This window comes from Tiliqua scincoides, chromosome 9 (assembly GCF_035046505.1).
Source record: "Tiliqua scincoides isolate rTilSci1 chromosome 9, rTilSci1.hap2, whole genome shotgun sequence".
NCBI classification, from domain to species: Eukaryota; Metazoa; Chordata; class Lepidosauria; order Squamata; family Scincidae; genus Tiliqua; species Tiliqua scincoides.
The window spans coordinates 11986749-12110095 of NC_089829.1; the positions used below are offsets into that span (position 1 = coordinate 11986749).

At 47.4% G+C, this 123347-nt stretch overlaps 4 protein-coding genes across 12 annotated transcripts; 3 read left to right on the forward strand and 1 right to left on the reverse strand.

Annotated features, from left to right (window-relative positions):
• Positions 1 to 755: 755 nt before the first annotated feature.
• SLC2A1 (solute carrier family 2 member 1) lies at positions 756 to 46490 on the forward strand. 2 transcript variants are annotated; one of them, XM_066637161.1, is made up of 10 exons: positions 756 to 1048; positions 30140 to 30235; positions 35219 to 35379; positions 36299 to 36539; positions 36967 to 37129; positions 37997 to 38184; positions 39260 to 39364; positions 41337 to 41438; positions 42600 to 42803; positions 44068 to 46490. In XM_066637161.1, exons 1-10 carry the CDS (start codon positions 1025 to 1027, stop codon positions 44275 to 44277), a joined length of 1494 nt encoding a protein of 497 aa, XP_066493258.1. In that variant the 5' UTR covers positions 756 to 1024; the 3' UTR covers positions 44278 to 46490. The 2 variants fall into 2 exon arrangements, with proteins under 2 accessions (XP_066493258.1, XP_066493259.1); XM_066637162.1 differs by having other exon boundaries at positions 30143 to 30235.
• Positions 46491 to 47423: 933 nt separating this feature from the next.
• ZMYND12 (zinc finger MYND-type containing 12) lies at positions 47424 to 61951 on the reverse strand. 5 transcript variants are annotated; one of them, XM_066637165.1, is made up of 8 exons: positions 61822 to 61951; positions 59882 to 60023; positions 57157 to 57328; positions 54354 to 54523; positions 51411 to 51533; positions 50927 to 51047; positions 49296 to 49381; positions 47424 to 47688 (listed from the first exon to the last, which is right to left on the reverse strand). In XM_066637165.1, the coding sequence occupies exons 1-8, from the start codon at positions 61935 to 61937 to the stop codon at positions 47557 to 47559; spliced, it is 1062 nt and encodes a 353-aa protein (XP_066493262.1). In that variant the 5' UTR covers positions 61938 to 61951; the 3' UTR covers positions 47424 to 47556. The 5 variants fall into 5 exon arrangements, with proteins under 5 accessions (XP_066493262.1, XP_066493260.1, XP_066493261.1 ...); XM_066637163.1 differs by having other exon boundaries at positions 49236 to 49381; XM_066637164.1 differs by lacking the exon at positions 61822 to 61951 and adding an exon at positions 61714 to 61803 and having other exon boundaries at positions 49236 to 49381.
• A 743-nt stretch (positions 61952 to 62694) lies between these two features.
• PPCS (phosphopantothenoylcysteine synthetase) lies at positions 62695 to 67171 on the forward strand. The gene is made up of 3 exons (XM_066637304.1): positions 62695 to 63216; positions 64002 to 64105; positions 66283 to 67171. Exons 1-3 carry the CDS (start codon positions 62730 to 62732, stop codon positions 66652 to 66654), a joined length of 963 nt encoding a protein of 320 aa, XP_066493401.1. The 5' UTR covers positions 62695 to 62729; the 3' UTR covers positions 66655 to 67171.
• A 3694-nt stretch (positions 67172 to 70865) lies between these two features.
• CCDC30 (coiled-coil domain containing 30) lies at positions 70866 to 116183 on the forward strand. 4 transcript variants are annotated; one of them, XM_066637157.1, is made up of 25 exons: positions 70866 to 71028; positions 73213 to 73395; positions 80428 to 80548; positions 83007 to 83197; positions 83855 to 84008; positions 86837 to 86890; positions 87822 to 87937; positions 88955 to 89065; positions 90030 to 90118; positions 91775 to 91967; positions 94217 to 94297; positions 94409 to 94534; positions 95089 to 95226; positions 97379 to 97548; positions 99321 to 99606; positions 100132 to 100311; positions 101068 to 101277; positions 102645 to 102802; positions 103041 to 103194; positions 105004 to 105125; positions 105855 to 105996; positions 107436 to 107572; positions 108537 to 108651; positions 109146 to 109213; positions 110455 to 116183. In XM_066637157.1, exons 1-25 carry the CDS (start codon positions 70933 to 70935, stop codon positions 110648 to 110650), a joined length of 3591 nt encoding a protein of 1196 aa, XP_066493254.1. In that variant the 5' UTR covers positions 70866 to 70932; the 3' UTR covers positions 110651 to 116183. The 4 variants fall into 4 exon arrangements, with proteins under 4 accessions (XP_066493254.1, XP_066493256.1, XP_066493255.1 ...); XM_066637158.1 differs by lacking the exons at positions 70866 to 71028; positions 73213 to 73395 and adding an exon at positions 77018 to 77100; XM_066637159.1 differs by lacking the exons at positions 105855 to 105996; positions 107436 to 107572; positions 108537 to 108651; positions 109146 to 109213; positions 110455 to 116183 and adding an exon at positions 105744 to 105809.
• The last annotated feature ends 7164 nt before the right edge of the window (positions 116184 to 123347 follow it).

The window sequence follows — 123347 nt, forward strand, 5'->3', positions numbered from 1 at the left end:
GCATCAGTTTACTCAGAAGTAAGCCCCACTGAAGACAATGGGGCTTACTTCTGAGTAAACAAAGCCTGCGTGTCCCCTTGCAGGTTGATTCCCCCCACTCCAGTGGGATTTAGGCTATAATCCTAGGCATACTTTCCTGGGAGTAAGTCTCAATCGCCACAATGGGGCTTACCTGTGAGTAAACACAGAGTGCATGCCCCCTTGCGGGCTGATTCAGAAGGAGAAGGGCCCCCCCACTTCAGTGCGACTTAGGCTACAATCCCATACACACTTACCTGAGAGTAAGTCTCACTGAATTCAGTGGGGTTTACTTCTGAGTATACATGCCTAGGATTGCACTGTGTGAGGCTACAGCCCTATACCTACTTTCCTGGGAGCAAGTCTCATTGAACACAGTGGGGCTTGCGTCTGCCCAGGATTGCGCTGTACATCCCAGGCAAGTGTGCACAGGGTTGGAGCCAACATAATGTAAGCTACCATAGATGATCAGCACCCCCCCCCCCAGCAGCTGGCATGGAGGTCTCCCCACCGTGGCTCTGCTTGTATTGCTGGGCTTCTGGAGACAGCCCCCCGGCCCGGCCCCCCCGCGTCTAGCCGGGCTCTTTGAGGCTCGCCATCTCCTGCCTGCTCTTCCACACGCAGCCGGCTGGGGGAGGAGGAAGAGGAGGAGGCGGGCTGGGCACACCCCCGGCACACCCCCGGGGCAGCCAGCCAATGGCTGCAGCCGGGCCCACACACGCCTTTCACATAAGCCTCTTCCACGCGCTGGGAGCCGGCAAGAAGTGAGCGCAGCGCCGGCCGGGTTTGGAGAGTGGAGCGGGCGCGCCTCGGGAGGTTGGACGCCAGCCAGCCAGCCAGCCAGCCAGCCGGGGGGAGCACAGCGCGGTGGCAACCCCGCGGGAAGGGCCGATCTGCCCCGCAGCCCGGTGATCTCGCAGCCCGAAGAGCGGATCCGGCGAGAGCGCAGCCACCAACCAGCTCGCGCCCTTTGGAGAGGCGGAGTGCACGGCCAGGGCTCGCAGCCATGGAGTCCGGCGGCGGAGGCAAGGTGAGCGGGCTCTCCGCGAGGGCGATCGCGCTGCTGCTGCGACTTCCCTCCTCGCGTCCCTGCGGGCAGAGCACCTCCCATCCTCGCAGCGGGGGCGCATCCACCGCGCGTCTGGTCCTTGGATCGCCGCAGTACCACTGGTCCCGCCAGGGGCAGCGCACTTGGGCTGCAATCCGCTCCACACTTTCCTGGGAGTAAGCCCCATTGACTATAATGGGGCTGACTTCTGAGTAGGCATGCATAGGATTGGGCTTTCAGGTTGCCATCCTAGCCACACTTCCCTGGGAGTAAGCCCCATTGACTATAATGGGGCTGATTTCTGAGTAGACACGCATAGGATTGGGCTCTGCCATCCTGTTCGCGCTTCCTTGAGAATAAGCCGCATTGACTATAATGGGACTTGCTTCTGAATAGACATGCATAAGAGTGGGCTCTCAGGCTGCTATCCTATCCACACTTTCCTGGGAGCAAGTCCCATTAACTAGAATGGGACTGACTTCTGAGTAGACCGGCAGAGGATTGGGGTCTTGAGCCTCTCCGGCGGATGATACTTCCCCCTGCGGCCAGACGCGGAAGTGGTGATCGCATTGGGACGGGGGGGGGGGGAATCTGTGTTACAGAAGCCGCTTTCAAGCCATTCATTGCTTCCTTGCTCCATCTCGCTCAGGCTACAGTTGCATCGAGGTGGAAGCATCCCATAATAGTACCGGATAAGGCAAATAACTCAATAATAATGTAGCTGATTTTCTGCTGCGCGATTTTCCCTCCCTTAAATCATCACAGTCCTTGTCTGCAGTAAGAGGGCTCCCGTGCTAGATAACAGTCTTGTGATGGAGCTCTGTCGGCTTAGGCTGCAATCCTATTCACGTTTACCTGGGGCTGGTGGCGTAGTTAGAGGGGGGCAAAGCGCTAGGGTTTCCAGGGAACCTCCAAGCGGCCCCTCCCTTTTGGAGCCATTATGGCTTTGCCCCCCTTTAGCTACGCCACTGCCTGGGAGTAAGCTCTATTGCCCATAAGTCTGACTGAAGTCTGACTGACTTCGGAGTAGCTCCGAAGGGATGGGGCTGCTTGGAGGTTCCCTCCAAAACCTAGCGCTTTGCCCCCCTCAAGCTACGCCACTACCTGGGAGTCAACCCCTTTGCCTATAATGGGACTGACTTCAGAGTAGACCTGATGCATAGGATTGGGTTGCATGCACACTATCTGAAAGCTCCCTTCCCGCCCCCCATCGTCCACTGACTCCTCACTGGTTTCAGTGGGACTCTATTTTTTTTTTTTAGTGGGGCGGGGAGAGCTTAAAGCTCTTTTGTGGCAAGCGAAGTCGGTGCCAGGAAACGAAGTGGGTTCACTCTGCTTTCAACAGACCTCTTTTCCCCTCCCCCCTTATTCCTTTCTGTACTTTTATTCCGCCTTGGGGTACGGCACAACCGCCTTCGGGATCGCGGCCTGAGCATGGCGAACGCGATCCGATCCGGATCCCATGCGAACCTCTTTCTTTTTCAATTCGGAGTCGAACCGGAGTGGGAGTAGGATGGAGCGAGGAACAAAGGCGCTGCCCAACCAGGCTCTCGCCTGCCTCGAGGCTACGATCCGAGCCACGCGCTTTCCCGGGAGTAAGCCCCATGGGCGGCAATGGGATTTATTCCTGAGTAGACCCGGCTAGGCTTGGGCTCTCATTAGTGTCTGCGTTGCTGTTGGCCCTACATCCTCCTCTCTATTCTCCCTTCCCCCCCTTCCTCGTTTGAGCTAGGAAGCTGAAACCAAAGATTCAGATCCGGGGTTGCAGAAGAGCACAGTGGAAATTTTTGAGCCTGTGTTTGTCCCCGCCTGCATGCAGGCGTCTGAGCTGAAGGGGCACCTCCTCCCCCCAGGAAATGACTTACTCCACCTGGTTTGAGTTGACATTGTCCCTGACTTACAGCGAAATTTGAAGTATGCACAATCTGGGGAGGCCAGTTAGCCTTTTTAAAAAATCCAGATTAAAAAAATATACTCAAACTTCTAAAACAAGTCCGTTCAGCATCTCTGCTGTTAAGCTGTGGATCTTTTTTGGGGGGGGAGGGGTATTTAAATATGGGTTTGAGGGAAGATCAGATTTGGGGCCCATGGAAGCTTCTGAACCTCTGGGGTTCAAGAAAGATGCACAATGTCTGGGTCACAAAAGGGGTCCACGAAGCATCTTACTTGGGAGCAAGTGGTATTATTATTATCATCAATATTGACATACTGCTTTTCAGTGACAAGTTCACAAAGTGGCTTACGGAGAAGATCATCTAACATAGTGGCTCCCTGTGAACCCCAAAGGGCTCCCAATCTCAAAAGATGCTAAAGCAGGCAGCCACTAGAAAAGACACTGGGCTGGGGGTGAGGAGGGCCAGCTACTCTCCCCCTGCTAAATAGAAGAGGAGCACCCAAAAGGGCCTCTTACCCTGTTAGTAGGGGTTACCACCCTAAGTGGTGCACTCACCAGATACAAAGGGGGACAGGCAGGGAGCGTTTACCTTTAACTGCATAGAAGAGGAAATTTGGGCAGATGCAGCTCAAAATGGAAGGGAAGCTACACCTGCCCAGATTTCCTCTTCTGCATCATGGTTAAAGGTAGAGGCACTCTCTGTATCACCCTAGTAAGTGGGGCTGCTCCCTGGAATACGCTCATGGCTGATTTGCAGCCTCTAGAATGGGGAAGAGATTCAAACCCAGCTCCCTGTTCCTTTGTGACCAATCATCTGTTCATCACAGACTGCTACAGCTCAGAGGGTGTGCAGAACAGTGATTCTGTAGAACTGGAGACAGATCAGTACCCACAACAGGCTTGCAATGTTATCTCGCTGGCTGAGTAGGTGCTTAGATTTCAGCTGTTAATCCTGTGTAGGATAGTGGTGTGCTCCAGTTGGTCTGTTCTGAATCCTTGGAGGATGTTTTCTTCCCTGTACTCAAGTGGCTACACTTGAGTCGACCTCTGTTGCCCTGATCCAGGGGTGCCCAAACCTTGAGGCCTCTCAATGTGGCCCTCAGGGAGCCCCTAGTCTCCAATGAGCCTCTGGCCCTCCAGAGATTTGTTGCAGCCTGCACTGGCCCGACACAACTGCTCTCAGCGTAAAGGCAACTGTTTGACCTTTTTGCGTGAGCTGTGGGATGAGGGCTTCCTCCACCGCTTGCTGTTTCAAGTCTGTGATGCAGTAGTGGCAGCAAAGGAAAGGCCAGCCTTGCTATGTGCAAGGCCTTTTATAGGCCTTGAGCTATTGCAAGACCTTCTTTCGTTCATACGTATAAGTGTATCTTTAATATATTCATTTATGTAAATTTATTCAAATTTTAAATATAAATTAATTCTTTCTTTCCCTGCCCCTCCCCCACCCAGTGTCAGAGAGATGATGTGGCCCTCCTGCCAAAAAACTTTAGACACCCCTGCCCTGATCCTATGCATGATTGCTTGGAAGTTTAATTCCATTGGGTTTCATGCAATTTCCTCCCAAGCAAGTGTGTTTGGGTTTGTAGCCCAAGGCTGAGATTAGAGATGGATGGCTGCTGATCTGTGGAAATCTGAATCTGTTCCAATCCTCCAATAAACTGGTGACAGTTAATTTTTAGAGCAAATAGGGTGTCACCTTATACTTCCTGGCTGTACTTGCTATGAGAAATAAACTTAGTTAAGAGGATGTGTAGCAAGCTGTGATTTGGCTCCCCTCACCCATGTACTCCTTTTGCCTTTAGGTGCCAACTCTTATATGCAGCTTGGACATATAAGCTGGTATGGCTCAACGGCTGTAAATGCCCTCTTTCAAATCTTTTCTCTGCCATGCACTCAGGAAGTAACCTTGGGCAAGTCACTCGTTCTTGGCCTTGGCCTTCCCCATCTGCAGGATGGAGATAATCCAACAGTCCCATAAGGCAGTGGTTCCCAAACTGTGCGCTGTGGTGTGCTCAAAGGGGTGCCATGTGGCCTCTTCTGGTTTGCTAGGCCAAGAATGGCAGTGCTGCCGTCGCATGAGATTTGTGCAGCAGGGTGTTGTGGATGGAGGGCGCCATGGTAAATTTGGAAACCACCGCCCTAAGGCGTTGCAAGGATTGCATCAAGCCAGATTATGAACGCTTTGGGGACAGAGAGCACTTCTATTTCTTTAGCTTTGTAAGCAGCTTTGAACTTTTTGGTTGGGGAAATCTCCAAGATGTGTCTGTGTTGCCTGCACTTTGGGCTGGAGTGGCTCAGGGTTTTGTGAGAGGAAAGTATGTTGCATTCATTTGTCTTGGCTTAACTGGTTTGTGGATCAAACTGTTTGTAGCCTAGTAATGTGACTCATTTCTGGAGCATTGGCTTAGCGTGCAGAAGTTCACAGGTTCCCTTTCTGGGTGAGCAAGACCTTCCCCACTTGTAGATCTAGAGAGCTGCTGCCGACCTGTGCAGACAGTGGCTTAGATGGACCAAAGTTGAACTCAGTAGGAAGCAGCTTCAAATGTCCCAACTTAATAACATGAAAGAAGGTGTTGTGTTGTGGCTTTGTTTGGTAGAACTTTTGATTGTTGTGCTTACATTCACTTCTGTTTTTGATACAAGTTTTGTTAGGTGGTATTTACAAAAGACAACGGCAATGGGTTCTGAACCTTGAGGCATTTTTCAATCCAAGTTTTGCTAGGGGATGGGACCACAACAGAGGGATGAAAGAGGAAGTGTTAGGCGATGTGCTGAAATGGGATGCAGTGATGTTTTGGAAATTTTGAGTTGGAGGGAAAACTCTGATGCCCTTAATTGATCATGGAGTGTCTGGTAGTGAGAGCATGCGAGAATCGCATCTAGTATCTGATTGCTGCCATCTTTTTTTTTTTTCTTCCTGAACTTTCTGGGACAGGGAGCTATCTCTGCATTTATTTTGCTCTCTGAACTTTTTAGTCATTGAAAAGTTGTGTATAAGCCTTCACAGTAATTGCAAACATGCGCCCCAGGAAAACAGTTTTCAGTCACTGCAAAAGGTTGAACTGCAACTCTCCTGTGGCTCTGGCTGATGTGCACTAAACCCATTCATTAGATTCCTTTTTTTAATTTTACCGACAGTTTGTTTCTAGAAATGGGAAAAAAATTTTCCTTGGCAGCTCTGCTTTTTAGGAATTTTACTTGGTGATACGGGGTGGGGGGCACAAAGAGGTTCAGAAAAAACTTTCACAGAAAAGATGGTTTTATGGGGAGTGAAGAGATGTCACCATGCTGGGATGTGGTGTTGATTTGCCTTCACAACAGCCCTGTAAGGTGGGTTACACTTATTCCCATTCCGTACGAAGGAGAGTTGAGGCTGAGAGAGACTGCCTTGTACAAGTCAACAAGTCTGTTGCAGGGCTAGGACCCTGTCCATATCCTGATACCATACTGCAGTTGGATCTCTGCACATTTACTTCTGATGGTCTTATAGTGGGCTCTTCTTCCAAAGACTCTCATCTCTGTGCCCCATATTCTGTCCTTGACCCTGTAAAGTAGGCTACGCTTGAGGAGACAGAAACTCAGCTTGCATTTCTTGTGCGTGAGGGTTTGAATCCAAGTCTCCCTGGGCCTAGTCTTGTATCTTATCAGCTATGCTATCTTGAAATCGAAGCCTCTTTTGCACTGTGCTAAAATGATGAACCAAATGCCAGAATAGTAGGGCTCAGCACCAGCTGAAGTTAGTTGTGACCAAGTCCCATTGAGAGCAGAGAAGCTTATCTTGCAGCGGGAGCTTATGCACGTTTACTCAAGGAATTCCTGCTTGGTTCAGTGAGATTTACTCTCTGCGTAGGATAGTGACCTTTGTTAAGACTCTTAGTTGGACAAATGACTCTCTTAAGCAAGGGATAAGCTTCGTTTAAGCCTCAACCTCTCAGTGCTCATGTCCCACTACACCCTGGCCCACAATCTTTGCTCTCCCACCCTCAACTCTCTGAAGGTTCCCTGTTACCCAAATGACCCTGATCTGTCTCCTATACTGCCCCTTATATACCTGTAGTTGCCTCTTGGACTCCTGTGCTATATAACCCTTCAATCTCATCTGAAAAGTTACCTTTTCAGGAAGCCTTGGATACTCAACCTCAGTCTATGAATAGAATACAGTATGCTTCCTCTGTTCATCTTCATCCTCTTCCTTTTGTTACTCATGAGTTTTCTGATTGTAATCTCTTTCAGGCAGAGACCTGCTTTTTTCCTCTTTGTAAAACAGATGCACATGGATGATACTATATGAGTTGATTGGAAAAAGATGGCTATCTAATATTGCTCATTAATTGAAACCTGCAGGCACCAGTAATTTGGATTTTCTGTACAGATTTGACAAATTTGTTTTAAAAAAGGCTTTTTCTGGCTAGAGGTTCCCTGCCCTTTTAAAACACATAGCAAGCCAGTTTTCCAGAACATCTCTTTACTGTTTTCTAACTGTAAAAAAATTGCTTCAAATTAGGGGAGTAGTTGTAGGACACTTGAGGAAGGGGCTATAGCTTGATAGATGAGCTGCAAAATGCAGACGGATCCAGTTTCAGCACCAGCATTTGTGGAAAGATTGAGGTAGGCCGATATCCCAGGTGTCAGTTGCCAGTTAGCAATGACTAGTTTGCTAGATGGGGCTGAAAATCTCGCTTGTTAGCACCTTGTATTTCTGATAGACCTTTCAGGGGTGCAAGATGCATGCCAGCCTGTCACAGTGTCTTATGGCACCTAGAAAGCAAGGCCACTTGCTCTTAGTGTCTGATTTTGGGAACCACAGTCCACTTTTCAGTTGCATGAGGTGACATCCTCAGTGGGTATACTTAGATGTGCACAGATCAGGAAAAGAAATGGGAAGACACTGTAGAAAGTGCAGCAAGATCTTGGGCGGAAGCGACCAAGGAGCGACACATAAATAACATCAAGAGCAATGTAGGTTCAAAAGGACAAGCCAGCTGTTACTGGGCTAGGCTGAGCTCACTGGAGAACTGTGGCATGTCATATGAGAAATGTAGCAGGTGACTTTTTACGTCTTTCGTAAGAATGCCATGACTCATGATATTTGTCATTTACCTGTGTACCCATAACCTGTCTGGTTTAATTACACACTTCTCTTGCTTTGCATATGATTTAACTCTTCTGCAGAGACATCTAGAATATTGCAAACTCATGAGCTTGCTTCCCATACCTTAGTTCAGTGTTTCTCAAACTGTGGGTCAGGACCCAATTTCTAGTGGGTGGGGCTCCAATTTCTGGTGGGTCCTGCCCACCAGATAATTGATAATTAAGATAGATAATCAGATCAGATAATTAATAGCCTCAAGCCCTGAAGCTATTCAAAACTCGGAGAGCTGCTAACTGCCCTACAAAGAGCTGAGCTCCTGCATTTTGCAAGATAACTGCTAATTGCCCTGCAGAGCTCCTGAAGTTTGCCAGCTTGTGTAAACAGAGAGATCAATGTCTAAGTGTCTTTTTTTTCTGCTGTGCTATTTTTTCCCAAGTCCGTCAGTGATGGGTAGTGGAGGCAGATGAAGCTGGGTCACATAACTAAGCCCCTCAAGCCATGAGGCTATTCATTGGGGCTGCCTCATGAGAAATGGATCAAGTTTTTTGTGTTTGTTTTTTTTTGCAAATAAAAAAAGGTGATCTAGAAAGAAATAATATTTCTATTTACTTACAAGCAATATTTAATTTACAGTATTTGTTTAAGGGCACAATCCTAACCAGGTCTACTTGGAAGTAAATCCTATTTTGTTCAGTGGGGCATACTCTCAGGAAAGTGTGGTTAGGATTGCAGCCAAAGTCTTGTAAAGCTAAGCAAGTCCCAATAGTGTCATTTTAAAGAATGGATCCTGGTGCTAAAAAGTGTGAGAACCCTTGCCTTCTTAGATCTCATGTTCATCAACTGTACATGCCCACTCATCCATTGGAGGAAACCACTCGCGTATCTCAATTGGCCTGTGGTCTCTGAAAGCTGACACTGAAACAACTTGATGTTGCCTTTAAGGTGCTGCAAGATTCTTTCCCTCCTTCCTATACTAGACATTTGTGTTTTGAAACACCAGAACTGACAAGGTGTCACTTAAACCCTTTGCTTTACTCATAATGGTAAATACTGTGTGCATCTTTTTGCATCTCTCTAGATCAGGGGTGCCCAAACCCCAGCCCTGGGGCCACTTGCGGCCCTTGAGGACTCCCAATGCAGTCCTCAGGGAGCCACCAGTCTCCAATGAGCCTCTGGCCCTCCGGAGACTTGCTAGAGCCCATACTAGCCCAACGCAACTGCTTTCAGTGTGAGGGTGACTGTTTGACCTCTCACGTGAGCTGTAGGATGAGGGCTCCCTCCACTGCTTGCTGTTTCACGTCTGTGATGCAGTAGTGGCAGCAAAGGAAAGGCCAACCTTGCTTTGTGCAGGGCCTTTTATAGGCCTTGAGCTATTGCAAGACATTCATTCATATAAGTTCATCTTTAATATATTCATTTATGTAAACTTATGTAAATTTATTCAAATTTTAAATGTAAATTGATTCTCCCCCCCCCCCGGCCCCCGACACAGTGTCTGAGAGAAGATGTGGCCCTCCTGCCAAAAGCTTTGAACACCCCGGCTCTAGATTTATGAATTGCAATGTGTCTGGTAGGGGAGTAGAAAACTCTTAGAGTTTCTGTTTTATTTCTCTGTCTCTAGCCCATTATAACATTGTTTTTTCATTGCTAGACTTAAGTACAGTTGATATAAATCTTATCGGGGAAGGATACGGGAGACTATTTTCATATTCTCTGGCAGAGAGTCTCCTGTTGAAATTCAAATTTGAAACATCTGACTCTCGTGTTTGAGGACTGAGTTTGGAGTGAATGTATCGGAGTTACGTTTGAGGTTTTTGGGGGGTAGTACTTTGATTTGGGCTAAACAACTATATGCCAGTGAGCGTTCAGATTTTAATAATGGCTGTAGTGGTAAAACACTTCTTGTGCATTTATCTTGGATGTAGTGCTTAGTTTACAGGGTTATTGTAAGTCAGCATAATTATCCCCATATTGCAGATGGAGAAGACTGAGGCTGGGTGAGAACAGTTTGCATAAGACTGTTCAAAGAGCTCAGCGGCAGAGATGAGATTTGAACTGGGGAAGCCTTCAAGAGGCAGAAGCTGTGAATTACTGTTCTTGGCCCTGTAAAGGAGGCTGTCAAATGTCAAAATTATTTGCTCCCCAACATCTTGTATTTACAAAAATTTATATTTATATTTACATGCAATATCTTTTCTTTCCCACTTGAGAAACAGTTTTGGGGGGAAAGAATTGCTAGAGATTTAAAAATTTGTCCCTGATTTTGGCTTGGTGGGAGCCACTTCTGAGCTAAAAGAATCCGTAGGCTTGCGTTTAGAAAACATGTTCTATCATTTAAATAATTTGAATCTGTTTCTCCAGCTGGCTTTTCATTTCTCTTGGCTTCTGTATTTTTGCTTCGTCATGATTACAGAAGCTTTCAGTCTCTGAACTTTCCCCCATCTGTTTGTTTCCTTTTGAAAGGAAACATCCAAATTTCATTCCAGTGTGTGTGTGTCACACAATGGGATCAAGAGACTATCAGAGGGCAGTTCTTCCATTCAGAACCGTGGTGGTACCAATTTTTTTTCCAGGCCCGAACCAGGGGCCTTGCATCTTAATGTGAACCTCTCAGTAGTTTGCTCCCTGCCTCACTTCTCCATCTATGAAATGGGTGCCCTCTTTTGTCTCTTGTGCATTTTATCATCCTCCAAGGAGCTGAGGGCTACTCAATATGGTTGTCAGAAAGCCACCCGTCTGACCTGCAGGCTAAACCAGTCTGGCTTGAGCAAGAGATCTGTGTGGTAGGCCACCCTCTGAACAAGTAGTCCTATGAATGATTGCAGATAGCATGCTGAAATGCACGGCTCCTGCCAGATCTCTGAGTTGCTGCTTGTTTATGGCAAGTCAAAGATCTCCTCCATGAGGTCCAGACTGGGTGTTTATAGATGGGGTGTTTTTCTGCTATTCCCTTGGGGCATCTTAGTGTGCCAAAAAACAGATGGGGGGGGCTGTGAGGGTTGTGGGGGCAGTAGAAATGTTTATGGGCTAATTGTCAGTTTGTGTGGCCCCACTTGCCTGGTCTACCCACTTGAGCTTCTACAATAACATTAAGAAAATAAGAAGCTGGATCAGGCCAAAGGATCAAGCCAAAGGTCTGGCTTCTTGTCTCACAGTGGCCCATCAGATACCTCGAGGAGCACACAAGACAACAAGATACCTGCTTCCCTTGCATCTGGCATTCTGAGGTAGCCTACTTCTAAAATCAGTAGGTTGCACATACCCATCATGGCTTGTAAACTGTGGTGACCTTTTCCTCCAGAAATTTGTCCAATCCCCTTTTAAAGGCATCCAGGCCACATCCTGTGGCAAGGAGTTTCAAAGACTAATTTCACATTCAGCATGGACACAGAGGCAGTGTTTCATAGTGGTAAGTGTGTCTAACTGTGGAGTCTGTAATCTTCCTTCCCAGTCAGGGAACTTGTAGGGAAATTCTATCCCAGTCTACCTCTCTCTGAAAGTCTAGCCTACCTTGCAAGGTGGTGATTGTCTAGCCTGCCTTGCAAGGAGGGAAGGGATACATTTATACACCACTTTGGGCTCCTTGGAAGAAGATGGGTGAGACAAGCGTTGCATTTTAGAATTTGTGTTTAAAAAAGGATCCATGAAAGAGGGGAGGATTTTTTAACCCCATCCCTGAAGATGGGTTGAATGGCAGGAAAGCTAAATGTTGATGAAAAGGGTAGAATTAACTCTTGCACAGGGGAGGGCTGTATCTTTACCTGCAGAGTCCTAGCTTCAAAACCAACATCTCCAGGCAAGGCTGGGGAAAAAAACACCTGTCCAAAACCCTTGAGAGCCACTGCCAGTCAGTGTGGACAGTACTGAGCTGGGTAGACTAAGGGCACAATCCTAACCAGGTCTACTCAGAAGTAAGTCCTATGTTCTGTGGTTAGGATTGCAGCCTATGGGTCTGACTTGGTAGTCAACATCCTATACAGCTGGACTAAGAATTGCTGATTGGGGATTTAAACCCAGGAGTATGTTCACCTGTATCACGCCTGCCGTGATTTACGTATACCAAATTGTGCCTTGGGGTTGGGGCAAGCTAGGGTGGTCCAAAGAGCCAGATCAATGTTGGAGCAGCAAGACAAGTTGCTTCACAGTTGCACCTTTCCCTATCGCTGGAGGGATAAGCAACAAAAAATACTTCCTTTTCTAATACAGGAACTGAGCCATTACTCAGTGATGCTCACTGGAGGCAGATCCTGGACAGATAAGAGCTCCCCCACCCCACAACTTGTCATTAATTTGCTGCAACCAGAACTGGTGATGGCCACTGACATAGATTTTTGAAAACAGATGCATTGGGAGGAGACATCTGTTTGTAGTGGTTAGCTAGGAGGACATAAGACCTTCTCCTTCCAAGGCAGTCTACTTTGGAATATTAGTTTTTGGTGTCAAAATGTAGGAGGGCTGTTGGCTTGATGTGCCCACCTTTGGCCTGATCCGAAAGGGCTTGTACAGTGCTGGACTTTGGTCAGCCCATCTTTTGAGTCTCCTCTTCCTTCTGAGCTGGCCCATTGGTTTCTTTAGGTCCAACATGGTCTCTTGTGGCTGGCATCCACCCTCCAAACAGAGGTCCTTCAACAGAACCTGGGCAGATCTGCACATATGTGTGCCACTGGGATCTAGCCTTTCTCTATGTGGCATGTTCTACAATGCTGAGAGGGCTTTTTCTCTTTCTAACTTCTTGCTGCCTGGCTCGGGTGTCCAGGTAGCTTTTCATACCCTGGCCCTCTAATGCTGGCTTTATCCTTCATGTCTTGTTGAAAAATCTGAGCAAAGATATTGAATATCTGTGAGCGCACCCTGCCATGAATGGATTCCTCAAGCCCCCACCCTTGTCCCCAGCAGAGATGACAGACCAAGTCATTATTCTTTCTTTTAAGTGTCCTTTGGCTCTGACTCCTGGGTGCTCTGCCGCAATGCACATGTCTCCGAACCTGCTTTGTTGTGCCTCTTGCCAAGCTTGGAGAGCATCTGAGCTGGAGAGGAGGCCCTACCCACATCGGAGGCCATTCAAGGTTACTTGCAAGTGTCTCCTTTTGGGGGGGAGGTCAAAATCCTTTTTAGCACTGTTTGGCTTGTGCAATGAAGGCCTGACATTTCCTCCTTTCCCTCCCCCCTGCGTCGGAGAGGTGGTCACACGGCCCGAGCGCTCGGTGCTGGCACCCTGAATGCCAAGTGCCAGAGGGGCTCGCTCAAGGACTGCCGCAGAGGGGAGGCAGTGGGAGGAGAGGAAGAGGCCAGCAGGCAGCCTGGCAGAGCTGACGGTTGTTGCTCATAAGGTGTGGAATTGGAGCAGGAGCCGGGGACGTGCCGGCTAGGAGCACACCGCTGTGCGCTCTCCATAGGGGAAGGAAGGCTGCTCCTTCCCAGCAGACTTCCACCTTTCTTTCAGGATGCCAAAATTGAGGAAACTGATAGGATTAAAATAATAAATTTGCAGGGCACTAGGCCCCCTGTGCTTCTCCATCAAAGCTCTCCGGGGCACAATGGAGCCGTCTTTGATCTCCTGGACAAAAGAACACTTGGACCAGCTTGGGTCGGTGGGAGTTGGCCTGGATCATTGTTGGGAGCGAAGACAACAATAAATATTGATGAAATGATTCGTTATCAACCTCTGCCTTGCCGTTCTCCTGGGCCCTGCTGATCCTGTGTCTGTTTTTAGTTTCCGGTTGGAGAGTGGGGGAGGGCGTCTTCTGGGGTTTTTCCACCCAAAAATGTGCCTTTGATTTTATGAAAGCATCACTGGGCAATTTAACCTCGCCCAAGAGGCAATGTAGTATTTTTCCAGTATTTGTACTCCTCTTTTCTGAGCCCTGAAGGCTGTCCCCCAAGGCACCTAACAATATCAAACTGATTATGAATGAAATTAATGAATTTTAAATTAGTTCATGAAATTAAATCCCAAACAGCAAACTGCTGAACAGCCCCAAAAACACACACAGGAGGGGGATAATGCAACTTGGTTGAATGAAATGCTTGAGCATTTTGTTCAATGGTTTTTTTTTGGGGGGGGGGGGGAGATGCTGAGCTTCTTGGGGCAGAGAGTTCCAAGGACAAGGTGCCACAATAAAAAAAGGCCATGTTGTAAATCCCTGTCAGTTGCCAGTGGTAAGGAAACATAGAGCGATGCCTTGGGTGTTACACACATGCAGCTTCGCTATAAGATTCTAGCCCCTTTAACAATGTCTGACTGCAAACTGGTAGCCAATGTAACAGGGTTTTCTAGGCTTCAGTGCATTAGTGTCTTAACAGAACAAATGCAGATGCATTCTGCACAAGCAGAATCCTCCAGACAGTCTTCAAGGACAGCCCTACATAGTTCATGTTACAGTAGTCCAATCTAGATGTGGGTAGGATGCATGTAACAATGGACATGAAAATTCACACATGAAGGTTCTATGACACATGCTCATTCACGCACGGAACTTGGAAGCTTATAGAGCTTTACAGAAAGTTCTCGCCCTGCCTTTGAGTGAGGAAACCCCTTACATGCCATGGGGTTGGTCCTTCTCCCACAACTGCTTTTTGACCAGCCTTCGTTTTTCATTTGTGGTTTGTTTCTACCTCTCGCATCCGCCAAAAGGTACTGATGCTCTTGGTCCTCTGTTTTATAACTCTCAGAACATTCTTGGCCAGTTGTAGAAATGATGTGTGTACTGTAGTAGGTATATATCCATTGGTTGTGGTGGCATGTTTTCCTAAGGCTTCATCCCTTCCATGGAGTGTTGCCCCAACCCCTTACTTTCCATTCTCTCACCACAGCCGAGCCTTGTGTTGCAGAAACAAATGTGCAATTCTTCCCCTCTTCAGCCTTATCTCAACTTGCCTTCCCTTTACTCCACTTTAGACTATAAGATCCTTGAGGCAGGGATCCGTCCTCTTCTATTTGTCAAGCTTCATGCACGGTGATGAACCCCTTTGGCCTCTTCCAGACAAACAGCACAGAGCTAGTGAACTGACTCTGTGGCCTTTGGCAAGCCATTCCCTCTCGGCCTCCGTCTTCCCCACCTGCAATATGGGTATAATTAGCTGACAGGTATGGATATGTGAAAACGCGCTACACAGCAATAAGAAGCAATCTTCTCAAGCACATTCCTTCACTTTCTCTCCTTTTCTCTGCCCAGATGAATCTTCTGATATTTTTCAGGCAACTAATTTATATGCAAAAAAAGCATTCTTACAGAAGATGCATTTAAAAATAAATCAAAGGAACAAAGCAGGAACTTCCCAACTGTCAATTCTCAAATAGCAGCGCATTTACTCAGGAGTTGGTTCCATTGTGTTCAATGCGATGTACTCTCTGGTAAGTGCAATTAAGATTACAGCCATAACGCATGAGCTCCTCCATAATGAGGAGCTGCCTTAAGGTGGGCCGCTGCAATGTCTGATATTTGAGCTCAAAATTATTTAAATACCACCATAGGTGTGTGATGGCACTTGCCATAGAATGAGAACCTGGGTCTATGTCCTGAGGGGCTTACGATCAAGATTCTGAAAAAAGGAGGGTGGGGAAGAGAAAGATGGAGACTGGGGAATTTGTGTGTGTGTGTGTGTGTGTGTGTGTGATTGTTTCATTTGTATGTACTGAAGCTAAGCTTCTGTATGGGGACCAGAAGTGAGCATCTTGCACTAGTTTGCCTTCTGTGGGAGTGTGCCAGAGGCTCGGAGACTCTGTGCAACTTAAACTTGCTTAAAACATGCCTTGCATTTTAAGTGCTGATCTCTGATAACAGTTGGTTTGTTTCTAAATTTGTCACTGTGTGGGATCTCGCCTAACTGTCTGGGGCATGCGTTTTGGGGGAAAACAAATGGGTTTTAAAAAGCTGTTTCTTTTTCTCTGTTCATGTGGGGGGTTTTTTTTTGGGGGGGGGGCTGCAAAGAAAAGTCCTGGCAAGAATCCTCCCTGGAAACAGGACTGCAATGCTGGAGTTCTTGGCACTTCTAATAGGGATCAGCCCCCGCTTGCTGTTAGCACATTAAATGTAAGCATTGCATGCCATAGTGTGGCATTGGGGGGTGGTGGTACCCCCCCTTTCCTTGCCTGTCTCTTCAATACGGGAGGAGCTGCTCGGATGTCCACACAAGGCACCGGGCAGCAGCTCCTCCCCATGGCTGTCCGCAGGCAGAAGAAACCCACTAGATGTGGGCAAAAGGTGAACATGATGCTATAGCTTACGAGGAGAAGGCATAGCCATGCATGAGATTTAGCTCCTGATTGGCTACTGGAGGACAAGCCCCCAGCAGCCTGAAATCTGAGGTCAGGGGGGGGGAGGAGCTGTATTCAGCTCATGTTCCATTTTAGTCTGTAGTTTGCACAAATGTGTGAGTGATGTGTATTCAAAGGGAGGAGTGAGCTAATTTTCAGGAGCAAAACTGCTCCCTTTCTTAAGTCTCCTTCCCCACTAAAGCAGAGAGAGATCTTTACCTTGAGCAACTTAAAACTTGCTTGAAAAATGGGGGGGGGGGTCTGAATTTAAGTTCCATGGAATTTCTCCTGGGAGGGGGGGGTGATCATTTTAGACCAATGTTTCTCAAACTGTGGGTTGGGAACCACTAGGTGGGTCACAAGCCAACTTCAGGTGGGCCCCCCACTCATTTTAATGGTCTAATTTTAATATATTAGCCTTCATGCTACCATATATATATGACAGCATTTGGAAAAAAGTTGCAGATCTGTACTTTAACAGGCCACTATATATATGCTTTAAACAATGATAGGAAATGGGACTTACTCCTGGGTAAGTGTGGGTAGGATTGCAGCCTAGGATTGTTAAAAATTTTCCTGCTTGGTGATGTCACTTCCAGTCATAACATCACTTCCAGTGGGTCCCGAAAGATTCTCATTCTAAAAAGTGGGTCCCAGTGCTAAACACTTGAGAACCACAGTTTTAGACTGTAGCAAAGACCCAGTGTGTTGAAGATCAATGCAATAAAGGCATCATAAACTTATATGGATTACCGATCACCTCATCAGAGAGGCAGAGTAAAATCTTTGATGTGTGCATGACTGACTATGTGTACGGGAAATACGATGAGGGCCAAAGTCAAACTGATAAGTGTGGCGGTGATAAGTGAAGTTCCGATCTCCTGGCAATGCTAGGGCAGTTAAGTCTGTATCGATTAAGACTTTATGTGATGGTCTCAAGTCTCCTTGATCCATCCTGATGTTTGGTTATTGGTTTTAGTCTTGTTCTGAAACGATGCATGGTGGCTTTCCCTACAGGTCACCAAATAGGTTCCTGGCAGAGGCGAGATTGGAGTCGACTTCCCAGATTGCCGCTTATCCTCTATGCTACGTTCTCTTTCACGCGCTATCCCCTCTCAGTTGTCTAATCCGGCATCACAAGCTTGGTCAGGAGGGACAGCCGTGTCTTATTATGTCTTTGCAAAGCCCGGCCATGTGACTCTGGTAAACAGCTTTTGCACAACAATGAGAGCGGTCACCCGTCCACCTTGACTGGGTTTCTAGCTGCTGGCAAGTCTTGTCCTCCTGTGAAATAATCTATTCCCATTCTTAAAGTGTTATGTAGCCGCAGTGCTGGCACCCATGCTCTTGCCTCCAGAGAAATGGCTGTGTGGTATTCTAGCTGTTGGCGGATCAGGCCCTCTAGCCATAGGGCTCAAGAAGGCTCTTGTGCACCTAGCACAACTCCTCTGCAGCTCTGCTGTCCTGATCCTTAAGGCTATCCTAGTTCCAAACTCCTCAGACTTTTATCTTTCAACCATTTCAGTACTGTTTCTTTCTTGTTAAAGGGGAGAATTGAGGCCGTTCTAGGATTTTTTTTATTGTAAGACCTTTGGGGATGGGGAACTATTTGTTTAGCTATGGAAATAGCTTTGTGAGCTGCTTTTTCTTGGTTGAAAAGCAATATATAAATATTCTCAATAATAGTTGGACAGAGACCCTGATCTCTTGTAAAACCAGCAGGGAGGGGCCCAATTGAGGCTTACAGAGGAGGTATTTGTGCTACAAACTGAAAAGGCCCTGCCACACATTCTGCTGCCCCCCCGCCACAAATTGCACTTCTGTCATCAGTCAATCAATCAATCAATCAATCAACAGTATTTATATACCGCTTTTCAACTAAAAGTTCACAAAGCGGTTCACAAAGCAGTCTGGGTTGAGGCAGGGCCTCTGACAACAAATGCATTGTGTGGGGCAGTGTATATATTTCAGGTTTCTGGATGCCAAACCACAGAGGGGCTGTAGAGCGCAGAAGCACTCTGACTTCCATTCTCCTCCCCACTCCCTTTGTTTTCAAGGTATTTGAGTGCAGATGAAGTAGGAACATGTTTTGACACACGCACATAGTTCTCATCTAAAGGGCGATGGAATACCCATGACCAATTCTGGTTGCCACATTTCAGAAAGGATATTGTACCGTTTGCAGCTCTGCAGAAGCAAGTAAAATGATCAGGGGCTGGAGCATCTTATGAGGAAAGGCAACAATATGGAATTATTTTTTTAACTTTGGAGAAAGGCAATTAAGGGGGGGCACTGAGGTTTGTATCAAAGTTTATAGGATGGTGAGAAAGTCCGTGCATGGTGGTGTTTCAGGTGATGGAGTGGGAGGGTTTGCCTGCCTCTGCCTCCTCCACTGCTTTGTTGCTTTCTCTGTCTTTCAAGGCAGAAGGAAGTGTGGAGGAGAGTGGTGGGCTGGAGCATTGCAGCATCTTCTCCACACTTCCTCTTCCACCCCATTCCTCTAGGCCAGTGGTTCCCAACCTTTTGGAAACCACGGACCACTGAGGCAAAAGTTGGAATTGTCGGGGACCACATGCAACCTCCCACCCCCACACACTAAAAATGCATTTAAATTTGTAATGCAGCCGGCCCTCATTATCCACGGGGGTCCTGTTCTCGGATCCCCTGTGGATAACGAAAACCACAGGTATTCAAAACAGGTTCTGCCAACCTTCTGCCTGAAGGGAAACTGTCCCATCTTTCTGTTGTACTTTGAGTACAGCAAGTGAAAAGGGGCAGCAGCAAAGCAGACAGCAGGCTGGGAGAGGTGCTGGGTGGGCATGATGAGAGCCCCCACTACTCATTTGCTGCTTTCCCTAGCCCCCTACCTGAAGGGAGGGCTTTAGTCTCCTGGCTTTTTCCCACTTCCCCTTTTCAAGGGAGCAGGAGGAGAACACTGGGAGGCGACAGCGGCAGAGGCACTCTAGCTTGCCACTCTCCTCCCTACTCTCTTCCTTTTCAAATCCAGGGAGGCGGAACCATGGAGGCAGCGGCTGGTGCAGGGCTGGGTACAGGAGGGAGGCATCTGACATTCTGCCGCGCTGCCTCAGGCACCCGGATGACCCAGGTTGACCCTTCTTCCAAGCACATGGAATCCCGTGCCAGACTTTTCCAGCAGCTAGAAAGTTCTTCCAAACTGTTAACCTGAATTGATCTTGCTAAAGGGGTTTGTAAATTGCATTGCCACATATCTGGCATGCACCAGTCGGCTGTGTTGGGCAATGGGGTCAGAGTCCCAAAAAGCAAGGTCTCTGCTAATAATTGAACCTTTTGGACGGGGCTAATAATTGTCCTCAGCACTGCTGACTCTTAAACTTGATCCTATTGGGGGCTGATGATCTGGTCATGAAGCAGCAGGGGATGCCATTTTGAGTTCCACATCGTGGCTCCTGAATTAAAGCTCCTTCTACATGCTGATGCAGCTGCCCAGAAAAGTGGAAGGAAAGTCTTGCGACTTAACTAGCAATGCCAGTGTTGCTCATGCTTCAGCTGAATCTGAGTTGAAGAGCAACACATGAGCTGGCAAACATCTGCAGTGTTTTCTCTGCCATTGGCATAGCTGTATTAGTGCAGTTTTTTAATTGGGCACTGAAATTGTCACTGCTCCATGAGTGGCCCAGTCAGTTGTGGACTAGCAGAACCCCAGTGGCAGCTGCATTGCAATTTGGTTCTGGGTTTGAATCACACCTGTACTTGTGGCATAGCTGGGGCAAGGTGTCACTGTTTTTGTCCCTCTGTACCATGGGAATAACTGCAGCTTCCACCCCAAGGCTGCTGTGTGCATATGACGGGCACTGTGGAGTTCCTAAGCACCCTGCATATTTAACCAGTTTCTGCCTGGATCACAGTTGTACACAGTTGGTCCCTCTTGCGTATATGCAACATTGGGGAGAAATGGTTTAAAGTGTCCTGCAGCCATAGGGGTGCTCACAACTTCTGGGAATGTCACAGAACATGTCTTGCAGGACCAGAGGGAAGGAGATCTCTTCTGGCCCTTTGTGAATAAAAAAGGCAATGGATGGAGTTTGCTTGTAGTCCCTCTTTGGACTTGAAAACCGAAGATGTCAAGAAAACTGAGTGACGGGAGGTGGTGCCTGCAAGATGCATGATGAAACATGACTAGGACTGCCAACAGAAGGGATGGGGAGAGAGGGATGGTCAAATGCATTGGTCTCTGAAGTTTTTTAAACAGAGCTGACAGCTCAAAAGTCATTGTGGCTTGTTCACAAAGTCTGCATGCGTAAACTGGCTATCCCATGCGTGAACACACTGGTTGCCAGTTGGCATGTGTCCATGTTCTCCGCAGCTGTCCTCTTCCATCCTGAATGAACAGAGGTTGATGGTAGCACACAGCCAGTGGCAGTTGTGGGCAAAGTTCTACCCTCTGTGGCCCCACTCTGGACTCTTTCTCTCTCCCCCCCCCCCTTAACAGTAAAAAGACCATACTGTTTAAACTGGCAGTTGGGTGGCAAACTGCCTTGACAAGATTTCAGCAGTTCTGTTGAGTGGCATGATGCCCTGTACAGATAGGGAGGTTTGGAGATGAGGGAGCTGATTGCAACCTCATCACACAGGGGTCTCATGTGGAGTGTGTGGTTCTAGTAGAAAGATGGGGCATTGATGTGTACACAGGGCTGGCCAAGACTTCCTGTTACCTTGCCTGGTGTATGCTGTCTCCCTCTCTTTCTCTCTCTGTGGCAGCTGCCACCACTGCTCCTGCTCCCTGGATTCATTAAAGATGCAGGGAATAGGGTAGTACAGAAGAGGAAGTAGAGAGGAGGGTGGAGAGCTAGAGCAGAAGAAGAAGTGGGGCTCACTCTAGCCCACTTCTCTTCTGCTCTAGCTCGCCATTCTTCTTCCCTCCTCCTTGGCAGCAAAGGAAGAGGCAGACAGGCACAGGCAACTGCTTCTGTTGGAGGGCTAATGGCCTTGCAGATGTATGCACTGAAGAAGGCAAGAGACTATGTCGCCCCTTGCTAGCGCCGCTGCCATGGGAGCTATTTTATACATTTCATCAGCACAGATATAGTTCTTGTTGCAGTAAAGGAGAACTTCTTTTGGAGTGTGCTGCTGGGAACTTGCGTTGTAAAATTGATGGACTGCTTCTCCAGCAGCTCAAAACGGTGTGCAGTTAAAACAGGGCTTAAGAACATAACAGCATTTAAAACTAAAATACAATATGAACTATTATCAACACGGGAGTGGAAAAAACCTCTAATAGCAAAAAGAACCATAAAAATGGCACAGAGTAACAAAGGCTATGCAGTAGATGGGGATTAAAAAAGGGGTCCCCCAGGAGCACCGCCCCTCCTTGAAAACTAAGCAAAATGGGAATTTACACACCATTAGGGTAAAAAAGACTTGCAGGAGCTGACAAAGCTCCATGTGTCAATTTTTATTCCTTTTTTTGGAGGGTGTTGTCTCGGTTCAGGAGTTTTGGTTAGGACTTCTTTGTGTGCTGGCTGTCCTAAGAGGATCTTATTTTTTTCTGCTTATCAAATACAGTACACTAAAAAGAGATGGAGTTATGAGTTTGCTAGTGGTGGCTAAAACATCCCCCCCCCCGCCTGAAACGCGCTAAAGTTCCTTTGAGGAATGAGTTGCAGTGTGTGATGAATGATACAGATGAGTTGTCTACAGTGCCCAAAAGTTTGCATGAATCATTCATGTTTGGCTTTTTCCCCTCCCAGGATTGAGAAAAAAATCTTCATATTTTTTTGAAATGGAGAATATACACAACAGGGCCAGGCTGGCTGCTGAAAGTGCCTCCTACCCCCCCCCCCACTTCTACTCCATTTCCCTCTCCCTCTTTAAATCCAAAGGCAGAAGGAGGAGGAAATGTGGAGGGAAAGGGAGCAGAGTGGTGGGCTAGAGTGGATCTTCATTGCTCTGGCCCACTGCTCTCTCCTTCCTCTTCAAATCCAGGCGGCAGGAGTGGCAAAGGCCAGCATATCTTGGCATAAGGAGGCATTAGGGGTGTTGCCTTCTATGCTTGAAGGCCTTGGGCTAACTGAATTGGATGATCCAGTGGTCTCTTGGACTTCTGCTAGGGATGCTCATGTATGAAAGGTTTATCTCATGTGAAGTAAGAGCTGACCACCCTCAGAAGCCTTAGTTTTTCAGGAACCCTTCTTCTGGGCAGACCTCCTGATGTGGCATGAAGTAAGCATAGAGCAGTAACTTGGGCGGAGATGCAACAGTGACCTTCCTTTGTCAGTACTTTGGAGGTATCTTTACATCAGGAGTGGTTGACTGCTAAGCCAGGAGATTTGGAGCAGGTCATTCCCTTGCACCCAAATGTGAAATGCTGCTGCCTGCTTCTTTCTCCCCTGTCCCACAGGCTGGAAAGGAGGCAAGACTCAAGCAGTCACTCACGCGAAGAAACAATGGGCCACCTTCCGTTTCCAAGGAATCTGTTTTTGTTGAGGTGTCCCAAAGCAGTTTCCTCCTGGCACACAGTGCAATAATGACTAGTCTTCCTCCAGAAATATGGTTGGTGTGCTTTGCCAGGTCATGACTGTCTAGAACATCTTTCTAAACAGGACTCCAAAACATTGTCATGTGTCTATGATGCCTTCGTAGAAGTTGGCTCAGCAGAAATAAGACTTCTCTCCTGACTTCCCAGTCTGACCCGCACGTGGTGATGAGGAAGTGGCAAAGTATGGCAGGGGCACCATGTACCAGTCAACCATGAGTGCCTTGATTAGATGCCTGGGATCTGCCCCACACAGGACGTCAATTCTTGCTCTTTGCTCAAAACTGTCGCAAGGCCAGGGATGGGGGGGGCAACTTCAACCGTAGCTCCCTGCCTGCATTTTCCCCTTACCTTGCACAATGGTGCCATAAATTACTTTTCCTCAGTAGCATAGCTAAGGCATCTGCTATCCAAGATCAAAGAAGAGTTTGTAGCCCCCTCCGTGACAAAATCAAATTGAGTAAATAAAAAGTGTGCCTCATATTGATTAGAGACACTGTGCTGGGGTAAAGAGGGACGGTGCTTCTCCCCCTGCTAAATATAGGAGGAGCGCCACTTGAAAAAATGCCTCTTTACCCAGTTAGTCGTGCTAACTGTATTGGGCTACATGGAAACGAGGGCTGATTCATATTAACACCTTATTGGTTCCATGCTGTACTATAACACCTAACTGGCTCTTGGAACAATCACTCTTATTGGTCGGTTTTGAGTTAAAATCCATTTTGTGACATAATGCAGTTTTGTTTTTATTTTCTGCGTATTTGGCTGCAACTTTTGATATTTTGATGTGGTTTGTTTCATTGTTTTCTGCATTTAAATTCCACATCAAATGGTATATGACGTGATGGTATTATTTGCAACCCTGGGGGCTGGGGATAAGAATAGGCCCTCAGTTTGGCTGTACTTGTCGTAAGAGGCGACTAAACAGCCACCGGGTAGATGGGACTCGTCAGCCTGGGAAGGCAGCTCATCTGAGAGAAGGAAAACTCTGATCCCAAACCTCCACTGCCTTGTGGCTACATCCAGTTACGGAAAAGGCTTCAGGAGTCAACCTTGAGGCAAAATCCGGAGCCGGAGTCCCTGAGGCAGTTCATGGCTGAACACAGTCACGTTCTGGCAACTCCTGCGACGCCGCTGGAACCAACCGTATTGGCCTCTGCCTTTCCATTGGACCATTTCAGCGACGTGGAGAGGGGGGATTTGCTGCATGGGTAACAGCCTATCCTCCATACCTACTTTACCCAGGCTTCGCGCACTGGAGAGGACACTCTGTTCCAGAACCACCATTCAGAGCGTGACACCATAGTCTTCCGAAACTGAAGGATGCCAACAACAAATTATTTGCAAATACCAAAGTTATCACAATTTTGACCGCTACTGTCAAGTTCTGGTTGTTGCTCCCCTAAAGATTGTTGCCCAGTGCAGTTCCTACCACCTGCCCTTAGCTATACCACTGCTTTGCCTCATGGAAAGGTAAGAGCCACATGGCAGATGTGCTCAATGGTGGCCTTCTCATTTTTTTTTCTTTCTCCAGAAGTTTTCCAACAATGGGAAGTCTGGAGTGGATGGGGGGCATGGCAATTTAATGCCCCTCCCTCAGCAGGGATGTAGATTGGAAAAAGGAACCTTCCGTCCTAGAAGTCTGCTTCTTGATGGAAAGGAAGAATTGATGCTTTTCAGGGAACTGTGAAAACTGATCTGGCCCACCCATGAGGCCAACTGAGGCTATTGCCTCGGGCAACAGACTGGTGAGGGGTAGCCATCTCTGTCTGCTTCTACTCCTTCTCTTCCTGCTCCCTGGCTTGGAAAACGAAGAGGGGAGAAAGGGTGCTGGGCTAGAGCATTGGAGAGGGGGAGGAGCAGAGGGTAGCATTTCTGAGGGTTAGGGGCAGCATTTGGAGGTCATGGGCTGGCCCTGTTATGCAGGTGAGTTAAAGGAGTGCCATCTACATCATGAATCTGCCTGCACATCTCATTTTTTTATCAGAGGCCCTGGTCAATGGAGACCCCATCTGAAGTTTGACTGGAAATAGGGTCTTCTCGGCACCACTGCTGTGAAATACCCTCTCCAGAGAAGCTCTCCTGGTGTCTGAGATTTGGGATCTGTTCCTCAATGGCCTTGAAGGTCTGGGTGATTCTGCACCAGAAACACTCCCTTTCCCTTAATGATCTCACTAGGATTATTGAAGATAATAATTGAAGATCGGAAGAGAACTGTGAGCCTTGAGCTCCCCAGCAGAGGGAGGGGCTAGAAATGTAACTGGTAAACCAAGACCTCTTGGTGGGCTTGCTGTGAACTGATCTTAATAATGCTGTAATGGCTCTGCTGGCATTTAGTGGCTACTGTGTCTCTTGGATTGCAATTCTGTCATTTGTGTTTGTTTAACCTGGGTGTCTGGCCTTAGAAATCTGTCTGTAACAGTCATTCATTCATACATTCCTAACTGGTTCCTCTTCCGGGATCTGACGTGGCTTCTACTCACACTGCTGGGGCACTGTTCATTCCTGATTCAGAGTCAGGTGTTCGTTACTAAAGGAGATCCAGTCTGTTGGAGGCCAGCAGGGGTGCGCAAAGGGGCTTGCTTCTCCCACTCCTCCTTCCCCAGTCCTTGACTGTGAAAGGGAAATGAGGAAGAGAGCCAGGATGGTGTAGTGGTGCAGGAGTTGGACTTGGACCTGGAAGATTCAAGTTCAAGTCCCTGCCCGGCCACAAAGCTTCCAGGGTGACCTTAGGCCAGTCACTCTCTCTCAGCCTTGCCTACCTCACAGGGTTGTTGTGAAGACAAAAGGAGGGGAGGAACCATGTACACCTGAATTCCATGGAGGAAGGGCGGCATAAAAATGTGAAAAAATAAAGCTGAAGAAGAAGAGTAGAAGAAAAGAGTGGCTCGTTTGTCAGAGCTGCAGCTTCCTCCTTCGCCTGTAGATTGCCCTAGGTGCGATTCCTGACAGCATCTCTAGGTGAGGCACAGAGGAATGCCTCCGCCCTCCTTGCCATCCTGTGTTGTCATTGCTGCATTGCGTAGACCAAGGCTCTGCTGCAGCAGATAGCAGATTGTTAAGAGAAGTAAATATTGACTTATTGCCCTTCCCCTTTCCAGCTGAGGTTGGGAGGGAGCAGCTTACCTGGGGCTAACAAATCTCTTCTTGGTAGAGGCCGGTTTTGAACCAAGGAAATAATGAGTCATAGTAGGGTCTCCTGGTCACTGTGCTACAGCAGCGGAGCCCATCTTTTTGGGCAGCTGCCGCCACCGTTCTCTCTCTTTCCCCCCTCCTCACCGAAGCAGTGGTGGCAGCTTAACACTTCCACAAAAGAAATACACCAAGACGGTACCAAGTTCTGGTGTTGCGTTAGAAATTTGGAGCAGGTGTGTGTGGCAGTCTTCCTCAGCCCCACACTTTCTTGCCCCCTTTGTCCTGACTGTGTGAATGGCTCAAACAGAACCCACTGACCTGCAGCCAAAAACCCTTCCTGAAGAGTTGATGTAAACTTAATGAAAGTTGAGTACAGTATTTTACAGTGGACAATTTGCATGGTGGGCGGGCCACTGACAGAACCTGTCCTACAACTTTCTAGACCAGAAGAGTGATCTAGTTTTCACAGCTTAAAAACATAAGAAAAGCCCCACTGGATCAGACCAAAGGCCCATCTAGTCCTGCTTCCTGTATCTCACAGTGGCCCACCAAATGCGTCGGGAGCACACAAGGCACCACCTGTGTCCTGGTGCCCTCCCCTGCATGTGGCGCTCTGAGGTAACCTACCTTTAAAACCAGGAGCTTACACATACCTATCATGACTTGTAACCCGTGATGGACTTGTGTGTGTGTTCCTCTTTGTCAATTTTGAATCGAAAAGTCTTGGATAATGGCTGTAGTTCCATCTCATGAGGCTTTCTCTTAACCTTGGCCAGACACCCCACAGCTGCACAAGTCTCTCTTTTGCAGTTGGGAAGAGGAAGCTCTCGCTGCCTTCCAGCAAATTTGATAGCATCTAGAACAGGAAGCTGTAGCGGAAGCCAAGAATTCCAGCAGTCTCCATTGCAGGGAGAGTCACATACCTTGGATGGGGGGGGGCGGGGCAGTGTTGGGATAGTGGTAGGTTAACAAGTACCTTTTGGGTTGTGCCCCATGGTCCTCTTTCCGTGTATCCCTGCTCAAGTGAAAAAAATTGAGATCAGCTATTATTAAAACCAGCACTATTAAAATTCTTTTCGGGGCAACCCGGAACTCCATCAAGCTTGTCTCTATTTCTTGAGAAGATCACTAATGGCAAATAAGCATCTCTGAGCATTTGGCTGCATCACTGCCTATTATATTCCCTTTTTGTGTGCAGCAGTTGAGGTAGGAAGGGTGTGTCTTTGGGACACAGTTCATGCAAGGTCATAGTGAGTGCAACTGGGGAAAAGAAACTTGAGATGATCGTGTCTGCTTCCTCTTAAGTGTACAGGTTTTTCTGTATGGGGCTGGAAGACAAAATTTCAGGCCCTCAAATCTTTCTGTACATTTTCCCTTATGCTGCCCTTGTATACAGTGTTGCCAGGCTGAGTCCAAACTTGGTCCATCTAGCACAGTATTGTAGGCACAGACTGACAGCCACTCTAGGATTTCAGAAGGGCATCTTTCTTAGTTCCGTCTGGAGGTCCAGCAAGTTGTTAAATCTGAAAACTTTTGGGTGCCCTGATTATCGGTAGGGAGGCTAGGGTACAAGTCTATTTTTAAAATACATTGCATCTGCCCCCCCACCCCCTACCCAAGGATATAAATCATAGTAGTAAATCATCTGTAGGGATTAAAAAGTAGGGGAAATGCCTGAAAATAGGAAGACACTATGCTCTTATAGGTCATTAAAGTGGGAAAAACATACAGTATACTGCTTTTAACAAAAATTGGTACACATAGCAGTTGATATAGCAAAAAATCAATAAATGATTCCCTGTCTCTCATAGTCTTAAAAACATTCAGAAGAGACACCAGCAACAACTATGGGAAAAAATACCATGTTGGGACAGGCGGTTGCTCTTCTCCCCCACCCACCCCCCTCCAAAAAAAAAAATGAGGTCTCTACTTAAACGATGCCTCTGTCCTCTTAGCAGGGGTTATTGGAAGAGTGGACTTGGGGCAATGAGGACTTGAAACTTTTGTGGACTCATTTACCAAGATGGAATATAGTGGTACAATTGATTTTGCTTGCATTAAACTTGCACTGCATAAGTGTGAGGGTTGCTGCTCAGCCCTATGAACACCAGGAAAAGAGTTCAAGCTCTCTGACTCGCTTGTGAGATTTTCCAACCTAAACACAGCTTAGTTCTTCCCCATAGCTGTACCTAGGAAAAGCAAACCCAGTTTGCTGGGGACAGAAGTTCCAAGCAGGATGAAAACAGAAAATAGGGCATGGGTTTGCTGAGAAAGCTGAAGCCCCCCACTCTTTTTGGCAGTGCCTCTCCCTGAACCTCTGTTCTGCCAAGCTGCCTCAACAAACAGAGGCTTGTTTAGGCTGGAGGTCAATGCAGGCTTTGAGTTGGGACGCCTGCCCGCTGATCCACCTCAAGGAGGGCTCCCAGCAGCTCTTGTTCAACCACTGTGGGAAAGTGAGCTGGGGATCCGATTTTCTTGGGGCCACCTAAGCTGCTTTGCGTCAGTCACATGGCATCCAAAGCCCCTTTCTCCTGAGCACGTTGTCCTCCTTGTTTTGGGGGCAGCTCTCGGTTGCCAGGCCTTGACTAATCCCAGAAGATGTCTCTTGTTGAGAATATGAATTTTTTATATATATAAAAATTATATATATAAAATACACTGAGCTGTGTGAATCAGATTTAGGAAGCTGAGCAATTGGGGCTGGCCCTTTCATGAGGACGACTGAGATGGTTGCCTCGGGCAGCCGATTGAAGGGCACTCACTTCTGCCCACCCCACTTACTGCAGCTGCTGCTACCTCTCCCACTTCCTGAATTGATAAAGTGTAGAGGCTTGACATTCTAGCCTTCCACTCCCCTCCCCTCCATGCTTTCTCTTCTACTTGTTCTCCCTCTTACCCTTTCCAATTCAGGGGGTAAGAGGAGCAGAGGCTAACACATCATTGAGTGGGGGGGGGCAGTATTTAGCACCCTCTCTCTCAGGCATCGGGAGGTTTTAGGCCATCCTTGCATGCACCTTCTGGCTTTTGGATGCTTTTGCTTCCTTATTACTGCAGCCAAGGGATGATTTTCAAGCCTGATTTATGTTCTCCATAACACTATCCTTGATGAAGTAGGCCATTATTCCCATGAATTTGCACTCAGAGTGAAAAGAAAGTGACTTGCCCAAGACCACTCAAGAAGTCTGGGGCAGAGACAGCATGCTACTTTGCATTAACCATTTGAAAATGGGGAGATGCTTCTTGTAGCTTCATTCTCATGCCCGAAATAGTTTCCCAACCCTCCAGCTGCACATTCCCTGACTCTGCATTAGCCTGTCCTCCACTGATTTTGAATCTACAATGGGAGTAGGCATATTGAACCAACAAACATAGGAAATTCATAAGTGTGTGACAATCTGTTAGTGCCAGGCAGAGATATGCCTTGGCAGCTGCAGCATGTTAATGGGTGCTGGGTGTTGCCTGAATGCTCATGGGCTGGTGCTGGTGTGGGTGAAAGTTGGTGCTGAAATGCAACCCCTTCTGTGCTCTGAGATTTCACTTTGAGGAAGGGATCAGAACTCTGAGAAGGACAGATCTAGCAATTGGCGTGACCAATATTTTAACACAGGCTGGGTTCAATCTTCACGCAAAGCCTTCTAACTGTGGGAACAGATTCTCTCCCGGGTATCATGTTTGTCCCTGCAGACAAATACTGGATGTGGGCAGGTGGACTTCAGAAGTGCGTAGACTAAACACCCCCAGTTCTGTTGGCCTTTCTTTGTCACACTTATTTTCCCCATCATCTTCGTTGCCCTCCTCTTAAACCCTTTAAGTTTCTTTATGTCCTGTGGTGCCCTATTTCTGGGGAGGTCTGATTTGTGCCGAAGAACAAAGTGCAACTATGTCTTGTGGCTAAGAAGCAATGGTTCAATTTCAGTAACCCTGGAATTGCACTGGCCTTTTTTGCGGCTGCATCACGCTGCTGACTCATGCACAGCTGGCGATTGCGTATCCTTTCCACAAATACCAAGGCCAAGTCTGCTATCCGATTCCTTTTTGCCTAAATGCAAAGTGTTGCTGTCTTGGAATTTTATTGTGTGTGGGTTTTTTCAGCCCAGTTCTCCATTTGCTTTTTCCTACCCTACCGTCAATTTTTTTTCTACACCTGATTGAACTCTGTTCTGTCTCTTCTTCTTTTTCAGCAGATGACTGCTCGCCTGATGCTGGCAGTGGGAGGTGCAGTTCTGGGGTCCTTGCAGTTTGGTTACAACACTGGAGTCATCAATGCCCCACAAGAGGTAAGGACCCACTTGCCAGGTGCACCACTGTGCATGAGGACTACCAAAAACAATCAAGCAGTACAGGCTTCTGATACCCAACCTGTATATACTCAGGGCTGGTTGTACCATCAGAACATCCCAAACAGCAGTGCCTCTTATGGTGCCTTCACTTACCTCCTCTTTTCCCATTCTTCTGCCAAGTCAGTTGACAATGTATGTTAGTGCACATTGAACAGAACAGGAATCCCCTTGCTGAGGAGGTACCCAGTACTTCTCATGGGCTTTGGAAGACCATATTCGCCCCCCTGTGTCAGATTCCTATAGTTCTCCCACATCAGCACAGTTGCTCACAGTTCACTTGCCCTGACTATGCTGCATGAACACATGTGGGGGGGGGGCATGGGATCTCGGGAGCCCCAATCTGTGCGTGTTCAGTTGCTTTTTCATTGTTTTTTGTGACACATTTGCTTGTGCAACTGCATACTTGTCAGGGCTCTATCTGGGCAGGCGAGGGCTCTGTTTTTTCCAAGGCTTTCAGTCCAGTCTCAGAGAGAGTGAGCCTTAAACCACACACAGAGCTGGAAGATTACCTGAAGAACCCTGCAGGATCAGGCCCAAGCAGTCTAGGAATTTGTCCCCCACAGTGACCCATGTCTCCAGGAAGCCCACAAGCACAAAATGAAGTCCACAACACTTTTACTGTTTGTCTCTCAACAACCAATCTTCTGAGGGACAACCCCTGTATAGGGAGGTTCTATGTCAGTATCATGATTAACAGGTCTGATGTTCAACTGAGTACCCTCTTAAATGGGGTTAGGGCCTGCTGCTGCAATTCCCCATGCATGTTCATTCTCCCCAGATGTGTCATTACCCAGATGTGTAATTAGAATCCCCCGCTGAGTGTCTCCATCTGCTGGACACTGAATATTCCAGGTTTGCACATGCAGCTACCCTGCCTGCTCGCCTAGGGTGAGTAAGGATCACTTCCAAGCAAACAGATGTACAGAAGCTTTTACTACTCAAAGTTGTTGATACTTTAGTATATTGCTTTTGAAGACTTGCAAGGGCTACTCTCTCAAAAAAACTAAAATAAAATACATCTGTCCTTACTGACAGAGGGTGCTCTCTCTCTCTCTCTCTCTCTCTCTCTCTCTCTCTCTCTCTCTCTCTCTCTCTCACCCCCTTCCCCCCCAATATGCTACCTCATAGCAAGCTGGCTAACCGTCTCTGGAATTTGTTATCCCAGGTCCCAGGAGAATTAACGGTTCCTTTGTTCTCCTGGAGATCTTGTAACTGGTTATACCCGTGACAGCCCTATTTGATTAATGTCCAAATCCCCAGGCATGGATTCCGGAGGGCAACATGAACACCCCAGTCCCCAAGTGCTGTTCAGCCCTCCTGACTTGACCTGCTCCCCATCTCAGCAGGGATAGTGCGGAGCCAGAAGGAGGTGCTGAAGAGGGCAGCCAAAACTATCAAGGAGTTGGACTAGCTTCTCTGCAAGGAAAAGCTAATGTGTTCCTAGGTTGTTTAGTTTAGAAAAACACGACAAAGCGGGGGGCACAATGAGGCATAGAATATTTCAGCGTTGTACGGAGGGTAACTGCTGTGCCAAAGTAAATGTTAAATTTGGAATGGGGAGATAAATTTGGAATGAGGAGATCTGATGTTGTTGCTGGAATCAAATTCTGTTGCTATCAGGGATGTCCAAGGTTTAGGCTTACCCAGAGACATCACATTGGGCAAAAACTGTCTCACGATGACTATTTTGGAAGAGCAGATGGCTTGCAAGCAGCCAGTCCCAAGTTCAGGGCCTGACATCTCAAAGTAAAATGTTCTGGGCTAGCAGAGCTGGGACAGAACCTTCCCTCCTGCCTGAGCTGTTGCCAGTTGCTGTAGTGGTTTGATTCGGTGCAAGACCAGGTCTTGTACTAAGCAAAATATGAGAAAAAGGATTATACAGTTTATGGATGATGGGGAGATGCACATCTCTCCTGAGAGTTTTGAGTCCCCTACCAGACATAACCAGGCATTAGCCGCAGCATGGACCAAAGAAATTCCCCCTGCATGCAATGTATGAATGTGGGACTCCTTGCCACTAGATGTGGATCTGTTTTATATGGTTAGAAACAGGGAGTAAGGTTTGTAGCAAGAGAGTTCTGCCAGTGAAGCCTTCTGGCTCAGAGGTGGAATATCACTGAGTGCTGGGGGTAACATTGGGGGTGGATGATGGTGGTTGCCTTCATACCCTGGGCTTCTTAGTGGCTCCTCACTAGCTTCTATGGACAATGGAGGTGGCTTGCAATAAGGATACAAGACCTGTGGGGTGAGGCCAAAGGCCTAGCTCATTCTCTTTACCAGGGCCAACCTGATGCCCTAATGGGAAGCCCACAAATAGGACATGAAGACATAGTGCTCTGGTGTTGCTCTTCAGGGATAGACTGCTGCTGAATCTGGGGGTTCTAATGAATCCAACATTTGAACAGGCAACATAGTTTGATCCAGGACTCTACTTAATTCACCCAGCCACCACCACCACCCCACAGCTCAGTCTAGTCAGAAAAGAACTTTGCACATGGCCAGGGTCTGCAAAGGTTAGGAAGGCCGATGCTGACCTCTTGAAATAACCATTCAAATTGTTATACTGGAGGCCTTTAGGGGAGGACTTGGCAATGCTCCTAAAGGAACTAAAGACACACACAGCTCCTGTTTCAACACTCTAATCTGTGTTGGTGCTTAAGATATTAATTTGAGCTGAAAAGAGCTTGTTTTCCCCCCGTCTCCCTACTAATTAAGAGAATGCCGTAATCTTTAGTGTAGCATCTTAAATGGCTTTCTGAGCTGGGAAATGTGCTATGGATTTGGCACAAGGAGGGCCCTTGCTCGTTTCTCACGGATTCGGCAGCCTCAAAAATCAATCAGCCCAAGTCTTTGGCACAGTTTCCATACCCCACTGCCATGGGGCTAAAATGTATCTAACTGAAATTAGTGCATATTCTTCCCCCTGTTTAACCCAAACTTTCTCCCATCCTTTTGGCAAGTTTTTTAATATAAGTTCTTTGGAGCAGGGAACTGTCCCCCATACAATCTGTGAAGTTGCAGGCACATGAATTGTGTTGCATGAATTAAGCATCAGAAAGAAGCACAGTGGCTGGGCTGCAATCCTGTGCATGCTTTCCTGGCAGAAAGTTTGATTGAACACAGTGGGGCTTAATTCCGAGTAGATATGCAGCGGATTGCACTGCAAGGGACTGAGATGTGATTTGAATTCGGATCGCCCCAGCCCAGCGTTCATCCTTCATCGCCTTGCCACAGAGGTGCTCACAGGACTGGAATCTTTTTCTTTTGGTGTTTGATGTCCTCTCCCTTTAAAAGAAAAACACCAATTAAATCTGACGGACTGGTACAAAACTGTTGGTACTCCTCGGCTAAGGGTAAAACAACAATATCAGTTACTGCTTTTGAATATGCAATCTGAGTTGTGGGTCAGTTCCTGAATTGTTCTTGGACTATCTCTTAAATCAAAAGCACTTAAAAATAAGGACACTGACAATGCCAAAAATCACAGAGCCCATCCCCAGAACAAAGAGGCTAGCTAGCCTATTAAAAATGGTTCTTTGCAGAGTGCAGCTGGGCAAGCCCCTGCCCCAAGGAACCTACAATCAAAACATTGCTGAAAGGAAGGGTTTGGAGACAATGAGAGAGTATATGCATTGATTTCAGCTAGACTAGATCTTAGTTTGGTTGCAGTGGGGTATGGGGGCTTGGTTGCAGTAATCTCCAGTACAAGAGATTGTCAGAGAAGGTGAGAGTGGATGGCTCTGCTAGTATTAAGAGGTGGTTTCACACACGCAAGTGTGGCACACCTGAAGAGCTGCAGGTCAAGCATTGGGAGCTGGAGCTACACAGGAAAGAAGTGTTGACTGTCTTCCTCCATGGTACTGTATGCTTTCCCTCTTGCTTATCCATTGTGACTCAGCAAGACGCTGGCCCTCCAGGAGGTCAGTCTCTGAAGAGCAGTTAGCAGGGAGAAACCTGCTTGCCCACATTTCTGCACAGGTAATGCCATAAGATGCTTGGCTGGGTGCCCTCCTGCCTCTGCCAGTTTGGCGCTGCCAGTCTTTCGCCACCGTCACACCCCAAATGGTCTTTTACCCAATGACAGGGAACCTTGTGAGTAAAGCAGCTGGTTGGGCTGGTTTTGTTGGCTGAGTCCACTGTAGCCCCACAGAGGTTGTAATTAGCAAATGGGAGGACTAGCATAACAGCATCTGAGGCATGTCTACTCAGAAGTAAGTTCCATTGTGTTAAATGGGGCTTACTCCCAGGAAAGTGTTCGTAGGATTGTGGCCTCAGTGTCCAGTGTGCTTAAGACTTGGAGGATGGAAGGCTTAGGATTTGGTATGGCATCTTAACATGTAATGATTGGGACAGTGTGATGTAGTGGTTAGAGTGTTGGACTTCCTTTTAGAAAACTGAGTTGGGATTTTTTCTTTGCTGTGGAGCTTACTGGCTGAACTTGGACCAGTCACTGTTTTTGGCTTGACCTACCCTGCAGGGCTGTTGGGTGAATAAAAGAAGTGGGGGAGCTATGAATACTTCCATGAACTCCTTGGAGGAAAATGTTTAAAAAAATACTTTGAGTGGATGGCAGGCTAGCAATATTTGTTCGAAGTAAATCCCATTGCATTCAATGGCACTTACTCTAGGGTAAGTGTGTATAGGATTGCAGCCTTGGCTACTGGGGGAGCATTGGACAGAGATGAAGCTCTTTGCCTTAAACCTTAAAACTTACTACTCCCCACCAGCCCCAAAAATGCCTTAATACATTTTTCTAACAAGAAAGGGGAAATTAATGACTCGCGTTATGCATGTTTGACATTTTCTATATATATATAAAAAAAAACTTTTTAAAATCACTTACATTACTAAAGATTTTTAAATTTAAAAAATTATAAATCCATTTTAAAAGGTTCCTCCCTCCCTCTTTCCCTCCTACAGGTCATTGAGGAGTTTTACAATCAGACGTGGCACTACCGTTACAATGAGTACATCAGCCGTAGCACCCTCACCACGCTCTGGTCCCTCTCGGTGTCCATTTTCTCTGTTGGTGGGATGATTGGTTCCTTCTCAGTTGGGCTGTTTGTCAATCGTCTTGGAAGGTGAGTGTATCAGCCTTGTGGATCTCTCGGTTTTTGCAAGCAAGGACCCCAGCACTGTGACCGCCAGCCATGTCCACACCTGTGACGGGCTCCCTATCCTACTCTCCCCCCCCCCCCCATAATCTGAGTACAAAAAATTCAGACAGATCGGGAAGGGAGTGTTGCTCCATGAGAAGGCTCCTGTCTTGCCTTTCATTCCAAAAGTCCTGAGTTTGATCTCTGCTATCTCCATCAAAAGGATCCCAAGTGGCGGGCTCATATAGACCTTGAGCTCAAGCCAGCCACAGCACACACTGGCGACCCAGATAAATCAGTGATTTGATCCAATAAAAAGCAGACCCATCAATTATCAGAGAGATTTTAGATGTATTTATTAAAGAGAAATTTGAAAAAGATCCTTGAAAACACTTATGGGGCAAAATATGGGGTGAGTTAATGGTTAGGTTCTCTTAAGAGCCATCTGCTGCTCAGGTAGACTGCTGCTACCTGAGATGTTTTGCTGGTAGCTGGAGCTGGAAGGGTTGTGTGTAGTCCCTTTTTCCTGCTCCTCCACAGCCAGCAATATTGAGCTGCTGTGTGTATGTCATGGAAGTTGCTAGCTCAGTGAGAGGCTGTGGCATGGCTGGTGTGCTGCCCACACTAAGCCTCTGAGCAAGCCAACAGCTGGGTTTTTCTCCAGCATCTCCTATTGCCATAATGATTCTGTATCGAAGGTGAAAATGTGGTCACAATCATTGATGTTGTTTGTATTGTGCTTTGCCTTCCAGGCTAGGAGAGTCTGCCAAAGCAGCTCATGATTTAAAGGAACAAAAGCATACAGTGTGATGAGGTGGGGTGTTGAGAGTCTGGGGGGGGGGGAAGGAGCTACAGGTGGAATTGGGACCAGACTAATGTAAAGACGGGATCTTTCCTCTTCCAGGCGAAACTCCATGCTGCTCTCCAACAGCCTCGCCTTCCTGGCCGCCATTCTTATGGGCTTCTCCAAGATGGCCGGCTCCTTTGAGATGCTGATCCTTGGCCGTTTGGTTATCGGCATGTACTCTGGCCTGACTACGGGCTTTGTACCCATGTACGTGGGTGAGGTGTCACCCACCGCCCTCAGAGGAGCCCTGGGCACCCTTCATCAACTGGGCATTGTTGTGGGCATCCTGATAGCCCAGGTGAGTGAGTCGTTGGCTCCCCCTACTGGGGTGCGGAAGAACCGCACCTCCACCTGGTGCCATGTCTTCCACCGTCCCTCCCCACATGCCTTCTGTCAGATTGCGGGAGGTGCGCCTCTGTCCTCCTTTTGCTAAAGGAGTGGGCTTTGACTGCTTGATATTTCGGAACACGCCCTTAGCTAGCATAGCTGGGGCTGGGCGTAGTCCTGTTGGCTTTGGCCCAGTTACATTATGATTACAACAAGCCGAGGGCTTCAGCTCCGGCTGCAGCTTTAAATGTCAAAGGGAAGAAGTGGGGGGTTGGAGAACAAATACGCCCATTTATTTATTTGCATGTGCATCCCAGCGTTTGTCCTGTCTTATAGAGCTTTGGAGGGTGTTGTGGAAGCCGTAGCCCCATAGGTGAATAAATGTCATTTCTTGGCAGGTGTTTGGCATGGATTTGATCATGGGGAGCGATGAACTGTGGCCGCTCCTGCTGGGCTTCATCTTTGTCCCGGCCCTGCTGCAATGTGTCTTGTTGCCCTTTGCCCCAGAGAGCCCCCGCTTCCTTCTCATCAATCGGAACGAGGAGAACAAAGCCAAGAGCGGTAAGCCGACCCACGGGGCACGGTCCTCTGCCGAGACATGCCGTGCGTGCCAAAGCTGGACTGTGCACGGTTGGCATCCCTGGCTGTAATTACATCATGCAACTGGAACTGTGGCTCGGTGGCAGAGTGCATTGTTGTCATGCAGAAGGGCCCTGATCCAGTCCCCGGTTCAGAGCATCTTGGGCAGCTGGGCTTGGAAAGATCTTGGAGGGTTGTGCAAGATAGTCAGTGTCAAATATCCAAACCCATGAGAAATTGGACTATTGACAGCTGGTAGCTGTGACAGAGAACCTCCATATATAGAAGTAATGTACCTTATATAGCAGGTACAAATAGGGGCTGTTTTCTTTATGTGCTGCTTGTGAACATTCCAGAATCATCTTGCCGGCTGCCAGTCTGCTGGGAAGAGGATTCTGGACTGAATGTTGCAGGCACCTGTCTTGCACACACATAGGCCAGTAGGTTGAAAACTGAAAGCTTCCAACTTTAGGAAGGCTTTTTCTGTTTCTATGTTCATTCTCCTTATTAAGAACAAAAGTGAACATGTTCTAAACTGCCTGGGGACTTGTGGGAGGATGGGAAGATGTGTTAAGACATCACAAGTGCTAGCCAATTGGTGTTATCCACCGCTGGCTTTTACTCAGGCAAACTGAAACACTTTGCAAACTTGCAGGGTGGATTTTATATCGGGAGAGAAGATGCAATATTGAGACTGAACACAGCCAAGGCAGCTGCCAAACTGCCTCCGTCGTCCTACAGATGCGATTCCTGATGGCTGGAAAGTCAGTTATTCAGTTCAGCTTCAAGGCAGACCTGTCTCTGAAGCTTGAGACCCCTTTCCTGATGCCTCTCCCTTCTCTTCTCCAGTTCTGAAGAAGCTCCGAGGGACGACTGACGTCAGCAGAGACCTTCAGGAGATGAAAGAGGAGAGCCGGCAGATGATGCAAGAGAAGAAAGTGACCATCCCTGAACTCTTCCGCTCACCCATGTACCGTCAGGCCATCCTTATTGCCATTGTCCTGCAGCTCTCACAGCAGCTTTCGGGGATCAACGCAGTATGTATCAGGCTGTGAAAACTTTTTCCATGTTAAACTGTTCCTATTTAAGCAATCGGGAAGGGCTGGCATATTGGGCTGGCCCATCATGAGGCAAACTGAGTCACTCACCTCAGGCAACTGTCCTCATATTGTCTCTGCTTCTGCTGTTCCTCCTCCCACTCTCTGGATTGCAAAAAGAGGTTGTGTGGAGGAGAAGAGTGATGGGCTACAGTGTCTGTGACTTCCCACTCCTCCACACTTCCTAGTCTGCTCTGTTCCCCCCCTCTTCCTTTTCCAGTCCAGGAAATAGGAGCAGGTGCCTCACTAGGTAAGGGGGTGCAGCATTTGGAACACTGCCCACGGAGAGCAGGAGATAGGAAGAACTGAGGGTAACAAGACCCTGGGAGTGACCTGCTGCTCCTATAAGACACACACTACCCTGGGGGCCCTGTTCTTATTTATCCTGATTCTGGGTCCCTTTTTGGGAGAAGGGCAGGATAAAAATAAAATTTTATTATTATTATTATTATTATTATTATTATTATTATTATTACTACTACTACTACTACTACTACTACTACTACTACTACTATATATTGGGGTTTATCAACCAGATTGCAGTTTGGCAGTTGGTATATGGTTGTGCCCCATCTGATCAAACTCTGCTGGAAGCAGAGATAGCCAGGGAGGTAGAGTATTATTCCCATTTAGCAGGTGGAGAAGACTGAAGTTGATGTGTGGCCTCCTGAGGAACAGTTTGGGGGAGGGGAGGGGAGATAACAGCCACTGAAGAATCCTGTCCCTTGCTGCAGAGATGACTTGGGGTGACCAGTCTGCTTCTGTGCAAAGCTGCTGTAGTTGTGGTCTGTTGTCACAGAAGCGATAGCAGAAGGTGATAACTTACCCCAAAAATGTATTTGACAGCTGCTCGATTCAAAGACCTCTTGGGCTTGGGGTAGAAATGCTGGAGCGTTTGGAACTGTCCTGCTTCAGATGCAGGTGGAGCTTCTGTTAATGTACTTTTGCTTCATAATACTCTATTATCCTAATGTCGAACCAGCTCACCTGTTCATGCTTTCCTTGCCTTTTCTAGGTATTCTACTATTCGACGAGCATTTTTGCAAAATCCGGTGTGCAGCAGCCTGTTTATGCTACTATTGGGTCGGGAGTGGTCAACACAGCCTTCACGGTGGTTTCGGTGAGTGGTCTGCCTTTTTTGCTGGGAAACTGGGAGGGTTGTACTATGGCTGAGAAATGGGGCCATTCTGTCTGTGAGGCTGGCTGAGGAGGTGATTGATGGGGAAGGGGAACTTCCTTTGGCCACCTACCTCCACTGCTTTGTCTTCTACCCCACTCTCCTAGTCATTTTCTAATAAAGGGAGTATCAGAGAATAGGGCTTGAGCATTGGAGACATTCTAGCCCAACAATGTCTTCTCCCTATTTTCTCATCTGTTCCATTCCTCTCTTTGAATCCAAGGAATGGAGAAAGAGAGCTAGTATGCTTCTAGATAAAGGGGGGGGCAGCTTTGGCATGTTACCTCAGGCATCCAGAAGCCTTCCTCTGAAGAGGAAGGGAGCATCTCATGCCAGGGACTATTTTAATCCTGGAGCTCCGACTTTAATAGAAGTTGCTGTTGCTTAAACTGGGTGATGGATGTTCACGGCACATGGCCAAATTCAGAGAGCTCCTGCTCGCAGCCTGACATTTTGTCATGTTTATTTTGTCCCCCACTTTTGCAAACACCATTGAGCTTTGGTTTAGTTTTGGTGGGAGATCCAAGGACTAAGAGGTGCAACTAAAGGTTATCTGAAAAGGAACACTCTGTGGGGAGAGAGCTCCAGGTAGAGGAGGGGTGACAGAGGATCTGCTTACAGTGGCTGACATTCAATCCCAGCATCTTGGTTGCATGCCTGGGAAAGCACCTCTGCTTTTCAGAACGCTGCTCCAAGTAAACAATACAGAGTGATATGAGCCTATTTGTTACAGGGTAGCTTCCTGCACTGGAGGCTTAAGAGGCAGCAAGGGAAAGCATTTAGAGCCAAGAGGTTTGTGTTTCAGAAAAAAAAAATATGCTGGGAGCCCCCCAGAGTCTCTCTCAGAGATGACAGAGTTTTCACACCATCATGGTCACAGCTTTAATTTCTGGAACATGTTGCCACATAAGTGACAGGACTGGAAAATCTAGTGACAGAAGAATGAAAATGGGGTCAACAGGAGGCTAAGGGAGGTTGTGGATTGGTAGAGAGGCACCCATCTCCTCTGTTCCTCCTTCTGCTCCCTGTTTGACAAGAGAGGGGGGTGGAGTGGAAGAAAAAGTGTGGAGAAGAGTGGTGGGCTAGAGTGCCAGGGCGCTCTAGCCCACCACTCTTCTCCTCCACATTTCCTCTTCCACTCTGTTTCCTTCTTGTTTCAAATTTAGGAAAGGGGAGAACACAAAACAGTGCAGGTAGGTGGATGGATACAGGTACCCCCCACACCGGTTGTCATCTCAGCTGGCCTCTGCCTCCATTCCCTTCTTCCTTTTCAAATTCAGGAAGCGTGAGGAACAGCAGAGATGGGAGCTGCTATGCTATCAGATTAAAGCCTCTGATGTGCTACCTTAGGTACCAGCGAGTCTGGGTCTGGCTGTAAATGAAACAGAAGGGTATATTAAACCCCAACCTGCCTCTCAACTTACCTTTTCATTTGTTCATTCTGAACAAATTAGCCCAAATAGATGGCCCTCCGCCATTTCCAAAAGTTGCCAAGGCTTGTGCTGGGTGACCAGGTGGCTGTCCAGATCGTCTCTCAGCAGCCACCTTCGCTGGCCAAAGGAAGTACATTGCTGGGCATACCTTAAAATGAAGCAGCTGAGCCATGGATTGAACTGGGAGTGAAATTTCATTCTGATCCTTGAAGGAATAGCTGGCTTTAAGAGGTGTCCATACTGTGTTCCTGCCCGAGTCATTCTAGATGTGCCACTTGGGAATCCCATTGCACTTTGCAGCTGATGGGAAGGAAGTCAGGATAGTAATGCATACAGAGACACAACACGACCAGCCCCTTCTTCCTCTGCATTGGGGTCCCGGGGCTCATGACAGATTGCATCCAGAATGTATTTCTTACAGATTTGGCCCTTCGATGACTTTCCCTCTGCTGAACATTTCTTTCTCTCTCTGTCTCTCACAGCTATTTGTGGTTGAGAAGGCTGGACGGAGAACTCTCCACCTCGTTGGCCTGGCGGGGATGGCGTGCTGTGCTGTCCTCATGACCATTGCATTGGCACTACTGGTGAGTGACACATTGGGGTAATGACTGCTCGGGCCACAGATGAATAACCTGATATTACGAGAAATAATATTTCTCGTATTTAAGAAATAATTAAATGGATTAACAATTTTTAAAAATCTAAATGGGTAGAGAGAACATGACTTGTTCACATGCTTAATTATATTTGGGTACATGCTTCCATTTGCAGAACCTAGTGTGGGCCACTGTGAGATACAGGAAGCTGGACTAGATGAGCCTTTGACCTGATCCACGGGGCTCTTCTTATGTTAACCATAGCTGGGTTGATCTCTAGAGCAGTGTTTCTCAAACTGTGGGTTGGGAACCACTAGGTGGGTCACGAGCCAATTTCAGGTGGGTCCCCATTCATTTCGATATTTTATTTTTAATATATTAGACTTGATGCTACCATGGTACGTGACTGCATTTGGGGAAATGATACAGACCTGTACTTTTAACAAGCTACTATGTATATTCTTTTAACAGTGATAGTCAATGGGACTTACTCCTGGGTAAGTGTGGGTAGGATTGCACCCTAAGATTGTTAAAAATTTTCCTGCTTGATGATGTCACATCCACTCATGACATCACTTCCGGTGGGTCCTGACAGATTCTCATTCTAAAAAGTGGGTCCCGGTGCTAAATGTGTGAGAACCACTGCGCTAGAGATCAACGATGTGGGTGTGCAGATACTGCTTGCGTGAAATGGAACGAGTGAATAACATTCAACCCAGTCATGGCTGAACAGTGATTGTACCCTGGACTGCTCACACTTTAAATACTTCCATGTAGGAGCTTAGATGTGGTGTTGGTTGGCAGGATAAGATCCACCATGAAGCACCTCTGAGTGGCTTCAGTGCAGTCCTAAGAGAGCAGCCATAATGATTTGCGGGCTGGGGCACCTCCCTTGCGAGGAAATGCGACAGTGTTTGGGGCTTTTCAGTCTAGAAAGCGCATGAGGAGTGACATGATTGGGACATATAAAATTATGAATGGGATGGAGAGAGTGGATACAGGGCTCTTTGGAAGATGATGTGAAAAGAACACCAGAACAAGATACCTCCAACTCACCAGTGACTCTGAAGGCATTGAGCATTCTATGCCTGAGCGATGCTTGCAGATGTGCCCATATGGAGCTCTTGTGTTTCCTTCTTCCAACACTAGGACCAAATGGCCTGGATGTCCTACATCAGCATCATTGCCATCTTTGGCTTTGTGGCATTCTTCGAGATTGGCCCAGGCCCCATTCCATGGTTCATCGTGGCGGAGTTGTTCAGCCAAGGCCCGCGCCCTGCCGCCTTCTCGGTTGCAGGATTGTCAAACTGGACCTCCAACTTCATTGTGGGAATGGGCTTTCAATATGTCGAGGTAACTTTTCAGGGCCATTGGGCGCTGTTCACACTAACCTCCTTTTCTCAGTTTATGGGCTCAGCACTGGAATTGGCGATGATCGGGGCCAGCCTGTCCATGAGGCAGGTGGTCTTTTCAGGCAGCAGATTGGGGGTGACGGGACATGTCCCTGCCCATCCTCCTGCCAGTACCTGGATTTGAAAAGCAGAAGAGGAAGTATGGAGGAGAGGAGAGTGGAATGGTGGGCTAGAGTGGCTTGTATCCTGCTGGAACATGGCTAAGAAAGAAGTATTCAGCAAATGGTTATTGTTTCTCTTTGATCACGTATCGATACTTGATACTGGCTGGGAGTTTCTCTCCCACCTTTGCTCTAAGTCCTTCACCTCATAACCCCAGCTTGCATTGCTATGCTGCTTGCTGCCAGTGTCCATCCTCCTGTCCCAGGAGGAACAGAGCAGTAGAGATACATTCCTAGAGCTGATCAGCTCTTTCTTCTTTGCTCTGAAAGCAGCTGTTCTGGCCACTCAGCCCCACACTCGTTGCAGGGGGACATGTTGGCTGTTTTAATAGGCAGGGGAGGGACCAAATTGGGAAGGAAATGCAGTGGGAGAGAGGGAGAACTTGGGGGGGGGTGACAAGGAGGGGAACAGGGAGTGAGGAAGGGTTGTGTGTGGAATTTGGGCGTGGGAATTGGGGGTTAGAATGGACCTCCCAAGTCATACCCCCCACCATGAAACTTTATGGGTCTTTCTGTAGTTGGAACACAAAAACTTGGGCCTCCCAAATTAAGTGTTTTGCACACTGCCTACAAAGGCTGCATAAAGGGTGCACACCCTACCCACAGCATCCTAGTTAGGAGAAAAGTATGGCAGCTTGGGATTTCTAACAGTGGCAGGGGAAGCCTGTACACTTCTCCCTCACCAGGCTCAGATATGGCTATGGTACATCTGTACATGGGATTTCGTAAAGACGTGGCCCCTGAATGCACAGATTTCAGGAGGGGAAAATGCCCCAAAGGGGACAGGGGGTATTTGTACACTCTACAGTCAAAACTCAAAGGATGTTTTGCTCTGGCAAAGGTCACCTGCCAGTGCAGAGGAAGAAAGACTGCGCGTGGGGAGCATGGGCCATTGAGGCGTGAACCTGTTCGAGTCCATAGGTGGTTGTGGAGTTTCCTGTAACCCCGGGTGTCTGTACTAGGAGAACAGAAGTTGCATTGACACAGCTATTTCCCCCCCACCAATCTGACTCCCCCTCCTCACTTTCCCTTCTTTCCTCTTAGGAGCTCTGCGGCGCCTACGTCTTCATCATCTTCACGGTGTTGCTGGTCATCTTTTTCGTCTTCACCTACTTCAAGGTGCCCGAGACAAAGGGCCGAACCTTTGACGAAATTGCCTCTGGCTTCCGGCAGGGCGGCGGTGGAGGTGGCGGTCAGAGGGACAACAAGACGCCGGACGAATTCCACAGCTTGGGTGCGGACTCCCAAGTCTAAGCGGCCAGTCTCTCCTTCGCTTTGCTCCTTTGCCTGCCTGTTTTCGACGCTTGTTACAGAAGCCGGGTCCAAGGGGACGGAGGCACACAGGACTCCGCTTCTGGGACTTCCACCCGGTTTCCAGGGTGCTGAACTGAACACCCATCCACTAGGAATGGTTAGCTGGTTTCAAGTCCAGGATTTCAATGCTGACAAGGTCTGGAGGTCTCCTCCCTTCTGTGGCTCCCCCCCCCCAAAAAAAACCCACCAAGTTTGTGGTGCTGAAAAGCAAAACTTGTTCTGATCATGGAATCAACAAGAAAATGGTTCTGAGATGAAATCTCACCTCTGAATTAAATTTTAAGAGACTTTTTAAAAGAAGAAAATTCAAATGAGGGGTGGGTGGGATAGGGCAGTGGAAGGCAAAGGCATTCCACTTTTATCTCCTTCCAAAGGAATTTGATGGTATTTTAGCGGCTCCCCCAGCCTTTTAGTCCTTGACTGAAGATGTCCACTAGCGCCCCCCCCCAGACTGCCTCCTTTTGAGCAAAAGTGCTCTTTTTGTTCTCTCCCTTGCTTCCTCCTTTGAGTTTTTTAGGGGTCAGTGGTAACACTCATGCTTGGCAGGAAATAAGGTTTTGAAAATCTATTAGCCAGCTGTTCCCCCTTCTCCTCCCCAGCTGCCAACTCCATTGGCAGCAAAACCAGGCCTTGATATCCCTTGCCTCCGTTACTCTCCTTTAGCATAAGGCGAGGTGGGTTTCTCCAAAGTGCTGTCAGGAAGAATTAGTCCAGGGAAGAGGGAGAAGCGAACCAAGCTAGGAAGAAACTGTGTTTTCAAGATGCCATGCTGCGGGTTGGTCTCCTGCAGAGGACTGGGGTGCTAAAGCAAGCCTTTCCTGAAAATGGCTGTTTCTGAGGTTATATTGGTGCATGTGGCATAGCCAGGGCGGGTTCACCCATTCTGGGCGTCCTCCACATTGCTTATGAAGTATCCCGTTCCAACAGTGCAAACCTATGCATGCCTACTCAGAAGTAAGCCCCATTGTGTTCAGTGATGCTTACTTGTAGGAAAGCATGTATAGTATTGTAGTTCACACGCTCCTTCAGCCCCAGTACATTCCCTCTGTCTCCTTCTCTCAAGCTTGCTCACCCCATAAAGGAGGGCCAACTTCGACCCAGTGCCCTGTTTCCAACAGAGGACAGACAGAAGCATTCATGCCATTTTATGGGCTTTGGAGGGACCATAGCTCAGTGGCAGGACCCTAGTCAAAAGTCCCAAGTTCAATCTGGTAGACCCACCTAGAGAGATGCTGCAAGTTGCCATGGGCGATACTGAATTAGATGAACCAGTGTTTTAGCAGTATATAGCAGCTTCTCAGCAATTGGAATTCAGAGAGACTGCCTCTGATCCTGGAAGCTCAACATCAGCCATTGCAGCTAGTGGGTAGCTCTCTCCTCTCCGAAGCCCCTTTCAAAGCCTGTGTTACTGGAGAATAACAGGCTTGGCATATATTTCCCAGAAGTCCTTCCCCCTCTTCAATAGTCCCATAAAGACAGTTTTCATTGTGCCTGTTGCTGGGAGAGATGGGGTGGTGGTGGTGATCCTGAGGGTGGGGGGGGCAGTGGTCATGATCTGGCAGTCTTCTCTGCTTTGCCTATCGTGGACTCACAGAACCAAAAAAAAAAATTTTTTTAAGCAAACAGAAAAAAAAAGAATCCAGCAAAAACGGCTGCACACATTTCCTGCTTACTATGTATAGACTGGAAAATATTTATATTATATATATATTTTTTGTTCAACCATGTTAATAGCGCACTAAATTATAGTGTGGTTTCCAACGGACAAGTAGCTTTTTGTAAATAGCCTCAAAAGTGTTTCCACTGTAAGATAAGAAGCGAAAGCAACCCCAGAGTTAGTTTCTATAGCAACTGCAGCAATGGCAAGATTTGTACATGAACTTCTCTTTGTGTAGATAACTCACCTGCACTGTAGATACCTGTTGCACTGATGTTTTTAGACTTTTTTCATATTGTATTCAACCAACCAGCCCCAGGTCCTGCAAGGTTGCCGTCTGCCTGAAGCCCATGCGGTTCTCAGGAGCTCGGCCAGGACACAGATATTTAAATAGTCTATTTTTTATTTATTTTTTGGTTTTTAAAAGTGAACACGCAATTTCACTTGGAAAAAAGGCAGTATGTTTTTAGGAATAATAAACATTTAAAAAACTCAAGTGTTGTGTACAGTGTGATATCGACTGGTTACCTTTGTCTTTGCTCCTGTTGGCGCCTTATAAAGCGCAAAGGAGGTGGTTGTATGAATGAATGAAATGAGTAGTTTTGAGAGCCCCATACTGTGTTGTGTAGTTTCATTTCGGTCTTTGCAGGAAATGTGTAAGGCCTGGGCCTTATAGGCTCAGGCCCACCTAATTTGGCATCCTCTTTCCACTGTACCTCTGGGATCACACAAAACACTTGTCTCCTGTTGCTATTCCCTTGCACCTGGCATTCAGAGATAAACTACCCCTAAAACCTAGAGGTCACATCCAGTTGTCATGGATTGTAACCAGTGATGGACTTTTCCTCCAGAAATCTGTCCAATTCCCTTTTCAAGGCATCTAGATCTGATACCATCATAACAGCCTGGACCATGGAGTTCCACAGACTAGTTATGTGCTGGGTAACGACATATTTCCTTCTGTACCAGTCATGGGGGAGCAATTATTGCCAAATGGGGAGGTGGTGCATAGCCAGTGCTAGACCTGTCCTTCATGCCACCTCTTGTGTCAGCGAATTCTATAGATCAGCAGTTCTTAAACTGTTTGGTCTCCAGAGCCCTTAATACTCCTAAAACAAGTCTTGGGGAGCTCTGCTCCTGCTGCCTGTCCTAAATCTGTCACCAAAATCAACCAATGGTGTTTGGGCCACAGCCTCCAAGATCATTAGATGTGTGCTGGCTTGGACTTTGCTGACTTGTGGTTAAGTGGCTTTCTTAAGCCATTTCTGCCCAATGTTGCATACATGCAACAGGGATCACCTGTGGTCGTCTCACATGACCCACCTTGGTCTGTGTTGTGTGAATGCAGAGAGAGGGACCAGCCCTGCCAACCAAAAAAAGATGGCCTGGACAGGCACACAGATTTTTTCAACTCTACAATTCTACAGACTTATTTTTTAAAAAATTCAAAATTTTATTACAATAGTAGGTAACAGAGTGGGGAGAAAGAGACAGATGGAACAGCTGTTCACAGCCACAGGGTCAGCTTAATGCAATTGGGAGGCAACACTGGTGGGGATCTCCTACTTTGAATAGAAAGGTCTCTCTTTGGATTTGATCAGCTTAATTAAACGCTGAAATGACTCTTCTGCGAAGGGCGTCTGTTTGGGAAGCTGCTTGTTCATTTCCAGAATGGTCTGGGTAAGCTCATGAGCCTAAAACGACAGAGAGAAGCAGAGATCAAAAACATGATGACCTTCCTTGGGGGGGTTCCCGAAAGAGAAACACCAGCCTCTGCTCCCCTAAACTGGATTGTACTCTGAATGCTTGGCTCACTATAGCCCGAGTCTAGGACCAGAGATGTTACTTTCTCATTTCTCACAAGATGAGTGGAATGCCATGTAGCCTTGGGCTGCCTGCCAGTGTGTCTTAAAAATCAAGGAGAGGGGTATTTTTGTGCCGAAGAAAGGAGCAGCCTTGAAAGAATCCATTTGTTTTAAGGGGGAAGGCATCCCATGCCAGGGAGGGTGGTCACCCAGCCACTGCTTGCTGTTTTCATTTTGCTCTGAGTTGCTCTGCTTGGCAATTTTGAAGGGAAGTAGCCCAGCTTCCAGGCCTACCACTCCCCTCCGCCTCAAGATCTAACAAGAATCCTGATTGAAGTCACTGCTGTACTCCTCTTGCTGATGGATTGACAATTTGGGGGCAAAATGATATGGGAGGGAGATTTGGTTCATGGGTTGCTAGGTGCAGATCCCTGTTTCTAACTGATACAGTAGAATATCAGAATAGCAATAGTAAAAATATAGTATTTACAAAATGTCTCCCCTCAACACCACATTGTGATTTCTTTTGCATATGCTAACCTGTTTAGTTATGCAATTATTCAGAGGAAAGTTTAGCATGTAGGAAGCTGCTGTCTGCTGAGTCAGTCCCACAGTCCACTTAATTCAGAACTGGCCAGCAGCATCTCTCCAAGGTTTGGTCAAGGGTCTTTTTACCTCCTCCATGTCAAAGATCTGCCCTCCCAGCAACCTATAGTCCCTCCCCCATTTGTGGGAATTTTCAGGTGTGAGCTATTAACTAGCTTTTTTTTAAAGATTAACTGTGAAAGTCAAAGGTTATCTAAGTTAGTGAAACTTTAGCACTGCTGCAGAGTTGGCAGTCGCTCAAAACTGTTTCAGGCTCAATGTAGCATGGGAGGGAACAAAAATTATGAAATTAACCAATTGTGTGAAAGACAAAGGATCTGTCCATCTCAGGAATTATTCCAAATCTTGATGGTCTCTTTAAGCTCCTATTCTGTTATTCCTATACACTAGAATCTGGACAGCCTTTCCTCGCAGTTATTTAAGGAAATGCTTCAATGGAAAAACTTTCAGTAATTCAAATAATTTGACTTGTCAATTTGGGATGAATTTTTCCTGGTGCATGAATGTGCAGTTAGAAATCTGAGAGCACAATTCTATGCTCATCTACTTAGCGGTAAGTCCCACTGTCTTCAGCAGGGCTTACTCACAAGTAAGAGTACATTGGAGTGCACAGATCATAGGCATGATCCCATTTTCCAACTGACTTCGAACTTGCACATTGGTTCCTTCCACAAAGGAATATGGTAAAATAAAATGGCGACATTCCCCCCCTTCCCCCAGCACACAAAGCAAGACTGCTGGGGATTTGACTGCATAGACTCAGTGCTGATTAAGCAACAGCATCTGTCCTGTTAAATGACATTCGAAATGAGCATCCTATGTCTGCTTGCCTTTGACACATTCTGACTCAAGTAATGGAGCAGGGCCAGCGTGTGGAGAACCTTAACGACCTTAGCAGGCTGCGGCCTGGGCCCTTGTTCTCTCATCTCCAAGATGGCGTTCAGCATCTGACTAGCTTCAGCCCGCTGGCCTTCATCTGTGGTGGGGAAACAGAGCTCTGTGAGAGAGGTCAAGCTCTGAGGGTGAAGCCCATCCTCTTGCTTAGAAATTGCTGGGTGGTCATTGGCAGGAGTGAGTGTTGGATAATGGGTGGGCATTGACTGAAGAAGCCAGAACCCGGGTTCAACCCAGAACCTGGGTCAGCCAATCAGCTCACTGAGCAAGTCACTGCCTTTCCTAACCACCTTGCAAGATTATTGGAATGAGTCAACAAAATAATATTCTACTATATACAGTAGTTCTCAAACGTTAAGCAGCAGGACCTACTTTTAAGAAAGAATATGTCGGGACCTACCGGAAGTGATGTCATGACCAAAAGTAACATCATCAACCAGGAAAAGTTTTAACAATCCTAGGTTGCAATCCTACCACACTTACCCAGGAGTAAGTTCCATTTACTATCATGGTTCAAAGCATATACAGAGTAGCCTGTTAAAAGTACAGGTCTGTAACATGTCCCCAAATGCAGTCACATACCATGGTAGCATTATTAAAAATAAAATACTGAAATGAATGGAGACCCACCTGAAATTGGCTCACGATCCACCTAGTAGGTCCTGACCCACAGTTTGAGAAACACTGTACTATAATATTCTAATATTCTTCTGTAAGTAGAAGTGCTGCCCATGCAGAAACCAGTCAATTCATTGTATTAATTTCAATCAATTATTTGACTAATAGTGCAATCCTAAACATGATTCCTCAGAGGTAAGTCCCACTCTATTCAAAAGTGCTTACTCCCAGGTAAGAGACTGCAACCCCACACTGCATACATCTGCATTTAAACAATAGCTCTGAAGAAAAAAAAAAAGTTATTAGATCAGAGGTGAAGTGTGCACACACTGCAGAAAGGACCAACTTAAAAGAGGCACTCCCCCCCCCCTTAGAAAAGGCATTCCTCCTTCCTGTTCCACACAGGATGGAATGCCTCTTTTAAGATGTGTGCCACTTGCAGTGCTTGTAATTATTGAGATGCAAAATAAGGAAGATTTTCAGCTGATCAAAAGGCATCTAAACCATTGGTTGGTTATATACTAAGGTTGCAATCTTACACACCCTTTCCTGGGAATAAGTCCAATTCAACACAATGGGATTTCTGAGTAGACATACACAGAACTGCGCTGCAAATACAACTGTGTGCCACTTAACAGTTTGCTTAACTATGGACCGCATATATGATGGTGGTCAAAGCACAATAAAGATGCTCTTAATGAGGCAGTCAGGTGTCCCATAGACTGCAGCAGTGTCTGTTCACACAACAGACAAGGTCTTAATGCAAAGAAGAGGCAATCTGTCTCCAGTAGTCTGTGCAGCCAGCTAGTGTCTGGCAGGGAATGTCTGTTTACACAACAAAGGCACTAGAATTAGGTTGAATGTTCACTTAATGACCTAATCACATAAAGGGGACTGGAGAACATATCCCCATCATTAAGTGGCGCACACCTGTATTGCAACCCTAATTACAACCTGCTTTGAGTCTTTGGAGCAGGAGAGAAAGTCATCTCGACAAAGACCACGTTACCCAGGACCTCTTCAGTGGGCTCCATTTCTTCAGCCAGCATATCAATTTCAGCCGGAGCCATGAGCGCCTGGAACTGGATGTCAATCATGTGGCTAAAGTGCGTGTACCAAATATTGGCAACCTTCCAAGAACAGAACAAGATGCTTGTTAACCAAGACATCAAATGGCATTTCAATACTTCAGGTTTGCAATACTATCCCACGTTTTTTTAGAAACCAAGTTTCTAGTTCTCAGAACTGTGATACTACACTAGAGGAGCCAGATGAGCAATGCCTGGGGAAATGTGGGATCAGAACTTCTGGTTATTAGGTGTGTGTGGGGGGGGTCTCCTTATAGTCAACAGAATGATAAATTAGACCACTAAGCCAAACTAAGCAAACATGCTAAGGCAGCGAATTCAGGCTTTTTGGCTATAGAATTTGGACAGAGGGTGACTTTATTTTTATGTTCATTGCTGCATTTCCTTCCAGTCTAGTCCACTGACCTCAGCATACAGGGAATCAGCAATATCCATGCGGTTCTGACGGAAGAACACATTGGCCATGTGGAAATATCCCCCCGAGGCCGCAATGTGGTTTGTCCCAAAGGCAGAACAGGCAAAGAAAATCTGAAATGACAGCAATACATCAAATCCTGAGGAATGGTACAATCCAAATGCCAGGTCACCACCTGAAATAAGGAGTAGGAGAAGATGACCAAATTTAATTAGTCCCAATTCTGAAGGTATCGGAGTGTGCAAGACTTTGAGCTACCCAGAACTCTTAAGTTGTGAAAGACAATTCTTGTTGCAGCTCTAGCAAGAAAGAGGCCTGTGGCACCTTTGAGGCTAACCAATTATCTCAACATTATCTTTTATGGTCTACAGTCCCCTTCATCAGAAGCGTGAAGCAAAACCCTCAGTGACGGATGTAAAAACCCTGTGGGAAGGATGTTCCTCTTTCAGCCATGGTTACAAGGTCAGCCTTGCTTCATCTCCTCTTGCAAATTCATGCTGCTGCTTCCAAGTGTCTTCTCCTCATCTTCATACACAGATACACTCCCTTGCCTGCTGAGGATTTCACTTCAAGCACCCAATGTGGAGGGCTGCAGTGCATGAGAGCTGATGCTGAAATAAATGGAGTTGTCACAAAGGTGCCACAGGCCTCTTTGCCAAGACGCTGTGACTGCTTCTGTCGTAACTCCTTGGCATGCCACATGATTTGCGAGCCAAAGTGCCCACACTCAGTTCCTGGCATCTCCAATTTGCAGGGCTGGGAGAGAGTGCTCCCTGCCTGAGCCGCCCTGGGGGAGGGGCACTGCCAAACAGTCCCACTCACAGAGCAGGCTGAACTGGGCTAGGGGGACCAAAGGCCTGAATCAGTACAGAAGAGTCTCATATATTCGGAGATAACTACAGTTGGGGTGGGCATGATGGAGGTTTACAAAATCATGTGTGGTGTGAAGGAAGTGGGTTTTTTTTTTTCTTCCTCTCCCTCAAGGCTAGAAGTTGGGTTCAACCAATTAAACTGAGAAGTGGTTAACACTGGACAAAGAAAAGGACTTTTTCATGCAAAGAATTCACTGTTAAAAAATCTGGGATGATGAGACTGGTTTAAGCCCTTTTTGGATGTTCCACACAAGGCTCCACACAAGGGGGGGGAGGAATATGCCTCCACACAAGGGGGGGCTCCACACACAATATGTTCCACACAAGGCTCCACACAAGGGGGGAAGGAATATGCTTACAAGCCACATTCACATGCTGATGTACTCTGCCCCTCAGGCTTCCACATGTGCAAAGCTTGTCTGCATAGAGCATCTCCCTGTGACAGGACCACTGCATCCTGGATAACTGTGTGCCAATCAAGTGCTTCTTGGACTGGACATTTGCATTCATTGTTTTCGTATCCTGGATGTCTGTGTCCCAACAATATATGCATATTTATATTAGATGTACCCAGGGCTTTTTTTCTAATGGAACGCGGGGGGACGGAGTTCCGGCACCTTTTTGCAGGGGCCCCTCCCCTTCGGAGGCATTCCGGGGGGGAGCAAAACAGAGGCATTCGCTGGGTGGGTGCTGGGGGGTGCAGGGTGGGCAGGCGCCTGGCCCCTGCCTGACCGCACAAAGACCCCCTCCTGCCCCCATCCCCAAGCTCTCGCCTGAGCCCAGCCCGCCTCCCCTCCCCCCACGCTCTGCTTCCCCGCGCAGCTTCCAAGCCGGTGGAGGGTGCGGGGGACAAGCACCAACACCGAGGAGGAGGACGGACAGCCAGCCAGCCAGCCAGCCAGGGAGACGGGCTGTGGCACCCACAGAACGCCCAGGTACTGGCTTGGCAGAGGAGGAGGGGAAGGAAGCTGGCTGGTGCAGCCCCTGTGCCAATATGCAGCACAAGCCTAGGTGTGTCTACTCAGAAGTAAGTTTCATTGTGCTCAATGGGGCTTGCTCCTGGGAAAGGGTGCATAGCCTTGCAGCCTGAGAGCCCAAGTCTATGCAAGTCTACTCAGAAGTAAGTCTCACTGTGCTCAACGGGGCTTGCTCCTGGGAAAGGGTGCATAACCTTGCAGCCTGAGAGCCCAAGCCTATGCATGTCTACTCAGAAGTAAGTTCATTTTTAGGGGGGGAGCACATAAAAAATATTTTATTTCTCCTATAAAAAATGGTTTATAAATAAATAAATAAATAAAAGATTAACAAGTTGTGAGTTCCTGCACTTTTTTTTTTTTTTTTTTTTTTTTACAAAAAAAGCACTGGATGTACCTTTTTGTTTTTAAACAACAAAGGTAGAGTTATGGTTAGGGTAGGGATAAGAAGCTTAGGATATATAAAATGGAATTTGTTGCCCAGTTACAGTGGAATGTAAATAACTGGGACACGAAAAAAACCCAGATGCAAATGTCCAGGGACGCCAATGATGGGATGCCAATTTGACGGGGGCATAACTGTCCAAGATACAAATACCCTACCTTCCCTGTGATCTGAATGCTGGGTTGGGTCAGCTGCGTTGAAGTTTTTTTTTTACAGAAAGGATCTAATTCTTAAATAAGGCTGCATTCCTATATATGCTTTCCTGGAAGTAGGTCTCCCTTAATGTGACAGAGCTTATTGCTGAGTAAGTAAGGATAGGATAGGATTGGGTTGTTAATCTCCCAAAGGAGCTCTGTTACTCAAAATTTATGAATCAGATGGTGAACTTTGATGAGTACTGACAATGGTGGAATTTGAATGCTCCTGTGGAATTCGGCTCTAATGGAGCAATGCAGTCATGAACCGTGGCCATGCTAACCATCCTCCATGTCTTCTTTTCCCTGCACCCTCACCATTTGCTGGCAGAGGTGGCCTCTGCACCCAACAGGGACACTCATCCATTAGCACAAGAAACCAGGGCAGCCCCATCAAGCAGCAGTAGGGGGTAGCATGGCCTGCATGTTCATTCCCACTGAGCCTTACGTCATTGGCCAGGTGGTACAAAGAGTCTTCATAGTTTCCTTTGGCTGCGTAGAGGAGCCCCAGGTTACGATGCAGTTTAGACTGGATGGCGTTGTTGCCATGGGATTTCTTCAGCACAATCCACTGAGCCTGGGAGAGATACTCCTCCGCTTGGGCAAGGTGACCAAGTCCTGTCAGGAACGAAACCCAACAAAAGTTTAGCAGGCAGGGTGCACATGTGGAGGGGTAGGCTCATGGGACATCACTGTTCCTAGCATCAGACCAGCAAGCAGTGACCAAAATCCAAATCCACAAACACCTTTTTACCCATGTTGTTTGGTTCTCCCCAGTTCTGGGATGAATTTGAGGGTTTATGGAAGTCCAGAAGAGTCTGTTTCTGTTTTTTTTTTACTTTTTAATACAACCTGTTCTCTGCCTTGAAATGGTACACTGACATCTAAATAGGACAAGCTCATTATTTTAAGTCAGTGTCCTGCTTTGGTATCCTCTGCTAATTTTAAAAGCCACAGTACAGCTGAACATGCTTCTGTTTCCTTTGCTGAAGTATTTGCGTGCCTCAAATATAAGCCCTTCTGTCAGCATGTTAATGAGAATCCAAAGCAGTTTATGTGCCGACTTGCTCTGCACTCACCTTGTGGCTGACACACAGAACTGCAGTCAGCTGCTTTGGCTGGGATGAAAAGAGAACCAGGGTGGAAACCATGACTCAGGAAAAAGCGCAAGTTTCTATGAATCATTCTCAGCCAGAAGCATAACTTGCCCGTATGCATAGCCCCAAATATATGTCCTGTAAACCCTCAACCGAACAGACCTTACGGAATGGACTCAAGGAATGGAGGCACTGCTTCATTTATCAGGTGTTATATCAGGGTGTCTACAGAACTGAGACATTTCTCTACTTTCTCAGCAAGCAGAGAAGCACATCCTCTTTCCAAAGGGCTACTTGAGAAATAGCACGTAGCTCATGTTACATCAAGGCTACAACTGTATGCAAATTTACCTACTGAACACACGGGAACTTATTCCGAGCAAACATGCATAAGCTACCACTCTTAATACTGTAATCTTGTACATGTATACTCACAATGGGCAGCCCAATCTTATTCTTGGCGGGGCTACTGGCTGCAGCGGCACCAAAATGGCGACTGCTGTATTCAGCAGCCCCACAGGGTTGCCAGAGGTCTCCTCAGGGGAAGTGGACTTTCCCCAAGGTCCCACAATGGGGCTTCTCAAGTCTGTGCCAGCTAGAGAGAACCTCCATGGAGGTTTTTCAGCCTGATATGGAAGATAGGATATGGTGGAGCAGGGCTCCACCGGTCTCACCCCCCTCCCGGGTCATTCCTCTCCCCATCCCACCTGCCCCCTCCCCTAGAAAACCTCCCCCCTGCCCTGAAAACCCACACCACTACCTGGAGGTGCAACGTACCTCTGGGAACTCCTGATGGGCCAGTGTCTACTGGTATGGGTCTGGCACCCTCCTCAAAGGGTGCCGTAAACATGTTTACAACACCTAGTACTGGTGCTGGAGTTCAGCACTGGCACTAGGGCTGGACTGGATTGGGCCCTTAGTCCTACTGAGTTTAGCAGAACTTACTCCCAAGTAAGTGAGTACAGTACAGGACTGCAACCTGACCTTTCTACTTATCTGAGATTTTTTTTCATTCAGTTTTCCCAATTGTTATACTTTGCAACCCACTCCAAGAAGTTAGGGTGAAATGAACTAGGTATTTAACCCATTTTTGCCTGGCCCACAGGTGTATAGTACAGGACTGCATTTGCTCCCTGTTGCGTATATGTAACATTGGGCAGAAATTGCCTAAGGGTGCAATCCTAACTTGCGCTGGAACAGGCAAGTCAAGAGGCTTGCACTGTATCCAGCACAGGATAGGAGCCCAAAGTGGCTCAGCCAGAGGTAAGGGGAAACATTTCCCCTTACCTCCAGGTAAGCCACCCTGGCCCCAATGGGTCTTGAAGCCGCTCCGTTCTGCTTGAGAAATGGGGTTGGGATCCGGCATAACTGATCTCCTCCCCACCCACCCCAGCTGGGCTGACACAAGGCTCGCCCCACAAGCCACTACGGAGGCTGGATTCAGGCACGGCTTGCTCGTGAAGCAGCGCAAACATGCTTTATGACACGTTTGTGACCCTCTGAGGCAGTTAGGATTGCACTGTAAATGAAGTAAATGAAATTTACATTTACAGTGAATTTCAAAGTGGGATTAAGGGACGGGAGAAGAAAACACTCTAATGAAAAAATGTAGTTGATTTTTTTGGTTAAAATTTTACAGGGCATGGCTATGGGGGGTGTTTCATGCTAAGTTTCTCTCTTCAAAATACCCTCTGAACCACTAGAGCAGTCCTAGCCCCAGTTCCTTCAAAGCTCACTGGAGGCCACTGAGCAACAATCAGTGGGTTGGTTCAGATATAATAACGAATCACCATTTGATGCAACAGTTTTGTGTTCCCAAGTTCCCCTATTTCAACCTGATCTTTTTGCTTTAGTGCAAGCTGTGGACCAGAGATTTCAGAATCCCTAAAATTGGGGTGTGTGTGCGTGTGTGTCAAAGGCTGTTGTCAGATGCACACTTATCAGGAGTACACCTACTTCTGAGTAGGCATGTAGAGGCTTGCATTGTACATCTTCAGATGCTATAATAGTTGATTATTGATTCCCTAGTAAACTATTTGGCAACAGTCTTCAGGTTGGTTCATCAGCACTACCCTACATTTCTTGGGTCTTTGGGAACTGCTGTACCCATACAGGAAAGGATACTGAACTCCTGAGAGATCCAGGCAAACTCACCTAGGCTCGCCTCGGCTAAAATTATGAATGCTGGTACCAGTTCCACAGAACAGGAGCCGTAAACACTAATGTTGAACTTCAGTGAATGCAGTGCTGACGGAATGGCATCTTCATGTTTGCCTTCAGACAGAAATTTCTGGGCTATGGACTGAGTCAGCCCTGCTAGGAACTTCTGGAAGAAAAAAGGAATGGATTATCAGCTCCTGTTCACAGCTCTCTCGCTCTCCCCTCCAGATTTGGTACTTGATTTTACCTGCCTCCCATGACTGCATGAACAAAAAATTCCACTTATACAGTAGTTTGGTTTACGGAACAGAATTTGGGTTTGGCATTTCTGATCTTCAGCTCCTTTTTCAAACCATTTTTCTTGCTCTTAGTATTATTATCATCACATTTTTACTAATATTTATAAAATGTTTTTCAATAAGTGTAGTTTGCATAAACCTCTGGGGACTAAGAATAGGCCCTCAGTTTGGCTGCACTTGTCGTAAGAGGCAACTAAACATCCGGAGGCAGAGTCCCTGAGGCAGTTCATGGCTGAACACAGTCATGTTCTGGCAATTCCTGTGACGTCGGTGGAACCAACCGTATTGGCTTCTGCCTTTCCACTGGACCATTTCAGCGATGTGGAGAGAGGGGATTTGCTGCATGGGTAACAGTCCATATCTACTTTACCTAGGCTTTGCGCACTGGGGAAGACACTGTTCCAGAACCACTATTCAGAGCGCGATACCATAGTCTTCCAAGACTGAAGGATGCCAACAACAACAGTTTGCATAGCAGCTTACACAGTAAAATAAACCAATAAATGGTTTTATTGTACAGAGGATGCCCACAAGCATTCAAAGGATGAAGATACTGTGCCCTTTACAGCTACCTGTTCCTCCTCCCTGGACCCTAGTTGCATTCTCTGTTCAGATTCCCTTCTCACATTCTCCTCCAACTGACCAGTCCTGGGTACCAGGCCATTTCAACTTATGCCACAAACTTAAACACAGGCACATGAATAAAAGAGATTTAGTGGATAATACGCAAAATCACACTGATGCAAAGTAGTTTATTTGCATACATTGAATGTCTGTTTCAATTATTTTATCTAGGCACAGAATATCAAAAGCTTTGCATTGTTGCATCAAATCCAATGTAAGCTTTTGAGATACCCAGAACTCTTTGCCTGGCAGAATAATAGAAAGCATGTAGCTTTGTGTCCGATGTCCTGCCGTCAGTGAGCTACTTTTCCTACTGTGCACAATTAGCATGTCATCTTAAGAATATATGCCTGGAAAGAATTCAAAAGCACACATGAGAGTGTTGGAAACCTCATGCTGGATAAGACCAAAAGCCCATTTAGACCCCAATCCTATGTATGTCTACTCAGAAGTAAGCCCTGTTATAGTCAATGGGGCTCACTCCCAGGAAAGTGTGGATAGGATTGTAAGCCTCAGTATTAAGCTTCCAGCCAAGGGCCAGGCAGACCTTTTCAGTAGATCACAAATAGATTATCCAAGTGATGCTCTGCCTGATTGTTTGTTACTCCAAGTGCACTGGCTGCTGTTTGGGGGTGAGATTCAAGGGACCAGTTAATACTCTGAAGCCCTAGATGGTTTACAACCAAAGTACCTGAAGGACCACCTCCCTATGCAACCACCTGGCCCCTGAGAGGCCCCTTTTGTGTGTCCTGCCATTGTTGAGTTTTGTTTCATAGGTACTAAAGAAAAGGCCTTCCCTTCACCATACAGTGGAACTCCCTGTCCTGAGGAATGAGTTTCAGGGTCCCCATCCTGCACCCAGGACCCTGCCTTACCTCAGAAGGGGGCTCTAGGGCTGGGGAGCCAGGCAACATGAGAGGAGAGAAGCCAGAAGGAAGGGCAAGGTGAAGGCAGCACAGGGGAAGAAGGGAGGCCTTTAAGCCAAGGGAAGGGTAGCTCCCAGGGAACTGCCCTTTTTACCTCTCCTGAGAGGAAGGGGAGGAGCTATGGGGAGGGTAGCTGGCCCTACAAAAGCTGAGAGGCCAATGATGCAGGGGCTGCTTAGAAGCTGGGAGGCTGTACAGCCAACAGCCCCTGCCCAGGACCCAGACAACAAAAGCCCAGCCAGGGAAGAGGACCAGGGTGCTGGCACCCCCTCTCCCTGAACCAGTCTGAGGCCTTCTCAGGACTCCCTTAAAAAACCAGTCAACCAGAGCAGAGGCTCTGCCCCAAGAGCCTCACAATGAGTTTGATCCCTTCTCTGCTTTCCTTTTGCCATTTCTTTTCTTTTTCATCAAATCATGGAACCTTGTTTTCTGAACGCTTCTGACTGGGCATTACATTTTCTTTTGGAGGTTTGGAGGCAAGTAAACAGACAGAGAAGGTTACCTCCTAGCAATCTGTTGCCTGAGGCACCCATTTCAGTTGGCCTCATGGATGGTCCGGCCATGTAAGCCACCTTATCTCCTCCATAAATGTGTATAATCCTCTTTATAATATAATCCTCTGTATAATACTGAGCAACAGAAGTTGACCCAACAAAGTGTTCTTGATGTGCTTCCTTCCTTCCTCTGCCAGTTTCTGTGGATCACAAGTGTAGGATACTCTGCCCCCAATTTTTCTCTGAACAGCTTGTTGTGCACATGTGATCTACAGAAACTGGCAGAGGAAGGAAAACCTCAACCTTCAATCTCTGTGCCTTGAACTCGACAACCCATCAGGGTTAAGACACAACCATTCTTCCCCCAGAGACTGACCTCCCTGCTTATTGTCTGCTCCTGTCCATGCCTTCTTTCTTCCTCCGAGGTGTAGAATGGCAAGGCTGTGCGCAGCGGAATGAGCAGCTGACAGATCTTCTCATGGACGCTGACCCAGTCAGCACTTTGATGGTTTACGTCACTAGGAGAACACAAAAAAAGTGGCTTGGAGCGTAAATCGTAGGGAGCAGTGATTCTTACCCATTTTCCCCCAGCCATAAGCAAGTTGGATTATACTTGCTGCTGAAAGAGAAGCAAGGGAGCAAAAAGAAAAAACTGATCAATGACATTTGTTGTAACCCCTGCAAGCCAGGTAGTCAGCCCAACCCTATGACTCATTATGTGTGGTACAGAACATGGCACAAATCCCTTCAATGCCAGTGTCTGCATGCCGTGCCAGAGGCTGTGTGTGGTGGCGGCTGCTATCTATATTCTGCTTCACTCTGCATTTCTGTCTGCTCTCCCCAGACAGCTCTCCAACAGGGGAAGAGAACATAGCACCCTCCACATGGCCAGTTGTGCATACCACAAAACAAACCCACTGCGTACTTGGTAGCAGTGACCAGTGTGATGCCAACTCGTTCTCCATGAGGTTGCTGACCTATGTGTTCCAGTCAAGTCCCTGTGGCTTACAAACTCCATGATAGACAGTGAACAGTCACAGCCAGTCCTCACTGGCACCCACTGACTACTGCCTGTTGGAGCACTTGCAAAGGTACAAGAGCTCTGCTGGGATGAGATGGATGGCAATACTGCTTGTGAGTTTCTCTTTCAAATGCTGCTCTGTCTTTGAGACCAAACAATGAAAACTTTGACTTGATCACAGATGCTGCTGAGGGAAACATTCTCCCCACACTGGTTGTTACTTGCCTCTGCTGACCTCAGAGAGGGACTCTGCAAGGGAGGAGAAAGAGGCCTCTCTGCCTCCAGTGTCCTCACTCTCTGACTTTTGGGGCTCCAACTGGGAGCTCCTCACTGGTATCAAGCCACCTGCTCTCTGCTGCCAGGATGGGATACTCTGACACGCGTGGGAGTGGTAGACAGAGAAGGTGGGCAGCATGACAGCTCCTGGGCAGGAAGGTGCCAGCAAAGAGGTGTGGAAGTGGCTAGATCAGTGTTTCTCAAACTGTGGGTCGGGACATTTGGGGAAATGTCACAGATCTGTACATTTAACAGACTACTGTAAAGATGCTTTTAACAATGATAGTCAATGGGACTTACTCCTGGGTCAGTGTGGGTAGGACTGCAACCCAGAATTATTAAAAATTATCCTGCTTGATGATGTCACCTCTGGTCATGACAACACTTCCAGTGGGTCCTGACAGAGTCATTCTAAAAAGTGGGTCCCGGTGCTAAAGGTGTGAGAACCACTGGCCTAAATGGTTGGAACACTACAGGAGAGGCCCTGTGTCATGTGGAAGTCAAATTACTGGTCTATGCAGTGCTCCCTCCAATTGGTGCGTGTGCTACAACCTTGCAGCTGGGTTGTAAGGATGCTGCCCAAGGATGCTAAGCAGGGACGTGCGGTGGGTGGGCAGGCAGGGAAGGCAGAGCCTCCCCACCGGAGTCCTTTGAAAAACATTGCCACTGTGGGAGGCATGTGGGTTGTGAGTGCTTGCGTGCCTCTGGTGGGGAGGCTCTGCCTCACCTGACTTCCCACCCACTGCACGTCCCTGCCCATGAGGGGCATCTCCTCCCCTTGCCAAGTGTGGGGATCAGGAGCCTGGCCTCCTCTCCTTCCTCTGCACCTCTTCTGTAGCAGATGCACAGAAGTGAGATGCTCAGCACCCGCCACCCAGTCCTGTTCCTCTGCAGATGTGTGCGGAGCTTACTTCTGAGTAGACAGGCATGGGCTTGGGCTACCAGTACTGAGACTGGGAGCTCTTCCGGACAGGGAACCGTGTACGTGCGTCGCCATGGAAACCAACCGCCCTCCTCACCAGTAGTAGGTGACTCCGCACCCGCCGCAGCGCAGTGTGGCCGGCCCCAGGCAGAGCTCGCAGAGAACCTTCCGCCCGCGGGGCAGCGCCAGGCCCATCACCTTCTCCGACCGCATCTTGCTGGGTTGCCGGTTGCTAGGGCCGCCGTTGCTAGGGCACCGGCCTGCGGGAGGGACTTCCTGTGTGGGCGGAGCGTGGAGGAAACCGCAGGAAGCGTCTAAACCACCGAGGGGGAGATGCTAGAGTGCCGCGCAAACTCTGTGTGTTTAGACAGAGGTACCACAGTGTTCTAAGGGGCTTACTCATGTGCCGAGGATTGCCGCAGCCCCCCCCCCCCCGCGAAAGGGCATAAAGAAAAATAGGCTTTGGTATCAGCGTATTTACTCAGCGTGTGGTTGGTCTCTGGAACTCCTTGCCACAGGATGTGATGGCGTCTGGCCTGGATGCTTTTAAAAGGGGATTGGACAAGTTTCTGGAGGAAAAATCCAATACGGGTTACAAGCCATGATGTGCATGTACAACCTCCTGATTTTAGAAATGGGCTATGTCAGAATGCCAGATGCAAGGGAGGGCACCAGGATGAGGTCTCTTGTTATCTGGTGTGCTCCCTGGGGCATTTGGTGGGCCGCTGTGAGATACAGGAAGCTGGACTAGATGGGCCTATGGCCTGATCCAGTGGGGCTGTTTTTATGTTCTTATCAAACTCTATGGGAGGCACATGGCGGCGCTCTGGCCCTTCGCTCTCTATGGTGTCTCCATGGAAACCCAGAAAACGACTTCCGGTTCGGACCGGAAGCGCCTCCAATACCAGTGTGTGGGGGAAATGACTGCAGGCTGCGGCAATCGCGTGAGCAGCTGCAGTGCAGCGACTTCCGGTGGAAGGGGCGGGGCCTCCTGGGAGCGGCGGCATGGCCGAGGCAGCAGCAGCGGAGGAGGCGGCGGAGCGGCGCGTGCGGGCCTGGGCGGAGGCGCAGCGGGCGCGTGGGCGGCGCGTGGCGCTTGTGACGTCGGGCGGGACGCAGGTGCCGCTGGAGGCGCGGCCCGTGCGCTTCCTGGAGAACTTCAGCAGCGGGCGGCGCGGGGCGGCCTCGGCCGAGCGGCTGGTGCAGGCGGGCTACGGTGTCTGCTTCCTGCACCGCGCGCGCTCCGCCTTCCCCTGGGCGCGCGCCCTGCCGCCGCCCGGCCCCGCGCTGCTGGATGCGCTGCGCGTGCACGAGGACCCGGGCCAGGCCCCGCGCGTCTTCGCCGACGCCCGCGCGCTGCCCGCGCTCGTGCCCGCGCTGCTGGCCTACCGCCGCGCCCGCGACCAGGCCGCCCTCCTCGCCCTCGAGTTCACCGGCCTCGCCGAGTACCTGGCGCTGCTGCGCGCCGCTGCCCGCGCCCTTGCGCCCCTGGGTGAGGCTGGCCCCCAGGCCCCGCCATCCACTGACCGGCTGGCAGCGCCAAGGCCCGTCTGCCTGCTGCCTGCCTTGGGCGGGCCTCAGCCTGGTCCAGCAGGGCCCTTCTTTCAGGGAGGCCCCCACGCGGAGCAGCACCTCCAGTCCGCCAGGGAAGGGCGACAGCGTCCCACCCGGCCTGTGCCTGAAGCTTTAGTGGCTTGAGACAGTTATGAAACGCCTTCACAGGCTGTCCCCATCTTCCAGTGGCGTAGCTGGAGGGGGCGGAGTCTGCAGGTTGGCAGGGAGGGGCCACTTGCCTGCCTCGCTGCCAGCCTGAGCGCTCCACCCCCCTCCAGCTATTCCACCGTTGCCCACCACTCACATCAGCTGCTTATTGTTGGTGTTTCTGAAACCTTGAAGACCCTGAAGCCTGGAGAGCACTGCTTTGTGTGAGTGCTGCCCAAGGCATGTGCACAGCGGCTCAGGGCCCAGTCCTGTCTGACTTCCCAGCACTGACGCGGCTGAAACACAGCCCTGATGCGAGGGAACAAATATTCCCTTGCTCTGAGGGGGCCTCTGTGACTGCCCCTCCAGCGCCCCATTGGCACAGCTGGAAAGTTGGCTGGGGTCTGGCGCTTAGAGCAGAACACCAGTGAAAGCACCTTTCAGACTGCTGGAGTGAAGGCAGTGAGGACACGTACAAATGCATGGAACCTTGGAAAGCTGGGGTACAAGTGTGGTGGCTGATGGTCCTCATCCAGTTTCATCCAGGCAAACTACTTTCTTTCTCAACCTGCACAGGTTCCAGTGCCATGTTCTACTTGGCGGCTGCTGTATCCGATTTCTATATCCCTGCTTCAGAGATGCCTGAACACAAAATCCAGTCAGTGGATGGACCCCTCCAGGTAAGACCAAAAGTTACTGGGACTGTCTCCTACAGGTCTAAAATAACTTTGAAACCTGGAGTCTTGTTCTGGCACTGCTGCTACTGCCTTATGAATTGGCATACAGGTTGAGCCTCATTATTCCAGGGGGTTCCTTTCCCAGAACTCACAAGTGGATAGCCAAAAATGGCACCAAAGCAAATCCATTTAAAAAACAAAGTTCCCTTGCTCAGGTGATTTAAAAATGGCCTTGTTGACCTTTGTGATGTAAGAAGAGTCATTAAGAAGATAATCCATCAATCAGTCCTCCTGCAAGGCTTACAAGGGTGCTTCACTCAGCCCCTCCCTTCACCAATGCAAAGTGATTACTTTTCTTTCACATGCTCAGGGGGAAGGGAGGGGTTGCCTGGAGAGAGAAGGATTGATGGATTGTCAGCCAGCTGCCCCCTCTCTCTCATTAGCTAGGCTATTGTTAAAGAACTGTTCAGTTTTTAAAACTGATTTTAGTGCATTTTCTCCAGGGATCAGCACATTCCCTCTCATTTGCAGTGGCCATTTGTGTTGAGTCAAATCCCTGTATAAAAAATCCCGGTATAACAAGACTGGACCTGTATTTGCCTGAATTCTCAGCCCATAGGGCCACCTGGGACATGGTCCTGGCCATGGAACTGCCAGTGAATGAAATGCTATAGGCTGTGTGTCTGGGAGTCACTCCTACATTGAGAAAGAAAGGCAATCTCAGTGGTAGTGACTGGCTTGTGAGAATTGGAGAGAAGAGATGAAGAAACCTGAGAAAGTGGGAAAGAGAAATGGGGAAAGTAGCTACCCCTCATGCATTGTATCCACCATTCCCCTCTGCTCCAAAGCAGACAATTTGTCAGGCTAAACCCAAGTGTAAAGGTGTGTAGCATATGCACAAGCGCTAGGCTTTGAAATGCTTTGGCATATTTGGCAACAACAGGCAGACACATCCGCTTCTGTGCAGAGCACACTCTGCTGGCCTTGGTAATATGCTGAGTCTCTAAGCCCAGTGCTGTAAACAAGAAGATGTTATAGAAAAGCGGTCATATCTAGGAATGTGTTGCAGTTAGCTAGAAGCCAGCTAGTTCTAGCTAGAAGTTTATCAGTATTGCTTCATGTGTTTGAAAGTCAATAAAGGCTTGGAGGAAGCTAGGTAAAGGGAACTCTCAATCTCAAGCTCACCTCCGTTCCGCTTCAGGCTTCCTCCCTGCATCTACATTTGAAACCGGTCTGCCGTCTCATTCATTGCTCTGACTCCTTGCTGCTCCATGTTCTAACTCTTAACCCCCTTCGGTGCTTCTGCTTTCTGCACTCCCTCAAGCAACAAGGTTCTAAGCCCTGTGTGCTTCCCAAAGTAGCATAGCGCTGCTACAGTGGTGGAAGTGTGGGCTGGGTCTTGAAAGAAAAGAGATAGTGGTGAATGATCCACAACATGTGTAAAACTAGGAGCCCTTAAAGATTTGCTTACAGCTAATATCTTGGCTTTGTTAGAACCTTAAGCCAGTTGCTCTGTAAGGTTGACCTGTGTAATTCCCATTTTTCAGATGAGAAGCAAAAGGCAGTGGTAGCTTGTTCAGAGTTATCTAGAGTCTGTGCCGGGATTTCAGTGGAGATCCAATTCTAGAAAATTGACATTGAAAGATTTTCTGTGCTGCATGTTTGTTATGCTTGGGCTACAAAAAGTTGCTAGTCAAAGATATTGACTTATTGGCAGCATTCCCTCTTGAGCTATATGGTTGCATGACTTGAAACCAAACTCCATGGCTTGGAGCTTTGCTTGCTTGGAAGTTCTATGATGATTTGACATCATGGAAGGGATCCTCACAGTGATGCGAATAACTTGAGGGAACACTGCCTATGAGCTTATCAATTTCTTCCAGAGTTCAGAAAAGTCTTCAGGTGATATTTTCTATGGAAAAAGTTCTTTTTTTAAACCATTTCTGAGCAACGTTGCATATACGCAACAGGAACTAAACATGTACACCTGTGGGCTGAGTAGAAATGGATTAAGGTCACAAATGACCACAGAGACGAATGGACAGATGACTTGTGGGCTTACTTGAAAGGTTCCTTCATGATGTTTCTTTTCCCTTCTCAAGTGTTTTCTTCAGTCTGAAAAAGCTTGCTCCTTCTGCTGAATTTCAGGGTGTGTTTTGTCCCCCTTTCCCTCAATGCAGATTACAATGAGGATGGTGCCCAAGATGCTCTCCCCTCTGGTTAAGGAATGGGCTCCACAGGCATTTGTGATCTCGTTCAAGCTGGAAACCGACCCGTCCATCCTGATCAGCAAAGCCCGGCAGGCCTTGGACAAGTACCACCACCAAGTGGTGATTGCCAACATGCTTGAATCCCGAAGGACCTCCGTGATTGTGGTCACCAGGGAGGCGGAAACCCAGCTCTCCCTTTCTGAGGACGAAGTGGCCCAAGGGGTGGAAATAGAGGAGAAAATTGTGAACTACCTCGAGACTGAGCATACAGCTTTTATAGAGAAATTATCTTCCCCCCAATCAAGGGGAAAAAGTGACTCTTTGGCTGTGAAATCAGAATGAACTGTATTAGGGGTTTAGGAGGTGGTGGGGGAATTGGAAGGCGCCTCTGTTTACTGGTTAACGTGAGGCAACTTCATCTCAACTTGGTGCAGGATCAAAAGGGTGAAATTAATGTAATCAGACTTTGCACACTGCTTGCAAGTTTGCTGCTCACTGGAGGATATATATATATATATATGTGTATATGTACATAAATAACAGAAGCTTCCTAAAAACACAGCTTGTTTTTGTGAAAGTAGGCAGTCAACATCTCAGTGGTTGCCATTCCCAGTGATCTGCCTCCACTTTAGCAATGGGTGTTGCTCAACGGAGAGCATGCAGTTTGTGTGCAGAAGGGCCCAGGTTCTGCCCATGGCAGGGCGGGTTGAGAAGGAGCCGCCTCCAAAGCCCTGCAGAGCCACTGTCAGTCTGTGTTAACTATCCTGAGCTAAATGGAGTAGTTGCATCTAACTCAGTAGGATGTAATGTTGGTGTCCTGCCAAATCACCAGTGTGGAACTAAAATGAATTGACTTTGACCAAGTGCTTAAACTCTGGTTTGAGATTCAGACCTAGTGAAATTAAGCCTGCCTTCCTTGTATGCAATAGCTTTGGAATGTGCATACACAGCATACAATGTTGGGGACTGCTGGTTGGCTTTTATTGCAAAAGCAAAACATAGATGCTTTTTACCTTAGCATAGAACAGCTTGCAGCTGTCTCCTCATAGTCACATCACTTGTGCTCTGGTTTCATTCCCAGTCATTCAAAGTCTCCTGGGTTCATCTTCAAACACAGATGGAGAGAGGAATTTTTTAACTCCATGCAACAAAAATTCACCTCTGTGCCTTCTGCCGCTATGCAAGTGTTTCTGCTCTTAACATGAGAAGAGCTTTCCTGGAGTAGACCAAAGATTCATTTATGTTTTCTACAGTAGCCAAAGAGATGTGTCTATGAAGCCCACAAGCAAGACAGGCTTTGGAATCTGTCAAATTGCTTTTTAAATGCCATGAAGGCTAGTAGCCATCATCAGATCTTGTGGTAGGGAATTCCAGCAATTAATTACACACAGTGTGTGGAAGTCTGTCCTAAATTGCCAGTCAGATGTCCCCTGGTTCTAGAGGCATTAGAAAGGAAAGAAATCTCGTCTTTCTCTATAAGCCTCAAATATGCAGTCAGTGGGGCAGAGATTTTGCATTCTTTGCTCAATGAATGCAACCATGTTTTTTCACAGGAGAAAATACAGATTGTGGCACTTGAGTGTAACACAAGTGTAAAACACATTTACCTGTCCCATGGAGACTGCAGTCTAAATTTTGATGGGATGGGTGGGGAAGATATTGCCATAGGGGGAAGAAAGGAAGTTATTGAGGTTGAATGAGAGCAAATACAGGGCACAATCCTATCTAATTTTCTAGCTTTGGTATGTCCACAATGCAGCCCCATGGTAAGGGAACACATGTTCCCAGACCTTGAGAAGGCTACCTCCATCACAGGATGCAGCACACAACCCACTGGCACAACTGTACCAGCACTGGAAAATTGAATAGATTGGGCCAACAGCAATGTGTGCTCCAGACTTTGTTTCAGTTGAGATTTTTGTAAGAAGTTTTGAGGACGAATCTGATGGCAGAGGAGCACCATTTAGATATTCCTAGTGGGAGTTCAGTGTATGAAAGTCCCTTAGGGAAAACCGAAGGAGTTGAAGAAAGTGGCAGACTTTAAGGGAGTGGCTGATAGTGGAGCTGGAGGAATAAATGAGCAATGAGGAAATAGTTTTGTGTGCTGTGAAATAACTTGGGCAACTTGTTCAAGAATATGTGGTAATAGCTTTGGGCTTAATGATTTTAAAATGGGATCAGACCAGTTAAGGAAGAGGAGATATATTAGCGGCTGTTAGCTAATGTGTCTCAGTGAGCCTCCATGTTTAAAAGCAGTGTTGAATACCAGTTGCTAGTGAATAGGGGTTTTCATGTCCTACTTGTAGCTTTCCACAACGGATTTGGCTGACATATCAGATACTGTATTGAATCTTGGCAGGGGTGGCACAAAATCTTCCAGTGTTTGAGGCTGTGTTCCAAATGCTGCTGCCCTTATCTTACCTGGCTGTGCTCCAGCTTTTGCTTCTCCCATTGCCTGGACTGGAAAAGAGAATTGAGGAGTGTTGAAGATGCCACAAGTGTAGTCTCTGCAAGCAGCATTAGGTACAGAATGCTTGTATACAGTATCAGGTGGCAGAATGGACCATAGCAGGGGGTACATTGCAGGAGGTGAGATATTCTGGCATGTGAAGAGACAATAATCCCTGGATGTAATCAACAATTGCATTGGAGACCAAGATCCTGGCCCAGCCCATAGCCTGTTCTACTAGTTGTTTTGCGGGTAGCATCTCTTAATTCCTAAAGCAAGTACACCAGTGCAGTTCCAAGTAAATATCAAAACTATGAGTTTTTAACTGTATTTCTTGCTGTACTGGTGGGTCTGCAGAGAGTACAGCTTTCACATGCCTCACTGCATTTGCAAGCTTATGTATGCCTTAGGAATCCCAAATGGGCTGGTGGAGGGGAGCACCCTTTGCTCTTCTGTTGCCTGAGGTGTCTGCCTCAGTCAACCTCATGGATGTGCTGACTGTGGTTGAGTTGCTGCCGGAGGGAAGACGGGGAGGTAGTTGTGTGTGTGTAACACATGTAGGCTTCTTTAAAATTATGAGAATGCTACAGAAGTGGTTAAAATATCACACAAGTGGGTTGTTTCTCATTTCAGATTATTGAATGCTGGCCTGTGGATTTGAAATTTCACAAAACTTATGGGTGGTCATCTTGGGTGTTCATTCCATCTTGTGTTTATTTTTTCCTCTCCCCCCTCTTCTTGAATCTGGATTGTTTGGAGGGACACAATTGCATGGATTGCATGGAGGATTGCAATCCTGGATTGCATGGAGGAGAGGGGACTCCTAGGAGAGGAATATGGCTTCCAGGCAGGCTTGATCCCTGGCACCTCTCTGTTGGCCAGCTTGCCAGCAAATCCTGTGTATGTCTGGCCCCTTGGAAATCAATTCTGCTCCAGGCTGCACATGCCAAAGCTACTTAAATTGGCTGAATAACTATAGTGTTGGTCTGTCAGACTCCATGGACACTTGGGTGGAAAATCTCTGACGTCACAGAGGCTTAAGAGCAAGTAAGCATGAGGTTAGGCTATTTGTCCCAAGACCCCAAACATGCTCCAGTTTTCCAGTCCCCAAACATGCTTTCTCCTCTGTGCTGGCTATCTCTCAACTTGTTGAAGGTTGCTGGCCTAATAAGGAGGCCTCAGAGTTTAGCAGTGGAGAAGGGGTTGCTTCACCTGTCCTCTTCCTTCACCTGTTCTCTTGGCTCCTTCCTTGGCTTTCCCCATCCCCAGAGCAGCCTTCAGGTAACTTTCCAGAGACCTCTCATTGCCAGCATCTGCCCCTCACAGATAAGTGAATTCACACGTAAAGAGAACTGAGAGTACGTCCCAGTGAACTCTATGGGATTTAAACACAGTTGGGATTTGGCTCAATCTAATTTCTGAGAGGGGTATATAGCAAAAATGGGGGCATTTCTACTGTATATAAATTCCATCCCCTCTTCCCAATCCCACAGGGAAACACACAGAGACTGAACCTGTGTTTTACTTTAAACCAGTGTTTCTCCACCAGTGGTACTTGAGGTGGTGTCAGGTGGGACTCCTGGAACCCCTGGATACCCACCACCTGACAGTGAGACCAGGAACATGACACAAAAAGTAGTAGGAGGCTTGGCTTGCCCGACCGAACTCCAAAGCATGCTTTTCTGTGCTCAAAAAGCCCTCCTGTCCACCCTGCGCCTCTTGTTGCGTTGCACTGGCCTCCCGGCTCAGAAGTAACTGGTGATGATGTCATTGCCAGTTTTCTGGTAATACTTTGTTATTAGTTTTCTGGTAATACTAGTTTTCTGGTAATATAATACTAATTTCATACTAATATACTAATAATGTACTAGTATACTAATGGTAATACTAGTTTTCTGGTAATAGGTGGACCATGAGAAGAGGCATGGCAGAGGACAAACATCCTATGTGTGCTGAATGGGAGGGGCTGTGGCTTGTAGCCAAGTGACTGCTTTGTATCCAGGTCTAATCCTGTTAGCATCTCCAGATAGGACAGGGTAAGACCCCACTTTGAAGTCCTACAGAGCTGCAGTCCTACAGACAGGTGGACCAGGGCAGGCAGAGCTTGACTGCAATATGCCTTTCTCTGTGTTGTGGCTTGTCAGAGAGCAAAGCCCTGAAATGGGATCAAAATGCATGGCCTGGGCAAGGCTGCAGCCTTAGAGCCTAATCCTCTGCATGTCTTCTCAGAAGTATGCCCCATTCTAGTCAATGGGGCTTACTCCCAGGTAAGTGTGGCTAGGGTTGCAGCTTTTAGAGCCCAATCCTCTGCATGTCTACTCAGAGGTATGCCCCATTCTAGTCAATGGGGCTTACTCCCAGGTAAGTAGGATCGCAGCCTTGCAGGGAGTAAGGCTGCAACCTGGTCTACACTTTCCTGGGAGTAAGCGCCACTGACTGGAATGGGACTTACTTCTGAGTAGACATGCAGAGGATTGGACTCTAAGCCCCGTGAAGTGGGCTATGAGCAGGAGGCCTACTTTAAGGTGAGTGTGCAAAATGGGGGGAACCCGTCAATGCGGGGCGGGCTGCACAGCGCCAGGCGCAGGCGGGGGGGGGACGGTTGCCATGGCGACCGGCGGGCCTGGGCTGGCGTGGCGGCCCGGGCCGAGCGGGGAGGCCTCGTTGCCATGGTGATCGCGGCCTTTCCTGGGTCTGGCGCCGCGGGGCACGCATGGAGAGAGCTCGGCCGGTGGGTGAGCGGAGAGCGGGAGGCGCGGGGCGGGGAGGGCGTGCGGGACGGCGCCTTGCTCCTGGCCCAGCGCCCCGTCTCCGCCAGCGGGCAGCCAGAGGCCTCGGGCGGTGGGAACCCTCGAGCAGCGCAGGGGTAGCTGCTCCTGGACATGGAGGCTCTGTCCGCCTCTTGAAGCGAGCAGTGGCTGGGAGGGCATCCAGGGCTCAGAACCAGGGCAGAGGGGGCCTGTTGGAACCCAGCTAGTTGGGGGTCCTGAAGGTAAGTAGGGCTGCCATTCTACCCACACTTTCCAGGGAGTAAGCCCCATTCACTATAATGGAGCTTACTTCTGAGTAGACCTGCATAGGATGGGGCTCTAAGGCTGCAGTCCTGTCCACACTTCCTTGGGAGTAAGCCCCATTCACTATAATGGGACTTCTGAGTAGACATGCATAGGATTGGGCTGCAAGGCTGTAATGCTATCCACGCTTCCCTGGGAGTAAGTCCCATTGACTATAATGGGACTTACTTCTGAGTAGGTGTGCACAGGGTTGAGCTCTAAGGCTGCCATCCTATCCATGCTTAGCTAGGAGTAAGCTCCATTGACTATAATGGGACTGACTTCTGAGTAGGTGTGCACAGCGTTGGGCTCTAAGGCTTCCTTCCTATCCATGCTTAGCTAGGAGTAAGCTCCATTGACTATAATGGGACTGACTTCTGAGTCATGCATAGGCTTGGGCACTAAAGGTGATGGAGGGAGAACATGATTGACAGCCCAATCCTATATATGTGTACTCAGAAGTAAGCCCAGCTGAGTTCAGTGAACGCTACTCTCAAATCAGTGTGTCTGGAATCTCAGCCTTAGATCAATAAAATGATGCATGGTGTGGATAAAGAGTAGTTTTTCTTGCTCTTGCACAAGACCAGAACAAAGGGACAGCCACTTACACTGACTGGCAAAAGAACCAGGACAGACAAAAGGATGCATTTATTAATATCTGTGCATATTGATAATATCAATGCATAATTAATATCTGGAACTCCTTGCCACACAATATGGTGATGTCACCTGGCCTACAGCTGAATCCTATGCATGTCTACTTAGAAGTAAGTTCCACTGAGTTCAGTGGGGCTTACTCCCAGGAAAGTGTGCATATGATTGCAGCCCTAGAGATCTTGAAAAGGCAAGTAGACCTTTTAACAGGTTTATGGAAGAAAAAGTCCATCACAGGTTACAAGCCCATGATGACTGTATATGCACCTTCCAGGTTTTAGAGATAGCTTGTCACTGAATGCCAGACATATTAGTTGATGTTGCTCCTATTTATTGGTGTTAGTTGGTTTCAATATTATTGTAGTTGCATTTGTGTGTGTGTGTGTGTGTGTGTGTATTTTTAGTTAAAACTATGTTTAGTTTTATTATACCGTGTGCCTCTTTGAGTTGTGGAAAAGCAGAATTAAATAAATTTGTGATTGCTTAGATTACATTTGAAAAATATGAGACTGATCGTGATCATTAAGTGGAACATCTGTGTACAGGTGTAGTATACCTCAAAGTCTGCTGGGGTAAACAGGGAATAGCTAGCAATTTCCTGAAGAACTGACAGTGATAGCTGGCTGGCTTCTGTTTGGAGCCACCCTGAGCTTGATGGATCCTCCTAAACTCAGCACAGCCCTCCTTATGTAAAATGTGGATTGTATGTATAAGGAGACCTTGTTTTCTCATTCCCTTCCCTAGGAGGATGCACGTTTTGAAGACATACAGCAGCAGCTAAAGGAAGAAGGGGGTGATCCTACTGCTTCTGCCAAGGAGCAGCTCTGTTTTGTCTGGGAACTGTTCCTGCGCAGTCAAGCTAAGTTGCATTCCACCACTGGTGAATTAGAGGAGCTCAGAAAACAACAAGCAGCAGAGATGAGAGAGGTAGGAGGGAAGAGGTTGCAAACATCCAGTTGCTTACCTGGAGCAGTCCTGTAGACTTCAAAAGGGCTTTTCCTGTGTCGGTTAATGCTGTTACTATAATCCTGCCCAGCCAGTTCAAAGCAAAAGTATCCACAGATTCCAAATGCCTATTTGGAACAAGCCTTAAAACACAGTTTGCACTGAACAGGAAACAGTTACTTGGCAGAAGCTGCAACTCTAAAGTTACAATTAAAGATATAAAGTTAATCTTTGCTCAATGGAACTGACCTAATCCTTATCCAAAAATGATCTTATTTAGTATTTATATAAAGCTCTGTGAATGATCAAAGACTTCACATGTATTTATCTTGATAGACTTATTGGATAAGGATGGTTTTTCCCATTTGTAGGTGGGAAAATTGGGTCTGAGAGGGAGTGGCTTGGCCTCAGATCACTGAGGAAGTCATGGTGGAGGTGAGATTTTATAAGGGGAAAGTCCTGATTTGCAACACTGTCCTTTAGGCCACAATCCTGTACTCACTTCCCTGGGAGTAAGTTCCATTGAACTTAATGGCCTTCTGAATAGACATGGTTATGCTTATGTTGTTAGTTGCAGCACTACATCTAGCCCACTTCTGAGTAAGTACAGTAGAAGGGTCCTGGCCGTGGCAGACAGGCATTCTAGATCACACAGCACAATTATATAGTACATATGTGCACTATGCATAGTGAGATATGGAACCAGGGTATTTTCATCCTATAGACCAGGGGTCTCCAAACTTTTCGGCCAGAGAGCCACATCAAATCTCTGGCATGGTGTTGAGCAGGGGTGCCCAATATGTTGATCTTGAGCTACCAGTCGATCTCAAGGCGAAATGAGTTGATCTCAGGCTTCTCTCCCGTCCACGCATCCCTAGGAGTGAGCCCCTGGCAGGCTTGTGAGCCCAGGGAGGGAGCCCAGGGAGTGAGCACCTGGCAGGCTCCTCCCTGGGAGAGGAGCCGCTGGCAGGCTTCTCTCCCATCCACGCATCCCTGGGAGTGAGCCCCATTGACTCTACTGGGGCTGACTTACCTTTCCCCTGTTTTTGCACTGGTATGTATGGAGATCTGCCCCCCCCCCAACTTCCATCTGTTGGTTCTGTGTGCAAGGGATTTTGCACTGGTCTTGCTGTGATGTCTATACAGAGATCTTCCCTCCCCCACACCTTTCCCCTGCTTTTGCACTGGTATGTATGGAGATCTGCCCCCCCCCCCACTTCCATCTGTTGGTTCTGTGTGCAAGGGGTTTTGCACTGGTCTTGCTGTGATGTCTATATAGAGATCTTCCCTCCCCCACACCTTTCCCCTGTTTTTGCACTGGTCTGTATAGAGATCTGCTCCCCCTCCCCCACTTGTATTGGAATCAAGGAAGATCTGGTGAGGAGGTAGATGTGGTGTCAGCAGTGGCCCCTTTAAGGGTAAGGCCTGGGCATCCAGCAGAGTGTGCTGCACAGCTGCAGCCACTTGAAGGCAATAGGGCCCTCAGGGATATAAGAGCACCTGAGGCAGGAAGGGCTCCACTTATTTATGTGTCAGCCTTTTCCTACATGAAGATCATTAAGTCCAAGTACCTTTCCACCATGACTGATGAACATTTGGAAGTGTGCTTGAGGCTGGCTGTCAGCAGCTACTGTCTGGACTATGCATCCTTGGCTGATTCACTTCAGTGCAAGCCATCAAAGTAAACTCAAGTAATTACAAGAAATGTTTATAGTTAATTATGTTTTGTTGTGCAATATTGGCTCATGCGGTTATGCAAGGTACACCAACATAAATTGTACGCATAAATGTTATATGTTATGATGGCGCGAACATTGTAAAAAAGCTCTGGTAGATCTCCGGGCCTTGCTGGGTTTCAAAGTAGCTCTCGAGCCAAAAAAGTGTGAGCACCCCTGGTGTTGAGGGTCAGAAAGAAATTTAAATATAAAATTTAAGTAAGTTAGAGATGGAACTTAGATGAGTGAATAATTGAACGAATGGGCTCATTCATTCAACCTCTTTGGCCTTCTGAATGCTCTGCAGATGCAACCAGAGCACAACTGCAGTTGTGTTCAATTGAGTGGGCCAGAGGCTTTCAGGGGATAAGAGGCTGGCTGTGGTCCGGATAGAGGCTGGTTGCGGGCCGCATCTGGCCCCTGGGCTGGGGTTTGGATTTGCTTGCCCTAGACAGTTGTGTGCCAGTCAAATGCTTTCCAGTCATTGGTATCCCTGGACATTAGCATCCAGTTTCTTTCGTTCCAGTTATTTGCATCCCACTATAGCTGGGCAACAAACCTCATATGGTATTATATTATATTATATTATATGGTAAGCCTCATATCCTAGCCCAGTGTTTCTCAACATTTTTTCTCTGCTGTACTACTTCACATGGTCCACCTATTCAAAGTACCACTGGAAGTAATTGGCGATGACATCATCGCCAGTTTCTTCTGGGTTGAGAGGCCAGATGCAACAGGACAAACACCAGTAAGAGGCTCAGGGTGAGTGGGAGGGCTTTTTTGAGCACAGAAAAGCATGCTTTGGAGCCTCCTACCACTGTTTGTGTTGTGTTCCCAGTCTTGGTGCTGGGCAACAGGTGTCCAAGGGTCCTGTGAGTACCACCAGACACCACCTCAAGTATCACAGATGGTACCCATACCACTGTTTGAGAAATACTGTCCTAGCCCTATTCCTGCCTTTGCATTTAAAAACAATAAGTACATTTAATATAAGTATACATGTATTGGGACTCCAGAAAACCAGGCACAAGTGTCCAGGGTCCTAAATGACCAGGGATGCATAGTTGTCTAGGACACAATGGTCCTGTCAGTGAAGCCACCATGTTCATTTCGCTTCCAGGCCTCTTGCTGAAGAACAACCCCTCAACTGCATTCATAGACCCTAATACAGAAGCTGCCATAGGGCAAGCATTGGGAAAAAGGGATGGAATCCTGGGAATGCAAACTCTGAGACTGGGCTTGCTCGGCCATCCTGCTTTGTGTTTAGTTAACATACCGTTTTGTTTAATGCGATGTCTATGCATTGAGCTACAATACCAACATGTCATATGGGGTCTTTGGTCTTTCTCTATCTGACCATGAATCTTTTCACAGGGATGGGAAAAGCTTGAACTATGCCTTTTTTTAAACCCTCAGGCATTTTGCAATAAGCTTCCGGAAAGTCATGAGGTTTCTGGAGACAGCTGGTGTTCAATCGTGCAGACATTGCGTGCAAACGAGCTCTGATTCCGGCCACTGCTTATCTCTTGTCGTCTTTCACAGCCTCTCGGAGATGTGCATAAACATGGCTTTGTCTCCTTGTTCAATTTTGTTTCCTGCTTACCTTGGAGTAGGCTGAGTACATTTTTGCCCCCATTGCTTCCGTGTTGCCTGGTTTTTGTGCTGGAAACTTGTATCTGGCTGTCATAGTTATTTGGGACCTTGTCAGTGGAAAAAACCCGGAGCCCTGCTTATGGAGAACTTCTCGGTGTGAACCCTTTTGAAATGAATGGGCTGTGTGCCGGAGCACATCCTGTGTTCCCTGGGCGAATCCTGTTTCTTTCAATGGGCCTGGCAATGAGAGCAGCGGAATGGGTTGTTTTCCCATAGTCTTCAAAGTGAGAAATACAGACAATAAAATCAGCAGGAGACCTTCTTGTATCTGACGCAAATGATTGATTTCCTCTTTCAGCTGCCGTCAGCTTGGCAGGTGACAGCTTGGGGGTTTTTTTGCCCTGCACTTGGGGGCAATCACAGATTCCTTCCCAGATGGATTAAAGGCTGCCACATCAGTATTTAAGAATTCCGTTTTTTCCCCCTGCTGTGATCCCCAGATGGTCAAGTAAGCAAATCCCACACTGCTCTGAAGAAGAGGAAATGTAAAGAGTTTGGTCTTTGTATGTTTCATTTCTGGTTTGGCTGTAGGGTAATTAAGGAAAAAGACCAAATGAGTCTTTTCTAATTGGTCTTCTTCCCTAGCTTTGGGAAGAAGAGCCCTGTTGGAACAGACCCAAAGTTGAGATAGTTCAGTATCCCGTTACTCAGAGTGGCCAAACATCTGCCTCCATTGGACTCCCCCCCCCCCCAGACAGAAACCAATTTTCCACACTCCCTGTTGGGCCTGGATTGTGGGATGTGTTTCAGGAAGGCTGACACCCTTTTGCACTGAAACACACCCCTTCCCAAAATGGGAAGTTGGTTGACTGTGTTGTTGGGTTCTCTCATAGACAGAAATACCTTTCATTTCAAGAAGTGCTGTGGGACCCTGAAGCAGGTGATGTTTCCAGAGGAGACTGAATAGGAGCTTGACTTGCCCACTGAGAGCACCTGGGGCTCTTAAAATCAGAGTCCTGGAGCCGGTCTTAGAGGACATCTAGTCCAACCCCACCTGCTTCATGCAGGAAATTAAGGGCAAGAGCATCCTGAACAGACAGCTATCCTACCTCTGCCTGAAGACATCCAGACACCCCCCCTTCAGGTAATTGGTTCCATTATTGAAGCACAGTTCAATCACGGAACCAATTATCTGGTGGTGACCTTTCTGTTATGTTCAATTGTACTTATTAAGTTATTTCTCTTAATGTTCAACTGGAATCTTCTCTCCTGTAAAACCCATTAGTTGTAATCCTGCCCTCTAGGGCAGAAGAGAATCAATTCAACTCCCCTCATTGGGACAACTTTTCAGGGATTTGAAGAGTGCTACCATGCCCCCCTCCCCATCTCTGTCTTTTCTTTGCCAGGCTAAACATCCTCAGTTCCATCACAGGACTTGATAAGACTTCTTTTCCAGACTCCTCATAATTTTTGCTGCCTTCCTCTGAATCTCTTCAGTTTGTCTACATTGTTCTTAAAATACAGAGCCCAGAAGTGGTCATTGTACTTCCAGGGAGGTCTGACTCACCTGAAAGAATAAATTGCAGTTCTTCAAATTAGGAGCAATAGTTGCATTAATATACGGTGCTAATATACAGCATTCCTCTGAGCCCGTTATGCAAATCCACAGCACCATCTGCTGACAGTTAATAGTTTTCCAACATACATTTTCATGTCACCTGACAATCTTAGTGCACAGCAGGGATGGCTGGCGGGCTGGTGATGTTTAAAGGATCCTGAAGGAAGTGGGCCCAGAGCAAGGGAAACAATGACTAACAGCCCAATCCTATCCACACTTTCCTGTGAGTAAGCCCAATTGACTGCAATGGGACTTACTTCTGAGTAGACATGCTTAGGATTGGGCTCTAAGATTCTTAAGTTTTGGCAGCATAGGCATTGGGAGAGGTGTATATTTTCAAAACTGTTTACATATCAAAAATAAATGAGATGGTCCCCTGACCCAACCATCTGAAAATAAGCTCAGGGAGATGCCAGCGGCAGCTACCAAGAGGAACATTGTGCTGGGATGCATCAGGCTGGTCACTCTCTCAGTAAATAGGATGGTGCTAATTGGCAAAGGGGCCCCTTTTAAAGTAGTGTCCTCTTCTATTTAGCAGGGGAAAGCATCTATCCCTCTTCGCCCCAGCATGGTGTCCTTTCCAGTGGCTATTGCTGGTGCTTCTTCTGTATCTTTTCAGATGGTGAACCCTCTGGGGCAGGGAAACATTTTTTGATTGATTTTTGCTATGTAAACTGTTTTGTGGACTACTGTTTGTTGAAAAGCAGAATAATAATATAATAATAATACAGTAATAATAAATGGTCATTATTAAAGCCATAGCATTCTAATGGTGTAGGATGGAGCCAGGATGGTGTTGTGGTGCTGGACCTGGAAGACCCAGGTTCAAATCTCCTTCGCCATGAAATTTCCTGGATGAGCTTGGGCAGTCTCTCCGCCTCACCTACCTCACAGGATTGTGAGAAAAAAAGGAGGGAAGGAACCATGTAAACCATCCTGAGCTTGGAAGAAGGATAGTATAAATAAATAATTGACCTTTAGGAGGAAGTCCTGTGTTTCAAGCAGCATTTGCTATCATTAATTGATGTACAAATTAATGCTTTCTCCTGTGAAGGATAAGAGATCCTCTGACCAGATGGGTGCTGTGCACCCAGCCCCCCAACCTGAGCAATGTGCTTTTGACCAAGCTGGATTCCCTTGGAAACAGCTTTCAGAAAAGGGAGAGGCCTCGATTCCTTTGGGTGGTGAGATTTCAGCACTCTACAAGCCACTGTGCATCTCTGTTCCTGGCCACCTTACCCATTGTCTATCCTATCAGATGGGAGCCCCAGCTTGGGAACAGGATTTTTGTGAGACTGTAGCAGAACGAGCTGTTTTAACAGAAGGAGCAGAATCATTGTGGTTGAACATGGAAACATTTTATCTGTTTCTTGCCCAGAGAGTATTTTTGGTGCTCATCTGCCTAGGCTGTTCCTGCCTCCCCTAGTTCACACCCTGCAGCAATCTTGCTGGGTTACAGCAATGTAGAAGAATTGGGAGGGGTTGTGGCTCACTGGTAAGAGCCGGTGCTGAAAGTAATAGGGTCAGTCCTTGGTGTCTCCTGTTAGTCACTAGTGAGGATGTCTGTGGCACCATCAGCCTGCCAGGCTAGTTAACAAGGCCCTACTCGTGGGGCCTACAAGCAAGAGAGACTTGAGGCAGACAGCAGAGGGAGGGGAGGGAAATGGGGAATAATATTCTTCATGTACTTAAGCATTTCCCAGTGTGTGTTGGGAATAGGCTCTGCCTGAGGCCTTGGAATGCTACTCTCAGGGTAACTGACTGAGGTCACAACACCAAACTATATGGACCAGTGATTGGACTCAGAGACAGCATGAAGCTGGATCAACCAATGAGGTGGTTTCCATTGCACAGGATTTCCTGCTCTCAGAGGAGCTTGCCCCCCATTTTGTAGTGCACATCCCTGCTCAATCTCAGAGTGCCTGCTGATTGGGAGATGCCCAGGCCAGAGTAGCAACATGGGCAGAGTTGTGACAGGCATCCTCCTCCGTGAGGGAGTGCTTAGGGCTTGAGGAAGCTTTGAAGGCATTTTTCACAATTCTCCTGTTGGCAGTTGCTGTACTGAGACCATTGTTCCCCTGGCAGGTGGAAAACTACGTGGGCCACGTCCGGACCTTGACAGAGGCACGGGATGCCCTCGCTCTGGAATTTGAGAAGGAAAACCAGCAACTGAGAATGGAATTCATGCAACTGCAGCTCCAGCATGGTAATGTCTCTTTCCCTCTCTTGATCGGCAAAGCCTGCCATATCCAGGGCTCTCCTTGGGGTGGGAGTCTGGGAAAGGTGATGAGGAAGAGGAAGATGACCATCTTTCTGTGCCCCATTGGGCAGAGGTCTTGGTGCCCCTGGAACATGAAACACCAGCCTTTCATCTCTGCCTTCTCCCAGCTCATCCCCATCACCTTAAATTGTGTCAAATGAGAGCTGATGTATTGATTGATTGTGCTGGGAGGGGGGGGTCACACTCCCTCCTTGGGGATTGTAAAGCCACAAGCTAGGCTTGTATGACACATTCTCCACTGGCCAGGGACAAGGGTGCCCATCAGAGTGATCCTGGCTGTTTTTCTGTCTTGGTCTTTAGTGATTCCCAAAATGTTACTCTGCTGCTCAGCTCACAGGCTCTGGCAGCTGCTAATGTGCAGGAAATGAAAACATATGACATTTAATGAAGTAAGCTAGTATCATCATCAATCCCCAGCTCCTTCTACCTCCCTCCCTCCAAATGGGAGAGCCTGGAACCTAGACTGTATCACCAGGAACCTGTACTGATCCAAGTTCTCTCAGTACCTGAGGCAAGGTAGCAAATGCAACCCCCTCCACTTACCTGGTGCCACGCCAGTCACTTCCTCAGTTGCACCTCTCCCTGAATCTGGAGAAGGGAAGAAGCAGAAGAGGAAGTCTGGAGAAGAGACTGGTGGGCCAGAATGTTGAGACTGTCTAGCCCACCATATGCTTCTGCTTCATTCTACTCTCCCTTTTTCTGTTGGGGGAAAGGAGGAGAAGTGGTGCACCATCTGAAGCATCTGCCTCAGTTAGCGTGACAGAACAGGCTGGCCCTGAAGATCTTGCTGTTTTCATCCTCTGGTGACTCACATTCATGTACATTTGCTCTGTATCTGTGTGCAGTGAGTGGATAGCTGACCTTGAGGCTGTAGTCATATCTCTTGTCTAATCAGGCTCTGCACTTTGTGGCTGAATCAATCCACTGCATGCTGTGCTGGCTGTTGCTTTTGTAGGGGATGGGGGGACTGCTCAGCTGCAAAACTGCCTGGTCTTAGCTACTGTGCCACAGACCAGCTGAGCAAAATAGTGTTGGGCTTGTGCGCTTGTGGAAAAAATGCTGATGAATTTCTTTCCATTTAATCTATGCGTTGTATTTGCACCCTGGCTTTCAGCCACAACAGGCTCCCAAAATGACTGACAGCAGCTGAAATCCTTCAGAAATGTACAGTTACTAGTACGCACACTCCCTCTTGGAATGTATTTATTTATTTAATTTTTCTTTTTTATCCTACTTTTTGCTGGATAGCCTCAAGGATACTAGCGCAAGTACAAAAGCAGAAGAAAAATTTACCACTTAAAAAAAAATCAGTCATTTAAAAAGTTGTTTATTAAAGTGCAACATTCTAGTGGCAGCTAACACAGCAGCAGTTTGGTTTTCCAGCTCAGAAGCTTGGTAGAGCAGGTGCATATCAAGTGCCTCTATAAAAGGAAAGAGAGAGGTTCTTAAATTCCCTGAAGCAGGGAGTTCCGCATCTAAGGGGTCTAACAGAGAAGACTTTGTTCCATGTGCTGACAAATCAAGTCTCAGTTGATGGTGGCAGGCAAAGTGGAACCTCCTCCTGAGATCTTAATAGATAGGTAGATTCATATGGTAGAAGGTGATCCTTAGGGTATCAAAGGCACAAACCATAGAGGACTTTAAGACAATGACCAGCACCTCAGATTTGAACCAGAAATGAAAAGAAGGTTGGGGATGCTTTAGGCCGAATACACGTTATGTTCTCTTCTCACCTGGATATCACAATCCCAACCATTCCTCTCCCACCAGAGGTTTATCAACAGATGAGGCATGTGAGCCCAGTGCTATCTTCCACCCCAAAGGGCACCTGTGAGTTTGGATGGATAGTGAAATTCTGAATCACTTAAAGGAAATGTACAACCAGTGCATTTTATTATTATGGATCTCTCTCTCTCTCTCTCTCTCTCTCTCTCTCTCTCTCTCAGACCTTTCTGGGAATCCCAATAACCCAATTTCTTTGAATAAACATGATCAGCTGCATGTCTGTCCCTTCTTTTAGGCTAAGACAGATGCCTCACGTAGTGGGTTGGGAGGGGTTCTTGCCTCCATCTGCTCTCCTCCTCCACTCCTCCCATTCTTTGAACAGGAAAAGGTGAGTGGAGAAGAAGAGAGTGGTGAGCTACAGCTTCACTAGCATTTCTCTAGCCCTCAAATTTCTGCTCCTCTATGCTTCCTCTCCTTCGCCTTTCACCTCTCTCTCTTCAAAGCCAGGGAGCAGGAGGAGAAAGAGGAACCCTAGCAGGTGCACTTTCAAGTCAGGGATAGCTGCAGCATTTGACTCGGATCACCTCAAGTACCAGGATCTTGAACTGGGGTCTTGGGGTTTGGCTGAAGGATATGCATGTCCTGTTTTCCTCCCCAGAATCCCAGCAGAAGGAAGTGGAGGAGATGCTGGAGCAGGAAGGCTTGGTGGATGTTGCCCACAGCAGTCCCAGTGAACAGGTGGCTTATTTGTTGGTTGAAAGAAGCACCTTGCTGGAGAGGCTTGAGGGACTCGAGCAAAAGCTGGATTCCCCTGGCTGCCTGGAGAAACTATGTGCATCTCAGCTCCAGGTATGTAGCATGTGGCCTCATGGCACATGTTGATGCAACAACAAATGATGTGCTGGGGTTGAATGCGGAACATCTGTTGATAGTGATGCTGGCAGCCAAGACGTGCAGGCTGTAGCAGAAGGAAGAGCCTCAGCTTCTCTGGTACAAGATGAGTTGTATGTGACCATAATGGAGTTGCTATTTCCTGAGTCAGACCGTTGGCCTCTCTAGCCCTGTATTGCCAGATTCAGGAGTCTTCAGCAGGTAGGTTGGGACCCAGAAGTGAGCTGCGACTGGACTTTAGGTGGGTTGTGGCATTGCTGCTACCGCCATTTTGTTTTGAGGCTCAGGCCTACACAGTTTGAACAGTAGCTGGGGCTAGGAATCCTTAGCTGGAGACCGACTGTGGAGGGGAGCTTTGTCTAAGCCCCTCTCAGTCTCCTTTTTCATCCACCTCTGAACATGCCACACATTCATGAGTAATTCATACTCTTGTATACTCTAAAAGTCATGGGGGGAGACACTGTAGCCCACCACTCTCCTCCATGCTTCCACTTCCTCTCCATCCCCCTCTTCCATTTTGAATCAAGGTGGAGCAATAGAAATTGGAGGACAGAGGGAGATGGGCTATCTGTGACTGCCCCTTCCATGTTCCATGTTCCATGGTTTCTTTTTTAGTCTCATGCTGATGAGCTGGCAAGAGAGTGCACTTTGTGCAAGCAGGCTGAGCAAGATCTGGACGAAGCTGCCCAGAGGCTGCATGTGGCTCATAGGGAGATCCAGAGGCTGATTGTGGAGCTGGACACACAGAAGAAAGAGCAAAGCAAACTGGGTGAGGGTAATTTGCAGTGTTGTGACTCAACTGTGTCAGCATGTCTTAAGTTTGATCCATTTTCCTTCTCCAGCACATGACTGGCTGAATTGAATGTGTCCAGGCCCTTGTCAGCTTTGACCATCCCAAAGAGAAAATCCTCCCTGGAATCCTGATAGACCTGTGCACTCTCTGTTTCAGTCTTGATGCATATTAAGCCAAGACTGTCAGGACAGTTGTTTGTGTGATTTCTGATTATAGTCACATACAAAACATCTGGGAAAATTCCAGTGCCTGATCGGTTATTGTGATTTATTATTTCTATAGCACCATTCATTCATTGTCCATTATGATAGGCTAGAGGAGAGGTCCCTGCCCCAAGGGGCTTGCAATTTAGAAACAGAAGGAAGATGATAGAGGATGGGAGACAGTATAGTAAACAGGGGAAGGTGTTTATTTCATGCACATTTCCACGTAGCCTAGCTTTGGCTTATCTGCAATAGGGTGAAATTGTAGGGGGTCAGGCCAAAGCCTTCATATAAAAGGTGGATTATGAGGAGGGACGTCAGAAAGAAGGCAGTGTGCAGGAAATCTGGAAGGTGATTCCAGGCATAAGGGGCAGCAGGGAAGCAGTAGATGTTCAGGTGGCTGTGGGTGGTGGAGCCGGAAGAGCTGAGATCTTAGGCTTGAGTGTAGCAGGATATGGAAGCTGAGTGAAAGGCCATGGAGGGCATCGAAGGTGATGTTCCTGAGCCTGTAATTCAGGTATAGGAAGAAAAGAGATTCGGCCTGCCCCAAGTGGGTGTTCACGTTTCAGAGGAGAAAGACTTGGGGGCTGTCTTCATACCCTCCAACATTTCCCCAGAGAAAAATAGGGTTAGATTTTTGTGTTTGGCATAAAAACCTTAGTATGGCATTATGTCTTCAATTGTAGAAAACCACTGTGACCAGGATGTTCCTTCTGCAGACAACTGTGACTTTATAATCTCCTCTTTACTGAGGCAATACATGTTGAAAAGCTACCATTGAGCAGTCAGTCACTTCAGGCTCTGGAGCGGTTGCTCCACTTGTTGTGACGTTGTGGTCCATTGATTTTTTTTTTTAGGACAGTGTTTGCATCCGCTGGCACGTCCTCACCAATGTGTTGCAGTCTCTGGACAGAGCTCTATCTCCAGGTCAAAGCTAGAGAAGCTGCTGAATTCCTTTTCTGGGTTGCTCAGAGCACCGAGCCTGTGAGGGGATTTATTACAATTTGCAAGTAACATTTCTGAGGAGTCTGTTTGCATATTGGTGACTTTTTGCATGTTAATTCTGACTGTCCCTCTGATGCTTCATGCTTTCTCCATGTTGAACACAGGATCAATTCCTGTCTTAATGCAGAAACTTAGCCAAAGGTTCTCAATAGGCTTTCTTTATTAATGTGCGCTCCAGGCTGACTTAAGGCCTTCATGTTTAATATATTGCATATATAATAGGTTACTTTTGGGGAAAAAAAATCAGATTGGAACTTTAATTTATTTCAGGAGTTACCAAATTAGTTTCTTAATTATTTTCATTGTTCCTTTTCCATTTTCTGGCCTTTTGGATATGCGGGATACTAGGTCATTATGAATTAAGACTGATTGCTAAGATTTGGAACCCTCTCATGCTTGTAAAAAACTCTTCCTCAATGTGATATGAAGTCAAATACAGTTATGGGTCTTTTTAAAAAAAATGAGGTGTATTTGACAGCAACTCCAGGTTTTATGTAAAAATACAGAAGCACATCCATGATTGTACAGAGGTTCAGCTAAGCAGGGATGGGGTTTAGGATCTGAAATTATTTTCATCTAATTCCTATGGGGCCTCACAGATCCCTGATACTTAAGTTATGCACACTTTCAACTGAAAACCTTCTGGAGGTATACATAAAGGAAACCCTAATTGTTGCCGCCTTTTCTTAACTGCATTATAAACATCAAGGAGCAATTGTGTGATAAAATGAATTGTTTTGCTGTTCAGGGGTCATGTGGACCACAGTGCTTTGCTGTAATGTTTTGTTCCTTTCTAGCAAAGTTGGGATCAAATTAGTCCCAATGTCCTTTTCACTGAAAATTTCTTTTTTAATAAACAAAAGTTTGGTGGGTGGGTCCGTATTCAATAATAACAGCTGTCTCCGAACTGCGGACCACTGTGCACATGAAAAGGCTTCCCCAGTGCAAATGGAGCATTCTGTTCTGCAAGGGAGCCTGCCTACCTTATCTCCAATCTCCCCAAAACCGTGCTCTAGCCAGCCACATCTGCCTGGAAATCCAAAGTGCTGAGGGTGACATAACCTGGAAGCGGCTGGTCAGAGCGCAGTTCAGAGGAGAAGGGAGCATGAAAAGGAGGTCCCCCCGTGGCTGTTCATGCGGGGGAGGGATTAGGCAGAGTGCCAGATCCTGCCCTCTTGCCCGAGTCTGGAGAACCTTGAACTAGAACAATCACATTTCTCGTTGTAATGAACATATGACGTATGAAGTGAAACAAATAAGTTTATACCCTTTCTAGAATTTCTTATGGCCCCAGATGCACAGGAGGAGGATCAAAGTAATGGAAGTAGTTCAACTTGATAGGTTTTGTATTCCTCTGCTAGGCAATGTGTCATGTTCCCCGTTCAAATTGGAGAATTCCTTGGATGTGCAGTTTACATGTGATTATCGGTTGCTTTATGACAATTATCACATGAAAACTGCAAATCCTCCATGGCCAGGTATTGCTGTGACAGTTCTCCATTCTCTGAAGTGCCTACTGCACTTTTGTGGGCTGAATGTTATACATGTCTAACTTTATTTTTTAAGAAAAATCTTTCTTCCTTTCTCTTAAATCAGCTCCACCAGTGGCTGAGACCTTAAGAGAAGAAATGAACAAAGTAAAAGACAACGGTAAGTCATGTGCTCAGTCACTCATTTTCAGAAATAAAAAGAGCCCTGCTAGGTCAGGTCAAAGACCCATCTCATCCAGCATTCTGGTTTCAGCCTGGAAACTTATAAACAGGGCGTGAAGGCAACAGCCCTCTCCTCCTGTTTGTCCCAAGCTCCTGATATTTAGAGGTATATGGAACATGAGGGTTCCATTTAGCTATTGTGGCTGATGACTATGTCAGGCGGTCCTGGTCCCACGTACACACCCACAAGGAGTGATAAGGCACTGCAAGGCAGCCCAAGCAGCAGGACCTTGGAGAGCTCCCTTGGCATAGCTCACTTCTCCCAGACCCAACCCCACAGCTACAGAGGGAGGATCCTTAAAGGGGCCACCTTCAGCTTCCAGCAAAGTGCTACAGCCTCTCAGCCACCTTTTGTGGGATGCGTTCTGACCAGGGAAGTGGGGGTGGGGGAAGTGCTTTTCATTTTCCCAGGCCTTATTGAACAGTTGAATTTTTTTTTTTTAATGATGTATAGAGGCTGCTCCCTGGATTCTTATCCATGTTGTATTTCTTTGATCAGCTATTTTAACTTTGTTCCACGTTCCTTATGGCTGGAATTGCGTCTACTTACTGTGAGTCACTCTGAGACTATTTAGCGAAGGGCCAAGTATAAATCTGATAGATGTGATTTTCTGTCTATATTTGCACCTATCTGGCCATATTATGTATTGCCTACCTAATATGGCCAGTCACAACCCACTGTGCCATAGCTTGGTAGCTTGTAACAAGTTCTTGCACCTGTTGTGATCGTGGTGGCAATGGGAACCCAAGAAATTGGGGTGGGGCTGTTCTCAAGGATGTTTGTGCTATCTAGAGAACTGTGCCATTTTCAAGACCCAAAGGAACAAATATCTGAATGTGTCCTGACCACAGTCTGTTACTGTCTTCAGAAACGTCTGAGTTACAGGAGGCCAGAGAGCGGAACATCCGGCTGGACAAAGAAGTTCTGGCCCTGCACCATAGAGTCCACTGTCTAGACTATGAGAGAAAAATGCTTTTGGTGCAGGTAAGTCAGAACCACTGATGCTTGCTAACACATTCTGAGCAAAGCTTTTCAACTTATCTCCCCATCCTCCTAGGAGGTCAGTAAGGATTTCCCTGGGGTTTGAGAGGGCTCTTAGGAGAATCCCACTGGCTGCTGCAGGAATTGCCTGAAGGGTCAGCTGGAAAAATCTACAGTCACTGCACATCTCTAGATTTTCTTAAATGAATTTTGAGGCTACCAAAGCTTCCGCAGCAGCCACTGACAGAGTGGCAGGAGCCCAGCAGGAGCTGTGGGCTGCTGACATATGCTTTGGTAGACTTGCCTCAGCAGGGATGGGGAACTTGCCTGTGAGAGCAAAAGAACATGTGAGTGAGCTGGTAGGGCACTCCCAATCTCTGATCCATAGTCAGAAGATCTGGAATGTTCTGTCTGCACCAGGCCAGGGGCATAGCTATATTTTTAGATTCAAGATGGAGAATTATCCAGTGGACCATGAAGAGCTCCAAGAAACTTTTCCCAAACTTTTCCAACTTTTTGTAAGTTTCAGCCTAAGTCCTTTTGATGCAGTGCTGTCTTGGGAAGCTCAGTTGTGTCCTGAATCTCAGCTAAGGGCCACATTAAACTTGAGGGGTCAGCTGTCCACATGACTGTTTCATTCACCTGTAAAGTAAGATGGGTGGAAGGGAATGAAACCTATATGCCCAGAGGGTGTGTGTGATGAAACTTGTCCCCCGTTCCTGCATTACCTTACTCTGCTCACCCTCATCACTTAGCCCAGTTCCAATACCAGAAGCAAGTTGGGCTTGAAAAAACATTCTTCCCAGCAGTGGAGTGCAGTGAGGTGAAGCAAGAGGGGGTAGGTGGGTTTTACTCCCTTCCTCCTGCACTCCTTTTCATGTGAAGAAAAACTCCATTCCTGCCTTGTCCGTGAACAGGATAGAATTACTAACAAATGGGAACTGGCCCTGTGTTTATTTCTGGTTTTAAATTTGGTTCTGAGTGAGCTTGCTGAAGAGCTTTCTTCCATTGGCACTGAAGGTGAACAAGCTCAGAGACAAGATCCCCAAGGATCAGACTCCCGAGGGGGAGCCACAGTGCTTGCTAGCTGAAACAGATGTTGCCGAAGAACAGGCATTCGGCTCATTGCAGGTATTTAAATATTCTTACATTTTAATGATTACTTTTTAAGCCCACCCTTCCTCTCAAGCAGTTCTGGGCAGTATGTATGGCAATTCCTTCTTTTATGCTCACAACAGCCTTATGAGGTAGTTCAGGCTAAGAGAAAACTGCAGTCCTGTACACACTTATCTGGGAGTAAGTCCGGTGGAGCTCGGTGGGACTTGCTTCTGTGCAGACATATATAGGACTACTTTGTAAAGCATTTCCCTCCTATGGAGAACAGGAACTGACTAATCCCAGAGCAGTTAAGGGGCAGTTCATTCATAACACTAGAGGTGTGCTCAACAGGAAGCAGGAGCAGGGCAGAAGCTGCAAGGAGGAAGCTTCTAATTAAAGCCACAAGGGACCTTTGCAGAATGGGACTTCCTATCAGTAATTGTGGAAGACCATCCTGAAGGATGCTGCCAGATAACCTATAGAATAGTGTAGAAAGCACTTTGGTAATGTTATGGGGCCATGTACAGAGGCATCCCTAATAAGGTAACCAAGACTACAATCTTAATGCACACTTTCCTGGTAAGCCCCATTCTAAACAATAGTACTGATTTCTGAATAGTCATGCATGGGATTGTGTTGTATGAGACACTTTCTAAAGTTCATCCTGGCTTGGCATCCTTCCCATCAGCTGTCATCCGGTGTCTCCCTTGTCACATCCTCCATGGCCAGGTATTGCTGTGACAGTTCTCCATTCTCTGAAGTGCCTATTGCACTTTTGTGGGCTGAACGTTATACATGTCTAACTTTATTATTTTTTTTAAATCTTTCTTCCTTTCTCTTAAATCAACTCCACCAGTGACTGAGACCTTAAAAGAAGAGATGAACAAGCTGTCTTCTTGTTTCTTTTGCCATGTAAACTGCTTGCTAAACTTTCGTTGTTGTTGTTGAAAATAGTCTGTCAGCATTCTTAATAATAATAAATATTCTTTGATTGCAGGAGAAAAATGAGGCTGAGGGAGCTGAAGCGACTGGTGTTTTGAACGAAGCTGTTTCAGATCGCGAAAGGGATGCAGCGATTCATAAAAGGTGAATAACCCAGATCAGGGCATTTCAACCTTTTTTCCCCACAAGTACCACTTTTCCAAGTATCAGTGTTTGGCTATCGCCACTGCCTGCTGCTGTCCGCAGGAATGGGGGGTTAGCCCCACTCTGAGGCTTCCATCTATGCTTTCCTTCCTCAGACTGCACCACTTATGTACTTACTTTTCTGACCTTTTCCATTTTTTCTTTCTCCTTGTTTTGGTTAGTTTAATAAATATTGTTTCAACTACTCATCAGATGCTCTGTTTTTTTCTGGTCAGGCTGGCTGGGTCTCTCTAGTGTAGCAACAGAAATTCCTGCTGGGGCTTAGGAATTTTTTTAACAAATCTGGCACTCCAGATGGGACATGGGGAATGATTTCTGGGAGCCCTGGACCCCAAGTTAGAGAGAGAGATACCTGAGCCCCTGCCAGAAAATTCTGGACCCTGGTTATGGGGGATAGGTTTGACATTACTGGTGCTTTATTAGTATGTCTGGGTGTTGTGCACGGGGTGTGTGTGTGTGTGTGTGTGTGTGTGTAGGTACTGCCTTGATTCCTTGTCTTCCCTAAGCCCATTTCCTCAATTATGTTGAGTAGCCTGGAGTTTGTGGTGGCGTTTTATGCTGGAAGAGGTGAGACAAGTGTGTAGGCTATCAAACGATCACAGAAGCCTTTCTCATTGAAACAGATACGTAGGCTGGCTATTGTTAACCCACACTCTGCACCCCCCTACTTCCAACCAGTGACAACCTGAGTGCCTGTCAATAAAGTGAGGAGAAATGTTTATCTTATGCTGGGTCTTCTCAGAGGAGCTTAGGGAACTTGAGGTCATCTCTTCTCCACAGTTATTTCATTCAGACCTCTGTGATGGAGGGAAAGAAAACTGTATCTTAAAAGGTGAAAATAAGGGCACCCAGAATGTTCAAGGGTTTGGAGCAGTTTCCCTGAGAAAAGGCTCGGAAAAACATTCGGAGCACAGAGGGGAAAATGTGGCTAAGGGGGGCATGTGTATGAAGGTTGATCAAATGATGGGTGGGATAGGGAGTTTTTTCTTGCTTTCTCAGGATGCTAGGTCATGTAATGAAACTGGTTGGCGGGAGATTTAAGACTGACAAAGGGAGGGATTTCTTCACACCCATAGTGCACAATTAGTAGAACTCCCTGCTTCAAAATATGATGATGACCATTAACTGGGCTGATTTTGAATGGGTTGGATAGAAGAGAAGTCTGTCAATGGCTATTAGGGATTATGGCTAGATGGAACCCCCTATCCAAAGGCACTTTATCTCAGGGTCCTAGATGCTTGGAGCATACAGCTGGGTTGGGCAGTAGCCTTCATGCCCTGCCTGTGGATTTCCTGCAGGCATCTCATGGGCCATTGTAGGAAACAGTATGTTGACCCAAATAGATCAGATGAAGCAGGGCTCTTCCTTGTGTTCATTTTCCCTCAAAACAACCCTCTGAGGTAGGTTCAGGCTGTGTGTGTGTGTGTGTGACCCACCCAACTGAGGAGGAGTTTTGAGGAGACTGAGGAGAGATTTAAACTTGAGTCTCCTGACCTTAATCCACTCACAACTCTCCACTGGCTTCCAATCTCTAGCAACCTGTTTGTGACCAGACATTGTAGGGATCCACAGCCAACCTGTCACCCATTGCTGCAGGTGCCACCAAGTCATCGAAAGTGTGAAGTGCCAGAATGCCCAGCTCCTGCACAAGCTTCACAAGCTGCAGCAGGAGCACGAGGACCTGGTGGAGCGGAACGAAGAGTTGGAGTCACTCCTGGGAGAGACACAGAACCAGGCCAGGGAAGAGCACGAGCAGTTTGAGTGTGCCATTGATGGTCTGCAGAGAAAGGTAAATGGGGTCGCCAAATTCTGCTGTTTTTCCCCCCACCTTTCCTTATTGCAATGTTTCCTTTTGCCCCTGGATCTTTAGGCCACAAGGAGCTGATTGGGGGCAGTTTGCAGACTTGGAGACTGGGCTTCTTTTGTGGTTGTCTTTCTGCCCAGCCTGGACTGAGTGATGAAATGGTTGTGCCTTGTGCCAAAGAAAATTGTAGAGACTGAGATGGGGATTACCGGAGGGTGATGGCAAATTTCAGAACCTGACGTTGTTGTTGTTATTATTTTTATTATTATTTTTTATTATTAACTTTATTTCTACTCCGCCTTTCTCCTCGAAGGGACCCAAGGAAGCTATGTTGGAATGTGATGTTGGAATGGGTTCAAATGTGAGTTCTTCTGCAGTAGAGAATAGAATCCTGAAACAGGTTGCTCTTCCTGCTCAGGGCCAAAACAGGAAGCAGCTTCCCAAGGTGCCTTGGGAGCGAGCCACACCCTAGTCACGGTCCTGTCTTACTCCTGGGCAGAGGCTTCTCCATGATGCTCCATTGAAGCTTGGCAGTTTGGCTTTCTGTATTTCCTTCTCCCCCCCCCCCACCACTGCCCATTTAGCTAGGGTGGAGTAGGCCAAAAGGAAAAAAAATAACAAGATAGCTCAGTGGAGGTTGTGAGAGCAGAGCTGCACCTCCTGGGGAGGGCTTCAAGCAGGCAAATTCCTTCTCCCTAAGTTACAAGAAAGAAGGATTCAAATCTGTTCTGTGTGACTCACACTAGATGCCTTCTGGATAACATGCTGAAGCCACATGCCAGTGCGACAATTCACATGGCAGCAGAAGAACCCCCCACCCCAGTATGGCTGCTGACCCAAGTACAGAGGCAGGTGTAAGGCCAGAGACTGCTGGCAGTGTGAGGGTGTAGACCTAAGATATCCAGGAGAAGGGATGCCTGCCTTAGTTGTGGGCTCTTGTCTGGAGGATGGGGAGAACATGAAGTCCCTCTGAAGGAACAGGGGGCATGTTCCCCTTTCCCATCTTGTATATGGAGGGGAGAGTTGACTTGTAGAGCTTTCTATCCCCTGTTACTGGACCTGGTAGAGAAACAGGGAAGATCAAGTGGGTTTGGTCTGGAATCTTGTAGCAAATAAGAGTTCCAAGCATATGCCATCACCTGTTCCGCTGTTCTTCCTCCTTCTTCTGCCCCCTAGATTTAAAAAAAACTGTGGGGAACTGTGGAGGGGAGGAGAGTGGTGGGCTAGAGTGTCAAAAAGGTAGAGGGGAACTGAAGAGGAAAGACAGGACAGCAGTGGACGAGAGTATCAGATTCGCAGGGATCTCTATTGTATCTGTATGTTTTTCTCTCTGTGGCTTATAACAGCTATGGGGAAAAGGTGATACTCATTTGAGAAACAGCACAGAGGGGAAGAATCCGTACCTCTTAACTAGTGGCTGTAGCACAATTAACAGGTTCCCAAGTTAGTTTTTAGGAAAATGGAGGTGTTATGACCAATCTGGACATTAAGAACAAGCCCTGTCCAAAGAGCTCATGACAGAGGTGAGATCTGAGCCAAGGAAGGCTCAGTCTTAACCACTGCCCTACAACAGCTCCTCCCTGATATCCATGTATGTTTCTTTGCCCTCAGCAGGCTTGCCATAAGAGGGATGCGCTCCACTTGGTGTCTGAGACCTCCTTGGTCCCAGGGAAAGAGGGACTAAAAAAAGGGAGGGGGGTTTGCTGGCCCAACAATCGGGATCCTCCACCCAGGCCTCAGAGGTTAGTGAAGAGGGGGTTGTATCACCCTTCTTCCTCTGCCACCTGCCTCCTTCCCTGGTCTTGCCCCAATTCTAGGGGAGCAAACAGGTCAGCTGTCAGGTAGCCTGTCCAGAGACTTCTCATCACCAGCCCTGAGTATTTTATGAAGTCCTGGCCTGTCTTTCTGTCCTCCCTACCCTCCAGCCCTGGGTTTAAAGGGCCAGCACTGCCCCAGAATAAGGAGGCCTTCATCATGCAAGGAGCAGCCAACCCTGTGCCTTGATGGCTTGGGGGCAGTGGGAGAACTGGATGTACAGCCCTGTGTTGGCCTTACTGTGCTGGTGGCTGCTCCTCAGTCTGAGTTGTGATGGGACAGCTGGAGGCCTTAAGGTGGTGCTAAAGCAGACATCCATTCCATTCTCAAGTCATAGGAAAGGTGCCCCCTTTGCCCACAAAGTCTTTCCTGAGCAAGGGAACTGACGTATTCATAGGAAATGTATTTTCTTTGTCCAGGTCTGCTGTTTGGAAGCAGAGTTGCAAAAAGCACAGAAGATGAAAACTGACATGAGAGATGAATCACAGGATTGCCAAGAGGTGATGAATCATTGAAAGAGGGCATTTGGGGGCCCTGAAATGGACAGGGGCAGTGCCTGGTTCCCCATGTGCCCTTCTGCAGGCAAACTGCTCTTCTTGCGCTGTTTGCAGGTGCTGAAAACACACCAAGAGAAGGTAGAATTTCTGGAACGCAAATTGTCGGAGGAGACTGAGTGGAGGAAGCAGTTGATGCAGGACCTTGAAGCAATGCAGAAAACACTGAAAGGCGAAAAGAAGGTGGGGGTCCTCAGACTCATGTTATTCACTCTTCCTTGACCACTCCCAATAACTGGGTGCCATGCAGAGCAGTAAGACACAGGCCCTGCCCTCAGACTTACATTGTAGGCAGAGTTCAGAGTGCCTGAAGTTCAAGCACTAACTCATTAGGCAGCTTCCTGTGGTCTCATCAAGCTGAATCTGTACCCAGCTCCACATTCTGGCATACAGACATCCCTGACTAACAACGACAACTGAGAAAACTTTGTGCAACCAAATAATTTATTAAAGATTTCTGTGTTGTACGCTTTTTGGTGTTATTGCTTGTAGAATTTGCTATAGATGTATTTATGCCATTAAAGGTCTACTAACTTGCTTGCTTGCTTATTAAAGATTTGACTGTAAGATGTTTTCTCAGCAGAATTGCTTTCAGGTGGTATTCCAGACTCTACTTCCTTAAGCTGGAATTCTCAACCTTCAGTTCCTTATGACACAGATGGCTCAAGGAATACCTTGCTAGCAAAAGGGCTCTGTTTTCATCTGCGCTTTATTAACCTCCTTGACTGTTTAACCAGGAGCTGCACAACTCCAGACTGGAACTTCTGAGGCTTAATGGCGAACTCCAGATGCTTCAGAAAGCAGCAGAGGATCGAGATTTTCTTAATGAAACACTGGAGAAACTGCAGCAAGAGAACTTGTTACTGGAAGCGAAGGTAAGCTTTGCTATAATCTCAGTTCTCACCATTGTAGAAGTATCAGAAACTGCCTGAGACAGATGTCTGTCATTGGTTTGGCAGCAGCCCTCCAAGGTCTCAGGTCAAGGAAGGCCATAGGAAGCTGCCATACAGACCCAGACCCTTGTTCCATCTAGGTTAGTATTGACAACACTGGTTGTCAGCACCTCTCCAGGGTTCCAGGCAGACATTTTTCTCTGATGTACCTGAAGATTCTGGGGCTGTCAGTTTAGATTGTTGAAACCAAAGAGGCTAAGAATTTTGAACTTTGGACTTCCTGCTTGCAGAGAGTGGTGATTCTGCATGATGTCCCACATGAGCTTGCTGATCAGCAGGAAATAGGTTGAGAAGAGAGAATTTCACCTGTTCCACCCCTTTTCTGTTTTTCTGGTTCACACTACACCGCATTCCATTCCTCCTGAATTCTGCTTTAACTAGGAGGAAATTTAAAATTACTTCTAGAGTTCAAGCACTCACAGTTTTGCAGAAGTTTCATTTAGGTCCCTTGCATCTTTCCTCCATCCTCTACAAAACCAGTGAATGTGTGCGCTGATAAAATAGTACATAAAAGCAACCCTGGTAGGTTTGTATTTATAGTTGCATCAAGATGCCTTTTGTGAGTGTTTTACAGATGCATACGTTGGCAAACAGAACAGTCAGTACAACCGTATGCGACTCGCGTGCAGTTTGTGCTACTACTGTGTTGACATGCAGACACTACTAATGGAGCAGAGGAAAGGCATGGAAGAACAGGAGAAATGGAATGTTGTGGCAAATAGGGTGTGCATAATGCTTTCTACAGGATTCAGACACTTGCAAACAGAATCAGGGAGGCAGTCTGGGGGGAAATTCTGTCCCAGAGAATCTCCCAAGCATTTCTAGAAGTGGAACAAGTAGAGATGCCAGAAACAATGGAATACAATTATAAATTTCTATAGCATAACCACATATCAGAAGATGGGTGCCTGCTCCAGAGAACTTACAGCCAAATCCAACTCAGGAAAGACTACAGAGCAAGGGAAGAGAGATGGAGTAAAGGGAAACTGCAGAAAATATGCCTTAATGTCTTTCCAGTTTGCTTAGATTTAGTAGAGGGTGGGGAGTCAGATCAATGAAATCCAGTGTGGTGTAGGGAGGGCCAGTGCACATGCAGGAGGCTCTAGGGTCAATTCCTAGCATCTCCAGAGAGAGACCCCACAACAAAAACCCTTTGGAGCTGCTGCCAGTCAGTGCTGAAAATACTGAGCCAGATGGACCAAGCGTCTGACTCGGTCTGGCAGCTTGCTAGTCAGGTTGGAGTGAGTTGGCTTCAAATCTCCATTTAGCTACAAAGTTTGCTTGTGCCAACTGGTCTTTTTCAGTCTAATTGGCAGGGTTGTTGTGAAGGCAAAAGTGGAGGTGGGGGAATCATAGATGCCACCCTGATTTCTGGCTGACTCGCTGCACTTTCCCTTCTGGCAGTTTTGGCGTGGGAGGAAAGACCTACCTAGGTCTGTTCCAGGAGCCCACGCCTTTGCAGTGGCCCACCTTTCTGCTCTCAGGTGCCATGGGACTCAAAGTGGGCAAAAAGCATGCTTTTAAAACCTAGAGTTGCACAGTGACTCTGTACGTTCTTACATCTATGTGCGATTCATTTAGGGCCTCCCCCGCCCCGAACAACCCAGTGCCCTGGATATGTCTTCCTCCTTCCCGTCCATAGTGGCCTGCTACCTGGAAGAATTGCAGGGTGGGAGGAGGTGGAACTGCTGCAGCCTAGCCCATCCCTACAGAAGCTGTGGCAAAGTGAACTGGGGTGGGGAGAGGCAAATGGGGCAGGATGGAGCGTGCCCAAGTAAAGAGGCCTAAGTGGGCCAAGCCCCATGCTGCAGTGGACCCTGGCACTGATCCTAACTTCTGATTACTGTCAGAGGGGGAGAATGGCGCTGTGTAGCAACTCTGCTCAGATCAGCCAGTCCCTCTCCCTCCAAGCTTCTTGATGGCAGAGAGAGAGAGAGAGAGGCCCCTCCTGCCACAGTTTCTGGCTCAAGACTCCTGGCACCTGGCACGGCATGATTCTTGGGGTCCAGTCCAGCACACTCACTTTATTTTCGTATTCTGAAGGACCTCAGAATATTTATACTTCACTGTGCAGGTATCAGAGCTTTCCCAAGAGTATGAGCAGCTGAGCCAGCTTGTTGCAGGGCAGACACAGCCAGACCAAAGACTTGAGACAAGCGGAAGGACCTGCCCTGAGCTGGTGGCCAAAGAGAAGATATGGGAAGATCAGCTCCGTGGCCTGGGAGAAGAGAAGGAGCAGCTGTGGTAAACCTCAAATTACCCCTATTGCTGCACTGCAAGCAGTTTATCCAGTAGAATAAAAATTTGCAGAAAGAAAATGTTTCAAATGCAGAACATCCCCATGTCAGTATCTGCTCTGCTACCTTTTTCCATCTCCTCTGAGTGTTGCAGGAGGGCCTGAGTAAAAAGAAGTCTAGATGGTGGTGGTGGTGGTGGTAAGTCTGTCATGACCCAGGTTCCTGATGCGAGACCCCTGAAGAGCCCTGTGTGTGGGTAGGGCCCTCTATTATTTATTTGTTGTTCATTGGGCCGCTGTCAGCAAAGCTTTGGTTATCTCCCATCTTGTCTACTGTGATACACTGTGTATGGAGTTGGTCCCTAAAAAACCACTGAAAATCATAACCAGTCCAAAATTCACAGTCCTTTTGTGGATTTGGGGTGGGGGGGGCTCATGATCCCAATGTATAACTCCGGTTTCACACAAACTGCCTTGGCTTTCCATCTGGTTCCAGGTTAAATTCCAGGTGCCAGAAAGGGTTGCTAAAGCTCAGTCAGTGTTCAGGCTCCAGACACTTCAATGACCACTTGCCACCACATGAATCTACCCATCTGCTGGGAGGATGCTCCACATGCTTACAGAAGGCTTAGTTGGTGGGGGCATGGGGCTCTGCAATAGCCCCCAAGCTCCTACAGGCCCTTCTACAGGGGTTGCAGAGTGCCTCTCAGTATTTGTGTGTGTTTTAGCCATTCAGTCGTGTCTGACTCTTGTGTCATGTCTCAGTATTTTAAGAGTTCTTAAAAGGTCCACATCATCCCTGAGACCTTTGCCAAATAATGGCGCCTGTTTGCTTTTGTGGCTCTGTCTCTGAAATACTTTTTGTAGTAAATTTCACTGATTGTTGAAATTGCATTTTCATTCTACCCGTTAGCTGCCTTGGGGTCTGCTGGTGAAGGACATTTTTTTTTTAAATGACCATCGTCTTATTTTTTTATTTATTTGAAAGATTTATATCCAGACTTTCCCAGGCTGAAGCAAATGCCCAAGGCGGCTGCCATCAGGTTGTGTTGCTGTCATGCCCTCCAAGCAGCTGACAGCATTTCAGAACATAATTTCAACTTGTATTAAGTTTAAAGAGGAGCTGGAGCAGGTGGGAGCCTGTTGCTCTTCTGCTTGGGGTGGTTTCCATCAGGCAGTATGGCACAATGGTTGCCCAGAACATGTGCTGTCCTTGCCCTTCTGCTTGGGGGTTCCGGTTCAATAAACCAGGCAGAGGTGTCACTATACCATTCTTGTTGATAATTTAATTTTGTTGTTCTTGGTTAGGCAGGACAGAGTCTTCCATGCTTTAAAGCCATGAAACAGACAAGGGAGAGTTCACACTCCCGTCACTCCAAAATTGCTTTGCTGTAGAGGCCTCTTTTTGGGTTGTAAATTTCCAAGGTGTGCCTTCAGATTCAAAGTTTGATGCTTTGCAGTGCTTTTCCATACTGGTAGTTGAGCATAGTGGCTAAGATTGTGATCCTCTTTACACCTACCTGGGGGTAAATCCTGCTGAACTTAGTGGGGCTTCCTTCTAAATAGATGTACATATGATTGTGCTGTAAGGGACTGAACTGTGAATCAAGACTTCCCCCAGCCTGAATCTCCCCCTGCCGTGATCCAATTAGATGGCCTTAGGCAAGCCTCCCTCTTTCATCCTCCATATTCCTACAGACATGATTTTGTTTTCATCCTGTTTCAAAGCCCCTTATAGTCTTCTTCCATGTTTCTCTTTCTTCCTTCTTTGCACCTCAAGTGTGAAGTTATTAGAGAGTCAAAAGAAAATGGAGGAGTGGGTGATGCAGGTCAAAAGAAGCCATGAAGAAAGGCAGCTCCTGCACAAAGAAAACGATCAGCTGAGGAAGGACCTCCGTGCACTCCGAAATCAACTCAGCAACGCCACAATTCTGGGGACAAAGCAGGAAGCTGGTTGTGTGGGGAAGCCGCTTCTCAAGCCACAGGCTCCTGCAGGGGACATGGGCAGTGAGGTGAATCAGGAGAAAAGGCCTCCCAAAGAAGACTCCCCCTGCACAAAGGAAACGGTACTTTGCCCCAAACAGGCCCACAGAAATCTTATGGAGAGGTAGCCAAACTGGCAGGGAGTCACCCCTCCACTAAGTGGCTAAATTGCTGCACTGGGAAGCCAAACCCAGAAAAGTTCTCTTGTTGGTCCAGCAGAGACCCTCTTGGCTCCACAGGTCAGCTCTGTTTTCTTTAACTGGAGAAGCTAACTGTGTTATTCTCTAACAGCTCTTTAACTTCTTTAGCTGTTTGCACTTACTCTTCTGGCCACCGTCATGGGGGGTTCTGTGGTGCAGCAAAGCTCAGGTCAGCCAGTCTTGTACTTTCTGAGGTGTCTTGGTGGTGCATAGATTAAGGCACTTGGGTCCTGCTGCCAGGCCCCTGCTTTACGAACCAAGTGTCCTGGAGTCTTAGGGACCCAGTGTCCAAGGCTTCCAGTTGAAAACTTGCAGCTCCTACCAGTGTTCGTTTGCACCGGGATCCTCTGCACTTGGCACTTCCTCTAAGGCCTCCCTCACAGCTTTCATTTTGCCTCATCGCTGCAGTACCCATTTGGAGACAGACTCCTGCAGGAGCAGCGGCAGCAAGACCTTCAGCAGCTCCGGCAGGACTTCCGTCGGGTTCAGACCCTGTGCAATTCTGCCGAGAAGGAGCTGAGGTACGAAAGGGAGAAGAACCTGGAGCTGACCAAGCACACTGCCCTGCTCCAGCAAGAAAACACTACGGTGGGTCTCTGGCTTCTGCAGTCACAGGCAATCTGAGGGACAGTTTTAAGACGAAGGGGAGAAAAGGTGAAGGTCCTGTAGACACCTCAGGACCTTCCTGTGTTTGAGGACACCTTCCTGTGTTTGAGGGGGAGCGAGGAGGTCTTTGCATGAGCGCCACCCCTGTCAGAGGCAAGACTGATGGCTTGTTGTCTCTAGAACTCCCTCACACATGAAATACTCCAGCTGCTTTGCTCCTTGAGGAGATGGGCTTAGAAAAGGCATTCCTTGCCAGCCATGCTTGTGGTCTAAGGCTGACCACAGGAGACCAGCCTTGCCCACAACTTTGTGCTTCCCTGAGCCTACACCTCAGCCTTTGCAGCAGGCCAGGAGGAATGCAGTGGAGCAAAGAAAGTGTGCACAAACCCCAAGGGCTGCCCTTTTAAACCTCTCTGCCCTTCAGGCAGGGGTGGTGGTGGTGGTAGAACTGGGAGAGAGTGGCTGTACCTGGTTGTATTTAAGACCTTGTTCCTCCTCTGGCCTTTGTTGGAGCAATTTGCTCGCTTGGACCTGATCCAATGCCCAGCCTTGCCCCATCCACAAAATGGTCCTAAATGTGGGAGCTCCCCGATCTGACCTTCTCTTGCATAAACTAGCTGTGCCTGTGCAAACTGCAAAGCTATGGCTGACCCCATCTTCCCAGTGTTTCACGAACGTGGGAACCTGGGAGTTCCTGTGGCTGTGGCAAGAGCAGCCTTCTGGACTTTCTTTCCTTAGGTTAAAGCCGAATGGAGGCAGGCACAAGTGAAGCTGTCTGAGTCCAATAAGGAGTGTGCCTCGCTCACCTCTCAGTGCGAGCAGAGCCACCAGAAGGTCCGAGAACTGGAGCTGGAGCTGCTCAAGCACTCGCAGGCCCTGAAGCAGCGGAGTGGTTTGCAGGAGAAGCTGAGCCTGGAGAAGACCAGAGCGGCCGAGGCTGAGAGTAGGGTCAGTGCACCATCCTGCTTTCCTCCTGCAGTTGCAGAAAAGGCAGATCTTGTAAGAGGGGCCTAGCTATAGAACTGCTGAGGGTGGTAGATCTGCATTGGTGCAGAAAAGACTTTGCAACACTGCTATTCAAAATGACGCCTGCTGTGATGTGTCCTTTACAAATAAGTCCCAGGTTGCATCTGCCTGAGTTGTTGAAGTTAGAGTTGCCATCGCTCACTTAGATACAGTAGAACCCCAATTATCTAACCTTCCGCTATCCAACATGCTATTTGCTTATATTTAATTATGTAAATTTAGTTAAATGCCTAAGTAGAGCTGGGGTGAAGTCACTGAGACACTTGAGGTTATGTCAGCTGATGTCTCTAGATGTCTTTCTTGATGGATCTGCTTCATGAGACAGCAGCACTAGAGAATCATGTTAGGCTCATCTAATGTGGAAAGCACATTAGTGGTAAACGAATGAAAGTGGTAAACGAATGATGCATTTCGACAAGTGTGTTGCTTGTTAACATGTTCTGCTCTCGCTGTTGCCTCTGCTCCTGCCACCACTACCTGGCAAGCCAGGGAGGATGGGGGATGCACACTGTTGGGAATGACAATGACTGTGGAAGGCACAGCGGCAGGTCTTCATCTTTTCCAGCTCTGTGTTTCTGCAGTGCCCAAATGCCCTGTTCCCTGGTGGAACATTGGCGGGAAGGGCATTCAGGTTTGTGAAATAGCACCAGACTCTCACCATTGCTGCTGTCTGCCTTCTTCCAGCCACCCAGTAAGCCTTCCTATTGGGCTCTGAGCCCTGATTCACTTTCCAGGAGGTAGGGGGAGCATCAGTGACAGTGGACCGTCCTCTTCTTCCCCTGCACTATTTGCAAATCCTGCTGCTGCAGCTTCTGCCCCCCCCCCCCCACCATCCCTCAGGAAGCCAGCTATTCTTTTTGAATCCAGGGAGGAGGAGTGAAGGAGGCAGGCTGGTAAAGCATCTTGGGAACAGAGACAGGCACTCCAGGATAATATAGCACTATAAGGGTGCGTTCACAGTTAAGTACTGTGCAGGTTACTGGAGACTTGACATTAAAAGCCTTTTTGTTGTACTTTCAGTATATAACGATCTTTGGTTAGCAGGAAGATCTCGACGCACACCTGTATAGTACATATTGTGTGGGACTGCCGTTTTCATTCTGCTTTCAGCTGATTGTGGCCAAGCAGTACCTCAAAAATGTGGAAAATGGCTTAGTGTGGAAGCAAACCTGGAGGAGCTGCAAAGAGCCCCCCTTTTCAGAAGATCGACTCGCCACATCTTCCCTCTTGCAATCTGCTGGCCTTGGCCCAGTCAAAGCTCAACAGTGCACTTCCCATTTTCTTTCCAGGTTCTGGAGCTGCAATGTAAGCTGAAGGAGTGCTGCCATCGGTTGAGGCTTTCAGAGATCCAGATCTTGGAACAGAAGCAACTAGAAGAGTATATAAAGCAGGCCAGAGAAAATGAAGAGAAGGCAGAGCAGCAGTTTCAAGAAGAGCAACGGAAGAGGTGGTCAAGGTCACAGTGTCTGCACTGTGCATGCATATGTGTATGGGGGAGGGGTATGCATTGAAGACCCAGCAAAGACTGGAGACATGCTGGGAGATTGTTTGCAGAACACTGCAAACCTAGTTCGAGAGATGCACAGATGGCATGTCCCACAGTAGCTTGAAGACTAACATCATAGCTCCTTCCTAGATTTTTCTCCTCATTTTTGCTATAATGTTGCTCCCTCCTCCTTCCCCAGTAAACTCCTTGACCAGCAGGTGGAAGAACTTCAGCAGCAGCTCAGGCATGCTTTTGAGAAAGAGGCGCAGATGACGGAGCTGCAGGTCCAGTGCCAGCAGCAAAGGACCCAACTGCAGGTCTTGGAAGAAGAGAAAAAAACTCTCTCCAATGAGGTAGGGCTCAATCGCTCTGCAAGGCAGATCACTGGGCTCAGTGGAGAGAGGAAGAAGTGAAGCTTGGGGAGCCAGGACAGGGGTGGCATTGGGAGTCAGCCAGCTGAAGCACTGGAGGGAGTCCAGTGCCATCCAAGCTACCCTTTTGGGAGTTTCCCTTAGTAGCAGCACCAACCCAGAGTGCTTGTCATTTACCTGCAGTGGTGGAGCAGTGCACATTGTATTAGAGCAGTGGTTCTCACACATTTAGCAATGGGACCCACTTTTTTAGAATGAGAATCTGTCAGGATCCACTGGAAGTGATGTCATGACTGGAAGTGACATCATCAAGCAGGAAAATTTTGACAATCCCAGGTTGCAATCCTACCCACACTTACCCAGGAATCAGTACCATTTACTATCATTGTTAAAAGAATATACATAGTAGCTTGTTAAAAGTATAGTTTTGTAACATTTCCCCGAATGCAGTCACATACCATGGTAGCATCAAGTCTAATATATTAAAAATAAAACATTGAAATGAATGGGGACCCACCTGGAATTGACTCACAAGCCACCTAGTGGGTCCCAACCCACAGTTTGAGAAACACTGTATTAGAGGAAGCTAAGATGGAGTTTGCCAGCATGGCCACCACAGCATTGTGCCCACGGTGGCACTTGGCCAAAGGTCCACATGGATTTGACACCTGCACTAACACAGAGAGAGAAATTTAAGCAAGGCAAATTGCTGGAGAGGGCTGTGTGTGCCTTGCTGCAGCCTGTTCAAAGGACCAACTTGTATTTTTCCCCCTCCTATTTTGCATAATGGGTTTTCTAGCCAAGGGGAGGAGCAAGGAGCTGGGCAAGGTGTGGAAGCCCTGGCCTGTCTTCATGGAACTCTTCCTCTGCCGTGTTTCTGCCTTCCAAGGTTTCAGCAAGTATTGCCCACACACTTGCACACACATCGCTGAAACCCTGAGGCTTAGGAACTTGAGATTCTCAGGAAGCTGAATTCTGCACTCAGTTCTGCTCTTGTGTGGGTTGGTTGCAGACATGCCACTCTGTTGCTGAATGAGGCAGGATTTATGCCAGAGTGTCCCAAGTATGGTCAATCATGAATATTAATTCTGTAGGTAGATGGAGGGGTTGGGGTCCAGATTAGTCTGCTTGTGCTCCTGGCAGTATCGTAGAAGTGGGGGTAAGTGTCAAGTGGATGCAAGTCATAAAGTAAGAACTCGCCTTCCTATGCTGTCCAGAGAGGTTTGGGAAGGGAGGAAAGGAAAATAAGGTATCTTTTCCCTTACCTGCTGTCAGGCACATCCACATTCATATTCTGCACTAAAACGCTGGGGTTTGGGCCTGGCAGCCAGAGAACAGCCATTTCCAGTTTTCTTCACTGAGTGACTCTTAAGCAGAAAAAAAGTCTGTGAAAGAGTTTGAGGTGGTTGCTTCAGGAGGTGGACTGGCGGGGAAGAGGCCTTCACTGCTCACTTCCATGTTCTCCACCTGTACCATCAGTGGCTCTCCTGTACCTCCTCCTTCCGCTCACTGTATTTGGAAAGAAGGATAGGAACTGTGAAGGAAAAGAAGAGGAAGTGTGAAGGAAAGGGGAGTGGTAGCCCTAGAGTGTCTCCCTGGACTTACTTTAACCCACCATTCTTCTCTCACTCATGCTTCCTCTCCTGCTTCGTTCTCCACCTTTTCAAATCCAGCAAGCATGGGAGGGGGCAACCTTTGGCATCCTGCCTCAGTTGGCCCTGCAGATTTTCATCCAACCTCCAACTAAGGTGGTCTGGAAACAAACTGAAAACATGACGCTTCCCTTTCCAGCATCTTCACTGCCAAAAATACAGCCAGAAACTCTCAGAGCAGCGATTGGCCTTGCAGCAGGAGAAGGATGCTCTTTGCGAGGAGTTCAGGCGCATCCTGGAGCAGATGGATGTTTCGATCAGGTAAGGTCCTACCACAGCTTGCTTGAAGGCAGGACTATTCGAGAACTGTCGAATTGGATTCTGCTTGTTGATTGAAAGAAAATGTGGTGAGGTGCTTCTTCTGAAAGTGGGTTGCCACAAGCTCCACTCCTCCTCATGCATTTGTAGCCCAGAGAGATGAATCGTGTGGGGTGGGGGGCTGCTAATTCATTGGCCAGTCTGGATGGGCTTCCCAGGTTGACTTTAGTTCATTTCTTAAGCATTGAAACCAAGGGGCAGAAGGTCATCCCAACCTACCTAGCTGTTACCTTCTTGGGGTCTTAGTGCTGCACCTTCCACTTGGGTTACAGAAAACAACAGAAATGTTTGGAAAATTCAGTGTAGTTTATTTTACCTTAGTCAAAGTATTGTGGGTCTGTGTGTGTAGATATGTGTTGGAAATGTTTGTGTACTCCATACACATTGTTAAATTGACTGCATCAGTCTCAAAAGCAACTCAGAATTTTTGTCCTGTTTGTTAGGCTCACATCAGGGTCCATCTGTTTAATGTTGAATGACAGCCTATGGGCAGTGAATTAAGATGATGTGTTTAATGCCAAGCAGTTCTCACACATATATTCTGGGACCTGCCTATCACAGGCATGCTCCATTCCACATGGTTTACAAGGTCTTACTATTACCTTGAGTTAAAATTCCACTCCTGGCTGAGCTGTGTCCATGGCTGCTGTTGCCCCACGCCTGTCTTCTCAGAAAACACCACGAGCGGCAGCTCCATCACAAAGCCAAGCTCCGGAGAGCCAAGGAGACCTTCATCTGTGAGGTGAAGAAGCGGGACATGCGGATTAAGGAACTTGAAAGTGAAGTGACGCTGGTCAAGAGCCAGATGCAACAGGTGAGAGCCAAGAGGAAGGTTTCACTGGCAAACTGCACCACATTGGCAAGTAGACCCAAGAGAGGCTATCCCGTGTATTTTATGTTAGACCAGTATGTTCTATATGGGACAAATATACTTGATTTATTTGGTTCTTATGTATCCTTATATAACATTTATCATAGGCTTGTATTCACTACTGTTGTTCTGTTTGTTGTGGTGTTGTGTTTGTGTTTGTTATGTATGCCAATAAAGGTCTTATCTATCTATCCACCACATAGGCCAGGGGTGTCAAACTCTTTTCATACCGAAGGCCGAATGGCATTCATGATGCCTGCTAAGGGCCGGAAGTGATATCATTAGGCAGGAAGTATTGTCATTAAACAGGTCATAACCAAAAATAAGCACTTTTTCTCACTTAGGAATTCATTAACTGCAAATGACAGAAGAGAAAACACACAAATCTTTATCATATTTCAAGATATGGGACAGTCCAATTTTTGTGGGCGCTGCCCTTTCAGCAGTAACATCTTAGCACTGCTCAGCAGCTGAGATCCTGAGGGCTGGATAACATCTTCCGCGGGCCGCATCCGGCCCCTGGGCCTTATGTTTGACACCCCTGACATAGGCTTCCCAACCAAAAATAAATGTTTTCTTACAAATGTAGAGTGGATGAATATTCACATGTGGAGTCAGGGGGGCACAGCACACAGGACCAGTTGATTGTCCAAAGATGTTCCTGGAATAGGGGATGGCACAAGGGACTGAATAACCCTGCTGGGTCAGGCCAAGGGCCCAGCTAATCCAACTTCCTGTATCTCACAAGTGTCCCAGCCGATGCCTCTGGGAGTACATAAGGCAATAGCAGACCTATATTGTGTTGCCACTCCCTGGCACCTGGTATTCAACCCCTAAAACCTGGAGGTTGCATATAGTCATCATGACTTGTAGCCTGTGATAAATGTTTTGTCCATGAGTCTGTCCAAGCCCCTTTTAAAGTCATCTAGGCCTTCACGTGCCATCACCACATCCTGTGAAAAAGGAGTTACACAGAAAAGTTACTTCCTTTGTTTGTTCCAACTCTCCTGCCAGTCAATGTGAGTGGCTGCCCCTTGTTTCTGGTGTCATGAGAAAGGGAGAAGAACTTCCCTGTATCTACTCCTTCTATCCCATGCATAATTTTGTATGTCTCAATCATGCCCCCCCCCTTGTAGACTGAAGAGGCCCAAAAGGCAATTATACAAATTCATGGAGGAGTACAGGTCTGTAAGTTGTGATGCAACCTCCATGTATGGAAGGACTTTCTAGGATTATCAAAATAGTGGGGTGGGGGGAATTCAGGGGAGTAGCAATTCAGAGGGTTGCAGAGTTAGGGCATACAGCTAGAAAGGGGGCAGGAGTGAACTGGCTGAAGCCTCATCCAGCAGTAGACCTTTCCTGCGCCACTTCCTTCAATGCAGGACCGCATGCGGATCAGTCAGGTGACTGCAGAGAACAACAGTTTGCTTCAGGAAAAAAGAAGGATCTTGGAACAGCTGCAGGAGCTCAAAGAAGCTGAGAAGAGTAGCAAACAGGTCCTCTTCTCAGCCCAGAACAGGTAACGATAGTTTAAAAGGAAAAATGTCTGCTTTCACTGAACTCATACGTACAATTCCATCTTGTAGAACTGAGTTGTGCAGTGACATTCTTGTGTGGCAGCATGAGGCCCCGTTCACCAAGCATTGCTCCTGAGAACAAGATCATAACTGAGCTGAGCTTCTGAGGATGAGACCCAGAGTGCCCCGGAGCATCAGATGACTTATGCAATGCTCCAGAGCACTCTGGGAGAAAAATGGTACCCAGCAGAAGCCAGACACCAGAATCAGAGTGTCTGGTGACACAGTCAGAGTGTCTACCGCTGCTGTCTCCAACCTCTCAGGCAGTGGTGTTTCTGGTTTCAAAAAAATAGAAACCGTCACAGCCCCCGCCCCAGATAAGCACCCCCTGAACTGATTTTTGGAAACTGTTTCTAGTTTTTTCCCACCATGAAACCAAAAGTCAGTAAAAGAGTTTGGTCAAAGACATTGTCCCAGTGCTGGTAAGATCCTGCAGTGTCTGCCTGAAAAGCACTGATGCAGCTGGCATCCTGCCCATTTCCATGCTACAGTTCCCCCATATGACACCCCTCCCTCAAATCAGCAGCCCTCCAGCCAGGGCTGGGCCATTCATGAAGCGAACTTCAGGCAGCATTGGTAGGAGGCACTCAGGTTTCTCCACTCACTTGCCGCCAGTGTTTCTTCTTGCAATACCCGTGTTGGAAGAGTGGGCAAAGAGGAAGTGTGAAAGTGAGGAGGGTGCTGAGCTTGGAGAGTGGAGGGTGTAGAGGCCGGCATATCATTGGGTGGGAAAGCAACATGAGACACGCTGTATCAGGAGGTCTTGGGCTGGTCCTTACTCCAGCACTGATCTTCCTTTCCTGGCTGGCTGCTCCCCTGCCTCACTGCCAAGCCCCCCACTCTTGTGTGGGTGGGGAGCAGAACTGCTTCAGTGCTGACGCCTGCCACTCTGCCTGATATTTCCAGGGGACGGTTATTGGATAAGGAAAATAAGCAGCTTCAGGAACGGATCCTCCAGCTGACCAGTCAGGTTTGTGCCCTGGAGCGGGCACTGCGAAGCATCCACAGCCACAGCTTGGAAGTAAGACCCTGCAGTTTTTGTCTCTGGCAGAATAGAGCCAAACTCAACCCCTCTTCCCTCCAAAGGAGAGCAACCGACCACCCCCTTCATGTCACTCCCTGTCGGCTCTTTGCTGCTATATCTTTTTGTTTCCTATCTGAGATCATGAACTTGTTTGAAACCATCACCCACCTTCTCCTTCCTTTTCTGTGCCACCTGCTCTGGATCTTCTCTGTTGAGAAGCGGGCCTTAAATATTCTTCACGATAAAAGCCACTGATGACAGGTTGTGTCCTGGGTTTTTCCAAAAGGGTAGTTTTGAAAGCCCAGGAGTGCTGCTCCCTTGTAGGTCAGGGGTCTGGCAGTGCCTGGGTGGGAGAAAGAGCCCCTGGGTTGAGATGAGGAGCCCCTCATCTGCCAGCTTGACTGCCACACTGCAGGAAGTGGGATATAAATGTAAATATTAGAAGCATATCTATAAGTTGTACTTATTGTGCTCATGTTGGTCTCTTCCAGGAACTGAGGAGTGTTGGCTTCTCGGATTGCCAGCTGCGAAGCAAGCCACACCCCCTTCCCAACATCAGGTGAGTTGAATATGTGGTTTGGGTAGCGCCAAGTCCCTGCAAAGTGGTCATCTCTCCTTTTTCACACTTCCTCTTCTGCTCTGTCTTGTTCTTCAAATCTAGGGAGAAGGAGGATGAGTGTTGGAGGCAGTCTGGGCTTGGGCAGGTCCCGCCAATCTGCTTCAGACAGTCTCACAGACAGGCCGTCCTGGAACTCACCCCAGGGAAAACACTGCATATCTTTATTACTGTCTGTTTAATTTCTGAACATGAGATGCTGGAGCAGAAGCCAGCCTGCAAGTTGCTTCCTGACCCCATCACAGTTGTGTGTGCGTGTGTGTGTGTGTGTGTGTGTGTGTGTGTGTGTGTGTGTGTGTGTGTGTGTGTGTGTAGGAAGGTTACCTTGGTTAGGAAGCATACTCAACACATGCTCAAATGTGCTGCCTTCTCTGAAATGGCCTTGCATGTTTCAGGTCAGAGCCTTGACTTTGAGAACTGCTTCTGATAGATTTAGGGCCCAGGCCTATCCAACTTTTCACTGCTGATGCAGCTGCAATGCAACAAACGTTCCCTTACTTTGAGGAGGCCTCTATCTGTCCCCTCCCCCCACTGCAGGATGCAGCAGCTGGCTCCTTGGCACAACTGCACCAGCCTCTGTAAAGTTGGATAGGATTGGGCCTTCCCTTGCCCAACTCATCCTTTCAATAGCTCTTTCTTTCAAGGGAAGGAGGATGTGTAAAGTGAGATTTAAAGTGCCACTGAATACAGGCAGTGGCCAGGCCCAGGGCTGGCTCATCCATGAAGCTGACTGAGGCAGTTGCCCCCCACAGCGGCTTGGTGAGAGGCAGGCACCTCTCTTTACCCACTCACCTCTGCTGCTCCTGCTGCTCCCACACCCTAGATTGGAAAAGGAAGAGAGGAACAAAATGGAAAAGGAATTGTGGAGGAGAGTGGTGGTCCAAATTGCCTCCCACCATTTACTCCCCTATACTTCTTCTTCCTTTTCCTATCAAGAGAGTGGGAGGAGAATGAGCTGGTACACCACCAGGTAAGGGGATGACGACAGCATTTACTGCACCCTTTCAGTGCCAAAAGGACTTTGGTCACCCTAGGCTTTCACTCCCTGTCTTGTAGCCAGAGGCATCTCCTTGGCCTGTGGGGAAGCAGGAAGGATACTGCACTGGTGGAACTTGGCTCTTCCAAGAGGATGATGTTCTCCCTGTAGACCTATCTGGGGATAACATGCTGGGTTTCTCTTGCAGCTTCTCGGTGACAGGGCTCCCGGACTCGCTTGGCCTTCTGAAGGCCATTCAGGATGCCCAACCCGAGGAAGCTGCTGAGAGGTCCCTGCTGTCTCCTTCACCTTGCCCACCTTCCGAGATTGGCTACTTAAACGTGGCTTCGCCAGGGGATGCTGCGGTTGCCCTCAAGGAGGAACAGAGCCAGCCTTTCAACTGAGATTGTGCCTGAAGGGGGCAAGGGAAGACTTTCAAAGGAGAACAATGCAGGGACCCTGGGAGATGGATTCCAAGCCCTTTCTGCTTGATCTTCAGGCTCATCAGACACTGGATTTATCTAAAGGACTCCATGAGACTTTTTTTAAAGTTTGAAAAATATTTGACATGTATAGTTATTCTGAGTCCTTGGAAAAGCAAAGCATCAAGTTCTGAATTTTAAGGCACGTGCTGGGTTTTTTCTCTCCAAAAGCAACTTCTCAGGAGAATTTCTCCCAAGTTGCAACCCGTTTTCTCCAATGAGCCCAAAGCAAGCTTCAGAGAACCAGATTTGGGGCTGCTGCCTCTGAAGAAAGGAGAGCCCTTCTGAATTCAAACGCTGCATAGCAAGGGGAAGGACTGGCTCCAAGTCAGGCTGAAGTCTTCTGTAGTTTGGTTGCTTGGGGCCAGAGTGACACCTTCCTGGTTAAGGATCGAAGTCCCCAAAGATCTACAAGCAGGCTCTGCACCAAGAGCTTTACTTTGGGGGAAGTTCACATGGTCAAACTTAAGAGAGGGTGATTTCTCCTTGGCTGCCCCAGCCTTGCAGAATGACACCCTTGCCAGCTTTTCTATATTTCTGACTGCTGAAGCACCAGGGTCAGTCCACCCCCAAGGCTGACGAGTGGCCCCTCCACCCCAACTGTTCCTCCTCCCACTCCTTGGATTCAGAGAGGGGACAGAGCTGAAGAGGAAGTGTGAAGAAGAATGCTGGGTTAGAGCACGGGATGCTTGAGCCACCTGTGCACTTCTCCTCCACACTTCCTCTACTGCACCATCCCCTCTTCCAGTCCAGGGAGCAGAGTCCTGCACATCTTCCAGTGAGGGGGGACCACATTTGTCATACCATCTCTGGGGCTGGAATTCCTGGGCCAGCCCCGACTGCTCATAATTTGCTACATGGCTCTAAACCACTTCCATGAGTCAAAGGAAACTATTTCTTGGCAAGGCAAGCAGAATCCCCAAGTGTAGCTGTTTCAGCAGGTCTGTGTATTTTCTTTCTTTCCACTCCATTCTCTCCCGTCTTTCCATTCTCTTTCCAATGCCAGGTGGAATGGAAGCAGACAGACAGAAAGGCTTCCACCCACAGAATTCCAGCTGGACCCAGAACTCTGGCATCTAATTGGCACTTCCAGGCACAGCCACTAGAGGGCAGACCTGTATGTTGACTGTCCCTTTGCTTGCTATTGGACCTGTGCCTGTTTTGTTCTTCCTATTGCTTCTACCCATCAGTGGTTGACTTTCTGCAGCCCTTTTATGAAAGACCTTTTTCTTGATGATCAGCTTGGTCTCAGTTTACTCATGAGAGAAGGGAGTGCCAAGCCAGCCAGGCTGCTCCAGCTTTGCTCCTGTTTGCTTGGGCTTTTGAATAAGCAGGAATCTCCTGGATTTGGGGATCTCCATTCCAGATCAGGGAGAGAGAGAGTTTCCAGGGCAGCTTCCCTCTGACTTCCCTGACTTGATGATGGCAGCAAACTCTAACCAGATTCCCAAATACATTCAGGCCAACCAGCAGGAAGAGGGAGGGTAAAGGTGGAAGGGCTGTTGCTGACCACTAGGTCAGTGTTGTTCAACCTTGGGGTCAGGATTTCGGTAGGGTTGCAGAGCCTTAGTTGTGCAATTGTGGGATCGCAGCAACTTACAGGAATGAAAAAGGTTGAAGACCCCTGAACTAGAGTACCACCAGGTAAAGGGAGAGGGACTGTCTTCCTCCCTGAACCATATTGTCCATATGTCTGGGGGAATCATTTCTCTGACTACTTCCAACTGTAGAGGTAAAACACATTTCAGTGATTTTGACTCCTTTTTCAGGTGTGAGTCAAGGTGCTAACAAACACAGTGGGTCCCATTCATGGTCCAGTGAGGAATCCCAGAATCTTGCTTGCAGAAGCAGGGGTGATGGGTAGGACAGCCTCTCCCCCCCCCCCCATTCTCTTGGGCTCCTGCTGTTTCCACTGTCCTTAAGGGCCTTCTGTGAGCAGAGGCTGTAGGCCAGTTGACATAGGGCACAATCCTAACCAACTTTCCAGCACTGGCACAGCTGTGCCAGTGGGGCGTGTGCTGCATCCTGCAGTTGGGGGGGGCAGTCATGGAGGCCTCCTCAAGGAAAGGCAATGTTAGTTCCCTTACCTCAGAGTTGCATTGCCCTTATGTCAGTGCTGGAAAGTTGGTTAGGATTGCGGCCGTAAGCTGTTGTAGCTTTTGAAGGCCCTGGCTTGCTCCTTGCTGTTTGAAATAATTGATGAGCACTGTGTTCTTTCACTGAACTGAATAACTCAGAACCCACCCCCAACTGGGACATAAATACTCCCCCCAACCCAAGGAATGCCAGGACCCTTGGAAGAGTCAGCAAATCAAGGATTGAGGACAGGTGGGCACCCGAACCGCAAGCTTCAGTCTAGGTTCACAAGTTGCAGGAGTCATGGGACCCAACTAGGAGGAAAACATCTTTGAAGAAAAATTGGGAACCTCCTTCTTGCCCCCAAGGTGTGCTTTGTTTGGCCCCAGGGCGGATGCCTGAGATATACAGCCATCCTAAGGTTTTCCCTAAGCCTGGTCTGCTTGTGATAGTTCTTCACTTCTGGAACCCAAGTCTGATAACCGCAATGTCACTTTCCAGAGATGCTCTCTCTGCTGCTTTATCATTGTTGCTCTCCTGAAAAAAGACCCTCTCCCAAAGTGCCCCAACTAATACTATCTGAAAAAAGAACCAACAAAAAGGAAAGACAAAAAAGACATTTAAAAATGCATGATCAAGTAAAATAAATATAGTACTAGCTCAAAAACCAAAGAAAATAAAAATAAATTTTAAAAATTGGAACATGTAAAGATAAAATTCCATGCCCCCATCTTTCATTCTACTCTTCCCTCCACCTCTCCTTGTAACTCAGATCCCCTGAAGTATTTCAGGTGCCTCCGTCAGTTGTTGGAGTGATAGGCCTCCTCCATTGTAGAGGCAGGGGAACAGCAGAAGGAGCAAAGAGAAGGTGAGAAAGTGGCTCCTGGGCAGACAGTGGGAGAGGCGCGGGGGGAGGCAGAGATGTGATGCTCAGTATCGCGCCTCTGATCTGGGTGCAGGGGCGCACTGCCACTCACCCCTGCCTTCAGCAGCTTCCCAGGGGTTGGGGGAACCCGGCACCAGCCTCAGCAGGGCTCCCCATGCAGCGTAGAGCCCTCCAAAAGACTATCGCGACCACTTCTGGTTTTGCGATTGTGAAGCCTTTGCCTGCAGCAAAGACTTAGTGGCTCTCAAACTCTCCCAGAGAGTTTGAGAGCCACTGGGATATTGGTTTGGAGTTGGAGAGACAGAAACATTCTCCCTCTCATCATACCCAAGCTTGAGCATCACTAAGTACCTTCCTGCTGGCATGTGGGAAGGGGCCGGCTTCCCAAGACTTCCAGGATAGGATAAGTGACCAACACAATAAGGAAACCTACAAAACAAATAAAAAATTTAAAATAAATGGTAAATAACAAATGGAGTAATAAATTGCAAAATCAAAAGTTAAAAAATCAAAGAACAAACAGCAATGAGTAACAAATAACAGCAATAGATATCTAAGAACACTAATCCTAAAAATAATTCAAAATCCTCCTCTTTTCTAAATCTGCTGATGCTCCCTCCCTCAAAATCTCTTGCTCACTCGCTCTCACATATGACTGGTGCATTTTTTTCCTCCATTCTCATATACTTATGCAACATGTGATGTCACAAGCAGGCCTGGCACCAGCCTTCCACCTCATCAGTTACCAGCTGTCCTCTCTAATCTAGATGTTGCTTCAGATCTTGGCCTTTCCAGTCTCTCCATGCCTGTTTATCAAAAGACAGTTCACCCCATTGTCTAGAGCAGGGGAATCAAACTCATTCATACAGTGGGCAAAAATTAGCATTCATATTGCCTGCTGAGGGCTAGAGGTGATGTCATTAAGCAGGGGATGACCAGAAATAAGCACTTTGTTCTCACCGAGGAACTCATTAGCTGCTAATGACAGAAAAGAAAATGTGCAAATCTTGATCATATTTTCAAGATACGGAAGATCCCAATTATCATGTGAGCTGCCCTTTCAGCAATGCCCCTTCTGCCGAGCAGTGTTTAATATTTCACTCTGCCATGCAGAACAGTTCATGACCTGAGCAGTATATAATCAAATCAAAACCTTTATTGGCATTAACAATAAAAGTATATAATTACTGTCTTAAAATGGGCAGTGGCCAATCTGATCAATAAGTGATGTGCTGCGAACGCATCACAACTACGGCAATCTGGTGGCATGTTTACATGGAATTGTCATATATGACATACAGTATTTTATTTGTGATGACATCTGGCAGTAATACGGCATCACTCTAGTCGCCAACAAGATGAGAGAAGCTTGGCTTCGATGGTACGGCCATACTCTGCGCACCGATGACAGTACACTGGTGCAGAAGGGCCTTCGGTTGGAGCTCAATGGCAAATGACCAAAGGGCCGACCAAAGCAGCGCTGGCTTGACACATTGCATGGCAACATGAAAATCACTCGCCTACACCTGGACCAAGCCTGCGATTGAGAGAAATCATGACTCCAATCCAGAATAGCGGACACTGCCACCATACGGGACAAACGCTGAAGAAGTTCCATATTACATGACCCTTTGGCTTCACTATTCCAAACTGAGAAAAAGTATCCTCCATCTATGGAATGCTAGGTGTTCTACTAAAATGGTCACAGACCCTCTGAAAACACAGATTTGCAGCACAAGTCAATGCATGTCTGTTCCTAAAATCCTTCCCAGCAACCCCAGGAGGCAAAGTGGTCTAAAGCCCTTGGGAACCTTAGACAGACACTGGTCTATATTTAAGAAAAATTAGGTTTTATACTATAAAAAGTAAACATTTATGACTTTAGCCTTCATAATGCATAAAATCACATGGCAATAAACATCAAGTAATGGTTTACCATCAAGTATTGGCATTACCATCAAGTAATGGTTCAAGAAGCAATCTACCTACTGAATATACAACAGAGGAACTGAGGAATCAATCCTGAAGGTAACCTTTCTGTTACCTTAATCCATCGGACTCAGGTTTGGCTTCAGTTTGACCTGCGGCTAGCCCTCAATTTGGCTCAACTGAGCCCTGGTGGAGGCTTTCCCTCACAGATAGTGCTGCTTTAGACTTTTCTAGTGCAATCTCCTTATATGGTGCAATAGTTATGCTGTCCTTGAGAAGGACAGATTTCACTCTGGTCCTCAGCTGTTACTTCTGGTGGGAAACTCACTTAATTCTTTTCCCATTTATAATCCCTATGGAAAACAATGACTCAAAGGGCAAACCATTTTACTTCAAGATGTTTGCAGCATGTCTACTTAAGAGGGAGTCCCATTGTGTCCAACGAGACATGCGCCTATTAAAGTGTGTATCGGATTGCAACCTTATACTATAAATCAGGGTCTGTTACCAGGAATTCCAGCCTTACCTGGGGCCTGCTGCATATGATGTGGTGAAGCTGGAAGTGGGACCTTTATTAAACTTCCTGAAGATGTTGTGTCTTTCTGGGTTGTACTAATAAAGATATTACTACAGTGTATTGTGACTTTTGAGGTGTTCTCTGCTTCCCATTCCAAACCATGTCGCATTTTATAAATCTCTACCTTCTTCCTCACCAAATCTTCTCCCTGCCCTTTTTCCCCACAAGCTAAAAAGCCCCTGATGGTTGGTTGGTAGTGCTTTTTTGCACCTTTGCGCAGGGTTCTTTGTACCTTTTCACAAGGAATTATTTTGGAGATGGGGCAGACAGAAGCACCCTTCTACCTGCATAGCACACATGCCTGCATCACTTCTATCAGCGACCTGCACAATTACCTGGCTTCTCTACAGCACTAGAGAACAATAGAAAGAGATGAGCCTTCCTATTGCAACCTTTAGAGCATATAGACCTGATAATTGAGAGGGTATACTGAGATAGCCCAGTATATAGGAAAGTGGACAGAAAATGTACAGAAAGAAGCAGGGAATCTTGGGGAACACACACAAGTACAGAGATTAATCATAGCATTGCACCTGTATTACCCATGCCCAGGGCACTCCCTTTTTTGCCCATGCCCTGATCTGCTAGAATTGGTTCCTCCTCTTCTGGTGAGGATCTTAAGCATACGCCAGAATTTTGTTGTTTTCCATTTGGAAACCCTTGAGGATACACAAAGAACACCTTGAGTTTGGAGAAGGGAAAGACACCCAAACAACATCCATTGTGATGAAACGCTTTGTTATGATCATGTAGCATTGACTGACGTGGGGAAGGCAGGAGCCAGCAGATTCAAGACAGGACCAGGACACAGACAGGAACATAATCTGAATCCAAGGAATTGAGCCAGGAGCAGGACACAAGCCAGGGAGTGAAGCCAGGCTTCAGGGAGGAGGCCACCAGCTGCATCAGTCAGAGAGGAGGGCAGTGAGCCTGGAGTTGGGATGGACCATCATGAGCTTCAGGCAGGGAAAGGCACCCAAACAAAATTGACCTAGCACATCGTAGGTAGAGGTGTTTGAAAATGGCGCTAGTTTTTCTGCAAACTTCATTAATTAAAAAAATTGAAATAGGCAAAAAGCAGTGGTATGTGTTTTTATTACAAGTTATCATATTTTTTAAATATAAATTTTACTTGGTGTTAAAGAGTTCAGATAGACTAGAGCAGTGGTTACCAAACTGAGCTGTGGTTCCCCAGTGTGTGTGTTCAGTTGTTAAGTCGTGTGTGAAACCAGCCAGGAGAGCTGCAAAATCATCACAAAAAGCCTGCTGCCCTATACAATGTATAGATTGTAGCTCTAGTGGGGAGCTGTGGCCAGTGGCTCAGTAGGTCAAGGGAGCCACCAGTCGAAAAAGTTTGGGAACCACTGGATTAGAGTATATGTGCACCTAGGAAGGTGATATAGTGACACCAGATACAGCCCACAGGCATTCCAGAGCTCCTGGCAGGATTTCAAATATGCATTGAAAAGAGTGTTGGAGGATGATTGGGGGGGGGGGGGGTGCATGCAAAATAGCACAGAAAACACAAACTGCTTCAGCTTCAACACAGTAGTTTCAATGCAGAATTCCTGCAAGTGCAATGCAAAGAGTGTTGAAGAAAGCAAGAGGGGGAAAAACTTGCAAAGGACAACTGCTCCATAGAACCTAAAACCTTTGCCCAAGGTGGATATTGGTGCAAGTCTTGGGGAAAAAACCTTTAAAAAAATGCAGACTGAAGCCATCTAGCAAACTCTGCACATAGTAAATGAACCCATGATGCTTTTCTGGATCTTGCTGTTATGTGTAAAACTTGAATTTGTCTGAGGAGGACCTGAGGGAAAACTGCTGCAGGAGAGGAGGCTGCAGTACCAGTGGAGGGAAGGTAGAGGCTGCTGTGTGCAGAGGCCTATAAAAGGGGCTGCACAAGCAAGGAGTGGGAGAGACCACCAGGGAAGAGCGGCTGTGAGGAGCCTTGGAGAGTGAGCTCTACAGAGGAAAGGGACCAGCAGGGAAGCTGACCAGAGAAGGAGCTGCAGGAAGGAGCGAGCTGGGAGAGACCAAGCTGCAGATCCCAGCGAAAACGAGAGAGCTGCAGCAAGGGGCCCCTGGGAGAGCCTCTGAGAACCAGGGAGCAACCATCCAGCCTTTGCCTCACGTCCTGCTGCCTGCCTAGTGCCTGCCTGCCTCAGGTCCTCTCAATTGGGGAAAATTTGGAATAAGGTTGTTTTAATTTGGTTCAGGTTCCATTCCTCACGATAAAAGCCTTGAACTCAGTTTGGGGTCAGTGGTTTCTTTTGATCCTGCATAACATTGCTGGCCTTCTGAGACCCTGGAGAGGTCTCCGCAAGGCATTTTTGGAAAGAAAAACAGGCCCGGGAGATCAGAAGGCAGAACTGAGTGGGGCAAAATTGGGGTAATTTTGTCTTATTTGGTTTTTTTAAAATGCTAATTTTGCATTATTTTGCAATTACCATTTTCAAATGCTTCAAATCATAGGGTGGACTCCTCAGTACTGGCTCATTGTCACTGAAGGAAAAGAGAAGAGTGGAAGAGGGCACTCTGGACTGGAAAGGAATATTCACTCCTTGGTCAAGGTAGGGAGCTATTGGCCTTATTATTTATTTCTCTAATGAATTTATACTCTGCCTTTCTCCCAGAAAGGGCACTCTAGATGGCTTACAAGATTAAAGATTACAAGCTTAATTAAAGATTAACTTTAAAGATTACAAGCTCTTTTAAGCTTGTGAAAAGCACATGTTGGAGCTCTGCCCACTGAGCCTAGCCTCCTCTTGGTGCTTGTCATGCTGCATTGCTGGTCTTCCTGCTGCGTGGTGGAGGTCTGGGGATCCCACGAGTGCCACTGGATACAACCTCAAGTACCACAGGTGGCACGAGTAACACTGGTTAAGACACACCACTTAAACCATAAAAGCAAGACAAAAGCACACGGTGGATCACATACAATGAACAAACAAAACTGCATTCAATTAAAATTAAAATCAAGGTTTGACCCAAGACCAGCAAACCCTTGAAGACCCCATAGGAGCCCTGGCCAGCGTGGAGTCAGGAGGCTGGTGACATGGCCTGCCTTTGTGATGCTTTCTGTCAGAGATTGTGGGGGGGGCACATAAATAGGGGGGAGCTGCAGAGGCTGAGTGGGTGTCGGTTGGGAGGAGGTGATAGGTGTGGAAGCTTAGAGATGTTATTTGATTGGAGTGAGGCTAGAGCGAAAGGTGTGTGTGTGTGTCATTGTGACATCACAGAAGCCTCTGGGGGCTTAGAGGGCTCCCCAATTGGGGGGGGGTACAAAAGGAGGAGAAATGCATGGATTGTTGGCACATCTTCTCTTGAGTTGTGTGGAGAGGAAGGTCTCTTTCTGTCACATCCCAGCCTGCAGGCCCTCCTGATCCTTCTGTGGTGTGCAAACAATGCCCCTGGCCTTTGTCACACAGACCTTCCCATCAGCTAGGGTGGGGGGTCAGGATGAGTCCCCTGACAAGCTTTGTTGGCCTGTGCATCTTCCAGAGAGAGAGAGAGATCCCATTCAGGGATGAAAACAGGAGGGAAAATAGGCTCCATTCTCAAAACCCAGATCATCAGCAGGCAAGCATTGTTCTGGAGCAGGACAGGGCTGGAAATGAGCCCTCTCTCCTATCCCTGGGGACATGATCCAGGCTCCTGCTTCCATGCCTCTTCCGTCTCCCCCTCCCCTACTTATCATCCATCTGGTGGCAGACCTGGTGCTTATGCTCTGAGGCAAATGTCCCAGTATGCCTCTAGTGGAGCCAGATGTGTCTTCTCAGTTCAGGACCTTTGGAAACTGTTCAAAGGGCCTGAGCACTTCTGTTGATGGCCTCATTGCTGTTGCTTCTCTAGGGGTCCAGGCACTGCGCTTCACCCCAAGCCTCCCTCAGTCTTCTCTCTAGGCAAAATAGTGACAGGCCTGTCTAGTCTCCTCCCAGTCATTGAGGAAGGAAGAGAGCTTGCAGAGATGAGAGCTAACAGAGCAAAGGGGGCACCTCTTCCATTCAATGACAATTTATGGGGGGATACAAGTGGGTCACGTATCATTTGGGATAGAGATCCTCTAGACCAGGTATTTTTAACCACTGTGCCACGGCACATTGGTATGCCACAAATGATCCACAGGCGTGCCGCAGGGGGTTCGGGGAAGGTCATTTATTTAATATAATGGAATTTATTTAATGCTTTTTTTACTGACATGTTTTATTGCTTTGTTTTATATATTGCCTGTTTTTGTAGTTTTTTTATCTGTATTTTATTACCTTTTTTTACTATGTATTCTATGAAACTGATTGTTAGCTGCCTTGGGTGCCCTTCAAGGAGAAAGGCGGGTTACAAATAAATAAATAAATATTTAGTAGGGCCGTTGGGGGAATGTGAGCCCCTGGCTAGCAGTATGGTATGCCTTGTCAATTGTCATAAAACTAATGGTGTGCTTTGACCATTTCAGGACCTTGTCAGCGAGATGAAAAAGGTTGAAAATGGCAGCTTTTATGGGGTGAACTGAAAGTCTTTTCGTTTATTAGATCAACAGCCCTGTGAGGAATATGAGGAAAGACTGGATGAAACAAGAGCTTCCCCAAAGCTCTGAAGGAATTTCTAGAGTCCAAGGGGCAGTTGGTGGCAGTTGAGGTGGGAGGCTGAAGCCCCAGTGGTATCACCTGTTGCACAGGTATATAAAGAGGAGAGGGGGAAGAACCTGTCAGATGTGAGAGCAACAGAGTGAAGGAGAGATGTAGAGGGAGGGGAGGAGTTGGAGGGTTTAGAAAAGAGAATTTCAAATTCTTTTTAGGATTAGTGCTCTTAATTGTTTATTCCTCTTAGTTATTTGTTATTTATTACTTTGTAGTCATTTATGAATGAATGAATGAATAAACCTTTATTAGGTATAGATCTCTGTAGTCATTTATTCCAGTTTTTTATTTATTTTTGATGGTGTTTATTGCTGTTTCTGTCACGTATTATTCAATTTCTTCCATCTTTTAAATGTTTGTTTACTTCAATTTAGTAGGTTTCTTGGTTGAGGGTTAACATGAGACATTTCTGGGGTTTTCCTTTTCGTTCAAGGGTCAGGGAATTGGCACAGTGCCAAAGTGAGTCTGAGTTCCCAAGTGCTTCTCTTTCAGGTTTGTTGTAGAGGATCAAAAGAGACTTTGATTAGGAGGAATGGATCCTTTTAACCAAGTGTGAACTTGCTTAGTCTCCACTCTCCAAATGTCTGCCCAGGAGCCACTTTCTCTCCTTCTCCCTGCTCTCTTCCTAGAGTTGGTGCTTCCCATAGCCTCTTCAGGAGGATGCCTGTTACGCCTCCCACTGATGGAGGAACCTTGAAATCCACCATAAGATTTGAAGCTGTGTTCTTTTTTTAGCTTCTAATGCTGGAGAGCAATTAAAAAAAAAAATTAGGTTCCAGCGCACTCAGATCGCATTCTTTCTTTTTAGGTTCCAGCGTGCTTACCACGATGGAATTTTTCCTAATGAGCTCAGAGCTAGAAAAGATAGCTTCTACCAAGCCTATGTCACTTCCACCTATTTTACACCTATTTTCAAATAAAACAAATGCAGGAGCCTGTCATAAACAGGGCTGCCTCCATAGTGTATGGTGACAGCATGGCTACCTCCGTACAATTGATTTCAATGAGGGGATGCCATTTTGTCATTTTTAAAATAACCGCACTGGAAGCATGCTGGAAATGACACTTTCGGTTTTTTTCTGGTTAAAAAAAGAACAATGTTCAAGGTTTTTTGGGTTTGTGTTTGTTAATTTTTGTTATCTTAAAATAATAAAAAATGGTTTCGCTATTTAGATAGCTGTTGGGCTTAGTTTTAGTGAGGGTCGCACACAGGAGCCCCTTGCAAGGCACTCAAAACGTTTGCAGCCCCTTCTCCTTTCCCCCAGAAGACCTCAATACGATCTATAGGAACCCTCCTCCACAGCCAAATATTTATTTTCTTTGATTTATTTGTGCGTGTTGTGTATTTATTTTCTTAATTTTTGATATTTATTTCATTTTCCCCCCTCTGCTTTGTCTTTTTTCGGGTTCTTTTCTTTGAGACTTTGAGGGAGGGCCTTTTTTTCTTAGTGTTAGCATAGATCCAGATAGATAGGTTAGGTTAGGTTAGGTTTAGAGATAGATGTAGATAGATAGAGGACTTTGGGGAGGGATCTTTTCTTGTCTTATTTTCTTTCTCTTTTTGTTCCCTTTAAATATGGCGAAAGTGGTGAGCCTTGGGAGTAGAGATACATTTCAGGAGGGATTAGATAGTAATTTGTAATTTGCATGAGTGTTAAGGAGAATAAGAGATGTTGTTGGGACACACTGAGGATGCAAGTTGGGTTTGCAGCCCCCCCCATAAGACCTCAGGACAGACCTGAGGGATTCCTCCCTCCACAGCCAGGGCTGAGCACTCCTGTTTATGACATTATTGCTCCTGCTTCGGTAGAAGTCCAGGCAGTGCCCTCTGCCTCCACCACCTCAGCCTCTAACCCTCCTCCACCAGCCGCTTCCACCACCTCAGAGTCTAACCCTCTTGGCTGCAAGCCTGGGTGAGTCCATAGTGATTCACCCATCCAATCTCCTCCCAATCATTGAAGATCTGAAGGAGTCAAGAGCCGACCAGAGAAAAGGGACAGCTGATGAACATGGTAAAATCAATGGGTGGGCATGACCATTTTGTGGGCCAGGAATCATCTTGAAGCTGCTTTGGGAAGGCTGGGATATTGTGAAACTGTATGCAGCATCTTCTCAGTCCTGTGAGTAGCAGCCTAACTCAGAGACATGATAACGTGACCTTCACATTGGCACCAAGAAGCTTCGATTAAGAATCACCTGGTGCAACTGTGATTTTCCAGTTAGGACGGGGTGTGCATGATTGCAGTGATGTCAGCTGGCCTGAGGCTCTGGCTGATCAGAAGCTACCTTCCAGTTACCTTCAAGTTATATAAGCCTGTGGCTAGGGCAGGAATTTGTGGCTCTCTTGCCATTCCATCATGGACATCTGACCATATCACTGTTGGTATGACAGGTGGAAGAACAGCCACCCATCTTCTCAGAAGAACCAGGTAAGCATTAGGAATAAGTCTAAACGCTTAGCTTTATCGTTTTAGCATTGTATGTGTATTGTTATCTACAGTTGGTTCTTATCAT

Coding starts and splice junctions, on each gene's coding strand:
- PPCS (XM_066637304.1), top strand. CDS start 62,730: ATGGCCGAGGCAGCAGCAGCGGAGGAGGCGGCGGAGCGGCGCGTGCGG. Junction 63,217..64,001: donor CCGCGCCCTTGCGCCCCTGG/GTGAGGCTGGCC, acceptor CAACCTGCACAG/GTTCCAGTGCCATGTTCTAC. Junction 64,106..66,282: donor CAGTGGATGGACCCCTCCAG/GTAAGACCAAAA, acceptor CCCTCAATGCAG/ATTACAATGAGGATGGTGCC.
- CCDC30 (XM_066637157.1), top strand. CDS start 70,933: ATGCATGGCCTGGGCAAGGCTGCAGCCTTAGAGCCTAATCCTCTGCAT. Junction 102,803..103,040: donor CAAGAAGAGCAACGGAAGAG/GTGGTCAAGGTC, acceptor CTCCTTCCCCAG/TAAACTCCTTGACCAGCAGG. Junction 105,997..107,435: donor TCAAGAGCCAGATGCAACAG/GTGAGAGCCAAG, acceptor CCTTCAATGCAG/GACCGCATGCGGATCAGTCA.
- ZMYND12 (XM_066637163.1), bottom strand. CDS start 61,937: ATGCGGTCGGAGAAGGTGATGGGCCTGGCGCTGCCCCGCGGGCGGAAG. Junction 57,329..59,881: donor AGCAGACAATAAGCAGGGAG/GTCAGTCTCTGG, acceptor TTTTTCTTCCAG/AAGTTCCTAGCAGGGCTGAC. Junction 54,524..57,156: donor TTTAGCCGAGGCGAGCCTAG/GTGAGTTTGCCT, acceptor CGTTCCTGACAG/GACTTGGTCACCTTGCCCAA.
- SLC2A1 (XM_066637161.1), top strand. CDS start 1,025: ATGGAGTCCGGCGGCGGAGGCAAG. Junction 30,236..35,218: donor TCATCAATGCCCCACAAGAG/GTAAGGACCCAC, acceptor TCCCTCCTACAG/GTCATTGAGGAGTTTTACAA. Junction 41,439..42,599: donor CCATTGCATTGGCACTACTG/GTGAGTGACACA, acceptor TTCCAACACTAG/GACCAAATGGCCTGGATGTC.